Genomic DNA, 144179 nt, shown 5'->3' on the forward strand with positions numbered 1-144179 from the left:
AGGTGAACAAGAAGCGAGAGGCCGAGTTTCAGAAACTGAGACGAGACCTGGAGGAGTCAACTCTGCACCATGAGGCTACTTCTGCTGCCCTGCGTAAGAAACACGCAGACACTGTGGCAGAGCTGGGAGAGCACATTGACAATCTGCAGCGTATCAAGCAGAAGCTGGAGAAAGAAAAGAGTGAAGACAAAATGGAGATTGATGGTCTGGTCAGCAACATGGAATCAGTGTCCAAATACAAGGTTGAGAACAATCTCATTCCATTACAGAAATATGCATTCATACTTTAATTCATGAAAACAGATTACATTGCTTATTATTTTTCTAAGGCAAATTACTTGAAGATGTGTCATGCTCTGGAGGACCAACTGTGCGAATACAAGGCCAAACACGATGAGAACACTCGCCAGCTCACTGATCTCAATACTCAAAGAGCAAGACTTCAAACTGAGAATGGTAGGAAATACATCATGCTGAGTTGGCAATAATCCACCACTTGGACCACAATTAAAGAGGGCCTGTTCTAACAAATGTTCTTGTAATACTTTAATTTGAAAGGCAAGTTTTCCCGCCGGCTTGACGAGAAAGATACTTTCTCAGATGTCAAGGACCAAGTTATCATTCACTCAACAAAGTGAAGAGCTGAATAGGCAGCTTGAAGAAGAAACAAAGGTTTGTTTTAAAATTCTACTTTGAAGAATTCATTCATATCTAGACCTCTAAAGAGTAAAAAAAAAGTCAAAGAAAGTACACAGCTCTACTACACATGCTTAAAAATGATAACCAACTTCCATCTTTTGGTGTAAAGGTGTCACGGCTGTTGGAAGAACTGGACCAAGGTGCAGCGTGGTGAGTGTACATATTCCCTTTTTATTTAGGATGACGCTGACAAAAACAATAAACAATCCAAAACCAACCGTGAAGCTTAAGTCAATAGTGCCAACAAACAAAGATAACTATAACTAATATCTTTCAAACCCTCCTTAGATTGTGGCTGAATGGAAGCAGAAGTATGAGGAGAGTCAAGCTGAGCTGGAAGGTTCCCAGAAAGAGTCTTGTTCCCTCAGCACTGAACTCTTCAAAATAAAGAACTCCTATGAGGAATGTCTGGAGAACCTGGAGGCAATGAAGAGAGAGAACAAGAACCTGCAACGTATGCTAACTAGACAATAGTCTGTGTCTCTGCAGGTTTAAACTTCAGATCTGTAACTAACTATGATACTAATGTTATTCCAGAGGAAATATCTGATTTGATGGAACAAGTTGGTGAGAATAGCAATGAACTGGAGAAGAACAAGAAGCAAACAGAGAAATCTGAGATCCAATCTGCTCTGGAGGAGGCCGAGGTTTGATGCCAATGGAGAAATGTCCTAAAATATGAAAATGTCAATAATCAATGGAATAATTTCAGCATGAATAACATATATTGTTTTGTCATTGTCACAGGCCTCTTTGGAACACGAAGAATCCAAGATCCTTTGTATCCAGCCGGAGATAACCCAGGTCAAAGATGAGGTGGACAGGAGGCTGGCGAAGAAAGAGGAGGAGATGGAGCAAATCAAACTAAACAACCAGCATGTCGTTGACACCATCCAGTCGGTCCTAGACTCTGAGACCCTCGGCAGAAACGATGCCCTGAAGATCAAAAAGAAGATGGAGACCGATCTCAACGAGATGGAGGTTCAGCTGAGCCAACAGGCAGGTTGTTGAGGCCCTGAAACAGCTGAGAAACGTCCAGGCAGACCACAAGGCAATGCATTCAAAGCATTTCTACATAATATGAATCTATACTGTCTTACTAATTAACTTTATGATAAAGTTGAGTTTATTTCTCTCCTCAGGATGCCCAGCTGCACCTGGATGAGGCTCTGCGTAGCCAGGAAGAGCTGAGGGAGCAGGCAGCCATGGTGGAGCACAGGAGCTCCCTGATGCAGGTCGAAGTGGAGGAGCTAAGGGCTGCCCTGGAGCAGACGGAGAGGAGCCGCAAGATGGTTGAGCAGGAGCTGACTGATGCCTGTGAGAGAGTGTGGCTGCTGCATTCCCAGGTATACTCACAAATATGTAGCCTTGCCAAGGTTTATATAGATTTCCCATGCCACTATTGTAACATCTAATAACATTATCTACAATGCCATACTTTAACAGAACACCAGTCTTCTCAACACCAAGAAAAATCTGGATGCAGATGTCAGTCAACTTGCAAGGGGAAGTGGAGGATGCCATCCAGGAGGCCAGGAACACAGAGGAGAAAGCCAAGAAAGCCATCGCTGTGTCATATCAAGCAAAGATTCACAATATTTTACCTTCATGTCATGTAAAACCAACAACAATATGATGTGATGAAATGTTCTCCTACACAGGTGGCCATGATGGCTGAACTGAAGAAGGAGCAGGACACCAGTGGTCATGTAGAGAGGATTGACGAAGAACCTGGAGGTCACAGTCAAGGACCTGCAGCTCCGTCTGGATGAGGCTGAAAACCTGGCCATGAAGGGAGGCAAGAAGCAGCTCCAGAAACTGGAGGCTCTGGTAACCCATCCCCTTTTCACAAGATTATCATAGTATGGGACTCAAATATTCTAGATTAATCTAATGACATACCGGCAGATGGTGCTGTCTCCCAGAGCTGCTAGGCTGGAGGCATAGTGAAATCATTGTTTTTTAGCTGCTATAATGGAAGCATATCCCAGAGGAAGCCTGAAACTATTCATCAAGTGTTGACTACTTGTGATGTGATCCACTCACTGGCAGGTGCGTGAGCTGGAATTAGAACTGGAGGCTGAGCAGAAAAGAGGAGCTGATGCCATGAAAGGAGTCTGAAAATATGAGCGGGGAGTCAAGAAGCTCATCTACCAGGTAGTAGAGAAATGAGTTCAGAGGAATCTGATTCAATTAGAAGTGATCTAATTTCCTTTACCTCACTGATTGATCTGCTGATCTCTGCTTGCAGACCGAAGAGGTCAAGAAGACTGTCCAAAGGCTGCAGAACCTGGTGGACAAGCTGCAGTTGAAAGTGAAGGCCTACAAATGTCAGGCTGAGGAAGCTGTAAACTTAGATCAATGACCTATGACCTAATGAGAAAGTACCTGGTTGTTATTGTTAATCCCTGACTTCTTGTATTATGGTCTGGTGGTGTTGTTCCAGGGAGAGCAGGCCAACACCAACCTGACTAAGTGCAGAAAGATGTAGCATGACCTGGAGGAGGCAGAGGAGAGGGCTGACATCGCAGAGTCCCAGCTCAACAAGATTAGAGCCAAGAGCAGGGATGCCGGGAAGGTATGATACGATACAAAAACACAAGTATTCATATATTTCAGTACCACATTGATTGATTGATGTGTGTAGTATTTGCCAAAAAAAAGGAAAATAAAAACAACATTTGTATTACATATTTTTTATCTTATGTACCAGCCTGAATCTGAGTGAGCAGAAGACCCAAAAGTGGTTAGAAGACCCAGGATTTGTGCCTGCTTGGATGCCTGCCTGGATGTCTGGTTCTGTTTATGTATAGACTGTAGCACAACCTAGTGGAACTATAGTACAAAATAAATTAAGCAAGTGCATGTATAACTGTTTCTGGGGTTGTTTTAAAGTGTGACACAAAACATTAACATTCACTTGTATCTGTTTTGCATTAACATATCCTCCAGTGATCTAATTAGGCCTACTTTTGATAGCTTTTTTTGTTGTTGTCATTATCTTGCCAAACAAGGCAACAGTATAAACAAGTGTAAAACAATCATCCAAATCATTAGTCAGCGAAACAGTATGGATTTTGAGGCTTAATTTAGACCCGACAGGACCTCTATGTAGTTTTAATTTCATTTGAGAGTCTGCGATTTTCAGAGATTAGTAGTGATCCTCAGGAGAATGCATGGTGACATTTTGGGCTTCCCCACGACAGCCAAAATAGACCTCCTCTCCAATGTCAAAGTCCAATACAGAACACACGCACACACAAAAGGCCTACGGGCCTAAAGCTTGCATGCTATCTCAGGATTAGCCATGATTAAGGCCCCATAATCAAAAGTCAATCCAGACTGATCAGAAAGATCAGAAAGGCACAGAGACATTTCCTATCACTGGGCTAAATAATTAGCTGTGTGATGCCTTCTTTAGAACTATCTGTTTAGTGCACAGTGATTGACTATCATATTTAGGGTGGCGCTTCCCACCTGTGTTTGTCTTATTTTTGTGTTCCAGTAATAAACGCACGCATTCAGTGTCTCAAAGGTCATCATAACTTTGGAATTTCAATTGTCTGAAAACCAGATTGGAATTTACACTTGGCATGGAAGTGTAATACCCATTCTGCATGTTTTCTATACAGCAGGATTACACTAGGGCTTTAATTCGATTTCCAATAAGGTCCTGGGCTCTTTCTGCCCAAATACAAACAGATTAACAGCTGAGTATCTCCATGCTATTGATTTATGTTAGATTGATGTTTTAAACTAGGAATATAAACGATGGAACTACACATTATAGATGGAACATTATATGCCTGGCAAAATATACAAATGCTGAAATGCCATTTCCTGTCACATACATCAAGGACCAATTAAGATCATGCTTAGAATAGGATCACAAATGTATCCTTATCTTTGCTTCATCTTAAATGGATAGCTGTCCCTTCAAAAAATGTTAAGACGCAAACTATTTCAAGGTTTCACATTTCTCCAATTCCATCCATCGGTTTATGTAACGTCTGCCCTCTGCCTCTGAAAACCATTGTCTGGCCACCATGCCACTAGATCCCAGAATAAGCCCCATAATGAGAGATGACAGAGAACTAATCAGGGGGGTGGTTTACTTTTCCATGCCCAAAACAACGGGAAGGATATGAGGGGCGACCCAAATTATCTCAATAAAAGCCGCCCCCAGTGAGTCCCTTTGATTACTGAGGGATCCGCCTGAGGGAGAACTCTGGTGAGTAATATTAAAACCTCTCCTATAGAGGTTTGTGCACTACTGACTGTCTATGCTAAAGCTTTTTTATCAACAAAAGGTTCCATTATGATGTTTTCAAATGCAAAAATGAATGAAAAAATAATGGTTCCTATATCTCCTCAGGTGAGTGAAACAAAACAGCAACCTTTTCTCAGTGAGTCTGGATTTGGGTAAGGTTGAAGACACTTTATTTTACAGTCCTCTCTCAGCTGGTCCTTTTAATTGATTCCTGTCACTGGATGTCTCTCCATCAGAGAAAGGGAATTTCTTTGACTTATTTTGAAACTCTGCTTTCCCTTCACAGTAAAAGCCCAGCCATGAGTACGGACGCAGAGATGGCCATTTTCGGCGAGGCAGCCATATACCTCCGGAAACCGGAGAGAGAGAGGATTGCCGCTCAGAACATCCCATTTGATGCCAAGACAGCCTGCTATGTAACTGACAGCAAAGAGCTGTACCTCAAAGGCAACATCCAGAAGAGAGACAGTGGCAAAGTCACTGTAAAGATTACTGGTGGACAAGTGAGTGTTTGACTCCACAACTAATTAATATAGACAGTATTACTACACTGAGTATACCAAACATTAGGAACACCTTCCTAATATTGAGTTGCACCCCCCCCTTTTCCCTCAGAACAGACATAGTTCGTTGCGCATGGACTCTACAAGGTGTTTAAAGCGTTCCACAGGGATGCTGGCCCATTTTGACTCTAATGTTTCTAACAGTTGTGTCAAGTTAGCTGGATGTCCTTTGGGTGTCGGACCATGCTTTATACACACGGGAAACGGTTGAGTGTGGAAGAACCCAGCAGCGTTGCAGTTATTGGCACAAACTGGTGAGCCTGGCACCTACTAACATACCCCGATCAAAGGCACTTAAATCTTTTGTCTTTCCCATTGACCCTCTGAACGGCACACGTACACAGTCCATGTCTCAACTGTTTCAAGGCTTAAACATCTTTCTTTAATATGTCTCCTCCCCTTCATCTACACTGATTGAAGTGGATTTAAGTGTCATCAATAAGGGATCATATCTTTCATCTGGATTCACCTGGCCAGTCTTTATCACAGAAAGAGCAGGTGTTAATGTTTTGCATACTCAGTGTACATTGTAATAATAACTAATACAATATGTTAGTAATTAACAGAAGTAGTACTACATGTTAATAACTCTCGTGTCTAACTTTCCAAGGGTGTAACAGTGACGGAGGATGATGTGTATCCAATGAATCCTCCGAAATTTGATAAGATTGAGGACATGGCCATGATGACCCACCTCAACGAGGCCACTGTGCTGTATAACCTCAAAGAGCGTTACGCAGCATGGATGATCTATGTGAGTCTAGACTGCTTGACATTACGTACTGTCAGTGGTGGAAAAAGTACTCAATTGTCATACAGTACTTGAGTAAATGTAAAGATACCTTAATATAAAAATATAAAAGTGAAAGTCACCCAGTAAAATACTATTTGAGTAAAAGTCTTAAAAGTATTTGTTTTTAAATATACTTAAGTATCAAAAGTAAAAGTATAAATCCTCTCAAATTCCTTATATTAAGCAAACCAGAAAGCAGAATTATTATATATTTTTACATTTACAGATAGCCAGGGGCCCACTCGAACACTCAGACATAATTTACAAATGAAGCATTTGTGCTTAGTGAGTCCGCAAGATCAGGCAGTAGGGATGACCAGGGGTGTTCCCTTGATAAGTGCGTGAGTTGGACCATTTTCCTGTCAAAATGTAACAAGTACTTTTGGGTGTCAGGGAAAATGTATGGAGTAAAAAGTACATTATTTTCTTTAGGCACGTAGTGAAGTAAAAGTACACCAAAAAACGACTTAAGTTGTACTTTAAAGTATTTTTATTTAAGTACTTTAGACCACTGTGTAGTATATACAATTCTTTATCATTCACTCCAATACAATATCAATGAGATAAGCCAAAAGTAATGGTTACTAAACTGTGTTTCAGACCTACTCTGGGCTGTTCTGTGTTACTGTGAACCCCTATAAGTGGTTACCAGTCTACAACCAGGGGGTGGTAGTGGCCTATAGAGGGAAGAAACGCATGGAAGCCCCGCCTCATATCTTCTCTGTCTCTGACAACGCATATCAGTTCATGCTCACTGGTAAGGATGATATTTGGCTGTAATGGAAAACCTTATTTAGCAGAATTACCTGATTATGTCAATATATCCCCCTCATTAAACCCTCTCATCAAAATATTTTTATTCACAGACCGAGAGAACCAGTCTGTCCTTATCACGTAAGTTGCATTCTATATTAACAAACCGTCATATTTTTGTACCACTTATCTTACCTATCTTATTCTTTTCCCAACCTTGTTTATTTATCTGAACTCAGTGGAGAATCTGGTGCAGGGAAGACTGTGAACACTAAGCGTGTCATCCAGTACTTCGCGACAATCGCAGTGTCTGGGAAGAAAGAATCTACCAGTGGCAAAATGCAGGTGAGGCCCTGTGATACCAGACTGATGCCAGCTGACAAAAACCTAGTTCAAATGTATGTAATAGTCATTTTAACAAGTAAATAGTGGTTTGTGAAGTAAAGTGTAAGCAATTATTCTGCAGGGCTCGCTGGAGGATCAAATCATTGCAGCCAACCCCCTGCTAGAGGCCTATGGGAATGCCAAAACTGTGAGGAACGACAACTCCTCACGATTTGTAAGTTGAACCTATTACAGTTATCTTTAATATAATTCTTAAGACGTGTTACAGTTCAAACCAGGAATCCTACATTATTATTTTCCAAACAGGGTAAATTCATCAGGATTCATTTTGGAACCACTGGAAAGCTAGCATCAGCTGATATTGAGACATGTGAGTCTATGCTGTATGTTTCTGTGCATGGTCTTGACTAGAGGTTATGGAAGGCATTGACACTCTTGACTCTTTCCCCAGACTTGCTGGAAAAGTCCAGAGTGACATTCCAGCTTGCTGATGAGAGAAGTTATCACATATTCTATCAAGTAATGACCAACCACAAGCCAGAGCTGATAGGTAAGGATCACATGACTAATGGTATTGCCAATGGTCCATCCTGACATTAAAGCTGAGTATTGCATTTTAAATCACTAATGACTATATTAATCTCCACAGAGATGCTGCTCATCACAACCAACCCATATGATTTCCCCATGATCAGTCAGGGGCAGATCACTGTGACCAGCATCGTAGACAAAGATGAACTGGTCGCCACCGATGTAGGTCTTCTTGATTTGACAAATAACTTGACAAATTATGTTTGCACATTTACCACAATGCGATTAGCATAATACAACATCATGTGGAATCTACTTATAGTATATATTTTGTTTCCTACTCTTCTATTAACATTGAATCTACTTATAGTATATATTTTGTTTCCTACTCTTCTATTAACATTGAATCTACTTATAGTATATATTTTGTTTCCTACTCTTCTATTAACATTGAATCTACTTATAGTATATATTTTGTTTCCTACTCTTCTATTAACATTGAATCTACTTATAGTATATATTTTGTTTCCTACTCTTCTATTAACATTGAATCTACTTATAGTATATATTTTGTTTCCTACTCTTCTATTAACATTGAATCTACTTATATCTGATTGATTTGACTACTAGACTGCTATTGATATCTTGGGCTTCACGCTGGATGAGAAGATGGGCATCTTCAAGCTGACAGGTGCTGTGATGCATCATGGGAACATGAAGTTCAAGCAGAAGCAGAGGGAGGAGCAAGCAGAGCCAGACGGCACTGAGGGTAAACATGGGTTTTGAATATGTAGACATAATATGAACACACTGTATATATATACTGTATATATATATATACTTACTCTGAAAAGTACAACATGTGACTCATCTCAGTGATGGTCAACTTTAATTAATAGAGATGTTAACATTCTTCTACGGCTCCTGTCATTGTTTTAGTGGCTGACAAAATTGCCTACCTCCTGGGCCTGAATTCTGCAGATCTGCTAAAAGCTCTCTGCTACCCCAGAGTGAAGGTTGGAAATGAATATGTCACCAAGGGACAGACAGTCCAGCAGGTGAAAAATCACATCTATTCAATATTACCAATAAATGCACATCAATCAGTCCATTATGATTATTCCAATTCTGTTGTATTATTGTTGAACTTTTAGGTCCATAATTCAGTTATGGCCCTGGCAAAATCCATCTACGAGAAGATGTTCTTGTGGATGGTTATCCGCATTAACCAGATGTTGGACACCAAGCAGCCAAGGCAGTTCTTCATTGGTGTCCTGGACATCGCTGGGTTTGAGATCTTTGACGTAAGTATTGAATGTCCTCAGCACAGTACTTAATCTAATGATACAGTCTCTGTAACATTGAAACACAATATGCCAATCAAATACTTTCTACAGTACAACAGTCTGGAGCAGCTGTGTATCAACTTCACCAACGAAAAACTGCAACAGTTTTTCAACCACCACATGTTTGTGCTGGAACAAGAGGAGTACAAGAAAGAGGGAATTGAGTGGGAGTTCATAGACTTTGGAATGGACTTGGCCGCCTGCATTGAGCTCATTGAGAAGGTAAGTGTAATGGGAATGCTTCATGTCAGATGAGAATAATTTACACTACTGTTGTATCTCGTATCAACCTCTTTTCAACCTCATCCCACTACAGCCAATGGGCATCTTTTCCATCCTCGAAGAGGAGTGCATGTTCCCCAAGGCTTCAGACACCACCTTCAAGAGCAAGCTGTACGACCAGCATCTGGGAAAGACTGGCTGCTTTCAGAAGCCCAAGCCTGCCAAAGGCAAGGCCGAGGCCCACTTCTCCCTGATGCACTATGCCGGAACTGTTGACTACAACATCTGTGGATGGCTGGACAAGAACAAGGACCCGCTGAACGAGTCTGTGGTCCAGCTGTATCAGAAGTCTGCCGTTAAACTGCTGTCTCTCTTATATGCAAGCTTTACACAAGCCGATGGTATGGGATCTATAACTTTACCTCTAAAAACATGGTCTTGTATACACAACATGGTGTTATAGATATTCACACAACTCCTGCTTGTTTCATTGACAGATCTTAGCAAGAAAGGTGCCAAGAAGAAAGGTGGCTCCTTCCAAACAGTGTCTGCCTTGTTTAGGGTAGGCGGATGCATCAAGTAGTGAGAATAACGACTACAAATGAGGTATTGAGACTCAAACGTTCCACTCATTTACGTTACTATCATCCCACAGGAGAACTTGGGCAAGCTGATGACAAACCTCAGATGCACTCATCCTCACTTTGTGCGCTGCTTGATTCCCAACGAGTCAAAGACTCCAGGTAGCACTAAAGCATTGGTTACTGAGTGTATGTACGAGATGGAGTGAGCTCCAAAAGTAATGGGACAGCGGATTTTTGTTGTTGTTTTGTTTTATTGTAAAATGTATTGTAAAACACTTCTACATGGATGTGGATGCTACCACGACTACGGATAATCCTGAATGAATTGTGAATAATGATGAGTGAGACAGTTACCGACGCACAAATATCTTTGCATGCTGGGAATATGGGACCAAATACTAAACTTTGGACCACTTTAATCCACATAAGTGAATTTGTCCCAATGCTTTTGCTCCCCTAGAATGGGGGGACTATTTAAAACAAAAGTTATATTTTCTAAACGGTTAATCCGATATGGATGAAAATACCATTAAATTAAAGCTAACACGTTAACCTCATAGTCATTTCAAATCCAAATTGCTGGAGTACAGAGCCAAAGCAACAAAAAATGTGTAACAGTCCCAATACTTTTGGAGCTCACTATGGCAGTGGACAATCATTCTCTTCAGATAAAATGCAGCCAAAATCTTGTACATCTTAGGTCTCATGGAGAATGCCTTGGTGATCCACCAGCTGAGGTGTAATGGTGTGTTAGAAGGTATCAGAATCTGCAGAAAAGGTTTCCCAAGCAGAATCCTGTATGGTGATTTCAAGCAAAGGTATACTATCATTCCATGGTAGTTCACCAAAAATGCTATGCATTTAAATCCTGTGAAAAAAATACAACATACTTAAAATATATATCTTTCATGTTTGGAACAGGTACAAAGTATTGAATGCCAGTGTTATCCCCGATGGCCAGTTCATTGACAACAAGAAAGCTTCAGAGAGGCTCTTGGGGTCAATTGATGTGGACCACACTCAGTACAAATTTGGGCACACCAAGGTAAGAGGAGCCCAATTTTGTTCACAATCACAAGCCACAATGTTAACATTGGCAGCCGATCTAAATCCTATTCTACGGCCCAACTATCTATTTTTGTCTCTCAGGTGTTTTTTAAGGCTGGGCTGCTGGGAACTCTGGAGGAGATGAGAGATGAGAAGCTGGCAGCGTTGGTTACAATGACTCAAGCGCTCTGCAGAGGCTTCGTCATGAGGAAGGAGTTCAAAAAGATGATGGAGCAAAGGTAAGACTGTTAAATTGCCTCAGGAGGACTGATCTGCTTGACTAATTATCTGTGAAGCTATAATATTTCATTTTTCTGACCATGGAGATTGATGTAATAACCACTTATTCCTCACACAGAGAATCTATCTTCATCGTCCAGTACAACATCCGCTCCTTCATGAACGTGAAACACTGGCCATGGATGAAGCTGTACTTCAAGATCAAGCCCCTGCTGAAAAGTGCTGAGACAGAGAAGGAAATGGCCACCATGAAGGAAGAGTTTGCCAAGTGCAAGGAGAACCTGGCCAAGGCTGAAGCCAAGAAGAAGGAACTAGAGGAGAAAATGGTCTCCCTTCTGCAGGAAAATAACGATCTTCAGTTACAAGTAGCTTCGGTATGTTATTCACCAGTTAGGCCCCAAAACATTTACAACAAAGCTTTATTGACATTGTAAAATAAATAAAAGCATGTCAAAAATATAAAAGGTTAAACACCAACGGTATTCACTAAGTTGATGGGTAATATTTAGGATAATGTTTTACAGCTTTGTCATTCTATTTTTAATTTTGAAAACATCTTATTTTCTAATTGTATATATTTGACATGTTATGAAAATGAGCTATAATCCTTTAAAGTTTCCAAAATTCTGGTAGTTTACTGGTAAATTGAGAAGTTACCGGTAACTAATAAATACAATATTTGATTTAAACATGTTTTGAAAATAATTCTGTAGGAAAGTGAGAACCTTTCAGATGCGGAGGAGAGATGTGAGAGTCTCGTCAAGAACAAGATCCAGCTGGAGGTCAAAGCTAAAGAGCTGAGTGAGAGGCTGGAGGATGAGGAGGAGATCAACGCTGAGCTGACCGTCAAGAAGAGGAAGCTGGAGGACGAGTGTTCTGAGTTAAAGAAGGACATTGATGATCTGGAGCTCACCCTGGTTAAAGTGGAGAAAGAGAAACATGCCACTGAAAACAAGGTTAAAGACACTTCCCCGGCATAGAGTCTACATTGAAGCTATTTATTTGATCAGTTTGAGAACGGTTCACGTTTGTGTTTTGTATTGAACAGGTGAAAAACTTGACTGAAGAAGTGTCAACACTGGATGAAACCATTGTTAAATTATCCAAGGAGAAGAAAGCCCTCCAAGAAGCCCACCAGCAAGTCTTACATGATCTCCAGGCAGAGGAAGAGAAAGTCAACACTCTGACCAAAGCCAAGGCCAAGCTGGAACAGCAAGTGGACGACGTGAGTTTGACAGGTCCAGTACATCATAGGCCTACGGTATGTCATGACGTCCTAACCTTGGTATATTCTTACAATGATCCCATGTGATGTTACAGGTAGAGGGCTCTCTTGAACAAGAGAAGAAACATTCCATGGACCTTGAGAGATCCAGGAAGAAGATTGAGGGAGATTTAAAACATGCCCAGGAATCCATAATGGATCTGGAGAATGAAAAACAGCAAATGGATGAAAACCAGAAGAAGTACGATGAAATACTTCTTACATACTGTACACATTCTACTGGATCAGGTTATATCCACATTTTAACAACTTTCAATGAATATTTCACTTATAGGAAAGACTTTGAAATCTGTCATCTTGCTGGGAAAATGGAGGATGAGCAAGCCCTTGGTGCCCAGTTGCAGAAGAAACTAAAGGAACATCAGGTATCAAATTGCAACAAATGTTTCAAGCAATGATGTTGATATGTGGTGCAACTGCCAACAATGCATCCAATTTTTTATTTTTATCAACTGTTCTGTTTTTTCCAGGCCCGTATTGAGGAGCTGGAAGAGGAGATTGAGGCGGAACGTGCTACCAGGGCTAAGGTGGAGAAACAGAGGTCTGATCTCGCCAGGGAACTTGAGGAGATCAGCGAGAGGCTTGAAGAAGCTGGTGGAGCCACCATTGCTCAGAGTGAGGTGAACAAGAAGCGAGAGGCCGAGTTTCAGAAACTGAGACGAGACCTGGAGGAATCAACTCTGCACCATGAGGCTACTTCTGCTGCCCTGCGTAAGAAACACGCAGAAAGTATGGCCGAGATGGGAGAGCACATCGACAACCTGCAGCGAGTCAAGCAGAAGCTGGAGAAGGAGAAGGGAGAATACAAAATGGAGATCAGTGACCTGGTCAGCAACATGGAGTCGGTGTCCAAATTGAAGGTAAGTTGACAAGTTTATTGCTAATTGTTTATTGTTAATTTATTGCACATTTTCAAACCTATATTTATAAAGAATGTTTTGTTCTGCCAGAGTAACCTGGAGAAAATGTGCCGAAGTCTTGAAGATCAAATCAGCGAGCTAAAGGCCAAAAGCGACGAAAGTCAGCGAAACGTCACTGACATCACTGTTCAAAAAGCAAGATTCCAAACAGAGAATGGCGAGCTTTCTCGTCAGCTGGAGGAGAGAGAATCACTGGTATCCCAGCTGACCAGAAGCAAACAGGCTTTGACTTCGCAGGTGGATGAACTGAAGAGGCTGGCTGAAGAGGAGCTTAAGGTACAGAAACACAACTGATTCAAATGTCCGCATCACATCAAATAAACATTAAAACACATACTAAACGTTTCCCTTACTGGGTGTATTTGCAGGTCAAAAATGCCCTAGCCCATGTCCTCCAATCGTCCCGCCATGACTGTGACCTGCTGAGGGAGCAGTTCGAGGAGGAGCAGGAGGCCAAGGCAGAGTTGCAGCGCGGCATGTCCAAGGCCAATGGAGAGGTGGCTCAGTGGAGAACCAAATACGAGTCTGATGCCATCCAGAGAACAGAAGAGCTGGAGGAGGCCAAGTATGATTAGTCAGACCTGTAGATATACAGAGTTAGGGTCTCACGCTGACACCAAACATTCAATTGCAAAGATATTCTGATTTGCATACAGTGTTTTTTTTTTAAACTGTCGATGACAATTTAGAGACCATTCTATTTCTTAATACAGTGCCTTGCGAAAGTATTCGGCCCCCTTGAACTTTGCGACCTTTTGCCACATTTCAGGCTTCAAACATAAAGATATAAAACTGTATTTTTTTGTGAAGAATCAACAACAAGTGGGACACAATCATGAAGTGGAACGACATTTATTGGATATTTCAAACTTTTTTAACAAATCAAAAACTGAAAAATTGGGCGTGCAAAATTATTCAGCCCCCTTAAGTTAATAATTTGTAGCGCCACCTTTTGCTGCGATTACAGCTGTAAGTCGCTTGGGGTATGTCTCTATCAGTTTTGCACATCGAGAGACTGAATTATTTTCCCATTCCTCCTTGCAAAACAGCTCGAGCTCAGTGAGGTTGGATGGAGAGCATTTGTGAACAGCAGTTTTCAGTTCTTTCCACAGATTCTCGATTGGATTCAGGTCTGGACTTTGACTTGGCCATTCTAACACCTGGATATGTTTATTTTTGAACCATTCCATTGTAGATTTTGCTTTATGTTTTGGATCATTGTCTTGTTGGAAGACAAATCTCCGTCCCAGTCTCAGGTCTTTTGCAGACTCCATCAGGTTTTCTTCCAGAATGGTCCTGTATTTGGCTCCATCCATCTTCCCATCAATTTTAACCATCTTCCCTGTCCCTGCTGAAGAAAAGCAGGCCCAAACCATGATGCTGCCACCACCATGTTTGACAGTGGGGATGGTGTGTTCAGGGTGATGAGCTGTGTTGCTTTTACGCCAAACATAATGTTTTGCATTGTTGCCAAAAAGTTCAATTTTGGTTTCATCTGACCAGAGCACCTTCTTCCACATGTTTGGTGTGTCTCCCAGGTGGCTTGTGGCAAACTTTAAATGACACTTTTTATGGATATCTTTAAGAAATGGCTTTCTTCTTGCCACTCTTCCATAAAGGCCAGATTTGTGCAATATACGACTGATTGTTGTCCTATGGACAGAGTCTCCCACCTCAGCTGTAGATCTCTGCAGTTCATCCAGAGTGATCATGGGCCTCTTGGCTGCATCTCTGATCAGTCTTCTCCTTGTATGAGCTGAAAGTTTAGAGGGACGGCCAGGTCTTGGTAGATTTGCAGTGGTCTGATACTCCTTCCATTTCAATATTATCGCTTGCACAGTGCTCCTTGGGATGTTTAAAGCTTTGGAAATCTTTTTGTATCCAAATCCGGCTTTAAACTTCTTCACAACAGTATCTCGGACCTGCCTGGTGTGTTCCTTGTTCTTCATGATGCTCTCTGCGCTTTTAACAGACCTCTGAGACTATCACAGTGCAGGTGCATTTATACGGAGACTTGATTACACACAGGTGGATTGTATTTATCATCATTAGTCATTTAGGTCAACATTGGATCATTCAGAGATCCTCACTGAACTTCTGGAGAGAGTTTGCTGCACTGAAAGTAAAGGGGCTGAATAATTTTGCACGCCCAATTTTTCAGTTTTTGATTTGTTAAAAAAAGTTTGAAATATCCAATAAATGTTGTTCCACTTTATGATTGTGTCCCACTTGTTGTTGATTCTTCACAAAAAAATACAGTTTTATATCTTTATGATTGAAGCCTGAAATGTGGCAAAAGGTCGCAAAGTTCAAGGGGGCCGAATACTTTCGCAAGGCACTGTATATAGCAGCATTTGCTGGAATCTCTATATCTATGTCTCTCTATAACTTTTAATTTATCTATTAGGAAGAAGCTTGCCCTGCGTCTTCAGGATGCTGAAGAGACAATTGAGGCTGTGAACGCTAAGTGTTCCTCTCTGGAGAAGAGCAAGCAGAGGCTGCAGGGAGAGGTAGAGGACCTGGTGATTGATCAGGAGAAAAATAATGCCTGGGCCGCTAACCTGGACAAAAGGCAAAAGAACTTTGACAAGGTATTACATGACTTGGAGAAGACTCAAATCATTTTAAGTTGAGGTCTATTTCTTGGTAACAAATGTTTTGTCTCCTCAGGTTTTGACTGAATGGAAGCAGAAGTATGAGGAGAGTCAGGCTGAGCTGGAAGGTTCCCAGAAAGGGTCTCATGCTGTGAGCACTGAGCTCTTCAAAATGAAGAATTCTTACGAGGAATGTCTGGATCAGCTGGAGACCATGAAAAGAGAGAACAAGACGCTGCAGCGTATGGCTGAGACTGTGGTTTTGGCATTCTTAGACTTTAAAAAGTATCCTATAGGCAAAGGCAACTGATAAAATTATAGACCAAATATCTGTTTTTCTATTTGATCACCAGAGGAGGTCACAGACCTGAGTGATCAGCTTGGTGAGACTGGGAAGAGCATCCATGAAGTGGAGAAGACCAAGAAGATTATAGAGACTGAGAAAGCAGAGATCCAGACAGCTCTTGAGGAAGCAGAGGTACTGTGTTTCAACAATACTGTAGATGAGTAAAGTTGGTGTGGTTCAGTTCTGCGCATGAAACCTGGTAGGTTGTACTCTTTAAAGTTACATGTACACTTCAATGCAAGTGTTCTTCAATCACCACCTGTATCTCCCTCAGGCCTCTCTGGAGCATGAGGAGTCCAAGATCCTACGTGTGCACCTGGAGCTGGCCCAGGTCAAAGGAGAAGTGGGCAGGAAGGTAGCGGAGAAGGACGAGGAGATGGATAAGCTAAAATGCAACAGCCAGAGGTTGATCGAGTCCATGCAGAGCACTCTGGAAGCTGAGGTCAGGGGCAGGAATGATGCTCTCAGGTTCAAACGCAAAATGGAGGCTGATCTTAACGAGATGGAGGTCCAGCTGAGTCATGTCAACCGGCAGTCTGCTGAGGCCCAGAAACAGCTGAGGAATGTCCAGGGACAACTTAAGGTGAGGGTCACTTTTACTGCAAACAGCCATGTGATGAATTTTGGAGCAGGGTAATGTGTGGCATCATAACAGAGCAGGGTAGTAGCACTATCCACCAACTTCACTGAATTGGTGTTAGAAGTAGGATCCACAACTCTACTTCCTTGCTGCACTTCAGTTGCAGCTTCATAAAACTAATCAAGACATGGTTGTGACTGGTTTTCCAGGATGCCCAGCTGCACCTGGATGAGGCTCTGCGTAGCCAGGAGGACCTGAGGGACCAGGCAGCCATGGTAGAGCGCAGGAGCTCCCTGATGCAGGCCGAAGTGGAGGAGCTGAGGGCTGCCCTGGAGCAGACGGAGAGGAGCCGCAAGATGGCCGAGCAGGAACTGACTGACACCTGTGAGAGAGTGGGGCTGCTGCATTCCCAGGTTAGTTGTCAGTGGCTTACTTACATCATATTTATAAGGAAATATAATCATGTAAATTACAGTTGAGGCCTGATCTACTCTCATCGGTCAAGTCAGGAAGAACTTCTCAAGTTTAAGAACTTCTGTTTCAGAACATCAACCTGATGAGCACCAAAAAGAAGCTGGATACTGACCTCACCCAACTCCAGGCTGAGGTTGAGGATGCTGTCCAGGAGGCCAGGAATGCAGAGGAGAAAGCCAAGAAGGCAATCACGGAAGTGAGTGACAACCAGAGGTTTCACTGAGTACACTGTCATAGACATCCCTCTTTCAATCCTGTTTGTCCTTGTTCTCTGTGTGCCAATGCAGGCAGCCATGATGGCTGAGGAGCTGAAGAAGGAGCAGGACACCAGCGCTCACCTGGAGAGGATGAGGAAAAACCTGGAGGTCACAGTCAAGGACCTGCAGGTCCGTCTGGACGAGGCTGAGAACTTGGCCATGAAGGGAGGCAAGAAGCAGCTCCAGAAACTGGAGACCAGGGTGAGTCAATAACAGCTATTCTCTTTTGATATGCAAATACATAGCTCTCAAATGGATGATATCCAGAGGATTAGCCGACTGAGTACGAGCGGTAGGAAAATCTCAAGGCTATAATAACTCTGCATCTGAATTTCAAATAGATTTTTCAAAAGAAGTGCACATTAATTAAACAAATATATTTGAAAGAGTGACATTCCAACCTTTGACCCTCTGGGTTGCAGGTGCGAGAGTTGGAGGGAGAACTGGAGACTGAGCAGAGGATGGGAGTTGATGCCATCAAAGGAGTCAGGAAATATGAGAGGAGAGTCAAGGAACTCTCCTACCAGGTAGAGGATTACCATATTGCATTGATATTACGACTACTACAGTAGTTTAATGATAATGATGGTTATGATGAGGACGATGATGTAGAGTAGGTGGATGAAGACAAAATGGTAATAATAACAATATTTTCCAGGCAGAGGAGGACAAGAAGAATGTCTTCAGACTCCAGGACCTGGTGAACAAGCTGCAGTTGAAAGTAAAGGCATACAAACGCCAGGCTGAGGAAGCTGTAAGAAAAACTTCCATTTGTCATCTATACCCCAATTCAAAATGGCTGCATATTTATTTAATTATGACGTTAACCTTGATGCTGAATTTCTCCACAGGAAGAGCAGGCTAACACCCACCTGAATAAGTTCCGGAAAGTGCAACATGAACTGGAGGAGGCATCCGAGAGGGCTGATCTCGCTGACTCCCAGGTCAACAAGATGAGAGCCAAGAACAGAGACATGGGCTCAACGGTTTGTTTGAAATGATACCTTTACAGAAAATGTTGTTTAGTAATGCCACAGTATTCATAGGTAGTGAATGATATCAAACCTTTCTTTCTCCAAACAGAGCAAAGAATAGTGAAGAGAAGATATGACTCAGAAGACTCCTTAAATAGGAGTTTTGAATGACTTATGTACTACGCATGCTTGGCTCACTGTATGTGCTGTATTATTAAACTCACATAATATGGGTTTTGTGTGTAGGCCTATGATATAAGCTCCTTGGAAAGAATAATGCATTTCTACCTGAAGTATTTTGGCGCCGCCTTGTGGTTAACACCCGGTTGAATTTTTTGTATCTGCCTCCACTATTTTACTTCAAGATTGCGACACTAAGATTACTTTCAACCTAATAAATATGGCTATACTGTGTGTTACAAAGAGCATAGGCTCGCCTACCATGATTGTGAGATCTGCACTACGTTTAATTGCAAAATAAATTGTGGCACACATTTCAAAAGTATGACTACGTAGCTGCATTCATTGGACGTGCATATCATTGATCGGTGGAGCTCCGTTTCTACAGTTCACGTGATGGCAAAGTCACATTATTTTCCACGGTCGCCTTGTCAAACCTTCATAAACAATCGCGTCTTGGAGAAGTGATTCAATTGACAAAGTACATTACATTTCAATAGGCCCTGCCTTGGTGAAAGTTGCTAATTGATTACTAATCCCCACAACATAACTCATGTGCAAAAAAAAAAAACGGAAGCGAGTACCGAGTTATCTCATAGAAAGGCGCAATCGGAATTGAAGGAGCACAAACTTGACTGTGGTCTTTGCGAAAGGGAGTTCACACAAACGGAGAAGCGCCCATATACACACGCTCAGAACGCATCTGCGCTGAGCTCAGGATTTTACAGGATTCTTTTGACAAGGGATACCTTTTCATTCACTCAGCAAGTACTTTAACCAGATTCGCAACATGTTGGATTGTTGTCATTGATGCGCTAACTAATGAACATTACAAGTTTGACAAGAAAGAGCCAAGTGAATCTCGAGGAAGGGGATCAGTCTGTGTGAATCTACGCGCGGACCCGACGTTATCTTCTCCGGTATAACGATGTCTGGATATTACTGCAAAAGTTTATACTCATTCAGCGGGGATCAACATCAGCAGGGTTTGACTTTTGAAGTTGGAGAAATCATAAAGATAGTTCAGCCGTTGCCTGGCGGCTGGTGGGAAGGAGAGCTGGATGGAGTCAGGGGATGGTTCCCAGCAAGTTATGTTCAGGTCTTAGAGGTAAGTCTGAATGTCCACTCTCAGATCAATAAATGTTGCAATGCCAATGGTGAAACAAATGGCAACAAAATAAACACTTCCCCCCCCCTCTCCCTTTGAGTTTGGAGTGGCGTGTATACTCAGTAAGACCTAATGAAGTAGTAAGAGTTTCTTATGATGCTTACTATATTACCCAATGAAATAACGTCATCATAAAGAGTCAATATGTCTTCACACTTAAATAACACACTCAGATATTTTGACATTGTGGTAAATACATATGTCCACTCTCATATCCACATAACTCCACATTCACACCCCATGGCTGGTATCTAACAGATGTGGCGATTTTGTTTCAGAAGAGATTAGGGTTTTAAACAGTTTTCCCCATTGGTGTTCGATCAGCTTGAGCGCTAGCCTCCCCACAGCCTCCCCACCCCTGTCCACTCTTCTGAGGCCTCCACCACATTTCCTCATTCCTGACACATTCCATTGGAATTCTCAGGTCTCCTGCCTGTGTCTGTCTGCATGAGTGCACGGGCAGATTACTGAGGGAACACACTGCTCTGTCACAGCAAGGTCACAAGTACGCACAAACACACGCTTGTGCGGTATGCAGGTGAACACAAGGTTCACAGAAGGACAGGGAAATCTTTAGCGAAGACGGTCTTGAATTGAGGTTTTTAGCCAAGAGTGACAAGAAAACACACAGCTAATTACATGTTTTATCAACAATTGGCAAAAGGAAATGGACACCCACCCAATGTTCACACTCGCGGACACAGTGAATCACTGGATCAGAAATGAGATGGGCAGATGGGAGTAGATCTGTAGGATGTGGGCTGGTCAGGCTGGCCGAGGCAGCTGGGTCCTCAACACACCTCAATCGGTCATTCAACATACCAGCTTGATGTAGTTGTGTAGCGCTTGAAGGGGAACTGCCAAATCACCAGTGACCCTGGGGTTCCACCAGTGACCCTGGGGTTCCACCAGTGACCCTGGGGTTCCACCAGTGACCCTGGGGTTCCACCAGTGACCATGGGGTTCCAGAGCATGTGAACATCCACCTTTTATCATACCGGGTCAGATCTCTTGATAGAGGTTGTACATGTACACACAGGGAGGTTTGGAATCTGGTACTTGGTACAGTAGTGTCCATGTCTATTTTTACAGATAAGGAGAAGTGGGAAGCTGCTCTGACATGACCTGATACTGGGTGTGTAACAGGTGGAGGCTGCATTGAAGGACATGACTTGAATAGTTAGTTGCATTGGCTCAGGTTTAGGATGTGTGTTGCACCATCAACATTCCATTTGAAACACTGGCGTAGAAACAGGAAGTTCTTCCGAATGAGTTACCAAATGATTGCTACTAATGCTGACTTGGCTCTTGCATAGAGATCTGAATGGGAAAAAAAACACTATGAACTTCCTTATTCTGGTCAACCAATCAAACCAGCCAGGCATTTTCAGGAACGTCCCTTTGATCCCTTCCATTTGTTCTACACTTGAATTCAAACAAGAGGGAAACACACCTAGAAACAGCCATATATATCATCAATTCAGACCAGGGTGTTTTCAACACCGGAATCAGGGGAATGTGTGTGTTCACTGCTGGCGTAGTTTACAGTGCGGCGCTTTGATCTCTGTCTGAGACACGCTCCATTGTCATCTTCAGCAGACGAGGCTTTGTTCTCCAAACAGTCTATTCTTCTTTTTTTTTTCTTCTTCAAACTTTTGATGAATCATTCAACAGAGAACCTGTCATCAGGCCTGTGCTCGCCTTGACAGACCCTCAGATCCACACAGTCCCCAGGAACCTCCTTGCATGGATAGATGCTGCCTTCATTTGAACAAACAAATGCAACACAGAAGGCATTCAGTTCATATTTTTATGATGAGATGTTCATAACTTTATTTTTTTAATAACTTGTAGACTTTATCTTTGTGTTATTGTCATGGAATCTGGAGAATGTGTCATATAATTGGGCCCTGCCGGCTACTTTCAGATGTGAAGTAGTTTCAGGGGATGGTTATAATAAGCTATACGTTTCCTGTTACTATAGCAGTGATCCCTGGGTGAGGGATGACAGCTGCGTTTGATTTGAGGAGCTGTTTCCTGTACTTCTTTTGTGTATTTTCCAAGCTCACTGATTGACCAAGGTGATGTTATGAGATGTTTAGGACAGGGTGGTTAAAGAGAGGGTCCACTCCTAACATCAGTAAAGTGCTGAAATTTGTATTTTTCTATATCAGTATGAGTCTACCCGTTGTCTATATGGTTTTATATACAGTTAATTAGATGTTAATGATGTTAATTAGCCTATCAGAAGCTTCTAAAGCCATGACATCCTTTTCTGGAATTTTCCAAGCTGTTTAAAGGCACAGTCAACTTAGTGTATGTAAACTTCTGACCCACTGGAATTGTGATACAATGAATTATAAGTGAAATAATATGTCTGTAAACAATTGTTGGAAAAATGACTTGTGTCATGCAGAAAGTAGATGCCCTAACCGACTTGCCAAAACTATAGTTTGTTAACAAGATATTTTTGGAGTGGTTGAAAAACAAGTTTTAATGGCTCCGACCTAAGTTTATGTAAACTTCTGACTTTCAACTGTACCGGTATGACTCTGGTGGCCATGACAACCTAACTGATGAACAGAAGTGGAACAGGGCACGGTGAATCATGGATCATGCCATTGAGTCATCAAGTCAAGTGATTGCTGATTAGTGCCAAACTAATTGAGGTGGAGCTTGATGAGGAAGAGATGAGGAAAAAAGGACAAAGGAAATAAAAGCTGTAGAATTTAGATGAATGGACCAATTAGACACACCATTGATGACAGATTTCACCCAATGGAAATGGCTCTCCGAGGAACAAAGAATTTGATTGGTTCGAAGAATGAGTGAATGAAAAATTTACATTTTGGTGTATAATAGTTAGCTACATATACAGCCGTTTACCATGTTGGTGAGTTGGCAATGAACTATTACCAGAATTGTTTTTTTTTTGCTCATTTCCTATACTTATGTATTTTAGCTAGCCTCTGTTCCAATCGAAACAGATTAGACTATAGGTTATAGTGTAACTTACTGGGATTTTGTGGTGTCCATGCGATGTTATTGTTATATGATTATTCCAATAGTTGCTATGGAATGGCATCCTGCATTCATCTCTCCTTAGTGGCCCACTCTCACAAACACTCTCGCTCTAATCTCCAACCCAAAGACAGTCTAGTGTGATTATCTGCACTGGCATGACTGAGGGAGCTGGCATGGTGAGGCAATGAGGCCTGCTATATTCTGTGCTATGTGGGCATGGAGACCACAGTTCTAGTCTAGATGACAGCTGGGCAGGGTCAGCGTTACTGGGGCACCACTCCCATAAGTAATCAGGATGCCCCCGTTACTCCTGAAATATTAATGTGGGTAGAGGATGGATGTGTAACCCTAACTCTGCAGATGGGCCTAAGAGGGGAAAAAACAAAAATCTGTCGTTCTGAACAAGGCAGTTAATCCACTGTTCCTAGGCCGTCATTGTAAATAAGAATTTGTTCTTAACTGACTTGCCTAGTTAAATAAAACCCTCTCTCATTACTGCCTTTAAAGCCTTCCCTCAGTGGGTTAGTCAGCTGTGTTATGAAACTGTACCTGTGGTTGTAACTGGTCTAGTGTAGTGTTAGGACTCTGGGCTCCGCACACAGGGGGTAGGTAGATGGTCATTTAGGCTGGCATAATCCCCCTGTAGAGGAATGTGAGGGTCAGGGAGCTGCTGAGACCTACTGCCCCCATACAAACCACACTGCCAGGTGTTTCCCTGCCTGGAACATGGGAAACCTCTTCAACTCTCTAACCACCACTCCCAGTGCTGACGTCATACCTGTGGTAAACACTTTCCACTAAAGTGTATATCATCTGTATTTATCCAGTATCATACCGTAGTTACTCTGACTACTTTGAATAGCAACCAGACTGTTTGTTTAGTCCGCTGTACACGGTAGCTGCAGATGAGGGTTTTCCTTGTTTTATAAAGGAAATTACTTTCGAGGTTCTATGTTTGATATCTCTATAGGTTTGCAGTTTTCTATCTCCTACCTGGGATACTATTCAAGTAGAATGATTAAGTGTCTGTATTTCTTTGTTTGCTTTGTCAAATTAGTGAATACAAGATATGATCTTCCACTGTGCAGCATGACCTTAGCAGTCAGTAGAGACATTCCACATGCTGCGCTAACTCAATTGTCTCACGTCACTTCTACAATGTTATCAGTTAAATTTGTAAGGCTAGAGAAGGAGACCTGAGGAGGGGATAGAGAGACTTACAAGGCATGGTACAGGTCTTGTGCAATCCACATAAACTGGTATGGGCAGAGGAAGCACAAAACAGGCTTTGTTGCACGTAGGGAGCACCCTAGCACTCACCACACACTGTCTGCTATTGTCTGCTTCCTTATGTCTCAGCCTGTGTTTCTCTCTCATTGTGACTAAATGTGTGTCTAGTTTCTGTGTGTGTGTGTGTGTGCACATCTGGGAATGTGGCTTCAGGCTCTCACAATAGCCCTAAACCAAAACGACCTCTTCAAAAATAAAGACGTCTTCTACTGCCCCCATACTCTACAGCCCAAAGCAGAGCTCTCTCTCGCTCTCCATCTCCCCTCCCTCTCTCATTTCACTGTTAGTCTTTCCACTGTACACTTGCATCTGCTAGACAGAGTCTTACGGTAGTAATGACTGTGTGTGTGTGAGATGTTTCTCTCTGACTGTATTCCTCACACCCCGAGAGAGAGGCCAGGGCCCCCTAGCCGCCAGCCACTGGCTGAGTGATCTCACAGGGTTGAGAACTCTCTCCTCTTCTCCTTCGCAGCCTCAGAAGTCTTGGGCAACAGCCGTTAGCTGGCTGCTCCACTCTCCATTGGGAGCCATTGTTAAACGGATGACGATAGATTGTGAAGAGCTCATATTTGCTGAGTCATAACCATGTGTGTGTGTGTGTGTGTGTGTGTGTACCAGAGCCTTTTATCTACATTTGATGGGGAAATGTCCCCTGACAGCATCCATATTTCGTATGGGCTTTTAGTATAAGTTTTACATGGTCTGAAAGTACACATCAACATTCACCAGTCCTTCATCATTGTAATTATTGGTGGTGACCTAATGAAGGCAAGTGACTCTGGGTATATAAATATGATGGTGCTGATAAGAGTACATTAAAGGTATTTATGAGTGAATAATAGGAAACAGACACTTCCACCATCAGTCACACCTCTGTTCCTCTGACACGGCATCTGCTGACTGGACAGGATAGGGTGGGATAGAGAGATCACAGTGGGAGGGAGGGATGGAGAGGCAAAGTAAATAGAGACCGTGTGTACCTTGCTACTATTTTTGCCATCCCTCATGACTAGGAGGTACCCTGTGTGTGTGTGTGTGTGTGTGTGTGTGTGTGCCAGCCCCTGTTTGTGGCTATATGCTGGCATGTAAATATATGCACATTGTTGGGTTTGTGGCTTGTGGTCACATCATATCTCTGTACAGCCCAAGGCTACTGCAGATGCTTTGAGGATGTACAACATTTGGCAGTATTGGAAAACTCCAAACATTTCTCATTCTCAAGAATCATCACCAGCATTGTTTGCGACCTCAATGTTTCTGTATACTGAACAACATATACTTATTTAAACCACAGTTGAAAGAACTGTTACAGTTGGTTGGCCCTGGTGTACTGGGAACTTTATGTTCTCTGTAATGGCCTGTTGTCCTTGGTTCATGATACTGTTCCACCTCTGTTCTGGCATGTTGTGTTATACCTGGTCGTGTACAGGACACTGCCATCCCTGGCTCAACTAGAACCGAACCGCTGGTTTCACATACAGACCCTGACCCTCATACCCCCATCTTCCTACATCCAGATGTTTGACTAGAGGTCACTGGAGGACAGGCTGAACAACACAGACACACACACACAGTGGAGGCTGCTGAGGGGAGGACGGGCTCATGGTAATGGCTGGAACGGTCCGAATGGAATGGCATCAAACACCAGGAAACCCTGTGTTTGACATATTTGATACCATTCCGCTCCAGCCATTACCATGAGCCCGTCCTCCCCAGATAAGGTGCCACCAACCTCCTGTGGCACACACACACACACACACACACACACACACACACACACACACACACACTGACCTCACACCACCGCATGTCAGGAGTCTATGAGTAATTCAGGCATGAGTAAGGGCAGCTAAGCTTTGGACAAGGACCTGACTGGTAATCCTCTGTTGAAACTCTGGAAGGCCACTAATACAGAGGCTGCACATTTCTCCTCTCAGACCATGAGTGGGCGACCTCCATTTCACAAACCTGCTGACCGTTCAGTATCTGCTCAGTGAATCACCTACTTATGTTGTCAAACACGAATAAACTGATGTCAAAACCCAGATGAAAGTTGAAGAGAAACTCATGAATCTAATTCTAAGACAGAAGCCCACTTGTTGGTCTTGTTCTAAATGTGATTTAAATGACTTGCTGCAATTCATTTTTGAATACATTTTTTTTCTTCTTCAACTTCAATATTAGAATCTTTTCAATTGATCAAGCCAGTGGTTTTACATCTTTAAATTAGATTCATTGTGTCTTGAAGACATTGACATGATATAAAAAAGAATTGCTATTGGGTGGTCTGAAACCCAATCTAATGTTTACACTATTACTGGTGAGGCTGGGGGAATTAGCCTTAGTACTTCTGTACTTCCATAACCCAGTTTTCTCTCTTCTTGACATTACTTTAACAAAAACATGGTTAACAAATAGTGATTTATTTTACGCAGAGGTCCTGTCGAGATATTTATTTATACACAACTTTAAGAGCTTTATATCAAATGTCTCTGTGTCCATCCTAAATGTATAATTGAATTGGATGGATCCAAGAGCTCATTATTCCCTGTTGGAAGCTCATCCGCTTTCAGCAAACTAAAAACTTTGGACTGTGGAGTGAACGATCCTTTTAATGTTTGTTCTCAACATAGCACTTTCTCTCTCTTCCTGGGGTCTTAGCTAGCCTATTACAACTCAGGTGAAAGGGTAACGGCATAGTTTAATGCCCCTTCATACTCTCACTGACCTCCTCCACAGGCCCAGGGTATTTACAGCCATTTTTCCGACGGGAATTTGACAAATGATTCCTGGTTTTCCAGGCGGGGAGCCAGTGGCACTGAAATGGAAAGCTATGAGCTATTTAGTTTTTCCATAGTAAGAGATGCTGTTTGTGTTTTTGGGTGTGGGAAACGTGGCTGTAAAACCATCACAGGGATGTGTCTGTCATGCCATACATACCATGGACCACTCTGCTCTTATAATAAGCATGTTTGTTTGTACTCCTAGCCCTCCTGGGACTAGTCATCGTTAACTAAGATCGGGTGACTTGATTTGGTTATTTCAGCAAACATGAATCAATGGCATTGGCTTGGGTTGAAGTGATCCTCAGCTTGAGCTTACGGTAACTCTCTTTATGACTTGGGGACTTTACTAGGTTTATGGAATAAGCGACGTGTCAAAATGAAAAATTAGAATGGAATAGATACTGTATTCGAAACATGATGGAGGCCATGATTGTTGTGGTTCTACAGAACACCGACAGCCAGCCATTGACAGTGACGACCATGATTGTTGTGGTTCTACAGAACACCGACAGCCAGCCATTCACAGTGACGACCATGATTGTTGTGGTTCTACAGAACACCGACAGCCAGCCATTCACAGTGATGACCATGATTGTTGTGGTTCTACAGAACACCGACAGCCAGCCATTCACAGTGACGACCATGATTGTTGTGGTTCTACAGAACACCGACCGCCAGCCATTCACAGTGACGACCATGATTGTTGTGGTTCTACAGAACACCGCCAGCCAGCCATTCACAGTGACGACCATGATTGTTGTGGTTCTACAGAACACCGACAGCCAGCCATTCACAGTGACGACCATGATTGTTGTGGTTCTACAGAACACCGACAGCCAGCCATTCACAGTGACGACCATGATTGTTGTGGTTCTACAGAACACCGACAGCCAGCCATTCACAGTGACGACCATGATTGTTGTAGTTATACAGAACACCGACAGCCAGCCATTGACAGTGACGACCATGATTGTTGTGGTTCTACAGAACACCGACAGCCAGCCATTCACAGTGACGACCATGATTGTTGTTGTTGCTCTCCAGACAACCATAGCTGAAACCATATGTTCTTTGCCAGGGGCTGTTCTGGCATCCTGTGAATGCAGAGCCACAGGCAGTCTGGGGTTGTCGAGGTTAACCATCTGGCATGGTGCATTATTTAATGTTGCATATGCCGGGACAAGCTGGCCTCATGTGCTGTCAAAGTTCCTAGTTCCCAGCACACATAGGTGCTCATTCCCTCACTCACTGCATCCCCCGTGTGCCTAATTGTGGCCTAAATTCTAACTCCCCATTGATATCAATGCATGGCTCATATGAAAGTTAATTTAAGATGCGACCTCTCCCAATGTTGTGAAGCGGGGTTAGAGATTTTACATTGAGGTCCAACACATTCGTCATTATTAAAAGGTTGAGCCCAGTTCACAGAGCCCATATACTCTTTGAACGGTGATTTACTGACTGACAGTTCGAAGACAAATTCACTCAGTGACTGTGTTCAAAGACAGCCAATGAGATATTGCCGTCTAGAAAACAGACCACGTCAATGGGGTGAACCAATGATGTCCTCTTTTCTTGACATCGGTGTCCTGACTGAGTACAGCCCACTCCCATCTGTCTTCCTCAGTGTTATCTGCAGAGCAGGAGAAAAACGCTTGTGTCACCTTACTGATAAGACCAAGACGTGACCCAACATTGTGTTACTCATTCCCCAGCTAATGTGGGGTTTCACCATGTCAGTAGACTGTGTGTGTGTTTCAGACGTATGGAAGCAGACAAGAAGGCAGACTAAGAGGAAGTGAACAGACACTCAGTTGGTGTCTCGGGTTTCTACAGGAAATTAGCTTTCGGTGATGGTCACTTTCACTCACCATGATCCCTTACAGTACCTCTCTTTTATTTGTTTGTTTTCTCCTCGCATGAAATGGTGATTGGACCCTTGTTGTTTGGGTTTAGAAACACTAGACACTGAAAATTGTGCTTTTGGTTCACTCCTCCTTTTTTCATGCATCTTGGTTGCTCTTTTATGACATTCTGACCACTACCCCCATCAGGACAGCATGCTTACTTACACTCATACATCCATCTAATAGATTTTTCTTTTTCTGTTTCAAAATATTATTACGCCTCCATTTCTTAATAAATGACTATCCAAGGTTAGTTAAGTAAATACATTTCCGAAGGGCGGATGTGGACATATATAACACAGTGACCATCAAAGGAAGTGCAATACTGTCATGTTCTGTGTAATTACATGGGAGTCATAAGTCACCCAGGGTTGACGTTGCTTCATACTCTCCATCCGTGTGGGACCAGCAGCAAACCTCTTCTCTCATCTTCTTCTCTTTTCCTGGAAAGTGTTGAATGGAATGGGTTAATTCTGAGAGGGACAGAAAAGGAACAATCTGTCTCGAGGGCCAGTTTCTGCCTTGAATTATAGAAATGACTCCTGCAAGTTGGTGATGTCATCGTTGAAGACTAAGGGGGATGTGGGGGGGGGTTCTTATTCCCAGCATTAGTGAGGGAAATGTGGGGATGTGTCTGTGTTACTTGATGTTGGATTCTCAGAGACACTTTGTGTATAATATTGATGATTCATTCATGTCAGACCCTGTTCCTCCCGGATCATTTTAGCATTCTAGAATTCTGACTCATATTCTTTTCAAAGATAAAAATGACTAGTTCACTATTAAATCAGAAACAATTGTGTACAGGTTGTGTCTGATTTGTAATGATGATGCATGCATGCATGTTAGCGCTGAAAATATGTTCCATAGCACCTTTCCAGCATTCCAAGTTGGTGGAATTATGACTAGTCAAATATGTATGACTCAAGCTGCTTGCATTGCCTGTTACTAGACTCTAGTTTAGTGGTCAGGAGGGGTGTGGAGGCTTTTGCTCCAGCCCATCACCAACCAACAAACCAGACTAAGCTAAGCATGATCTTGATGATTAGCTGAAGAAAGGGATTAGATGTATTTAAAGGTCATTAAGAATAACCGTAGTGGGACGTCTGTGAATGAGCTTATATGATGTTGGAATACTTCAGGGCAAATCCACGTTGAGAGTTTCACTGAGTCTTTTTCACTTTAAAGGCACAGAACAGTCAAAAATGTGAGTTTCCTAGGTTTTTAAACAGTGCTTTTAAGAAAGTATTCATTCAAGGATTTTTCTATATTTTTACAATTTTCGACATTGTATAATAATAGTAAAGACATCAAAACTATGACATAACACATATAGAATCATGTAGTAACCAAAAAAGTGTATGTATGTGTGTATATAATATATATATATATATATTATTCAAAGTAGCCACCCTTTGCCTTGATGTCAGTTTTGCACACTCTTGGCATTCTCTCAACCAGCTTCACTTGGAATGCTTTTCCAACAGTCTTGAAAGAGTTCCCACACGCTGAGCACTTTTTGAATGCTTTTCCTTCACTCAGCGGTCCAACTCATCCCAAACCAAACCAATTGGGTTGGGGTCGGGTGATTGTGGAGGGCAGGTCATCTGATGCAGCAGGCCATCACTCTCCTTCTTGGTCAAATAGCCCTTACACAGCCTGGTGGTATGTTGGGTCAATGTCCTGTTGAAAAACAAATATGTGTCAAACTAAGCGCAAACCAGATGGAATGGCGTTTCGCTGCAGAATGCTGTGTTAGCCATGCTGGTTAAGTGTGCCTTGAATTTTTTTTTTAAATGACAGACTGTGTCAGCAGCAAAGCACCCCAACACCACCACCTCCATGCCTCATGGTGGAAAACACACATGCAGAGATCATCCATTCACCTACTCTGCATCTCACGAAGACACGGTGGTTGGAACCAAAAATCTCAAATTTGGACTCATCAGACCAAAGGTCAGATTTCCACTGGTCTAATGTCCATTGCTCGTGTTTCTTGGCCCAAGGAAGTCTCTTCTTATTGGTGTACTTTAGTAGTGGTTTCTTTGCAACAATTCGGCCATAAAGTCCTGATTCGCGCAGTCTCCTCTGAACAGTTGATGTTGAGATGTCTGTTACTTGAACTCTGAAGCATTTATTTGGACTGCAATTTCTGAGGCTGGTAACTCTAATGAACTTATCCTCTGCAGCAGAGGTAACTCTGGGTCTTACGTTCCTGTGGCGGTCCTCATGAGAACCAGTTTCTTCATAGTGCTCGGTTTTTGCGACAGCACTTCAAGAAACTTTCAAAGTTCTTGAAATGTTCGAAATTAACTAACCTACATGTCTTAAAGTAATGATGGACTGTCGTTTCTCTTTGCTTATTTGAGCTGTTCGTGCCATAATATGAACTTGGTCTTTTACCAAATAGGGCTATCTTCTATGTCTACCTTGTCACAACACAACTGATTGGCTCAAACGCATTAAGAAGGAAAGAAATTCCACAAATTAACTTTTAACAAGGCACACTTGTTAATTGAAAAGCATTCCAGGTGACCACCTCATAAAGCTGGTTGAGAGAATGCCAAGATTGTGCAAAGCTGTCATCAAGGCGAAGGGTGGCTACTTTGAAGAATCTCAAATATAAAGAAAAAAACACTTTTTTTGGTTACTACATGATTCCATATGTTATTTCATAGTTTTGATATCTTCATTATTCTTCTACAGTGTAGAAAATAGTACATTTAAAGAAACCCTGGAATGAGTAGGTGTGTCCAAACTACTGACTGGTACTGTATGTATTAGAGGTCGACTGATTAATCGGAATGGCCGATTTAATTAGGGCCGATTTCAAGTTTTCATAACAATCGGAAATCAGCGCCAAAAAATACTGATTTCCGATGCCACCCGTTAGATAAAATACCGAACGGTTCCGTATTTCACTGAAATAATAAAGGTTTTGTTTTCGAAATTATAGTTTCCGGATTCGATCATATTAATGACCAAAGGCTCGTATTTCTGTGTGTTATTTTGTTATAATTAAGTCTGATTACGGGCCTGCTGCTGCTCAGTCAGACTGCTCTATCAAATCATTCATTCAAACAGCACTTTCGGGCGTTTTGCCAGCAGCTCTTCGCAAGCACAGCGCTGTTTATGACTTCAAGCCTATCAGCCTAATGGCTGGTGTAACCAATGTGAAATGGCTAGCTAGTTAGCTGGGTGTGCGCTAATACTGTTTCAAACATCACTCGCGTTTAGATTTGGAGTAGTTATTCCCCTTGTGCTGCAAGTGCCGCGGCTTTTGTGGAGCGATGGGTAACGATGCTTAGAGTGTGGCTGTTGTCTGTGTTCCTGGTTCGAGCCCGGGTAGGGTCAAGGAGGGGGACGGAAGCTATACTGTTACACTGGCAATACTATAGTGCCTATAAGAACATCCAATAGTCAAAGGTATATGAAATACAAATGGTATAGAGAGAAATAATCCTATAAATACTATATTAACTACAACGTAAAACCTCTTACCTTGGAATATTGAAGTCTCATGTTAAAAGGAACCACCAACTTTCATATGTTCTCATGTTCTGAGCAAGGAACTTAAATGTTAGCTTTTTACATGGCATATATTACTTTCTTCTCCAACATTTTTGTTTTTGCATTGTTTTTGCATTTAAACCAAATTGAACATGTTTCATTATTTATTTGAGGCTAAATTAATTTTATTGATGTTTTATATTAAGTTAAAACAAGTGTTATTTCGGTATTGTTGTAATTGTCATTAATTAAAAAAAAAGGCCAATTAATCGGTATCGGCTTTTTTGGTCCCCCAATAATCGGTATCGGTGTTGAAAAATCATAATCTGTCGACCTCTAGTATGTATTCACACCCCTGAGTCAATACTTTGTAGAAGCACCTTTGGCAGCGATTTCAGCTGTGAGTCTTTCTGCGTGAGTCTTTAACTTTCCACACCTGGATTGAGCACCATTTGCCCATTTGTTAAAAAAAAGAAAGTTTTTATTATTTTAAAAATTCTTAAAGTTCTGTCATTGTTTTGTTGATCATTGCTAGGAAACCATTTTCAGGTCCTGTCATAGATTCTCAAGTAGATTTAAGTCAACTGTAACTCAGTGCTTGAACTGCCTGTGCTTAGCTACAATACGTTTTTTTTTTATCCTGAAAAACTCCCCAGTCCTAAACAATTACTAGCATACCCATAACATGATGCAGCCACCACTTTGCTTTAAAATATGGAGTGGTACTCAGTAATGTGTTGTATTGATTTGCCCCAAACGTAACACTTTGTATTCCGTGCAAAAAAATGTATTACTTTGCATGTTTTGTAATATTTAAAAAAAATTCTGTACAGGCTTCTTTCCTTTCACTCGGTCATTTAGGTTATTAATGTGGAGTTAACTACAATGTTGTTGATACATCCTCAGTTTTCTCCTATCACAGCTATTAAACCCTGTTACTATTTTAAAGTCAGCATTGTGACATTGCCTCATTGTGAAATCACTTAGTGGTTTCCTTCTTCTCCGGCAATAGAATTGTAGTAACTGGATGTATTGATACACCATCCGAAATGTAATTAATAACTTCATCATGCTGAAAATGATATTCAATGTCTACTTTCTTTACCCATCTACCAATAGGTGCCTTTATTTGTGAGGCACTGGAAAACCTCCCTGGTCATTGTGGTGGAATCTGTGTTTGAAATTCACTGCTCGACTGAGGGACCTTACAATTATCTGTCTGTGTAGGGTACAGAGATGAGGTAGTCATTAAAAAATCATGTTAAACACTATTATTGCACACAGAGTGAGTCCATGTGACTTGTTAAAGTACATTTTTACTCTTGAACTTATTTAGGCATGCCATAACAATAATGGGGTATGTGACCAAAAAAACCAATGGTATTTAATCAATTTTGAATTTAGGCTGTAACACAACAAAATGTGGAAACAGTCAAGGGATGTGAATACTTTCTGAAGTCACTGTATATATTTCCACACTATGAGGCTGGAATAATACTGTGAAAATTATGATCATGCCCTTTTAATGTAAAGACGTAAGCATGCCTCAGTTCAGCTGGCGGCAAGCTGAAGTCGGCTAGGCGACCCAAACGAGTGTGCTCGCATACAGTGGCGTGCGAAAGTATTCACCCCCCCTTTGCATTTTTCTTATTTTGTTACCTTGATTTTTGAGGGGGAGGGGGGGTTGTTGTATCATTTGTTTTACACAACATGCCAACCACTTTGAAGATGCAAAATATTTTTTATTGTGAAACAAACAAGAAATAAGACAAAATAGAACTATTCCCCCCTCAAAGTCAATACTTTGTAGAAACAACTTTTGCAGCAATTACAGCTGCAAATCTCTTGGGGTAAGCCTCTATAAGCTTGGCACATCTAGCCACTGGGATGTTTGCCCATTTTTCAGGGCAAAACTTCAGCTCCTTCAAGTTGGGGGATGGGGTCCACTGGTGTACTGCAATCTTTAAGTCATACCACAGATTCTCAATTGGATTGAGGTCTGGGCTTTGACTAGGCCATTTCAAGACATTTTAAATGTTTCCCCTTAAACCTCTCAAGTGTTGCTTTAGCAGTACGCTTAGGGTCATTGTCCTGCTGGAAGGTGAACCTCCGTCCCAGTCTCAAATCTCTGGAAGACTGAAACGGATTTCCCTGTATTTAGCACCATCCATCATTCCTTCAATTCTGATCAGTCTCCCAGTCCATAGCGATGGAAAAACATCCCCACAGCATGATGCTGCCACCATGCTTCACTGTGGGGATGGTGACTTGGGGTGATGAGGTGTTGGGTTTGCGCCAAACATAGCATTTTCCTTGATGGCCAAAAATCTCAATTTGTAGTCTCGTCTGACCAGAGTACCTTATTCCATATGTTTGGGGAGTCTCCCACATGCCTTTTGGCAAACACCAAACATATTTGCTTATTTTCTTCTTTAAACAATGGCTTTTTTCTGGCCATTTTATTTTATTTCACCTTTATTTAACCAGGTAAGCTAGTTGAGAACAAGTTCTCATTTGTAATTGCGACCTGGCCAAGATGAAGCGTTTCAATTCGACACATACAACAACACAGAGTTACACATGGAATAAACAAAACATACAGTCAATAACCCCAGTTCTGTGGAGTTTATGGCTTAAAGTGGTCCTATGGACAGATACTCCAATCACCTCTGTGGAGCTTTGCAGCTCCTTAAGGGTTATCTTTGGTCTCTTTGTTGCTTCTCTGATTAATGCCCCCCTTGCCTGGTCCATGAGTTTTGATGGGCGGCCCTCTCTTGGCAGGTTTGTTGTGGTGCCATATTCTTGTCATATTTTAATAATAGATTTAATGGTGCGCCGTGGGATATTCAAAGTTTCTGATATTTTTATATAACCCAACCCTGATCTGTACTTCTCCACAACTTTGTCCCTGACCTGTTTGGAGAGCTCCTTGGTCTTCATTTTGCCGCTTGCTTGGTGGTGCCCCTTGCTTAGTGGTGTTGCAGACTCTGGGGCCTTTCAGAACAGGTGTGTGTGTGTATATATACTGAGAACATGTGACACTTAGATTGCACACAGGTGGACTTCATTTAACTAATAATGTGACTTCTGAAGGTAATTGGTTGCACCAGATCTTATTTAGGGGCTTCATAATAAATGGGGTGAATACATATGTATTCACCACTTTTCCAAGTTATTTTTTTCACTTCACCAATTTAGAATATTTTGAGAATGTCCATTACATGAAATGTACATTTTTATTTATTTCATCTTTATTTAACCAGGTAAGCCAGTTGAGAACAAGTTCTCATTTACAACTGTGACCTGGCCAAGATAAAGCAAAGCAGTGTGACACAGTTACACATGGAATAAACAAACAGTCAATAACCCAATAGAAAAGTCTATATACAGTGTGTGCAAATCAAGTAAGATTAGGGAGGTAAGGCAATAAATAGGCCATAGTGGCGAAATAATTACAATTTTGCAAATAAACACTGGAGTGATAGATGTGCAAGTAGAGACACTGGGGTGCAAAGGAGCTAAAAAATATAAATAACAATATGGGGATGGGGTAGTTGGATGGGCTATTTACAGATGGGCTATGTACATGTGCAATGATCTGTGAGCTGCTCTGATAGTTGATGCTTAAAGGTAGTGAGGGAGACATGAGTCTGATTCTAGCTGATTCTAGATTTAATTTTGGATTGGAGATGCTTAATATGAGTCTGAAAGGAGAGTTTACAGTCTAACCAGACACCTAGGTGTTTGTAGTTGTGCACATATTCTAAGTCCGAACCGTCCAGAGTAGTGATGCTAGCAGGTGCGGGCAGTGATCTGTTGAAGAGCATGCATTTGGTTTTACTTGCATTTAAGAGTAGTTGGAGTCAATAGAAAGAGTTGTATGTCATTGAAGCTTGTCTGGAGGTTAGTTAAACACAGTGTCCAAAGAAGGGCCAGAAGCATAGATAATTTTGTCGTCTGAGTAGAGGTGGATCAGAGAATCACCATCCGCAAGAGCGACATCACTGATGTATACAGAGAAAAGAGTCAGCCCGAGAATTGAACCCTGTGGCACGCCCATAGAGACTGCCAGAGGTCCGGACAACAGGCTGTCCGATTTGACACACTGAACTCTGTCTGAGAGGGAGTTGGTGAACCAGGCGAGGCAGTCATTTGAGAAACCAAGGCTGTTGAGTCTGCCAATAAGAATGCGGTGATTGACCGAGTCGAAAGCCTTGGCCAGGTCGACGAATTCGGCTGCACAGTATTGTCTTTTGTCGATGGCGATTTTGATATAATTTGGGACCTTGAGTGTGCTGAGGTGCACCCATGACCAGCTCAGAAACCAGATTGCATAGCGGAGAAGGTACGGTGGGTTTCAAAATGGTTGGTGATCTGTTTGTTAACTTGGCTTTCGAAGACCTTGGAAAGGCAGGGTAGGATAGATATAGGTCTCTAACAGTTTGGGTCTAGAGTGTCTTCCCCTTTGAAGAGGGGAATGACCGTGGCAGCTTTCCAATCTTTGGGGATCTCAGACGATACGAAAGAGGTTGAACAGGCTAGTAATAGGGGTTGCAACAATTGCGGCGGATCATTTTAGAAAGAGAGGGTCCAGATTGTCTAGCCCAGCTGATTTGTAGGGGGTCCAGATTTTGCTACTTTTTCAGAACATCCGCTATCTGGATTTGGGTGAAGTAGAAATTGGAGAGGCTTGGGCAAGTTGCTGTTGGGGGTGCAAAGCTTTTGACAGGGGTAGAGGCAGCCAGGTGGAAAACAAGGCCAGCCGTAGAGAAATGCTTCTTGAAATTTTCGATAATCGTGGATTTATCGGTGGTGACAGTTTCCTAGCCTCAGTTCAGTGGGCAGCTGGGAGGAGGTGCTCCTATTTTCATTTTTTGGAGTTTGTGCTACAGGATGCAAATTTCTGTTTGAAAAAGTTAGCCTTTGCTTTCCTAACTGCATTTGTACATTGGTTCCTAACTTCCCTGAAAAGTTGCATATCGCGGGGGCTATTCGATGCTAATGCAGTACGCAACAGGATGTTTTTGTGCTGGTCAAGGGCAGTCAGGTCTGGAGTGAACCAAGGGCTACAGTTGAAGTTGGAGTCATTGAAACTTGTTTTTTCCACACCTCCACAAATTTCTTGTTAACAAACTATAGTTTTGGCAAGTTGGTTAGGACATCTACTTTGTGCATGACACATAATTTTTCCAACAATTGTTTACAGACAGATTATTTCACTTATAATTTGCTGTATCACAATTCCAGTGGGTCAGAAGTTTACATACACTAAGTTGACTGTGCCTTTAAACAGCTTGGAAAATGACCTACCTTCAAACTCAGTGCCTCTTTGCTTGACATCATGGGAAAATCAAAAGAAATCAGCCAAGTCCTCAGAAAAAAAATTGTAGACCTCCACAAGTCTGGTTCATCCTTGGGAGCAATTTCCAAACGCCTGAAGGTACCACGTTCATCTGTACAAACAATAGTACGCAAGTATAAACACCATGGAACCACGCAGCTGTCATACAGCTCAGGAAGGAGATGCGTTCTGTCTCCTAGAGATGAACATACTTTGGTGCGAAAAGTGCAAATCAATCCCAGAACAACAGCAAAGGACCTTATGTAGATGCTAGAGGAAAAAGGTACAAAAGTATCTTTATCCACAGTAAAATGAGTCCAATATCGACATAACCTGAAAGGCCGCTCAGCAAGGAAGAAGCCACTGACCCAAAACCGCCATAAAACCAGACTACGGTTTGCAACTGCACATGGGGACAAAGATCGTACTTTTTGGAGACATGTCCTCTCGTCTGATGAAACAAAAATATAACTGTTTGGCCATAATGACCATCATTATGTTTGGAGGAAAAAGGGGGAGTCTTGCAAACCGAAGAACAACATCCCAATAGTGAAGCACGGAGGTGGCAGCATTATGTTGTGGGGTGCTTTCCTGTAGGAGGGCCTGGTGCACTTGACAAAATAGATGGCATCATGAGGAAAGAAAATTCTGTGGATATATTGAAGCAACATCTCAAGACCTCAGTCAGGAGGTTAAAGCTTGGTTACACGAGTCTTCCAAATGGACAATGACCCCAAGCATACTTCCAAAGTTGTGTCAAAATGGCTTAAGGACAACAAAGTCAAGGTATTGGAGTGGCCATCACAAAGCCCTGACCTCAATCTTATAGAACATTTGTGGCAGAACTGAAAAAGTGTGTGTGAGCAAGGAGGCCTCCAGGAGGAATGGGCCAAAATTCACCCAACTTATTGTGGAAGCTTGTGGAAGGCTACACAAAATGTTTGACCCAAGTTAAACAATTGAAAGGCAATGCTACCAAATACTAATTGAGTGTATGTAAACTTCTGACCCACTGGGAATGTGATGAAAGAAATAAAAGCTGAAATAAATAATTATCTCTACTATTATTCTGACATTTCACATTCTTAAAATTAAGTGGTGATCCTAACTGACCTAAGACGGGAGATTTTTACTAGGATTAAATGTCAAGAATTGTGAAACTAAGTTTAAATGTATTTGGCTAAGGTGTATGTAAACTTTCGACTTCAACTGTATATCTGTTCTTGGTTCTAAATATTTTGAATGTGGCATGCTTATTTAAGATGGTGAGGAAAGCACTTTTAAAGAATAACCAGGCATCCTCTACTGACGGAATGAGGTCAATATCTTTCCAGGATACCCGGGCCAGGTTGATTAGAAAGGCTTAGGGAGTGTTTTAGGGAGCGTTTGACTGTGATGAGGGGTGGTCGTTTGACCGCGGACCCATTACAGATGCAGGCAATGAGGCAGTGATTGCTGAAATCCTGGTTGAAGACAGCAGAGGTGTATTTAGAGGGAAGGTTGGTCAGGACAATATCTATGAGGGTACCCTAGTTTACAGATATGGGGTTGTACCTGGTAGGTTCCATAATAATTTGGGTGAGATTGAGGGCATCTCGCTTAGAATCTAGGACGGCCGGGGTGTTAAGCATATCCCAGTTTAGGTCACCTAACAGTACAAACTCTGAAGATAAATGGGGGGCAATTTATTCACATATGGTGTCCAAGGCGCAGTTAGCGGCTGAGGGGGTCTGTAACAAGCGGCAACAATGAGAGACTTTTAGGTGGATTTTTAAAAGTAAAAGCTCGAACTCTTTGGGCACAAGAACTGAACTCTGCAGGCTGTCTCTGCAGTAGATTGCCACTCCACCCCCTTTGGCAGTTCTATCTTGGCAGAAAATGTTATATTTGAGGATAGAAATTTCAGAATTTTTGGTGGCCTTCCTAAGCCAGGATTCAGACACGGCTAGGACCTCAGGGTTAGTGGAGTGTGCAAAAGCAGTGAATTAAACTAACTTAGGGAGGAGGCTTCTGATGCTAACATTCATGAAACCAATGCTTTTACAGTTACAGGAGTCAACAAATGATAGCGCCTGGGGAATAGGAGTGGAGCTGGGGGCTACAGGGCCTGGGTTCACCTCGACATCACCAGAGGAGGAGTAGGATAAGGGTACGGCTAAAGGCTATAAGAACTGGCTGTCTAGTGCATTGGGGACAGAGAATAAAAGGAGCAAATTTCTGGGTGTGGTAGAATAGATTCAAGGCATAATGTACAGACAAGGGTATGATAGGATGTGAGTACAGTGGTGGTAAACCTATACGTTGCGTGATGAGAGAGGTTCCGTCTCTGGAGTTATCAATTAACATAGGTGAGGTCTCTGTATGTGTGTGGGGTGTAACGAAAGAGCTATCTAAGGCAATTTGTGCAGGACTGAGGGCTCTACAGTGATATAAAGCAATAAAAACTAGCCAAGACAGCAGTAGACAAGACCTATTGACATTCGAGAGAGGCATAAATCAATCACAGGTGTTGATCAGGAGAGCTAAGACAAGTGGGTAAATGGTGAAGAAAGGACAGAGCGGGTCAGTTAGATACATACAGGACCTGAGTTAGAGGCTGGGGCTGACATGTTAACAAAATGAGGTACCGTGTTATTGAAACAGCATCAGCTGTGTAGCCGAGTGATCATAGGGTCAAAAGAGTAGCAATAGGTTAGACAGGGTGCTGTACGGTATTCACTACTATACTGGGCGAGCAGGGGACACAGCATTCAGAAAAAGCTAATGGGCCGGGGCTAGTAGATGGTTCTGCGGCGATATCGTAACATAATAGCCTGTTGAGACCACATCGGCAGTCCAGTTGTGATGGATCGGCAGAGCTCCGTGTTGACAATAAAGGGTCCAGGCCAATTGGCAAAGGAGGTCATTGTAGCCCTAGAATTAGTTGGTATATGGCCCTCGCTCGAGGCTAGCTGGTGCTTGCTTCGGGACAGAGGCGTTAGCTAACAGTAGCCACTCATTTGCAGCTAGTTAGCTAGCAGCTAGCTAGGAGTAATGATCCAGTGTAATGATCCAGAGCGGCCCGTGAGAGTAAATGTCATTCCAGTTATTCTGTTCTGTTATCACATGTTATGGTGCAACACTGACATGTTTGTGTCTGGATAGTTACCACTTTGTTACAATATGTAAATATTAATGTTTTTTCTTTTGGAAAAGTTTTATTGTTGCATTTCCTTTAAAACAGCTCATGTATTTTTGCACATCATTTTGTACACATAAAAAAAACACAACAGTGTTATTACATTTAAATTAGTTAAAAAGTACATGTTAAAAACAATAAACAACCATAAATAAAAGTACTTTTTCCTTGTAAAAAAAACATAATTCTGTAAAAGCCATTTAAAATGTGTACAAATGATTTAACATGGTAAAATGTTAAGTCACTTTGCTAAAAGGCTGTCTTTGGTCCTTTGTACTAGAGGTTGACCGATTATGATTTTTCAACACCGATACCGATTATTGGAGGACCAAAAAAGCCGATAACATTAATCGGCCGATCTTTCAATTAAAAAAATAAATACATGTATGTATAAATGTATGTAATAATGACAATTACAACAATACTGAATTAACACTTATTTTAACTGAATACATCAATAAAATCAATTTAGCCTCAAGTAGATAATGAAACATGTTCAATTTGGTTTAAATCATGCAAAAACAAAGTGTTGGAGAACGTATAAGTGCAATATGTGCTATGTAAGAAAGCTAACGTTTCAGTTCCTTGCTCAGAACATGAGAACATATGAAAGCTGGTGGTTCCTTTTAACATGAGTCTTCAATATTCCCAGGTAAGAAGTTTTAGTTATTATAGGACTATTTCCCTGTATACCATTTGTATTTCATTAACCTTTGACTATGGGATGTTCTTATAGGCACTTTAGTATTGCCAGTGTAACAGTATAGCTTCCGTCCCTCTCCTCGCTCCTCCCTGGGCTCGAACCAGCAACACAACGACAACAGCCACCACATCGAAGCAGCGTTACCCATGCAGAGCAAGGGAAACAACCACCCCAAGGCTCAGAGCGAGTGAAGTTTAAAACGTTATTAGCGCGCGCTAACTAGCCAGCCATTTCACTTCGGTTACTCTCGGGAGTTGATAGGTTTGAAGTCATAAACAGCGCAATGCTTGATGCACAACGAAGAGCTGCTGGCAAAACTCACGAAAGTGCTGTTTGAATGAATGTTTACGCGCCTGCTTCTGCCTACCACTGCTCAGTCAGAAACTTAGATACTTGCATATAATCTTACTGAGCATACAACACAGGACACGCTAGATAATATCTAGTAATATCATCAACCACGTTAACTAGTGATTATGATTGATTGTTTTTTATAAGATACGTTTAATGCTAGCTAGCATTTGCGTAACAGGCAGTCTCCTTGTGGAGTGCAACGAGAGAGAGGCACGTCGTTATTGCGTTGGACTAGTTAACTGTAAGGTTGCAAGATTGGATCCCCCAAGCTGACAAGGTGAAAATCTGTCTTTCTGCCCCTGAACGAGGCAGTTAACCCACTGTTCCTAGGCCGTCATTTGAAAATAAGAATGTGTTCTTAACTGACTTTTGACTAGTTAAAAGATTAAATAAAGGTGTAAAAAAATCGGCAAATCGGGCGCCTAAAAATACAGATTTCCGATTGCCCTAATTAATCGGCCATTCCGATTAATCGGTTGACCTCTACTTTGTACAGGAACGGGGTCCTTATCAAACTCGACTGCTCCTCCGAATCAAATACCGTAAATATTAATGTTATACTAAAATATGTGATATGCAAAAATATTCAAGATTTGAAATGTGTAGTGTACAACTTAACATAATGAACAGGAATGACATTTTACTCTCACGGGTGGCCTAATATATAACTATGAAAGCCACGCCCCAAATAGACCACGCCTCCTGAAAATAACCTGTGGATTACATTAAAGGAGACCCAGCTGCTGGGTCCACCCAGCATGAAAGTGAATTAAAAACCCAACTGATGGTTAAATTAACCCATGTTTGGGTAATCATTATTCACACAACCCAACTGGCTGAGTCAAAATAACCCATCGTGTGTTCTTTCAAATATTTACCCAGCGCTGGGTTACCAAATTTTTATCCCAGCATCTTTTTGAGTGTACTGTGAAATTTCCCCTCACCTAAAAGTAATCCAAGGTTCTCATGAACTAATAAGATGTCTTAAGCCTAGCTCTCCCTTTGACCCGCTGTAGACATGCAGTCATGTAATAGTTCTAAGATCTTAACCTGCACTTAGAACTGTCCCGAATCACTCCAGTCTATGGATTACTATTACTTACACCCACTAAAACAAATCTCTTATAGACGCTTGACGAGTTGGCACCCGCTCCAGTAACAGAGAGTAATTGTTATGGAATTCCATCCGGGTTTTCCCAACCACCCCCAATAATGTGTTACAATGGCCTTGGCCTTGTACTTAACGATGTTGTTTTCATGTTGTTAATCAATAGCAGCTGGCCAGAGTTGGCTACACACTCACCTGTGTTTGTCAGCATAGTGTGTTTGTGTGTGTGCAGGTACGTTCAATCAGTTCTATCATGCCTGGCCAATAGAAGACTGGCTCTAGTTGTTTTGTTGTTTTTTTTGTATTGCAATATACCGCAGTCTATCAACTAACGGTTGCTAATTGTGAAATGAGCTAGAAACAAAAGACACAAGGTAAGCACTCTCATGTGAATGCTCAAAGCCCTTATGTTCAATTTATTCATCTTATATGTCTTTAATTTATCTGTTTTGACAGAAAACGGCGTCTATGACCTCACTGCCTGTTGAGGACCTCGGAGAGCCTCTCCCTCAACACTGGAAGTGCTACATGTCACCACAAGGGCGGCACTACTATGTCAACACAGCCAGCAACGGTAAGGACACACATGGAGACTGATATACATGTATTTCCTAAGATAAATTGATTCATATGAATCTAGAGCTGTTGAAGGTCACTGCTACTTAACAATGTCCTCCGAGCACTAGTTGACTGCTGAGGTGTCTGACTGGTACTGCTGGGTGTCGAGGCACATTAAAGACTTGGGGAAGATCTCTCCTCTTCACACCATTGTTTCTGTCCACACAATTAGCTGTCTGTCTCTATCCCCAGCGCCACCACTCAAACACACAGACAGGGACAGAGACACACAGAGACTGAGAAAGCAACACTGTGAGCTTTCCTCTGTTTCGAATAGGACAGGCACTGGCACCGTATTGATTTACTGACCTTAAATGAACTCGGGAGGAAACGTGAAGTGTTGACATGATGGTGTGAAATGGAATGGAAGACCTGCTGGGGGATGTTATTATGCCTGCTGTGGGTGTCATGGCAACTACAGAGAGGAGGGGGGGGTGGATGAATGAAGTTCAGGTTCTGAGTTTATTTTTGAGGAGAAGTAAGATTGGCAACGCAGCACTGGGAGGTTGTAGACTGTAGATCTACTGTATTTTTTTCATGAAACCACTCACTTAGGAGTAAAGCGATTCAGTGCCTTAACAAGTTGTGTTGTGAATGACAGTAGCTGTAATTAAGACCAAAGGCATTCCCAGTGTGCATGTCTGGGATCATGGTTTTACTGTGTGGAGCGTGAAGATTGTGTGTGGAGTTGGGCACATGGTCCACACTTGACCATGAGAAAACATCTACAATTTGGCAAACCAAAACTCCACCCAGAAACACGACCAGAATAACAAGTTGCTCCTGCCTCTCTCTCTCCTTTTTTAGATGCAGGTCTCTTTTGGTGAATGTGTTAATGGGAAAGAGGAAAGGACAAACCAAACTAGAGGGCAGTCATGTTTGGCTACACCCTCTTTTGAAGGATTGTCTACCACACAGCCAAAAGCATGGCAAAACCCCTTCACAATTGTGGTTATTTCACCTTACAGACTCATTTCATATCGGAGTTGATTCCACTGATATGTTGTGTGCTTCTCTGTCTGCAGAATAACCATGTCGTCAGTAGATAACCATCTCTCTGACTCCAGGGTTGCGGAGAGCTGAGGGGGGGATATGGTCCCATGACACTCTTTTGTTCTTGACGTTGGACTCGTTTTATTTGCTGTCAGATTTCCTTGGAGGGAAATGCTTCATCTTTCATAACTTTGCACAAAAATACACACAGCTGTAACGGTCATCCCAGCTGAAAAATTAAAAATGATTATTGTACTTGTGGTATTGCAAAATCGGCCTCTTGAGGGGCATAGACGATCACCAGTCCTTATTTGATTGTGCTTTCCTCAAGTAATTGGAAATGTAAGCACAATAAATGCACAGTACACACACACACACACACACACACACACACAGTCAACCAGCAGAGCCACTGTAACTAGGAGGACTTTCTCCAACTATCTAATAATGTTTAACTGAAGCAATCTGCTATTTATATGATATCCGCAATTTCAAACGGGCCTCCCTCCCTCTTATGTTAAAGTTCAGATAGATTAGATCATGTTGTGCGTGCGTGCACATATGTACATGCATGTGCGTCCGTGTGTATTATGTTTCTGCGTTGCTATAGTAACCAGAGGACGATCATGCGTGGGTGAGCTAGTGCTGTAAAGGTTCCTGAGTTACAGCTTGTTTCTTGGAGGTTTCCTTCCTGTATTTCTGTGCATTACAGTTTGGCAACTATGTTGTGTTTCAGTGTGATTCTGAACTGTGGTTTCCTCACATTCTCCCTGGGCATCCTCCTCTCTGTCCAGAGCGTAGCTTTGTAAAAAAAAATCCTCCATAGACCCACAGCCTGCCGTCTCCCAACATACACTATTAGACATTTTATAGATGCCTAGACTGTTTATTGTTGTCTATAAAGTTGTCAGTAGACTCTGTAAAGGCTACAGTGACACAATGTGTTATGCTTAGTTCTCTCAATATGACTTTTTGACATACCATCATTTGTCCTTTTTTCAATTCATCATTTGTTGTGAGCTGTATTGGGCATTTGTGAGTTACCCTCCATGCTATAACCAGATAAATGTAGTCAGTGTGAATGGGCCATAGTGTGTGCATGCGAGGAGAGTGTCAGCTGGTTATGAATTAAAGATGGGGATTGCTAGACCTAACTAGGCCATATTACTACTAATTCTGTTCACTCACATTGATATCCCACACAACCAGCGCCGGTTCCAGGCATAAGTAACATAAGGGGTTGCTTAGGGCCCTTGGCTGCTAGGAGCCCCCAACACAATTTTTTTTATCAGATATCAAAGTAAGACCCAGATGCAGGCTGTCGAAGTAACAATATTTAATGTTCCAACAGGGACAAGCAGAAGACGGGTCAAGTCGGGCAGAGGTTCAGGTCGGGGTCAAGGCGGGCAGAGGTCAAGGCGGGCAGAGGTTCAGGTCAAGGCGGGCAGGGTCTGTGGCGGGCAGAGATTCAGGTCAAGGCGGGCAGGGACGGGGGGCGGGCAGAGGTTCAGGTCGGCGGGCAGGGTTGGGGGCGGGCAGGGGTTCAGGTCGGCGGGCAGGGTTGGGGGCGGGCAGGGGTTCAGGTCGGCGGGCAGGCTAAGGGTCGGGCAGGGGTTCAGGTCGGCAGGCAGGCTCAGGGTCGGGGCGGGCAGGGGTACAGGTCGGCGGGCAGGGGCGGGCAGGGGTACAGGTCGGCGGGCAGGCTCAGGGGCGGGCAGGGGTACAGGTCGGCGGGCAGGCTCAGGGGCGGGGGCGGGCAGGGGTACAGGTCGGCGGGCAGGCTCAGGGGCGGGGGCGGGCAGGGGTACAGGTCGGCGGGCAGGCTCAGGGTTGGGGGCGGGCAGGGGTACAGGTCGGCGGGCAGGGGCGGACAGGGGTACAGGTCCGTGGTCGGGGACGGGCAGGCTCAGGGTCGGGGGCGGCCAGAGGTTCAGGTCGGCGGGCAGGGGTACAAGTCGGCGGGCAGGGTCGGGGCGGGCAGAGGTTCAGGTCGGCGGGCAGGGTCGGGGGCGGGCAGAGGTTCAGGTCGGGGCGGGCAGAGGTTCAGGTCGGCGGGCAGGCTCAGGGTCGGGGGCGGGCAGGGGTTCGGGTCGGCGGGCAGGCTCAGGGTCGGGGGCGGGCAGGGGTTCGGGTCGGCGGGCAGGGTCGGGGGCGGGCAGAGGTTCAGGTCGGCGGTCATGGCCGGGCAGTGGTACAGGTCGGCGGGCAGGGTCGGGGGCGGGCAGAGGTACAGGTCGACGGGCAGGCTCAGGGTCGGGGCCAGGCAGATTGGTCAGGCAGGTGGGCACAGAGTCCAGAAAACAGGCAAGGGTCAAAACCGGGAGGACTAGGAAAGAGATAGAAAGCAGGAGCAAGGGAAAACGAACTGGCCCAGAAAGACAGGAAACACAGGGATCAATACACTGGGCAAAACAAATGACACCTGGAGGGGGTGGAGTCAATAACGAGACAGGTGAAACAGATCAGGGCGTGACGATTCTAATTATTTTTTTTAGGAACTCAGTCGGGGTCTCAACTTACTATTGAGAATAAGAATAGTAGAATACACCAGGTGAATCAGCAGTTTTTCTGTTATGTCAGTCAGACAGTCAGTCAATTTAGCCATGTAAACTAGCAATTTTTAGATTGGTAGTTAGCTGGCTAGACTATCTAAACTTGTAGTAATTCATGACCGAATACCAACCGGCATGCAGGGCACGTGCCTAGGTGCCCTGACCTCTAGGGGGCCCCCAATTGATTTTGTTAGTCATTCTCACTCTGTTATCATATTAACATGTTTAAGTCATTACAAAATGTGCAGAATTGCAGGAAATTACCTGTAAAACTGCAAAACATTTTTTATCTCTGCCGCATGTCAAAATGTGTAGAATTGCATGAAATGTATCAAATTTGCAGATGTTATCACAGGTGCAGCGAAATGCTTGTGTTTCTAGCTGTAATGGTGTTGTTATACCTAGGAATGACCCCATGGCAAAATGTGTGTGGCGGGGGGAGGAGCTTTAATATACTTTTAAAATGACTCAAATCAAAACTGTGTGGAGAAATTATAATGGACCTACATTCATACAGTTTTAAAAAAAATTTTTTTTTACTGTATCCAGCTCGCTAGTAATCACCGAAATGAATGCTAGACAGTCTGTGATCATCGAACATTCCAAAAATGATGGATAGAGGACTTTTTTTTTTTTTGATGGCGAGGAAATATAACCAATTTTCTGTGCGGTCCTCCGGGATCAAAATGAGTTTGACACACCTGTGTAAGTGTATTGAAATCTTGTCTCAGCTATCCTGGAATTACAGCTTTGTAATGAGCTTGTTACAGAGTAAATATGTTGGAGGATGTGTGTAGAGCTGCAGCCTACCTCTCATCTGAGCACACTGATGTGAAGTAGATAATCACTCCAATCTGCATTTCCAGGTGCCAGTTGCTAAGTAACAGACCCTTTTGATGTCAACAGTGTTACAGTTCTGTTGTAATCCTGATAGTAAATAGAGATGTTTCTTTCACCTTTCAGTCCATTATCCACTGATATTACATTAATTTCCTGTTCATTTTCTGATTAAACATGTCATGCATCTCGGCCTACACGTAAAATTAAGATTTTTTTTCCAATGTAATTTAAACATAGAAACATTCATTTCCTGTTCATTTTCTTAGTAAAGTTGTCATGTAACTAGGCCGGCACATGAAATTAACACATTGTCAATGTAATTGAAACTATAAGGTCACTTGTCACAGAGACTTGCTATCTACAGTATCAGTCCAAAGTTTGGAAACACCTACTTATACAAGGGTTTTTCATTATTTTTATATTTTCTACATGGTAGAATGATGTGAAGACATGAAAATTATGGAATCATATAGTAACCAAAAAAGTGTTAAAATAGATTGATTAGTTTATGTTTGAGATACTTCAAAGTAGTCACCCTTTGCCTTGATGACAGCTTTGCACACTCTTGGCATTCTCTCAACCAGCTTAATGAGGTAATCACCTGGAATGCATTTCAATTAACAGGTGTGCAGACACTGGCCATGTTCAACGGGTGTACACACGTCAAGTAATGTTAGTAAACGAGCCAGCCAGCTAACATTAGTTAGTTAAACAACAATGAACAGTGCCAACAATGCCACAGTGCTGGGAGCTAACCAAGCAGGGTCAACGTTAGCTAGCTAACATTAGGCTTTAACTAGAAAAGCAAACGGTTCTGGGAAACAAATAATGTCAGCTAGGGAGCCAGCCAGGTAACGTTAGCTAGCTAGCTAACAGTTCACTTTAGCTTGAAATTAAACCACTCTCTGTCAAAATTAGAAATGTGTAATATCTGAAAATGTAGCTAGCTATCTTACCTGTATGCATCCATCATGCATGATGATGATTCTCCCTGTCAGGAATGACATACCACATTTTCCCTTAGTTTGAAGATGTAATCCGGAGGTGTTTTCTCCATCTCTTTAGCAATCATACTCTAATTCCACTGATTTCAAAACGGTATCCTCCAGAAAATGGAGAGCAACGCTTATGCAGCTCCACTACAGAATACATTTTAAAAAAGCTGCGTTCAACAGGATTACCAACACAGACTGACGAGCTCAAATAGACAGAAGCCTTCTATGTGGCAGACCAATCCTCTCTCGGCATGGCCAGCCCACTCATTATCTCAGCCAATCATGGCTAGTGGGAAGGTTGCTAGCTTTTTCTGTGGCTTAACAAACAAGGCTCTGAATTTAACAATTTTATTCGTATTTACAGATGGCATACAAGTTTGTTATTAAGGCACATGAAAGTTCACATGTTTGAGAAGGCATTTCTGACAAACAGCTCTCTTGTGAAGTTGTGACTTGCGACATACGCCCAGTTTCCTGAATCGGGTCACATGTTATGGCAAGAACAGCTCAAATAAGCAAAGAGAAAAGACAGTCCGTCATTACTTTAAGACCGGAAGGTCAGTAAATGTGGAACATTTCAAGAACTTTGAAAATGTCTTCATGTGCAGTCACAAAAAACATCAACTATAATAAAACTGACTCTCACGAGGACCGCCACAGGAAAGGAAGACCCAGAGTTACCTCTGCTGCAGAGGATAAGTTAGAGTTAACTGCACCTCAGATTGCAGCCCAAATAAATGCTTCACATATTTCAAGTAACCGACACATCTCAACATCAACTGTTCAGAGGACACTGCGTGAATCAGGCCTTCATGGTCAAATTGCTGCAAAGAAACCACTACTAAAGGACACCAATATGAAGAGATTGCTTGGGCCAAGAAACACGAGCAATGAACATTAGACCGGTGGAAATCTGACCTTTTGGTCTGATGATTTCAAATGAAAGATTTTTGGTTCCAACCGGCGTGTCTTTGTGAGATGCAGAGTAGGTGAACGGATGATCTCCGCATTTGTGGTTTCCACCGTGAAGCATGGAGGAGTGATAGTGTGGGGGTGCTTTTCTGGTGACGCTGTCAGTGATTTATTTAGAATTCTATGCACATTTAACCAGCATGGCTACCACAGCATTCTGCAGCGACACACCATCCCATCTGGGTCTGCGCTTAGTGGGACTATCATTTGTTTTTCAACAGGACAATGACCCAAAACACACACCCAGTTGTAAGGGCTATTTGACCAAGGAGAGTGATGGAGTGCTGTGTCAGATGACCTGTCGTCCACATTCACCCAACCGCAAACCAATTGAAATGGTTTGGGATGAGTTGGACCACAGAAGAATGTTGGAAAAGCATTCCACATTAAGCTGGTTGAGAGAATGCAAAGAGTGTGCAAAGCTGTCATCAAGGCAAAGGGTGGCAACTTTGAAGAATATAAAATAGCACTTTTTTTGGTTACTACATGATTCCATGTGTTATTTCATAGTTTTGATGTCTTCACTATTATTCTACAATGTAGAAAATCGTAAAAATAAAGAAGAACCCATGAATGAGTAGGTGTACTAAAACTTGTGACTGGTACTGTGAATATAACGTAAACCCGTATTTAACTCCGCTCATTGACACACTATACTCATGCTAATTTGACATGTCAATGTCTCTTGAAGTAGCTGCGTCGGTTTGTGATGTTACAACAACAAAGAAGTTACTGAAAACAACAAACACTTTTTTTTTCTCCCTCTGACATCATTGCACGTGCTATAGAGCAGCAGAATATATACAGCAAATGTGTTTTATCACGTTGCGTGATGCTCCTCAACTCCGTTTCATCAACAAAACACAAACAATAATCTCAGCAGTGGGGCTTACAGTGGCGCTGTTTCCCCTACTGCGGATTCCATCTTTAATGATGATACTAGAATACCTGTTCCCAGATTGCAGTAGAGATTTGATTGTGCTATAAAATACATCAAAAGAATAACACAATGACAATTATAGAGTGTAGTCGAGATTTGATTGAATCCTATCTTGATGTATCATTAGTATAGCGTAATGACACTTAGAGAGACTTGTCCCGTCTCAGGATTTTATTGCTACTGCTGTAGCTCCTGAGAGAAGGATACAGTGACATACAATTCCCCAGAGCTAACCTAATTATACTGTATGTCTCCATTAATATCTGATTCCTCCCATCAGATCCATTTCCTTTGTCAAGCTAACAGAGAGAAATGGAGGCAGAAGGCACCTTTTTAATGAACCGTTGTGACTGTGTTATACATCGTATCGGAAGGGAAAGACTCTCTCCTCCTAGGAGTCTGTCTGCCAAATCTCTCTCACCTTTCTCTGTTTCCATCTCCATCTCGCGCTCCCTCTCTCGCGCTCCCTCTCCCTCTCTCTCTCTCCCTCTCTCTCTCTCCCTCTCTCCCTCTCTATCCATCTGTGTCATCGGAACTGATGGTTTTGGCTCAGTCTCTGCTTAGTACAGGCAGACAGCGGAGTGCTAGCCAAAGACACAAATGAAATAAAAGCTTGTTAGTCTCAACGACTATTCTCTCCCTGGTGACACTAAGGGGTAATTGAGATCAAATTTGTATTGTGAATTTGGATATTGGAGTTAAGTGAATCACAGATTTTTCTCTCTGTCTCAGGTTCTGTGTCAGTCATGCTTCTTATCCTCTTTTCTTTCTTTCGCTCTCCTTCTCTTGTTCTTGTTTCCTCCGGCGAGAGTAAAATGGGGACGCATGAGTTGAATGAGTGAGGCAGAGAGTCTTGGTGAAGTTAAACAGCCATATTGGATTCACTGAAAGGTTGCACCTGTTATTTTTAACACAGGGAGTTGAAGATGAAGCGGTGTCTTTTATTATCCGTATGGAAATAGCAGGTGCGGTGCTCTGCTCACAGGTGCGGTGCTCTGCTCACAGGTGCAAACACTTAGTGAATCTGGCTCATATTCTTATATTGCTTTGGGAAGTTGTCAGTCAGTCTGACAACTGTTTAGTTGAATTGGACAGAAACTGTGCTTTCCTCACCTTCGCAACCATGAAAAACACTTTCAAATGACAGCGAGCTACATCACGTACATGTTTCTCTTTATATTGAATTGTTTCTCAATGATAAAAAAGGAATGCAAGTGATTTATACTGCACAACTTTGTTTTATGCGTTGTTTAACTTACTTAGGGTAAGCAAATTGTCTTGTCCCAGCAGTGACCCAGTAGAGTTGTAGTGACATGTTTTGGGGATTTTAGAGAACTACAGTTGAAGTCGGACGTTTACATACACCTTAGCCAAATACATTTAAACTCAGTTTTTCACAATTCCTGACATTGGGTTGGATCTTTAGATGTTCCAATGATGTCAAGGAAAGAGGCACTAAGTTTGAAGGTAGGCCTTGAAATACATCCACAGGTACAGCTCCAATTGAGTCAAATGATGTCAATTAGCCTATCAGAAGCTTCTAAAGCCATGACATAATTGTCTGGATTTCTCCGAACTGTTTAAAGGCACAGTCAACTTAGTGCATGTAAACCTCTGACCCACTGGAATTGTGATACAGTGAAATAATCTGTCTGTAAACAATTGTTGGAAAAATGACTTGTCATGCAGAAAGTAGATGTCCTAACCGACCTGCCAAAACTATAGTTTGTTAACAAGACATTTGTGGAGCGGATGAAAAACGAGTTTAACGAGTTTAATGACTTCAACCTAAGTGTCTGTAAACTTCCGACTTCAACTGTATCTATTATAATGAATGCTAGAAAGTAAACAAAAGTTTTTGATATATTCTATAAATCAATAAAACCAAAGAAGGCTGTTAAAATATCATACCCCCAAAAAAAAATGTGTCCTTAAGTTTTGTCCTCGGTGTTACTGCCTGAAAATCACTTATTGCAAAGACCTTGAACATTCCCTCCAGTGGCAAACTGTTATTGGGGGAGGCTTCTATATGAAATACAGATATTAGGTAATCACACCCATTTATTATGTACAAAAATTGAGGATTCTTTTTGATAATTTGGTATCCAAATCCAAAGTGTCACTTGATGTTACTCAATTTACATTAAGGGGAATTACATAGTGAGCAAAATGATTAATCATTTGACTTTTTGGTAAATCATTTTTCAAGGATTAATGACGTTAGATTTGAGCATCTGTGGCCTACTTTTCAGAAAATCCTAATGGGCCGAAAATGTGTCATTTGTGTTAGTACTCCTATTGGTGACACAATGTTATGATAATGGTAAACATGATTTAAAGTCGTTAAGCTGCCATATTCATTGATTTAGAATGGGAAGATGTACCCAATACATTTACATAAAAACACACCTAGAAAAATGAAGTTGCCACTGCAATTCAAGAACGACCCATAATCATCCAGAACAAATTTTTCTTTCATCTTAGACCTGAGATGAAATCCAGGGTAGAGATATTCTAGTATGTCTCTCAATTTCCATGTATTTCTGACCACATAAAGTTAAATAGTCTTTCATGTTCCTGTCTGGTCCCAGAGACGACGTGGGAGAGACCTTCCAGTGTACCTGGGACCCCCAACACCCCTCTGAAACACAAGAACTCACTACCTACAGGTACTGACGCCATCTCTCTCATTCTCTCGCTCACTCTGTCCTTGACTCCCTCTCACTCTCTTTCTCTCACTTTTCCTCCTTTTGCCAGTGTCGTGAGGGCTGAACATAGGCCTACCGCTGTGTGGCAGCGCACAGAAAATACCAGAGGCCTCTGACCATACACACACACACACTTCCTGTGGCTAATTTGATCTGCGATCTGGAGTCGTCTCAACTCACGTTTGTTTGCTCCGGCTGATCACTAGACACAGTGGGGTATCTCATCTAGACTACATAATAATTCTCTCCAACACACACACTGACATGTAGTCTCGCATGCCGCCTGATCACTAAAACACACCTTCAAATGAACATGTGCAAACAATGCACACATGCAGAGCAACTCTCCCAAATAATAGCTAATTTTCCTTGCCTGTGTACCAGAGGACAACCCAGGCGGTCTGGACTCCGAGCTGGGTTTGGTGAAGTGCTCGGTCTCTGGTTTCCAGTAACCGCCCTGATAAAGACATTTTAACAAAGAAGAAACGATTCTCTGATCGCTTTGTTTGAGTCACAAAGATAAGTTAATTTACCCCCGGCTCAGATATACAGACAACTCATAGGAGGCAAACGCCCATTATTCCTCCTCCGCAGGCTGTGTTACAAATTAAATTCTCTTTCTTGCTACCCCGCCCCTCTCTCTCCATCTCTCTCTCTCTCTCTCTCTTCAGTGAACGGGTTTCACTCCAGTGGCGGTACGTTGCATCAGAATGAACACTCCCACATCAGTCTGGTCAAAAAGCCCAGTTCCGAACCACAGGTAAAACTGGTGTCCTCCTCTTCCTCCTCCTCTCTTTCTCTGGTTACTCCATTTAAGGGCTTCCCCATGAACCCCATTAACTATGCTTATGTTTACACAGAAGATAGCCCATTTCTGTTTCTTCATATTAGACCACCAACAGCCACCACCACGCCACAGTGGTAGCCAGTCAACGAAAGCATTTAGCAGCGTTTAGTAGAAGCTATGCCAATGCATCCCCGTTGATAGAGGTACTGTACAGTCATAGATTCAAACAGCAGATTTCTCCTATGTACAGTAATGCCATGGTTACTGGGGACATGGTTACCCAACCTCCTTACGCACACGCAAAGACAGAGGCAAAGATGTGCACGCACGCACGCACACACACACACACACACACACACACACAACCCCGTCATCATGAAATGAGATAATGATACTCATTACCCCTGGAAAGGAGAGCAGTTTCTCCATCCTGATTCCTTTCATTATCTTATCCTCAGATCATAATTAGGAGAGCACTCATCGTTGTTCAGACACACACACACACACACACACACTCACAGTCACACACCATCCAGATACACCCCACCACTACCCAGCTTCTCATCCGCCTCCTTTAACTTCTCCTTTAACTTCCCCTTTAGCTCCACCTTTAGCTCCTCCTTTAACTTCTCATTTAGCTCTTCCTTTAACTCCTCCTTTCTATTTTTCTCGTTGGGAGAGGAGGTGTGGAGCATTCTGTACTTTGTCAATAAACCCCCTCCCCTCCCTTCCTCCTCCTCTCCTTCCCTTCTTCTCGCCAGCCCTGTGTCTTGCTTCAGTGGGCATGGTATGGACAGTGGGGGATGTGCACTCTCTCTTTCATTCTTTCTCTCCCTCTCATTTTCTGTCTCTACCTTTTTTTAAATCTACCCCTCCATCTCATTACGCCCACTCTTTCTCTCTGTTTCGCTCCGCGCACACACACACGCACGCACGCATACACACTCATATTGCTCATGTGATGACACAGCCTGAGCCGAAGTGCGTTCACACACACACACACACACACACATATCCAAGCGCGATTTGCTCTGCGCTGCAGACATGCCCCCCTACTCAGCACTGCAACACACACACTCACACACACAGTAGCCAGAGCGGAGGCAGCACACAGACAGTCAGTCCCAGAGAGCTTCAGCAGCTCCGGTGTGTGTGAGTGTGTGTGTGTGTTAGCCAGAGACCATGTCGGACACAGAGGAAGGTTTTGACGGAGCATCCTGTCTCCCTCAACAGAATCCAGGTCCTACATCACCCACCAGGAGACAGAGCAAAGAGACTACCATCACAGTGAGTACCACTACTAAAACAATCCCAGACCCAACCCTAGCACAAACCTTAACACTGACCCGAACCCCAACACGCATGGGCAATACAAAGTTGCAAAATCCAACTGATGATGTTAGGGACTATTGAGACCGAGGACGTGATTTAGATGCCAGCGTCAAACAGAATTGAATATTGACATTTTGAATTTGTAAAACAGTTGTAGAAATTCTGGAAACACTGAGACCTGAGCAGAGGTGAAGGAGTGCACAGGGGTTGCAGTGGAGGGAACTCACCCTGTTCCCATAGCAACCAGGACAATGCTATTGATTGGCGGATGTCTGAGGGGGAGAATTGGCAGACAGTGCTGATTTAGTCTTCAGCTAATAAGTCAGGGGTTAAGGGAGTGGTTGATAGAGGTCAACTAAGGTCACTTAAAGGCTCATTAGAAAGTGACGGAAGCCAGATGTTTTAGCTGCTTTGTGTGAACTTTTCATCAAGACGGGAATAGTGGAAAGAGGACCGTCTTCATTGTCATACCATTTCCACTTGCAGTTTCACAGCAGTAAACTGCTGGACATGCTCAGCAGTGGATCCACACAAGCATGCGCACACACCTCCAGCACCCCGAGGCGGAGTTGTTTTGCTGCTGGAGGTAATGAAAGGAAATGTGAGGGGAGACAACAGTCCCGCTCTGTGTGCTAACAGTTGGAACTGATGACCACACAGGAGACCTGCTGTGTGTGTGTGTGTGTGTTATAGTCGCTCTCCACACACACACACACACACACACAACGCTCAACGCTCAGGCCCTGTGCAGCAGCAAGAGAACAGATAGAGGAGCCGAGCAGGGAGATAGTCGCTCAACCAACAGATTTAACATCTAGAGGAGAAAGAATTCTAACACACTGTCAGGACTGTTCAATGATAAATGCTGGTGACACGACAAGGTTGACAGTTTCTGTGTTTTCATGGAGCATTATTCATGAAGTCTAGAAATAAAAAAGAGTTGACAAATTCAAGGAGCGATATGAAGTCAAGATGAACTGAGGAGGTGAAGTGTTGCCAGAGCAACAGTGGCAGAGCACCTTGAATAGTAGCATCAGCAGAGTTGGACAGTTACTGTCTGTGCAGTGTGGATGTGTGTGCAGCATTATTGCTAATCTCAATGTAGACCTTCATGGCTTAGACTCCTCAGACCCGTGCATACCAAGTCTAATTTATTAAAATAAAATACGATGCACAATGGAAAAATGTATCTCCTCCTCTCTCTCACCCTTTCTCTCTTTCTCCCTCGCTCCTTCTATCTCTTTTTCTCCATACCCCCCCCCCTCTCTTCCTGTCTCTCTCTCGCTCTCTCGCTCTTTCGCTCTCTCTTACAGATTAACTGTGTAACGTTCCCCCTCCCCATGAGTATGCCTGAGCAGCAGCTGCTGAAGCCAGATGAGTGGAGCTACTGTGACTACTTCTGGGTAAGAGACAGACTGGCCACACCACAGAGTCATATTAAACTACTCTACACTACTTTACGCTACTGTACACTACTTTACGCTACACTACTCTACTCTACTTTACACTACTCTACACTACTTTACGCTACTGTACTCTACTTTACACTACTCTACTCTACTTTACACTACTCTACTTTACACTACTCTACACTACTTTACAATACACAACTCTACTCTACTACTTTACACTACACTACACTCCACTACACTACTCTACTTTACACACAGCAATACACAACACTACACTCTTAGCAACTTTTTTTCTATCTAGAAGCTTAAACGGTTCTTCAGCTGTCCCCATAGGAGAACCCTTTGAAGAAAATGTTTTGGTTCCAGGTAGTACCCTTAGGTTCCATGTAAAACCCTTTCAACAGAGAGTTTACATGAAAGCAAAAAGTGGACAGCTGAAGAACCCTTTTGGAACCCTTTTTTCTAAGTGTACAATACTCTACACTACTCTACACAGCACTACTCTACACTCTACTCTACGATGCACTACACTACTACACAACTCTACACAACACTAGTTTACACTGCACTACACTGCGGTACACAACACTACATTACACACCACTGCGATACATTACACAACTCTACAATACACTGCGATACACTACACTGCGGTACACACTACATTACACTACGATACACTACACTGCGGTACAACATTACACAACACTGCGATACACAACACTGCGATACACAGCTCTACATTACACAACTCTACAATACACTGCGATACACAACACTACATTACACAACTCTACAATACACTGCGATACACAACACTGCGATACACAGCGCTACACTGCGATACACAACACTACGATACACTACATTACACAACTCTACAATACACTGCGATACACGACATAGTCCTTGAGGACCACAGTTCTGCTGGTTTTCATGTCCCCTTGGTATGAATAATCACAACATTACTGCCCTAATTGTCCGGGCAAGAATAAAAAATCGAACAGAAACATTCAGACACTGCAGCCTTCAAGGACGGGTGTTGTGCTGCCGTGCCTTAGACTGCAGTCCACAGCTCTTCCACATAAACAGCCGTGCGATAAACACTTAGACACAGGGCACTTTACAGATTCGTCAGAGTAAGCCTGCAGAGCTGTAGTAGAATGACACAAGACATAGTGAGAGCGACTCCATGCATCTGATTGGCCCTGCTTTCCTTTCTCCCACGGCTGAAACGTAATCACCACCAAGGTGTGTTCTCAGGTTTCGACACTCCGCTAATGTTACAGTCAGACTGGGCTAACGTTACTCTTTGAGGTGACAACAGCAGAAGACGCTCGTAAAGAAAGAGTGGATACCGTACACTGAGAGTGACGGATTTTACTGAGACACAGAGGATCAGATTAAAACAGGTTGCCAAGTATTTAGTACTCCCCTGCTGTGTGTGAATTGTAGACTTTCTAGAACACTGGCTGTGGTGCTGTAGAATGGATTATAGTGCTGCAGTAAATATTGTCTGGTATTTTCCCAGCAATAAAATACAACGAATAACTGTATGAATGTATACCATGCAATAAAGTACAATACAATATCACTATACTATACAACCCAGCAGTGAAGTAATTTACAATAATGGTGCTATTATTTGTGAATTGTTTGTTGATTTACAGTATGTTACACTAGATGTTGTTATACAGTAGTGTGTATTTATGTTGTGTTGTTGTTGTTGTTGTGTAGGAGGATAAGAAGGACCCTCAGGGGACAAGCTCTATCTCAGGGTTTGAGGTCTTGCTGCAGAAACAGCTGAAGGGGAAACAGATGCAGAAAGAGATGGCCGAGTTTATACGAGAAAGGTAACAACAAAATCGAATATCATTATCTCAGCTGATTTGTCAACGATCCTGGTCAGACCAATGTTTCACGGCTCCTTCCTCATTTTCATGTTTGACACACGTTGCCATGAAAACCATGCAATGGAAAATATAATTTCTTGAAAAACATTTTTTTTGTGTTTTTTTTTTCTTCACAGATGCGTACTTTTCCACTTTGTGCAAAAGAGGAAAAATTACTTGCTATATGTTGCAATTCTGTGGTACTGTAACAAAAATGTTTTCTCCTTCCCTCTTTCAGAATAAAGATAGAAGAAGAATATGCCAAGAACCTCTCCAAGCTGTCACAGATTCCCCTTGCAGGACAGGAGGAAGGGTGAGTGAGCAGTGGCATCACTTCCTGTGGTGGTTCCTTAATAAAGAGGAACCTACATGTACACTGAGTATACAAAACAATAAGAACACCTGTTTTTTTCCATGATATAAACTCACCAGGTGAATGTTATGATCCCTTATTGATGTCACTTGTTAAAACCACTTCAATCAGTGTAGGTTACGGGGAGGAGACAGGTTAAAGAAGGATTTTTAAGCCTTGGGACAATTGAGACATGGATTGTGTATGTGCTCCATTCAGAGGGTGAATGGGAAAGACAAAAGATTTAAGTGCCTTTGAACGGGGTATGTTAGTAGGTGCGAGGCTCACTGGTTTGGTTCAAGAACTGCAACGCTGCTGGGTTTTTCCAAGTTTCCCATGTGTATCAAAAATGGTCCACCACCCAAAGGACATCTAGCCAACTTGACACAACTGTGGGAAGCATTGGAGCCAAAATGACACAGCATCCATGTGGAACGCTTTTGTCATTTTGTAGAGTCCTTGCCCCGATGAATTGAGGCTGTTCTGAGTGCAAAAGGGGGGTGCAACTCAATGTTAGGAAGGTGTTCTTAATGTTTGGTATACTCAGTGTATGAGTCACAGCTGGAATGGCTGTCGCCTCACTCACACACTGTGCTCGTGCTCACTGACGCTTAGGAAGATATGGCACAATATCGCTCCACGTCAACATTTTGAACGATTCCATGTCAAAGGTTATTTCACAGATTATGCACATTCTTTTCCAACTCCTAGCCAACTCATGTAGCTCTGAAAGGATTTGATGATTGTACATTTTAGTCAAAGATGGAGACTTTCTGATGATAAAACAATCATATAGCAAAGAGCAGGACCACTGTGTTTGTTGGACTGGACAGCAGGGTACTGTGGTTCCTCTCCCATTAGGGTGGTATTGAACCATATCAGGCCAGACTCATTGGTGAGACTGCATGGAGGCCCAGCCAGTCAGTAGAATCAGTGAAAACGGAAGTATGGTCGTCCTGTAAATCGCTACAACTTCCTTTGATCCAGACCCCATCAGACTGAGCCTTTAAACCATTACATACAGTGCCTTCGGAAAGTATTCAGACCCCTTGACTCCACATTTTGTTACGTTACAGCCTTATTCTAGTATTGATTACATTTTTTTTTAAGTCCTCAGCAATTTACACAAAATGCCCCATAATGACAAAGTGAAAACAGGTTTTTAGACATTTTTGCTAATTTCTATAAAAAAAAAAATGTAAGTACGGTTATTATAAGTATTCAGACCCTTTGCTATGAGACTCAAAATTGAGCTCAGGTGCATCCTGTTTTCATTGAACATCCTTGGACATCCCTGATTGGAGTCCACCTGTGGTAAATTCAATTGATTGGACATGATTTTGGAAAGGCACACACCCGTCTTTATAAGGTCCCACAGTTGACAGTGCATGTCAGAGCAAAAACCAAGCCACGAAGTCAACGGAATTGTCCGTAGAGCTCCGAGACAGGATTGTGTCGAGGCACAGATCTAGGAAAGGGTACCAAAACATTTCTGCAGCATTGAAGGTCCCCAAGAACACAATGGCCTCCATCATTCTTAAATGGAACAAGTTTGGAACCACCAAGACTCTTTCTAGAGCTGTCCGCCCAGCCACCTGAGCAATCGGGGGAGAAGGGCCTTGGTCAGGGAGGTGACCAAGAACCTGATGGTCACTCTGACACAGCTCTAGAGTTCCTCTGCGAAGATGGGAGAACCTTCCAGAAGGACAACCATCACTGCAGCACTCCACCAATCAGGCCTTATGGTAGAGTGGCCACTCTTCAGAAAAAGGCACATAACAGCCTGTAGTTTGGCAAAACACACCTAAAAACTCTCAGACCATGAGAAACAAGATTCTCTGGTCTGATGAAACCAAGATTGAATTCTTGGGCCTGAATGTCAAGCATCACGTCTGGAGGACACCTGGCACCATCCCTACAGTGAAGCATGGTAGTGGCAGCATCATGCTGTGGGGATGTTTTTCAGCAGCAGGGACCAGGAGACTAGTAAGGATTGAGGGAAAGATGAACAGAGCAAAGTACAGCGAGATCCTTGATGAAAACCTGCTCCAGAGTGCTTAGGACTTCAGACTGGGGTGAAGGCTCACCTTCCATCAAGACAATGACCCTAAGCACACAGCCAAGACAACGCAGGAGTGGCTTTGGGACAAGTCTCTGAATGTCCTTGAGTGGCCCAGCCAGAGCCCAGACTTGAACTGATCGAACATCTCAGGAGAGACCTGAAATTAACTGTGCAGCGACGTTCCCCATCCAGCCTGACACAGCTTGAGAGGATCTACAGAGAAGAATGGGAGAAACTTCCCAAGTACAGGTGTGCCAAGCTTGTAGCTTCATTCCCAAGAAAACTGTAAACTGAAAAGGCTGTAATCGCCTCTAAAGGTGCTTCAAGAAAGTACTGAGCAAATGGTCTGAATACTTATGTAAATGTGATATTTCAGTTTATTTGTAATAAATTCGCAACATTTCTAAAAACATGTTTTTGGTTTGTCATTATGGGGTGTTGTGTGTAGGTTGAGATTGCCTTTTTTATCTAACAAAATGTGGAAAAAGTTTAAGAGGTCTGAATACTTTCTGAAGGCACTGTATGAGAGGAGGGAGGTATAGATAGATGGGGGGGGGATGATTAAGAGACAGGTGGCGGGGTCACACACATAGAGAGAAGGGGGACCCCTCTTCAGTCTGGCACAATAGGGTAACCTCTCACTGTGAGCACCTCTTTGTCTGGTACTCCCCTGGTAAATGGTTTCCTGAGGGGAAATGGCAGGCTGTATGGGGAGGGTCCTGGGCTAGGCTGAGGGGAATGGCCGGCTGTATGGTGAGGGTCCTGGGCTAGGCTGAGGGGGAATGGCCGGCTGTATGGTGAGGGTCCTGGGCTAGGCTGAGGGGGAATGGCCGGCTGTATGGTGAGGGTCCTGGGCTAGGCTGAGGGGGAATGGCCGGCTGTATGGCGAGGGTCCTGGGCTAGGCTGGGGGGAATGGCCGGCTGTATGGCGAGGGTCCTGGGCTAGGCTGAGGGGAATGGCCGGCTGTATGGCGAGGGTCCTGGGCTAGGCTGGGGGAATGGCCGGCTGTATGGCGATGGTCCTGGGCTAGGCTGGGGGAATGGCCGGCTGTATGGCGAGGGTCCTGGGATAGGCTGGGGGAATGGCCGGCTGTATGGCGAGGGTCCTGGGCTAGGCTGAGGGGGAATGGCCGGCTGTATGGCGAGGGTCCTGGGCTAGGCTGGGGGGGAGGGAAGGCTGTAAAAGAACATCTGCATACCACATTTACGACACAGACATAATGAGTCTGGCCACTGCCAGACTGAACTACAGTACATGTGCTCTAAACACACACTGTGTTATGAGACTGCCCTGTGCCAGATACTTGTACCAGATATGGCTCTAAGAGGGGGTGAGAATGGAGGCAGAGGAGAGAGATGCTGCACCAGTTTGAGGGGCTTGATGTTTATGATACTGCCCTACGGTCAACACTGAAACAAAGATGGTACGGCACTCTCCTGCATTAGACATATGATGCTGGACGACTAAAACCCCTTCTCTGCGTTTTATACAACTCTGTACGAGTTGGCCTCTCTCCACTACTGTACTGCACCAGTGTTATTGTGATAGAATGGCAGGGTGGGGTGGAATTGTTTCATATAGATTCTAGAATCTAGACGATGCCAGTGAGTTCCGTCCGCTCACGCCCACCACATCCAGAGAGAGCAACACAATACTGTTATTATCTCCTCTCCCTCTACCCTGCTCTGTTGTCAGCCTGGCTTCCTGGACAATCACTGTTTTGTTGCTATGCTCCTGCCCTGCCTGCGTCCGAGCCCAGAAATACTGCCTGTTTATTCCTGAATTTACCATTTGTCTGGCCGTAACACAGCCCCGAGAGCATGTGACTAGCTTGTATCACTAGATTCGCTACCAATCATGTGCTGTATTTGCAGTGGGCTAGAAAGGAGTGGACACTGGTCCATTTGTTTGACTCAACTGTTGTTGGCCAATGCTCCCTGGGGTATGAACACTTTTTAAGCAGCTGTCTTAAGGATATGAGTATGAGGAACCAACTGTGAATGCGTTGTGGATCGGTGCCATTGTGTACTTTTTAGTAGCCTATAAGACTTTATATCCTACCAGTATAGAAACCTTCTTGGCCAGGCCTCCCTTGCAAAACACAGTATTAATCTCAGTGGAACTTCTTGATCAGATAAAAGTAAAAATACTTTTTTTAGCAATTTGTTTGTGTATCTGTTCTTATCCATCTTATATCTTCTATTTCTTCTCCGATGGCTCTGAAAGTAGCTGAATATAGTGTATTAAAGTGCAGTTGGCAGAGCAGAGAGCAGCACCCCGATGCTGTAGGAATGTAGCCTGCCTTCCATTCTGTCTTCCATTCAGAGCGGTGCTTTGATGTGACCTGGTGAAGAGGCTAAAGACCCTCAGCCCCTCTCCTCTCCTGCTCCAGACCCAGAAGTGCCTCATGGCTGTATGGGCCTGCTGCTGGCTCACTGTATGGCAACTTGGATAAATATTCTGCTAATATTTGGAATGGAGGACTCAAGATTTATGTTCAGAGGACAAGAGGTTCTAGCCTGGTGTCTCGCTCACTGATGTACCATGGCTTTGAATTTTCCGTTAAGGATATATATATATTTTTAACAACGTCTAGTACCCTCTGCTATGATCAGTGTTAATTTTATTTAAATTAACTAGGCAAGTCAGTTAAGAACACATTTTTATTTACAATGACAGCCTACCGGGAAACAGTGGGTTAACTGCCTTGTTCAGGGGTAGAAAGACAGATTTTTACCTTGTCAGCTCCGGGATTCGATCTCGGAACCTTTCGGTTACTGGCCCCAAGACTTATTATACATTTTCCCACACTGCATTATGTTACAGAGATTAAAGTGTTGCAGAATGTTGCAGAATGAAGAAGCTGTGAAAGGGTTTAGCTGTGTCTCATATCCTCAGTCTATACATCCTAACCAGCCAGTTAACTTGCAGAGGACCAAACACGACTGTGAGATGGGCTGCCTGCTGGGTTATATGCAGCCTATGAACTTTTAAACTGAACCTTCAGTTGAACCTCATCACTCTCTCTGTTTGGCGGGATCCACCCTGACACTTCTCATCTTTTCATTCCCTCGCCCTCTTTCATGATCTCTCTTCCTCCTCCCTTTCTGCTCTCTCTCTCGCTCTCTCTCTTTCTCTCTCTCGCTCTCTTTCTCTCTCGCTCTCTCTCTTTCTCTCTCGCTCTCTTTCTCTCTCGCTCTCTCTCTTTCTCTCTTGCTCTCTTTCTCTCTCGCTCTCTCTCTTTCTCTCTCGCTCTCTTTCTCTCTCGCTCTCTCTTTCTCTCTCTCTCTCTCTCTTTCTCTCTCTTTCTCTCTCTTTCTCTTTCTCTCTCTCTTTTCTCTTTCTCTCTCGCTCTCTTTCTCTCTCGCTCTCTCTCTTTCTCTCTCTCTTTCTCTCTCGCTCTCTTTCTCTCTCGCTCTCTCTCTTTCTCTCTTGCTCTCTTTCTCTCTCTTTCTCTCTCGCTCTCTTTCTCTCTCTCTCTCTTTCTCTCTCTTTCTCTCTCTTTCTCTCTCTCTTTCTCTCTCTTTCTCTCTCTCTTTCTCTCTCTCGCTCTCACTCTGTAAAGCCTGTGTGGTCTTAACTCTTGATGTGAGTGGTACTTACCTCCTACAGGATGTGGTCCTCTCACCCCTACCCTTCTTTGTACTATTACACCCCCCCCAAACTCTGTCTCCTAGTACTACGTAGTGTCATACGGTGATAGTGTGGTTTCTCTGTGGTCTGACTGGTGTGTTATCTCTCTCCTCAGTACTCTAGGGGAAGCCTGGGCGCAGCTGAAGAAGAGTTTGGCTGAAGAGGCTGAGGTTCACCTCAAGTTCTCCTCTAAGGTACTGTATTACAGTGGACCGCATTCTTAACACAAAGAAACCACTTCACATTTTGGGAATTATTTTCCACGTGACTTCAATTCACAGTACAGTCTATTTAACATTGTGTCCCATGGTTTTGTAACACTTAATTGAGGCCTATTTACTCTCTGGCCCCTTGCTGCGAAATACACATGTATGATTGGTTTGTCTTGGGAGCGAGAGCGCGGGGGTGGGGTGGGGGGGGGTGGTATTGTGTGTGTGTGTGAGAGAGAGAGGTTCCAGCCAGGAGCCCAGCTGGACTGAGTGGAGGAAACAACGTCAGTGTTTCAATTCTCTGGAGACAGACAGGCACACACAGATGTGCTGTATTTAGTACAGCTTGAGGTTTAGGGGGGAGTATGAGAGATTGAAGCAAAGAGTGAGAGAATGAGCAGAGAGTATTATCTAGGAAAGGTGGGGGAGAGAGAATGAGCAGATTTGAATACATTCTTCATGCACCTCTATCTCTTCAATAGCTATTTATTATCCTTAAATCTGTGTCCTATTCAATCAGGTTTCTGCAGTAATTTAATAATGTTTCCTCTTGCATTGTGCTTTTTGTAATTTACTGATTTGCCCATATAATTTCTATAAACTGTTTATGGGTAGGAAGGAGTCTGTCTCCCAACCGTAAATAATCTCCTGGTCCTAAGCAGACACTCTTCAGGAGAATCAAAGCAGCTCACAAATCAAACTCTACATTGACCTACTTTTATATTTTAGAGACACATTTGTGACTGTAAATCATTGACAGCTCTGTCAGATAAGCAGGTTTTATGGGTAAAAGGGGCTTTTGTAAATAGCTGTCCCTTAGCCACTAAGGATATGAGATACAGGCGTAGACAAAAACAACACAACTGTCAACACAATATATCATTATTATAGGAGAGGCCATGGGCCAGCTGTTTTTACTAACCACATGACTTAAACAGGAAAAAAAAACAGGTAATATTATAGGCCTTCCTAACAGTTGTCTCCAATGAGGTCTGCATTTCTTGTTTTTGAACTCGTTCAGCTCCAGAGCGAGGTGGAGAAGCCTCTGTTGACTTTCAGAGATAACTTTAAGAAGGACATGAAGCGGTTCGACCATCACGTGGCAGAACTACGGAAACATCTGGTCGGACGGCACACAGCCGTGGAGAAGGTACGCATCCTGACGTAACAAGACGCAACAAATGCATACACATGCAGGCACACACACACACACACAAAAATCTATGTTTACATTTTTGTTATTTAGCAGACGGTCTTATGCAGAGCTACTTACATTAGTTATACAAAAGTTGACGCAATAATAACCGTCCTTACACTTTGCAGCTGTAGAATTTCAGGAATCTTCTCACATGAGATTAAAATTCCACAACTTGTCCCTAAGTAGAGGACCGTTTCCTGTCAACACACACACACAACCTCTTTGTGCTTCTATAAATAATGATTGGACCGATCCCTTCACCTACCATAGACTTGTCAACTCCTCGCCATCAGCCATTTAGACATTCATAATGCATGGCTAATAGCAAGTAGTAGTAGGCAACCCTGTCCCTGGAGTGCTGCAGGTACTGCAAGATTTTGTTCCAAGAAGGCAATGAGGTCCAACTGAGCTAAATTCAACACACCTGGTCTTCCAGGTTGGTTAAATCAAAAACATGAAGTGCCTGCAGCCCTCCAGAACCAGGGTTCCCTACACCTGGCCTACTGAAATACCCTCCGGTATGTCCCCTTTGGCTTTCTTAACATCTTATAACAAAGTTATGACAACCTTTTATAACATCTGAATGCATCTCTAGGCTTGTAAGGCTCTAGCGGACAGACAGAAGGACCTGGAGGTGAAGAGTCAGCAGCTATAAGCGTTCATAACAGCTTTTATAACATCTTAATATATCTCTCTAGGCCCGTAAGGCTCTAGCGGACAGACAGAAGGACCTGGAGGTGAAAACTCAGCAGATGGAGATCAAACTAAGCAACAAGATCGAGGAGGACATCAAGAAGGCCCGGCGGAAGTCCACACAAGCAGGTCAGAGTCCAGGTCAAAGGTCAAACCAGAGGTCATGAGTCACTGTGGGGTTAGCCAGTGGGGTCAAAGACTCGCATGTTTGTTATAACTGATAGGGGTGTCATTAATTACGTCCCCATCTGAGTGTGAGTATTTTATCTGCACAGATTACAGGTTCTTATAGTACAAATCTGACCAAGTGAGACTAAGATGTAGCTAGCTAACACCTAACTTTAAACAAGAAAGTTGTTTACGACTTGCTAAACAGACACTCTAAACCTTATACAAACAGTCGTCATGACTGTGCTGTCAGTGTTCTGTCCAATGGCATGTTGCCGTGGAGACCGAGTACACATGCAGACTAGCATATATAGCAATAAACCAGAAGAAAAGGAAAGTTCCTGTAAGAAAGCTCTTGAAGCTGGCAATGAAACAGAAAGGTGTCTTGAGGCTTAATCTCATCCTTCTCAAGTGCCTCCTTTTTGACGATCAGATGGAGATGGCACTGCAAACCATGTGGTTTAATCTATCTGTACAGTAGACATTTAACTGTGTATGAGTCACCGGTTTATCAGCAGTTTCACTGAGACTGGGGGGGTCTGTGGAATGACATGGAGAACAGCAACAGTGTAGTGCATATCTAGGCCTGTAGACAGGCGTGGGTGTGGTGGGTTATCTCTCTCCATGCTTCCCTCTGGAGGCTAACCTACTGGCAGTGAGTGAGGGGGGAGAATGCTGTAGACAAAATGTAGTTTTAAGGTTAGAGATTTGGAAAAGTAACTGTTGAGAATAAACAGATGACCTCATCCGGAGAGTGACATCATGGCTGGACCATACACTCACATCATGGCTCGCCAGATACTCACAGTGAGAGGTGGATGAACACACACACACTCGCACAAACTTGCTAACACATGCACACACACACGCACTCACACACCACACACACTCACACCTCCTCTTTGCTTGCGTAGTCTGTGTGAAAAGCAGCAGCAGTTGTTTGTGACGATGGTGATGGTGGTGTGTGTGCCAGCTATGACAGTCGTGTGAAGGAGAGAGAGAGAGAGAGAGAGAGCGCGCCAACACACACCACAGCGCATCTGCTTAGCCTTTAGCAAGGCTACATTCTCAGTCCCAGTCCTAATAAAATACGAAACAAAACACTATATAAGACTCAAATCACATACAGATCCATTTATAGCAGGTTGTTCTGCAACGTGAGCCTTGGTTATCGTTTTTTTTTTTTGTCGGCGCTAAGTTTGAAGAAGAAGACTTTCTCCTGTAAGTTAATATTTAGACTGGGGCTCTCCTGGCTGGAGAAGTTATTGAACATGCATCATAAACCCAGACGAGAGAAAGGTGCCAGCCAGTGTCCAAAGTATAGATGGGTTTGTCTTAACATCCTTTGTGTCTCTACCAGGAGATGACCTGATGCGCTGTGTCGACCTTTACAACCAGTCCCAGTCCAAATGGTTTGAGGAGATGGTGACCACAAGCTTGGTAAGACTCATCTGTCGTTCATATTGTCCTTTGTATTTCCTCCTTTTATTAAAAGTGACTCGGGGTGTAAACTCATTGCTTTGGTAGCCTGGGTGCTAGTCTGTTTCTACTCCAGCCATCTTCAAAAACGGTGAGGCGTTGGTTTTAACGACATAAAGGAGGAATCATGTCGTCTTAAACCCTGTTCCCTTCAATCCATTCTGTCCATCAGGAGTTGGAGAGGCTGGAGGTAGAGAGGGTAGAGATGATACGACAGCATCTGTGTCAGTACACCACCTTGCGGCATGAGACGGACATGTTTAACCAGAGTGTAAGTCAAGCGCCACCTCGTAGTACCTCTAGAGGGCACTAAATGCCTTGTTTCCCCCACACACACACACACACACACACACACACAAACACATACAAACGTACAGGGTATTGATTGTTTTTCCACCTGTCCCTGCAGACGATGGAGCCAGTGGATCAGCTGTTACAGAGTGTGGACCCAGCTAAAGACCGAGAGCTCTGGGTCCAGGAGCACAAGACAGGAGACATCAGGCCTGTGGACATTGAGATATAACACACACACACATGTGGATCCACAAGCCTAAATCTTTACTAGGGCTTCAAGACCTTAGCCCCCTTACTAAAGTCAACATTATTGACATCCTGAGAAATGAGAATAAGTCATTAGAGAGAGGTTTAATGGCTGATTCACACTGTCAACTCATTCTACTAAAGAGAAGTGATTCTGAAAGTGAATGACAGCAGTGTACCACCAGACAGTATTCTTGATGCCCTTGAGTATTCTATATGTATGGTAGACAGACAGTGTTCATTATGCCCTAGACCTTGAGGACTACTATAGGGAAGACAGGTGTGTGTGTATATGGGCCAAACTCAAGTGGGGGGAAATGTATTACCAACATAAACAAATGGAATGGCTATTTTGACCTGTACATAATCTATGGTCTACAGTACAAGCCTGTGGGACTGAGGCTGTGTGAACTTTATCCCCTTCCTTAAAATAACCCCAAACAAATTCTGTAAATTGTTGGCCAACTGAAATACTGACGCAAAGGTTAATTATGAAATTTAACAGCTACTGCTGCTTTTGTGTAATAACCGTCCATCAAATGCATTCCAATTTATAGATTATATTTTATCTGCGCCACTACATTGAAACTATAAAGTGAGGTGAACAAAAGTTTTTTAAGGTGAATATTGATTCTGCAAACCTATATCAAATGGGTCGTTTGGAAGAGGGATTGACACACATGTAACAATCTACAGCGTTTTGTGATGTTTTCCTTACTGTTGAATTGATCAACATTTTAATTATAGTCTATAAGGGGGCAGTACAACTGGGATGCTGTTACAAGGGAATGTGCTTTAGCTTTTTGTAAATACAAGATGAATATAATGGGGTGTCGAAGTAAACCATCTAAAGAATGAAGGATGTAAAATAGTGTGAAATAGTGGAATCGGCAGCAAAACAGATGAGAGATATATATATATATATATATATATATACACACATTACACAGGAGTGATGGTACAAATAATATATTAAACTGATATTACACAACGATTATTTTTCTACTAAAGGAAATGACGACAACGTTGTTTCCGAGACAAGCTAACTGGATATAGATCCTCAACTGAAGATGAAATGGTTACAGTATATCACGATCCCGTTTCTCTCCCGTAAGTATTACGTACACGTTACTACTGTTCCACGCAGACGCAGACATGTTGTACAGACTTTTCCATTATTGTTTGTTTGGTGCAACAACAACCGTGAACATTCCAAGGATTCTGAATATGGACATAACTGCTGAATGTTTGGCATTTTACTGTTTCTGCATTGATATGATAAATATATAGATATACATCTTATGTTACATCTATCTCTGGTTGTTCCTTTCTGCTGTTTTTTTATTTTACAATATAACCAGGTGATTTTTGTAGGTGTTTTGTGTTTCTGGCAAATTATTTTGAGGGTAGAAGAAGACATTTCAGGGATGAATAAAAAGGGTTTATTTCTTAACACATTTTCACATTCAACAATAAAATGCTTTGGACAAGTAATGTAAAAATGCTTTGGCAGCGATGTATATGTCTGCACATTATAATAATGGTCAACTTTGATATTCCATCTTCGTCAAATCTTACGTCCGAAATTCTGGGAACAGTTTATTTGGATAGTCCGTCTGTAGATGCTCTACAGACGGTCGTACTATCAACAAACGATCTGTTGATAAGCAATTGCTTGCTAAGGTTACGGTTAGGTTTAGAATAAGGGATAAGGTTAGTTAGTAGATGGTTTGTTGAAATGTTACTGATTTAGTCTGGGGCATCTACAGATGGACTATCCAAATAAAGTGTTACTGAAATTCTTACTCGACATGCAAGCGTGTATAACCTCAGATGCCAGTGGAAGACATGCGATACAAATGCAGATTTCAGGTAAGGATATTGCCCCCTAGTTGCAAAAGGTCATGCACATCACTGCTATATAACTTTACTTGATCAAACTCTTTGGATGAGCAAGTAGAATGAGAGTCAAGTGAACACAAACTTTCTTGTGACCTCTCTATGTAGGTCTTTAAACTATCTATCGATGTCTTTATAACCAAGCATCAAATTATTATTATTATTTATTTTTTACAGAACATTTGATCTGGAGAATATAAACGTGATGAAGTTTTTAAGAAGTGGTTTTCGTTATCAGTATTATGAACTGAATCACAAATACCTAGGATGGATTAAATCATACAAAGGAAATCGACTGGACAACAATCTCATTAACATTAGCATTGTTGATATACAGTTGAAGTCGGAAGTTTACATACACTTAGGTTGGAATCATTAAAACTCGTTTTTCAACAACTCCACAAATTACTTGTTACAAACTATAGTTTTGGCAAGTCAGTTAGGACATCTACATTGAGCATGACACAAGTCATTTTTCCAACAATTGTTTACAGGCAGATTATTTCACTTATAATTCACTGTATCACAATTCCAGTGGGTCAGAGGTTTACATACACTAAGTTGACTGTGCTTTTAAACAGCTTGGAAAATTCCAGAAAATGATGTCATGGCTTTAGAAGTTTCTGAAAGGCCAATTGACATAATTTGCGTTAATTGGAGGTGTACCTGTGGATGTATTTCAAGGCCTACCTTCAAACTCAGTGCCTCTTTGCTTGACATCGTGGGAAAATCTAAAGAAGTCAGTCAAGACCTCAGGAAAAAAATTGTAGACCTCCACAAGACTGGTTCATCCTTGGGAGCAATTTCAAAACCTGAAGGTACCACGTTCATCTGTACAAACAATAGTATGCAAGTATAAACACCATGGGACCACGCAGCCATCATACCGCTTAGGAAGGAGATGCATTCTGTCTCCTAGAGATGAACGTACTTTGGTGCGAAAAGAGCAAATTAATCCCAGAACAACAGCGAAGGACCTTGTGAAGATGCTGGAGGAAACCGGTACAAAAGTATCTATATCCACAGTAAAACGAGTCCTATATCGACATGGCCTGAAAGGCCATTCAGCAAGGAAGAAGCCACTGCTCCAAAACTGCCATTAAAAAAAGCCAGGCTATGGTTTGCAACTGCACATGGAGACAAAGATCGTACTTTTTGGAGAAATGTCCTCTGGTCTGATGAAACAAAAATAGAACTGTTTGGCCATAATGACCATCGTTATGTTTTGAGGAAAAAGGGGAACGCTTGCAAGCCGAAGAACACCATCCAAACCGTGACGCACGGTTTGCTCCAGGAGGGACTGGGGCACTTCACAAAATAGATGGCATCATGAGGTAGGAAAATTATGTGGATATATTGAAGCAACATCTCAAGACATCAGTCAGGAAGTTAAAACTTGGTTGAAAATTGGTCTTCCAATTGGACAATGACCCCAAGCATACTTCCAAAGTTGTGGCAAAATGGCTTTAGGACAACAAAGTCAAGGTATTGGAGTGGCCATCACAAAGCTCTGACCTCAATCCTATAGAAAATTTGTGGGCAGAACTGAAAAAGCGTGTGTGAGCAAGGAGGCCTACAAACCTGACTCTGTTACTCCAGCTCTGTCAGGAGAAATGGGACAAATTTCACCCAACTTATTGTGGAAGCTTGTGGAAGGCTACCCAAAACATTTGACCCAAGTTAAACAATTGAAAGGCAATGCTACCAAATACTAATTGAGTGTATGTAAACTTCTGACCCACTGGGAATGTGATGAAAGAAATAAAAGCTGAAATAAATATTTCTCTCTGCTATTATTCTGACATTTCACATTCTTAAAATAAAGGGGTGATCCTAACTAACCTAAAACAGATTATTTTTACTAGGATTAAATGTTAGGAATTGTGAAAGTTTTTAAATGTATTTGGCTAAGGTGTATGTAAACTTCCGACATCAACTGTATGTAATTGTATACCACAAAATCCAGAAACAAATATTGCTTTGAAATGTCTGACACTGCATGTATGCAGGGAAATTGGTTTGGATTTAAAAGTAAAAACATACAAACGTAGGATCTTAATTTGAGAATTGTCCTGCACAGCAGGAAACACAAACTTGTAGTTCTTGAATTTTAAAAAGTCTTCTAAAGTTTAGTTTCCACTTTCAAATGTCAGACTTAATTTGCCCAAATGAAAAATGTATCAACCCCTTCAAAAATGTCCATGAATTATAATGCACGTTTCCTGCTACAGCAAACTGTCTCAAATTAAGATCCTACATATGTAAGACAGTACATGTTTCTTTGCTCTGGAATGTTTGGTACATCCAACTGACTCCCTCCCTAGGTGCTAGTCTATCATGAGTTTCTTCAGGGAGTTGAGATAAGCTGGGATGAGGGAGCTGACTGAGTCATTGTCATCGTTGATGATCTTCTCACTTCTACCCTCTGACCCCACGGAACTGGGTGACCTCACGATCCCCCCGGGGTACGGAGTGCTGTAACCCTGGAAACATGCAAGAGGACGAAACATCAGATCAGCGTTAAGATGACTTACTTGACTAACAACAACTCAACACAATACATAGAATTTCTTTAAATTTAAAGCACAGATGTGACCCACAGTTGCAGTAAAGACCACATTAATGATGATTTGACTATCTTCAATTAAAGTTAATGTGGTAAGGTTGTAGGACTTACAGACGAGTATCCCTTGCTGAAGCTACCACGGTTCTTGGTCCTGATCTTGGTGAGGGCTGACTCAGCGATGTCTGCCCTTTCTTCAGCATCATCCAACTCATGTACAGTCTTCCTGTACTTAGCGAGGTTCATGTTGGCCTGCTCCTCCTGTAGGAAAGGTGCAAGTCATGTTGTAAAGACAACATATGGAGTCTAGAGAACGGAATGAGAGAGACTGAGAGAAAACGAGAGGATGGGAAAAGGGAGAAGGAACAAGAGAAACGGATGGACAGACAGGCAAACAGACAGACGAGCCTTACCGTCTCCTCTACTTGTCTCTTGTAGGCCTTCATCTTGTTCTGGAGTCTCTCCACAAGTTCCTGCATGCGGTGTTGGTTCTTCTGGTCCTCCTCGGACTGGAACAGCAGCTCCTTCAGACGACGCTCGTTCTTACGCAGCGTCTTCACCGTCTCAGCGTGGCGCTTCTGCTCCGAGTCCAGCTCCAACTCCAGCTCCTTTACCTAGAGCCAGACACATAGTCAGTCTAGGAAAATATAAATGTTGCTGCCCATCTTTCCCTGTAAACCTGAAACACTGGGCAATGCGACAGAAACAACCATTTCAAAGTTTAGGACCAGTGTTTGAGCATATGTGAGTGTGTGTGCGTTTACCTTGCCCTCCAGTTTCTGGATGATCTTCTTGCCTCCTTTGAGGGCCATCTGCTCAGCCTCGTCCAGCCTGGTGCCCATGTCCTTTAACTGGGCCTCCAGACCCTTCTTCACCCGCTCCATGTGCAGGGTGTGGTCCTGCTCTAACCTCAGTTCCTCTGACACACGTGCTCCCTGGAGAGAAGGGACATCAATTTCTATTCCACTGGTTCTCAAAGACAGGCATACATACAGTACATTTGTATTGTATTGATACTTTGAGAAATACATTTTTATTTAAAAAAATATATTTATAAATAATGTTCTATTGACAAGTCAATTAAAATCAATGATCCTAATGATCAAAAATCCGGTATTGTCCTACCTCACAGTTGGCCTTCTTGATCTTGTCATTGGCTCCTCTCAGTTCGTTCTGCAGCTCCTCATGCTCCTGCTGCAGTGCCTGTAAATCCACATCCAGTTTCCTCCTACCACTCAGCGCTGACTGGAACTACAGCAGGAAATAAAACCACCATGAACTTGACAACATGAGGTTAGCATGGGAGAGGATTGATTCTTGTACCGGCTGAAGTTCTGTTGTTCATTGTTTATTCAGTGAGAAACTGAGCACTTTTAACCTAATGTCCATAATGTAACTAAGCCAGTTTAATTTGATTTATTATTGATAAAACACTGAACAGAAGGTGTTGCAATCTGTACTCTACCTGGTTGTTGAGGTCGTTGTACTTCTCGTTGGTCTCTGTAAGCTCAATCTCTAAGGTTTTGCGTTGTCTGTCAGCATTCTCCAGAGCACCACGTGTCTCCTCTCCCTCGCTCACCAGCAGGAGGCAGTGTCGCTCCAACACGGTCTGCTCCTCCCTCCGCTCCTCCTGCCCACGCACCTCCTCCTCCAATTGGCCCTGCAGTTCCTAAGAAAGAAAAGGAGAGAAGACGTCAATCCACTAATAAATCAATCACATTCTGTATGCAGCTCCTTTCAGAGGGTGGGAAAGAGGAGAGAAAAGGAGGTAGAGAGAGGGAAACGCTGAAGAAAGAGTCGGGCAAGCAGAGGAGACTGGGTAAAGGAAGGAGCAAGGGAAGAAAGGGGATGAGGAGGACGAGAGAGCAAAAGAGAGAGGGAGAGAAGCGATGGAGGTGTAGAATCTCACCTTGATCTGCTGCTGCATCTTCTTTGTGTTCTTGGTGAGCTCTATGTTGTTCTTGGTGAACAGGTCCACCTGTAGTTCCAGCTCATTTAGGTCAGACTCCAGCTTCTTCTTCACCCTCAACCCCTCACCACGACCTTTGACCTCCACATCCAGACTGGCCTGAAGAGACTCCAACGCCCTCTGGTGGCTCTTCCTGGAAGGGGAGGAGAGAGGAGGGGGTTATCAATAGAGCAATCAACTGAAGAAGCAGGGCCGGATTACGGAATGGGTAGGGGGGATTGCCCCCTGGAGGTTGGGGCCTCGCTAGATAGCATATGAACATGCTATATGCAATGGCAAAATGTGTAGAATAGCATTATAAAACTTCACATTTTTCTCTCTTCCCAATGGAAAAATATGTTGCAATGCAGGAAGTTAGCCATTTTCCCCAAAAGCTAAAACAATTCCTTAAAATAAATCCCTTTCAGTTGAAAAGAAAGACAAAGGGCAGAGGGGAAAAACACATTTTTCTTAAATGAAAATGCAGCTCTATGGACAGTGGGTACCTTACCTTGCTGCCTCAAACTCCTCCTCTTTCTCCTGGAGTCTCCTCTCCATGTCTCCTTTAGCCTGGGACAGTTCCAGATGCAGACGCAGCACCTTGGTCTCCTCAGCCTGGAGAGGGGGAGGGGGGTGCAAGCGGGCGGGTGGGTGAGCGAGGGAAAGAAAAGTAGAGAGAGGTGGGTGAATCAACCATCTATGCCGAGTAGCCAGGGGGCTCCTGTCTAGTAAGATTCCAGTCCCCGGAGGGCCAGGCTGATTATAGGAGCAGATAGCTGATGGTGTAGTGTTATCAGTGGCTGGGATCTGTCTGCTCTCGGCCTGCATGAATGGCCAATACTAATTGAAACATGTTGTCTGGGGGCCTTTTCTCCCCTCTCAATGTCAGATCTGCCACATCGCTGCCACACTGTTTCACCTCCACACCTCAGTCTTATATTGTGTATGGCGTACGCTGAGGAGAATTTAACTCTTATGTAAACAGAGATCAAATAATATTGAATGTGACAATGATCTAAGATAACACATTTAAATGCATATTACGTGATAGTTGTGGAATGATTGGTGTAGACTTATTTTATTCCACCCAATATGGCCACCTCCTACTGTAACCTCCATACCTCTAAGGCAGCTTCAGACTCTTCCAATGAGGCCTGCAGCTCCTCCTTCTCCATCTCTATCTTCTTCTTTGTCTTCTGCAGCTCGTGTACGCTCTTGCCTCCATCCGAGAGCTGGTCAGTCAGGTCAACTATCTCCTCTGAGTTAACGACAGAAGAGTTGCACTCAGTCACGCAGAAAACACCTCGAGAGATCATGAGAATGTTTTTCCCAACAGTTTTCATGTAAATAAAGAGTGTCTAAAACAGAGCCCTGTAGAACACCTAATGGCCTCCATTATTTCAGTAACTGGAAGTTTTCCTTTATACCCTGGGCTTTAAACATGTATCATCTCTCACCCTAAGCTACAAGACTGTTTCGCAAGCACAGATTGGAATATGTTCCCGGGATTCATCCAATACATTGGGATCCCATGCTCTTTCAATGGAAAGCTATGGTTTCTATGCAATTCCAGATTGCAATTCCTATGGCTTCCACTACATGTCAACAGTCTTTGTTCAAGTTTCAGGCTTGATTCTTCCAAAACGAGGAATAATTTTGAGTTTTGGTACCAGGAGTCACAGTTGGAAATCAATCTGTGGACGCGTGACGAAGAAGACTCGAACTTGCTAATTTAATTTTTCCATTGAACATACTTCTTTCTGTATGAAATATTATAGTTTATTTACATTTTAGGGTACCTGAGGATTAAATGGAAACGTAGTTTGGCTTGTTTTAACAAAGTTTAGTGGTATCTTTTTAGATTCCTTTTGTCTGCATGTTGAACGAGTGGATGACTGAAATCAATGGCTCCAACTAAACTGACTTTTTGGGATATAAAGAAGGATTTTATCTAAAAAAAAACGATCATGCATGTTGTAGCTGGGACCCTTGGGATTGCAAACAGAGGAAGATTTTCAAAAAGTGATGTATTTAACCTTTTGGGATAGGGGGCAGCATTTTCACTTTTGGATGAATAGTGTTCCCAGAGTGAACTGCCTCCTACTCAGTCCCAGATGCTAATATATGCATATTATTATTAGTATTGGATAGACAGTTTCTAAAACCATTTGAATGATGTCTGTGAGTATAACAGAACTCATTATGACAGGTGAAAACCTGAGAAAAATCCAACCAGGAAGTGGGACATCTGAGGTTTGTAGTTTTCAAAGCTGGGCCTACCGAATACACATTGAGATATGGATAAAGTTGCACTTCCTACGACTTCCACTAGATGTCAATCATCTTTAGAAACTTGAATGAGGATTCTACCATAATGGAGGGGCTCATGAGACCTCTTTGAGTCAGTGGTCTGGCAGAGTGCCTTGGTCTCATGACACGCGCTCCCGACAGAGTTAACATTCATTCCAGTGCTTTTCTGAAGACAAAGGAATTCTCCGGTTGGAACATTTATTGATGTTTTATGATAAACACACCCTAAAGATTGATTCCATACATCGTTTGACATGTTTCTAAAGGACTGTAACAGAAATGTTCGAGTTTTTGTCTGGACGAAGTGCCTGCCCCTCATGAAGATGGATTACTGGGCTGAAAAGGCTAACAACAAGTGGCTATTTGGACATAGATGATGGAACTTTATGGAACAAATCAGTAATTTATTGTCGAACTGTGATTCCTGGGAGTGCCTTCTGATGAAGATCATCAAAGGTAAGTGAATATTTATGGTGTAATTTCTAATTTATGTTGACTCCAAAATGGTGGATATTCCTCTGGCTGTTTTGGGTTCTGAGCGCCGTTCTCAGATTATGCTTTTTCCATAAAGTTTTTTGAAATCTGACACAGCGGTGGCATTAAGGAGAAGTCTATCTTTAATTCTGTGAATAACACTAGTATCTTTTATCAATGTTTATTATTAGTATTTCTGCAAAATCACTGGATGTTTTGGAATCAAAACATTCCTGCAATTAAGGTGCCACTGTAAACTGAGATTTTTAGATATAAATATGCACATTATCGAACAAAACATACTTGTATTGTGTAACATGATGTCCTATGAGTGTCATCTGATGGAGATCATCAAAGGTTAGTGATTAATTTTATCTATATTTCTGCTTTTTGTGACTCCTATCTTTGGCTGGAATAATGGCTATTTTTTTCGACTTGGCGGTGATCTAACATAATCATATGTTGTGCTTTCGCTGTAAAGCATTTTTGAAATCGGACATGGTGGGTAGATTAACAAGATGTTTATCTTTCATTTGCTGTATTGGACTTGTTAATGTGTGAAAGTTACATATTTCAAAAAAATATTTTTGAATTTCACATGCTGCCTTTTCAGTGGAATGTTGTCGAGAAAGGTTCATCGCTATTTGTGATTTTATGAAGCCTGTGTTGGTTGAAAAATATGTTGATGTGGGGTGCCGTCCTCAAACAATCGCATGGTATGCTTTCGCTGTAAAGCCTATTGTAAATAGGACAATGCAGTTCCATTAAACATAATTTAAGCTTTTAACCGATATAAGATAATTGTATGTTCATAAATGTTTAATATTACGATTATTTATTTTAATTGAGCGCCCTCCAATTTCACCGGATGTTGTCGACGGATGGCACGCTGACGGGACGCCTAGCCCTAAGTTCATTTATAAAGTTTGGTCGCAAATGGGTCTTCCAAATATACTTCCAAAGTTGTGGCAAAATGGCTTAAGGACATCAAAGTCAAGGTATTGGAGTGGCCATCACAAAGCCCAGACCTTAATCCTATAGAAAATTTGTGGGCAGAACTGAAAAAGCGTGTGTGAGCAAGGAGGCCTAGAAACCTGACTCAGTTACACCAGCTCTGCCAAGAGGAATGGGCCACAATTCACCCAACTTATTGTGGGAAGCTTGTGGAAGGCTTCCCAAAACGTTTGCCCCAAGTTAAACAATTCAAAGGCAATGCTACCAAATACTATTAATACTACTATTTTCATTTGATCTATTTATTCATTTTCTTACTTTTTAACAGCATTGTTAGGAAAGGGCTCGTAACTAAGCATTTCACGATAAAGTCTACACTTGTTGTATTCGGTGTATGTGACATAACATTTGATTTGATCCTGGTAGGCCTTGTTCCAGGGCTTTGTACTCCGGTATTTAACCCTCACCCTGGTAGGCCTTGTTCTCTCTGCGAAGGGCATCTCCCTGTTCCAGAGCCTCTTCATGGGCCGTCTTCAGTTTGAAGAGCTCCGTGGCGTGCTGTCTGCTCTCCTTCTGACAACCCTCCACCTCCAGCATCAGCTCCTCACACTTCTGCCTCCAGTCGCCCAGCTGCTTTTCCAAGATGCGCTGTTTCTTATCCAGCGCCTGGCCACAATTACTAGCCTGGAAGGAAGAACAATGAAGGCAGAAGGATTGGTCATTATCACCCGGCAGCTACCATTTCTCAGTTATGACCAGTTAATAATTGATTACATTGATAAAGTAGGTTATTCAGCTCCTCTGCCATGTTTTAATGTGTCCTCTTACCTTCTCCAGGTCTATACAGAGGTCCTCCACCTCTCCCTGTAGTCTCTGCTTGGTCTTCTCCAGAGAGGAGCACTTAGCCTGGGTGGCTTCCACCGCCTCCTCAGCCTCCTGGAGCCGAGACGCCAGCTTCTTCCTAGAACACACAAATGTCTGGATATGAAGGTGTGTGAGAGTGTGTCTCAATACCTGTACATACTTGTAGTATGTGACATTTTGAAAGTATGCTTTAGATGCCAGGATGTCATACTAATTTTGGCACACAGTATGTTGTTGTAGTAAGAAGAAGGCAAGATTTTAGGTGTAACTCTCCCTTCTTGTCTTCTAGCTCAGTTGCGTTTGTGTGTGTGTTCTGTATACTAGTATGTGTCTTACTTGGTCTCCTCCAGTTCGTCCAAGTGCTGTATGGTGTCCGCCTCATGTCTGGTCCTCCAATGAGTGACCTCGGTGTTGAGTTTGGAGATGAAACGCTGCAGCTCCAGCTTGCTCTCCTGCTCCTCCTCCAGCTGTTCCTTCAACACCTCACACTCCTGACGCAGCCCTGCCAGACTGCTGGCCAGGGCCAGCTTAGACTGGGGACAGTGAAAAAGACACACACTGTCACATACACTGTAACACACTCCTGAAGCAGCACTGCCAGACTGCTGGCCAGGGCCAGCTTAGACTGGGGACAGTGAAAAAGACACACACTGTCACATACACTGTAACACACTCCTGAAGCAGCACTGCCAGACTGCTGGCCAGGGCCAGCTTAGACTGGGGACAGTGAAAAAGACACACACTGTCACATACACTGTAACACACTCCTGAAGCAGCACTGCCAGACTGCTGGCCAGGGCCAGCTTAGACTGGACTGGGGACCGTGAAAAAGACACACACTGTCACATACACTGTAACACACTCCAGACGCAGCCCTGCCAGACTGCTGCCCAGGGCCAGCTTAGAATGGGGGAGAGATGCACAGAAACTGTCGAAGACATCTGAAAGCTATAAGAATCCATAATGAAACATTGTACATAGGGAGGACACATATTTGGGATATGAGGTCATTCCGATGCTTAGATTCCTCAATTCTTATCAGTTATTGACCCCCCACACACACACACACCACTGCCTGGTCCTACCTTGAGCTCCTCGTCCATCTGTTTCTTGATGTCTTCATGTTGGGTCACAATCAGGGTCTTGGAGCGACAGACCTGGCTGGCTCTGCTCTCTGCCTCCTCCAGCTGTCTGGCCAGGTCTGTGTTGTCGGCTAACAGCACACAGAGAGAAGACAAGTTAGAGACACAACCAGGGGCTAGATTCTATCAGATCCGTGCCAGCCGACACCCGCATAGCGTTTTTTTCCCCCCGGCAGTGTCGGAGGTCGAACTGCGCTAGAGCATTCAAATCCACAAGCGGCTTGCAGCATTATACCTAAAGGGGACATTGCCATTGGTTGCATGGAGTCACATTAAAGGAAATCCCATGCAGCCTTCTTTAGTTCAAACACTGGAATGCGTAATCTACACCTCGATTACGCTGATAGAAATCCTCAATATTTGGTTTCATGATTTTCAATTTGAGTGTGATTATTTTTTATAGACCCTACACTTTCCTGTTCTAAACATCTAACGCAAGTGGGATGGGTGTGGCTTCGTGACTGACCACACAAGCAGCCTCTCACCGATTTGATATCTCTAACGTTACACCTTCGACACCACCAAAATACCCTCTTTGAGGGTGTCTGCTATCGCGGGTGAATGCTTGATCTGATTGAATCTAGGCCCAGGTGTGTTATCAACTACCAGAACATACAGGGGACAGAGACCGACTTGGTCAAAACTGATGTGGCCGACTGGGTTTGTACCCGATTCAGCACTTTTACCATACAGCTAACTGATATAAACACACAAACACACACATATGATAGCTATGCTCACAGTGTTTTTTAATACACAGAGCAAAGACAAAGAGAGGACTCTTCACGGAATTCGCAGAGGGTTCATGACGGCACTTTATATGATACTTAATGACATTTTCCCTGCCGCATTCAAGGCCATCTGAGGCCAATAGGGGAGAAGCTGTAAATGATGTAGTTTCTTCTAGTGTGTCTGTTTCCCATTGCTCAGTACTGGACTGGGCTGAACTGAGTTTGGCTGGCGGTAGGCCAGTTGGTCTAAACTCAAGACTGTGTCATAAGGTCTTTGTTGCACCACAGCCCTGTTCGATCTGTGTCTACAGTCCTAGTGCTGACTAACTCTGTTCAATCTGTTTGTGTGAGTATTTGTACTCTGCACTCTAAGCCAAGTAGAGGGTTAAACCCGATTGAACTGAACATTGGAGACACGCCAAAGGCTTTGAGCTTTCACTTGGTTGTGTGTGCGAGGTTGTGTGTTTCCACTTGTACGTGCACCTGTGAGTCTGTTCCTGGCTACGTTGACCTCAGTCAGGGCTTTCTGCAGATCGTCTCCTCTGGTGTTGGCCTCAGAGAGCTGCTCCTCCAGCTTCCTCAGCTGGCTGTCTGTCGACACCTGGTGATAAGATGAAAACATGGCATTTCTAGGTGCTTTGGCCATATTACATAGGCACTCACATGGCTGATTCTTTTTAGAGTGTGAAAGGTTTTACAAGACACCTCCAAGAGCTTGATGTGGGTCACTGTGATAGAACGAATCGCTAACTCTCAGGGACAGCCTTCCCATCCGAGGTGTGACTAACCCTGACTTTCTGCAGGGTGTCCAGTGAGGCAGCAAGGTCCTCCAGCTCCATGCGTAGACTCTGTTTCTCCTTGTCCAGCTTGGCCCTGGTCCTCTGGAGACTCTCACACTGCTCTCCCAGCTCTGCCATCGCATCACCATGACGCTTCCTTAGAGACGCAGCCAAGGCCTCTGATTGGATAGAAGACTCCTCCAAGTCCCTTCTCAGACGCTGGAGCTCCGCCTCCCGCTTTTTATTTACTTCAATCTGAGGGGAGTGATGGAGGGAGTGAGAGGGGAAGGTCGAAGCTAGTCATCCCATTTACAATGGCTATGATTACTGTTACATTCCTCCCATTACTGGTCAAATGGAGTGACATGTGAAGTGCCAATACATCTCAGGGTTACATGCTAGAGTGTGTTTGTCTGCATGTGTACCTGTGAAGCTGTGGCCCCCCCTGCCTCCTCCAGTCGGTCAGTAAGGTCATCCAGTTCTCTGGTCAGATCAGCTCTCTGCTTCTCCACCTACAAAACAAAGTCATTTGTAGTGTCTCATAATAGACTTAACAATTACAAATTAGTTGGCTAGAGGCCAGTGCTCATGCAAGATTTGTTTCTGGGTGCAATTGCATCAGAAAAAGATCCGGCTCAGTTTATCACATACAGTTTCCTCTCCACACACAGTGACATCATCAAAGTGAGACTCTTGTCGGTGGGTTATATCTTCCTTGTGTGAACCAGCTGTGGTCATCTATGTAACAGCCTGAGAGCATCTAAAGTGACAAAACATTGATAGCTGCAGTTTTATTAATTAAATATGCTGGAAACACTGCAAAGATGTTGGTAAGTAAACATCCCTGCAGATTCGATCTGGACCCACCAAAATTATCCCACATCCTGGGGATTTCTGTGATTGAAAGACACCAACAGGAAGTGGCCTCCACAGGGTTCAGAGGTCAGGATCAGCGAACAGCAGGGAGGAGCATCCATTGCAAAGTCCAAATATTGAGCGACTCCTATTTCTTGGTCATCTACAGTAGCTACTACCAGCTCTGTGTTTCCAGGTAGAGAAGTGTAAATGATTTAAATGTCTATATAAAAATCTATGTTGTGCTAGACCAGACTAAGCATCATCTCCATAAATGTAATCTTCAAAGGACAATCACAATCAGAGTGGTAATGACAGGCTTGGGTGATGTTTATCTAAAACTTGAGGCATTTCCATTATAAAACAAGGCAACACATGTAACGGTTATAGTACTCTGAAACATATGGTCGTGAAATGCACAAACGATCAAAGCTTTAGATGTTCCAGTTGAACGCTGTTGTTGGTTTTATGTTGATATTTTACTGCTGTTTTAAAGCTGTTGTGAATGTTGAGAGGGTCTGTAGCCCTTTCCTCCAATCAAATGACCCAGTGGCCTCGTGGATGGAATGTTCTAAATGTTTTTCAAAGTGAAATGTTTTTCATACAAAAAAAGTTTTTTTTTTTAAACGACAAATATCTGGTGTTTCTATGTCAAACTGTTTTTTGTTATATTTCAGTCTTCTGTGATGTACAGTTGAAGTCGGAAGTTAACATACACTTAGGTTGGAGTCATAAACTCGTTTTTCAACCACTCCACAAATGTCTTGTCAATATCAAACTGTAGTTTTGTCAAGTCAGTTAGGACATCTACTTTTTACTACTAGTAATTTTTCCAACAATTGTTTACAGACAGATTATTTCACTTTTATAATTCACTGTGTCATAATTCCAGTGGTTCAGAAGTTTACATACACTAAGTTGACTGTGCCTTTAAACAGGTTGGAAAATTCCAGAAAATGATGTCATAGCTTTAGAAGCTTCTGATAGGCTAATTGACATCATTTGAGTCAATTGGCGGTGTACCTGTGGATGTATTTCAAGGGCTACCTTCGAACTTAGTGCCTCTTTGCTTGACATCATGGGAAAATCAAAAGAAATCAGCCAAGACCTCAGAAAACATTTTTAGACCTCCACTAGTCTGCTTCATCCTTGGGAGCAATTTCCAAACGTCTGAAGGTACCACGTTCATCTGTACAAACAATAGTATGCAAGTATAAACACCATGGGACCCCGCAGCCGTCATACCGCTCAGGAAGGAGATGCGTTCTGTCTCCTAGAGATGAACATACTTTGGTGCGAAAAGTGCAAATCAATCCCAGAACAACCGCAAAGGACCTTGTGAAGATGCTGGAGGAAACGGGTACAAAAGTATCTATATCCACAGTAAAACGAGTCTTATATTGACATAACCAGAAAGGCTACACAGCAAGGAAGAAGCCACTGCTCCAAAACCACCATAAAAAAGCCAGACTACGGTTTGCAACTGCACATGGGGACAAAGATTGTACTTTTTGGAGAAATATCATCTGGTCTGATGAAACAAAAATAGAACTGTTTGGCCATAATGACCATCGTTATGTTTGGAAGAAAAATGGGGAGGCTTGCAAGCTGAAGAACACCATCCCAACGTGAAGCAATGTCACACCCTGACCATAGTTTGCTTTGTATTTTTCTATGTTTTGTTTGGTCAGGGTGTGATCTGAGTGGACATTCTATGTTGGATGTCTAGTTTGTCTGTTTCTGTGTTTGGCCTGATATGGTTCTCAATCAGAGGCAGGTGTTAGTCGTTGTCTCTGATTGGGAGCCATATTTAGGTAGCCTGTTTTGTCATTTTGGGTTGTGGGTGATTGTTTATGTTAGTTGCTTGTGTCAGCACAGTTCTCATTATAGCTTCACGGTCGTTATTCATTTATTGTTTTGTATAGTTTGTATTCAGTGTTCAGTGCTTTCTTTAATTAAAAAATCATGAACACATACCCCGCTGCATTTTGGTCTGCTCCTTATGACGATCGTGACAAGCAAGGGGGTGGCAGCATCACGTTGTGGGGTGCTTTGCTGCAGGAGGGGCTGGTGCACTTCACAAAATAGATGGCAGGGAAAATGAGGTGGATATATTGAAGCAACATCTCAAGACATCAGTCAGGAGGTTAAAGCTTGGTTGCAAATGGGTCTTCCAAATGGACAATGACCCCAAGAATACTTCCAAAGTTGTGGCAAAAAGGCTTAAGGACAACAAAGTCAAGGTATTGGAGTGGCTGTCACAAAGCCCTGACCTCAATCCTATAGAACATTTGTGGGCAGAACTGAAAACGTATGTGCGAGCAATGAGGCTTACAAACCTGACTCGGTTACATCAGCTCTGTCAGGAGGAATGGGTCACAATTCACCCAACTTATTGTGGGAAATTTGTGGAACTCGTCCCGAAACGTTTGACACAAGTTAAAGAATTTAAAGGCAAAGCTACCAAATACTAATTGAGTGTATGTAAACTTCTGACCCACTGGGAATGTGATGAAAGAAATAAAAGCTGAAATAATTTTCTCTATTGTTCTCGCATTTCACATTCTTAAAATAAAGTGGTGACTGACCTTAGACAGGGAATTTACTAGGATTAAATGTCAGGAATTGTGAAAAACTGAGTTTAAATGTATTTGGCTAAGGTGTATGTAAACTTCCAGCTTCAACTGTGTATAAAGTGTCATAATGGGATGCAAACTCTAAATGGAATATTTCAACTCTATCTGACATAAAACAGTTATCTTCTTTTCTTAAGACCATAACCATGTGTGTGAGGTGTACACTTTTGTTTCAAAGTAGATTTGTTAAAGACTACTAAGAAACACTCTGATGTAGCCCACTGCAGTAGAAGGTTAAAGCTTCAGTCCACTGGTAGTGTTTGGTAGGCCACACTACCTCAAAGCCAAGTGTGTTTGTCCATGTACAGTATTTGTGCCTGCTTCCTGATATTCTACATTACGTATTTTCTGTATAGTCTTCCTCTTGACATGGTTAATCAGCACTCAAAGTGAAAACAGACTAATCTCATTTCAGCGCCAACCAAGCAGAGGGATCTCATCTTTCAGTTTCCTGTGCACTCACCCCTCCCCACTCTACCACTATAGCTCCCTATCTCTGTCTCGCCCATGCACTCTGACCTCTGACCTGTTTCTGTCATCACTCTCGTCCAGTCCATGGACAGTGTCAACAGCTACTTCAGCTCAATACACTTCACAACTGTTCCCTTTCTGTTGTAAACGAAAGAGGTTAAAGGAAGGTGAGCTTTGTCTTAGTCCATGTGGAATAGCAGACAACTCTTGTTTGCATGAGAGTGTCAGGGAGTTTGGGTGAGCGTGTGTGTGTGTCCGACATTCCACTGGGGAGAAGATCCCATGGAAAACGGTGCCGGCACTATCTCCTCATCTCTCCCTACCTGAGCTGAGCCAGACAATGGACAGCCTGTCTGCAGCACTGGTATGTGTGTTAGAGACACTGAGATAAAGCTTTACAAGTCTCTGCCTGTCTCTCACACTCTGCTGGCTTTAATAGGAGGCAGGGGGAGCACAGGGCTATTAGTTAAGTATACCACCCAGTGTGTGTGTGTGTGTGTGCCACCCAGAGCTGGGGAAGAAGTGTGCAAACAGCCTAAAGGGACTGGATGTCACTTCATTCACCACCAGTGAGGATGAAAAATGTATGTTTCTATCTCTGGCCTGCTTATTGCCACAGTGGAATCGCAGCAGGGTCGGTCTCTCTAAACTACACACAAAACTCAAGTCTCGTTTCACATAAGAAGGGGTTAACAATCTCCTCCTACTGTTAAGTGAACAATCTTCTCTTCTACTAGGGATTGGTTTGACATGGACTAAGCTCAGAGTTTTAAACCCCGTTTGTAGCCTTAACATACAAATATACCAGATGCCTTTTGGCCACCTTGGCACACTGAAGAAGGAGTGTGCCAAAAAATGATCCTTGTCCATTACTTCTGTCACGCTCGTGCGGAGCAAGGTGGAGGAGAGAGTGTGTGTGTGTGTGTCCATTTGTGTTTTCATGCGTGTTTGGAATGGTCGGATGTAGGGGCTCTGTTTGCCTCCGGGGCTGCTCTGTGAGTTAACCAGAAACACCAGGGCTTTCCTCTCATTTATTATCACAGGTGCAGCTGATTTGGGGTAACCACCAGAGGCACGGGACAGACCTATTTACCCCACCAGTATGCCAAACACCAGGTCCCCCAAACCCCGTCACTCCCATTTGCCTCAATCCCACTTCCCTACTCCAACTGAACCCTCCACTACCCTTCCTGTCTGAAATCAACCTCTCACCTTACCGATTCTTCTCTATTTCATTCTCCAAACCTAACTCCCTTCCCCAGTATTCCTCCTTCTCTCTCCTTGACTTCCCTTCCAAGGTTTCAATCCTATGACAACTCCTAGCTGCACCACATCTCAGAGTATTACAGCCGGGCAAAGCTCATCTCATCCCACAGCACCTTGGACTGCTCTAGTCTCTGACTGATATGTGATACAGGACTCTCCCTCAGGAAGCTCCGCCATCCAACACCACAAACATTCACTCGGACAGTTCAGGACATGCCTTGCATTGACCACAGTAGACAGCAGGACATGCCTTGCACTGACCACAGTAGACCGCAGTACTGGCAACAGCACCTCAAAACATAACGCTAACTCTAGCACACACCCCTATAACACTAATGACAGCCCAACTCCAGTGAGTTATGGATGCAATAGGTTTGATAGAGTTAGGTGATAATGTAGGGGTTACAGTACTGGACCAGTGACAGATGTACTGTACCTTAGCTCTCATGGTTCTTTCTGTCTCCAGTTCCTCCTCCAGCTCCTCGATACGGACCTAAGGAGAGCCGAGAGAGCATTGTCCTCATTACATGCATGTGCTAGCATTTCATAGAATCACTGCAACTTTCTGACAGATTTGAATAATTCCCATTGTCCCAGTAAACCTACATAGTCTGCAGAAATACAATGTTTTGTCTGGGCAAATAAGAGGCACTACCCCGTTGTTGGTTTGCTATTTCAGGGCAGTAGGTTTGTGGTGTGAGATATTCTCATTCTCTGTATTTCTCCCTGGGTTGGTTTAGCATGCCAGTGGTTTTTTTTCTTCACAGCAGGAATGTCAGCAGCAGCAGTAGCCTCCATCATTATTTCTACTCTGACCCTCAGACTGAGTCTGCATGGGACTGGGCTTTCATATCAGGTCAGTCAGCTCAACAGAGAATATCAACTGTCATTTCACATTATCTTTAATTCATACATGGCGGCCCAACGGGTGGGACGACAGTAATGAAGGATTTCACTTCATGGAATTATCGGGTTCATGTTGCAATATTTGATTATATTATAATTGTTACTATAGCTGAATGATTTATTGCACTTTCATCATTAATATATGACATCTATGACATACAATTGTAGGCTATTATTGCTTCAGTATAGATGCAATGTCATGCAGCTTCTCATCACAATAATGGATCTCTAAGTACATTTCAGTTTTCCCAATATCATAACTCAATTCACTGACACACAGGTTGTTTATGCCCTTTTGACACAAACGTATTGCTAGAGTTTCTAAACATTGCAGTCTTCAGGCTCCAAGTCATGTCATGTTCTGTGGTATCTACAGCTCCATCTTGTCTCAGTGTCAGGAAGTGTGTCTAACATGTACCGTATAGCCCCAGGACATCACACACACACACACACACACATAGCCAACTCTCTCACTACTAACCACAAAACGCAGAGACTTGGGGAAACACCAAACAAAGTTCCACACTCTACACACACAGGCAGGGTCATAACTTTTAATATCTCAATCACACTCCTTTTTTTTAAACCTTATTTTACTAGGTAAATTAACTGAGAACATATTTTCATGTACAGCAATGACCTGGGGAATAGCTACAGGAGAGAGGAAGAATGAGCCAATTGGAAGCTGGGGATTATTAGGTGACCATGAGGGCCAAATTGGAAATTTAGCCAAGACACCGGGTTTAACACCATACTCTCACAATAAGTGCCATGGGATCTTTAGTGACCACAGCGAGACAGGACACCCGTTTAACATTCCATCTGAAAGATGGCGTCCTACACAGGGCAATGTCCCCAACCACTGCCCAGGGGCATTGAGATATTTTTTTTAGACCAGAGGAAAGAGTGCCTCCTACTGGCACTCGAACACCACTTCCAGCAGCATCTGGTCTCCCATCAAGGACCAACCTTACATAGCTTCAGAGGAAAGCTAGGAGTCTGGTGCAGGGTGCTAACCTTCCCCAAACAGAAACTGTGGATTGATGGCAGCATTCGCGCAAAACTGAAAGCACGAACCATTGCTTTTAATCAGGGCAAGGCGACCAAAATCATGACCGAATACAAACAGTTTAGCTATTCCCTCCGCAAGGCAATCAAACAAGCTAAGCGTCAGTATAGAGACAAAGTAGAGTTGCAATTCAACAGCTCAGACATGAGGTATGTGGCTGGGTCTACAGTCAATCACGGACTACAAAAAGAAAACCAGCCTCGTCGTGGGCCATGATGTCTTGCTCCCAGACAAACTAAATAACTTCTTTGCTCGCTTTGAGGACAATACAGTGCCACCGACATGGCCCGCTACCAAAACCTGCTGGCTCTCCTCTGTGGCCAATGTGAGTAAAACATTTTAACGTGTTAACCCTTGCAAGGATGCCGACCCAGACGGCATCCCTAGCTGCGCCCTCAGAGCATGCGCAGACCAGCTGGCTGGTGTGTTTACAGACATTCAATCAATCTTCATCCCAGTCTGCTGTTCCCACATGCTTCAAGAGGGCCACCATTGTTCCTGATCCCAAGAAAGCTAAGGTAACTGAGCTAAATGACTATCGCCCAGTAGCACTCACTTCCGTCATCATGAAGTGCTTTGAGAGACTAGTAAAGGACCATATCACCTCCACCCTACCTTACACCCTAGACCCACTCCAATTTGCTTACCGCCCCAGTAGGTCCACAGACGACACAATCACACTGCACACTGCCCTAACCCATCTGGACAAGAGGAATACCTATGTAAGAATGCTGTTCATCGACTACAGCTCAGCATTTAACACCATAGTACCCTCCAAACTTGTCATTAAGCTCGTGACCCTGGGTCTCGACGCTGCCGTGTGCAACTGGGTCCTGGACTTCCTGACGGGCCGCCCCCAGGTGGTGAGGGTAGGAAATAACGTCTCCACCCCGCTGATCCTCAACACTGGGACCCCACAGGGTGCGTTCTCAGCCCTCTCCTGTTTTCCCTGTTCACCCATGACTGCGTGGCCATGCACGCCTCCAACTCAATCATCAAGTTTGCAGACGACACTACAGTGGTAGGCTTGTTTACCAACAACGACGAGACGGCCTACAGGAAGGAGGTGAGGGCCATCGGAGTGTGGTGTCTGGAAAATAACCTCACACTCAATGTCAACAAAACAGAGGAGATGATCGTGGACTTCAGGAAACAGCAGAGGGCGCATCCCCTATCCACATCGACGGGACAGTAGTGGAGAAGGTGGAAAGTTTTAAGTTCCTCGGTGTACACATCCCGGACAAACTGAAATGGTTCACCCACACAGACAGCGTAGTGAAGAAGGCGCAGCCACCAAAAACACTCACAAACTTTTACAGATGCACAATCGAGAGCATCCTGTCGGGCTGTATCACCGCCTGGTATGGCAACTGCTCCGCCCCCAACCGTAAGGCTCTCCAGAGGGTAGTGAGGTCTGCACAACGCATGACCGCGGGCAAACTACCTGCCCTCCAGGACACCTACACCATCCGATGTCACAGGAAGGCCAAAAAGATCATCAAGGACAATAACCACTCCAGCCACTGCCTGTTCACCTCACTATCATCCAGAAGGCGAGGTCAGTACAGGTGCATCAAAGCTGGGACAGAGAGACTGAAACACAGCTTCTATCTCAAGGCCATCAGACTGTTAAACAGCAATCACTAACATTGAGTGGCTGCTGCCAACATACTGACTCCTCTCTAGCCACTTTAATAATAAAACATTGAATGTAATAAATGTATCACTAGCCACTTTAAACAATGCCACTTTATATAATGTTTACATACCCTACATTACTCATCTCATATGTATACACTGTACTCTATACCATCTACTGCTTCTAGCCTATGGCGTTCTGTACCATCACTCATCCATATATTTTTATGTACATATTCTTATTCATTCCTTTACACTTGTGTGTGTAAGAAAGTTGTTGTTAAATTGTTAGATTACTTGTTAGATATTACTGCATGGTCAGAACTAGAAGCACAAGCATTTTGCCTCATTTTGCTAACCATGTGTATGTGACAAGTACAATTTGATTTGGTATGCTGCTGGCCCTAATCATCTCTAAGTCAAATGAGTTTTAGTGATGACAGTAAACCGGTATAATATATGCAAATATTTCAACAATACTCTACAGGTAGCAAAACAACCAGGAGGCTAGTCATTCAGATAACATCGGTATAACTTTAGCTAATAACATTCAAGCTTCCTATGAATGGCACAAGCCCACACAAACGTTCCAGAGCATGCAAAAAGAAAGAGGAGAGGAGGATAAAAGAGAGCGAGCGAGCGAGAGAAAAGTGGTGTAGAAACTCACGTGCCAGCGCAGGACCTCAGCAGAGAGCACAGCCATGGTGAGGCAGCAGCAGCCCAACTGACTGACTGACTCTCCCCAACACTCTCTCTCTCTCACACACATACCGACACACACACACACATGCTGCTGTGCTCCACTCAGCGGAGCCGCTTCTCCTCGGGCATTCTACACTCCACACTTCCTGACACACACACAGAGAGAGAGTAGCAGAGCTCCCCGACTGCTCTATTTAATACATTGTGTCTGTTACTTCTCCCCCGGTCAACTTTGCCTGAAACTGTTATCGCTAATATTTTGATACAATAATACTGCCCTGTAGAATAACAGTTTGTTGGACCACCTGTTTTTTTTCCTTCTGAACATGCCTGGGAACTGCTGTACTGGCACACTATTGTGTTTTACCACAGTAAGTCCATTTCAGCATCATCGTATAAGCATAAGACACCGCAAAAGGAAACAAAACCGTTAGCCCATTATTACAGTGGACTTTTGGACGGTCTGATATCTGAAATTGCACTTACTTAAACTTTCCACATTAGGGGCTCTTTTTCCCCAGTGCAACTCTCCACCATTTTAAATTGAGCATAAATTGCAATCACATGTGAGTTGAGCCTGATGGCTCGGTGATTGTATCTGAGGGGTATTCTATAGCGTGGGCAGCTATATCCTGTCAACCCCCCTCAGAGAGCCCTCCGAGAGGGGAACCAGACCAGAGGCTGAACGATTAGTCTCTCCTGGCACACGCCTACCACAGACCTGCTCCTGCATCAAACTAACCTCATTACAGACTCTACTCCTATCAATAGAACTCTCTATACTGTCCACATACGTATGCTCTGATAATTTCAGACTTTAAGCTCGAAAAGTTCTGGAATAAGAACACTTTGTTTTGTTTTTTTAAAACGCCTTCAGATGGAGCTGTAGCTACCATGGCAATGCCCTGGTGATTTCATTGACTGGAGCGATGGCCAGGTAATTCAAGGCTGTTACCTCATCAGTCTCTATCTGGAACCTAACAGGGTTCTTCAGCTGTCCCCATAGTAGAACCCTTTGAATAACCCTTTTTGGTTGCAGGCAGAACCCTTTTGGTTCCATGTACAACCCTTTCCACCGAGAGTTCTATATGGAACCCAAAAGGGTTCTACCTGGAACCAAAAACGCTTACCCTATGGGGGATAGCCGAAGAACCATTTTGGAATCTTTTTTTCTAAGAGTGTAGCTGAGGACAGGAAGGTCAAAATCATATTATTAAAAACGATGTGCTCTGTGTACAGTACCCAGGTGGCTGAGGGCCTGGCTCCTGTCCTGTGTTACTTTTTCACACGTACTGGACATGCAAACCCACATCTGCTTTAAAGCAAAACTTTAAAAATACTGGTCACAAACTAGTTCATGATGATTGACTTGACCTCTGACCTCACACAATGATCCCTTTTCAGTCCACTAGAATTGCTTTATTATAAACACCATAAAACCAGCCATTAAACATCTCCCACCTCCGAGATGGAAGTGAATAGCATGCATCTGCTCCCCCCATTCTACAACTGCATTCATATTGTGTCTGCCAAAGCTGCTTTGAACTGTAGAGGAGTAGTGGGAGCTCCATCATCATAGGTCTTCACTAGCCAACTCTCCCCCACGTACACAATATAAATACAGAACATTGCACTGTAAAGAACGCAAGCTGTTCAGAGCTATTTCAAAGCTATTCAGAGCTATCTCTTTGAGCTACAACTCTCCTAAGAAGCAGCTGAAATGCATAACTGCTACCCCCAGCAGTACATTGTGCTTTAACTGTACTGTAGGGGGGGAAGATAGCTACATCATAAATGAGATATCTCTTTGATTTCCTGTGAGCTACAATGCTGTCTTGGGAATCTTGATATATTCATGTGACCTTTATATTTAAACCACACGCGAGTGGGCGAGCAATAATCTGGTCTTTTGTTCAGCGCTGGCCTGGCCTGGACACCTGCATCTTTATCTGTGGGAGGAGATGCTGATCATGATCCAAACACACACAGACACACACACACACACACACAGGCTTCATTGATGGGATAATGCCAGGGCTACAGTAAATGTGAAAACATGACCACTCTCACCGACACACCGATCGTCTTTCAGTCCCTCGTTCACCCAGCAGACAGACAAAGACAGTCTTTATTCCTCTGTTCTTTCCCAACCTCTGGATAGAGGATCAAGGAACTGGAGTTATCCATGGATCTCAGGAGGAGTTTACCTGATCTGCCCCTTTTTGCTTTTACCACTCTCTCTTTTTCCTCAATCTGTCGCTCTGTTTCTCTCTTGGTTTCTCTTTCCACCTCTGTCTTTCTTTCTCTCTGCATCTCTGTGTGTCTCTCTCTGTTTCTCTTCTTGGCTCTCTTTCCGTCCCTCTGTTTATCTGCAACTCCTTCAGTGTCTCTCTCAATCTCATTATTTTGCATGAAGGAACAGAGCCAGACAAAACACATGTTCATCTGCAAGTTCCAGTGGCGGAGAGAGATAATCGTGTTGGAGCGACAGTATGCCACTGCTTGTCAACGTTGTTCCCGTAACCTTGTCTTCCGTGGGCCTTTTCATCATTTTGGGGTCGACAGGTAGTCTAGCGGTTAAGAGTGTTGTTATTTTGCGGGTTAAAAGGTTGTTGGTTTGAATCCCTGAGCTGACAACATGAACAAAATCTGCCGATGTGCATTTAACCCTAATTGACCCTGTAAGTCACTCTGGAGAAGAGTGTCTGCAAAAATGTAATGCAATGACAACTGCAAATAGTACAATAAAACCAAACGTCCTGTTAAAGTAATCATTTCAGCGTTATTACGTGCTCATTCAGGCATTTATGCCAGATATAAGAACTGAATGACCTGAATGTTATTTTAGTTGCGTAGGCACTGTTGAATCAAAAAGAAAATGCAACCTCTTTCCCAATCATTGACATACTTTTGGACTGAATGTGGAAACACAACAAGCTGCAGGGCGCATAGTTTTTTTTTTTAATCTTCTGAGGACATGAAGCCCATTTACATAGTGTCTGATTTGCAGATACTTTGCACTATAATGACTTATTTATAAAACATTATTTCACTAGGAAGGCTCTTGTGATTTTGAAGTGCATCTTTGCAAACCGTAACCTGAACGGAGAAGTCAAAGGGCAATGTCTACACAGCATATATCCACAGAGAGTGAAGGAGTTAACTCTCTAAGAGATGCCAGGCTATTGATGTTTATCAGTTCAGATGGAGGTTAACTCTCTATAAGAGAGGCCAGGCTATAGATGTTTATCAGTTCAGATGAAGGATGTGTGTTTTTACCAGCTCCTCATTCTCCTGACAGGCAGGGGGCTGTGAAACCAGCCCACCAATCAGAGGACAGAACACAGCCGTGGTGCTGAAAAGTAGGAATGCAGATCTCTCCTTGACATCCCGACCAGGAGCAACCCCCTTCAATCTTACCCCTCAAATCCACCTCACCCCCCCCCCCCTTAATCCCCCAATCCTCCCACTCTCTCCGACACGTCTTAATGCCTTCCGACCCCTGACCCTACACCCCCTCTTCCAACTCAACCCATCACCCTCCCCCTTGCCACCTCACAATATGTCTCAATGCCTCCTACCCCTGACCCCAACTCCCTTTAAAGTCCTTCAAACCCACAACATTACCCCTCTCCCCTCCCACCCCTCAATATCTCCACTCAAACACCCCTTCAACTCCAGTCTGGGTCCAACCTGCAGCTCCTTGTTCCTCCTATGCAGGCTGATGTTTAGGGCCTCTTCTGCCTCCAGCTTGGTACTGGTGCTGGTTATCTCCACATCTCTCCTTGAGAAAGAGAGAGAGAATATATCAATATCATCATACCTTTTCCACAGTAAACTGCCCTGTGAGGGGACATGCTCAGCAGAGAGAATGAGTGGCAGACCTCGTTTGATCCTGGTGGTGCAACAAGGTGACTCACTCATTTGATTGGCATTCACAAGTGAGAATAATATTGTGCAACGAGGATGAATGACTTCAAGGACCCCTCTTCCTTTGAAAATGAATTTTTTTTTTGTTGTTGTGAGAAACAGAGGTGTGTGAGTGAAAGAGAACGAGGGAAGGAAAGGGGGGAAATTAATGAATGACATCTGACGTCAAGGCCCAGTTCTGTTTTGGTAATGAAAATGTTATTGCGTTTGTGTCCTGTATGTCACAGCTGGTTCTACTCTCCAGGTAAAGGTCAGAGAACACCTTCCTCCATTCAGCCTCATATTACTGAGAGGCACATACCAACAAGTTAGGACATTACTGAAACCCTGGCCTGAGGCCCTGAGCCCTTAAAATCTAGATAACAGTCCTCTGCACTACTGATATCATGTTATAACCTCCACCAGGCATCTGTTTTGCTGCAAGCCAGGGACATGCAATCCAAATGTCTGCAAGCAGCAAACCAAATACTGTTTCTGGACTGTTTTTTTTTTCATTTCTTGGATGTTGAACAGATATCATATGGCTGATATAGTATGCAGATGCAATTCCTTAGCAAAGACGTCAGTTGACAACACCTGGACTGTCGGTCTGCCAATTTCCCTTGTTTTGGTTGAGGATAAGATGGGTATTTCAACAGACTATAAAAGACTTTTCAACAGACCAGTCCCAACTCTATTGGGCCTATGAAAAAACTAGGCCTTTGCATTATATTTCTCTCTATAAATATCTCATATCTCTGTAACTCATTGTCTATAAGTTGTAATTGAACTCGTCAACTGTTATTTTTTCTATGATTTGCCATTGTCTATAACAGGGACGTCTTGCCCCACTAAAATATTAATTAGCCCCCCCCCCTAAATAAATCAATATATCAGTCAATATATTTTCTTTGTAAATCCTTTTTTTCGGCTGTTGATGCAGAGAATGCTGCACACGCTAGTGACCGTTAGGCCTACTCGTAGCTAACATTTTGGTTAACGTTACCTACTTCTGTGGCTTGAGACTGCTTGCTAACAGTAAACGGACAGGAAAAGGCTCTGACAGGACGGATTCATGTAGAGTTGGTAAGTGGAACAGAGGGCGAGAGAGTTCATTACTATAAACTTTGGTCATAATCAAAGCTTTGTTAACCAACACGTTTTTACATTGTAGGCAGCCTCACGTAAGACGTTGCGAGCTATCTAACGGTAACGTTAACGTATGTTGAATTTAAAAGACACCGTTATGTGACGATGATATCTAATTAACGTTGTATTTAATGTAGTTTTGCTATCTGTGCCAGGCTATAAATGAGACCGAGGACGTAACATCATGAACATATCTTTTCATACTCAATTTCTTTCATTCAGTACGCCATTGCAAAACAATTATCAGTAGGTCATGTGTAGAAAAGGCGACATAGTATTGATCGCAATGTCATTGTATTATCCTCAATTTCTCAACTGTCGGCTAAGCTAACGACTAATGTCAGCTGGATATATGGACATTTTTCAAGAGAGGCAATGCCAGCAGCTCTGCCGAAGGCCAATCCGGTGAGAAATGAAGATTTTACCAGTTCAAACAAATGAAACTTAAACTGATGAATCACCTATTAAGCCTTGAGTTATTGTAAATATGAGTTGAATAACAATACACGTCAAACACAGCAGACAAGAATGAGGGAAAGAAGCTGGAGGCTGAGGGAGCATGTCGAAGGTTAGTGACTCAAGAAAGACAGTAGATGTTTAAGCTTTCAGTTAAATTTATACAGCATTTGACATCATATGCCTTACTTTTGTTAGGCATAAATAAATGATTTTCATGACATCTTAAAATGTTCATGCAGAAAGAGAGGCTTCTGTGCAAGGCAGAGATCAACATGCGAGCTGTATAAGTGAGAGCGAGAGCAAGCATGCCCAGAGAGAGGGGGACAAGAAACAGATCCAGAGAGAGAGGACAAGCATGCCCAGAGAGAGAGGGACAAGAAACAGATCCAGAGAGAGAGGACAAGCATGCCCAGAGAGAGAGGGACAAGAAACAAATCCAGAGAGAGAGGACAAGCATGCCCAGAGAGAGAGGGACAAGAAACAGATCCAGAGCGAGAGGACAAGCATGCCCAGAGAGAGAGGGACAAGAAACAGATCAAGAGAGAGAGGACAAGCATGCCCAGAGAGAGAGGGACAAGAAACAGATCAAGAGAGAGAGGACAAGCATGCCCAGAGAGAGAGGGATAAGAAACAGATCCAGAGAGAGAGGACAAGCATGCCCAGATCAAGAAACAGATCAGAGAGAGAGGACAAGCATGCCCAGAGAGAGAGGGACAAGAAACAGATCCAGAGAGAGAGGACAAGCATGCCCAGAGAGAGAGGGACAAGAAACAGATCCAGAGAGAGAGGACAAGCATGCCCAGAGAGAGAGGGACAAGAAACAGATCCAGAGAGAGAGGACAAGCATGCCCAGAGAGAGAGGACAAGCATGCCCAGAGAGAGAGGACAAGCATGCCCAGAGAGAGAGGGACAAGAAACAGATCCAGAGAGAGAGGACAAGCATGCCCAGAGAGAGACAAGGCCCAGACAAGCATGCCCAGAGAGAGAGGGACAAGCATGCCCAGAGAGAGAGGGACAAGCATGCCCAGAGAGAGAGGGACAAGCATGCCCAGAGAGAGAGGGACAAGCATGCCCAGAGAGAGAGGGACAAGCATGCCCAGAGAGAGAGGGACAAGCATGCAAGCAAGCATGCCCAGAGAGAGAGGGACAAGAAACAGATCCAGAGAGAGAGGACAAGCATGCCCCGAGACAAGCATGCCCAGAGAGAGAGGACAAGCATGCCCAGAGAGAGAGGACAAGAAACAGATCCAGAGAGAGAGGACAAGCATGCCCAGAGAGAGAGGGACAAGAAACAGATCCAGAGAGAGAGGACAAGCATGCCCCGAGAGAGAAGACAAGCATGCCCAGAGAGAGAGGACAAGCATGCCCAGAGAGAGAGGGACAAGAAACAGATCCAGAGAAATGAAGTAGTCAAGCTGCTGCAGCAACTCCTTCCAGAAATTAGAGCAATTTTGGTGACAAAGACACTGGGCCCAGACAAGTGAAGCTGAATAACTGCCCACACAAAAGTTTTGGTACACAGAAAAGGGCATTTCAGCACTGCTGGTTTGAGAAATACAATTGTGTAGAGTAAAGCTTTCTGCTTTCCATGTAGAGTTTTTGGCAAAACCATTTACATTTGATCATTTTGTCAGTAATAGCTGCAAAAATTGGAAAAAAATCTTTGTCCATCTTCGGTAAACATGAGCTGGCACAAACACACAGAGACAGTGTTGTGGCAGAGCAAAGCTACCAGGCAACTAGCAATCATGGGAACATTGCTCAGATTTGAACATCTGCCCATGTTAGTGATATTGCAGAGAGAAGGGAGTATCTGTTGCAGTCACCTCAATGTTAGGAAGACAGGGACTCTCTTTCCGTGCCAATGATGAATCTAGTGAAAGAACAAATAGAGGGAACTTTCTTGAATGTATGGAGCTTTTGAAGGAGTTTGACCCTTTCCTGCAAAGGTACAATACTCCATCACATGTGACGTCATTCTGAGATTCTGAAGAGAGATACATGATCGAATGCTGTGTTCAGGGATGGGCAGTCTGAACAGTTGGCTCTGTGTGTTAGGTATGTGACAGAGGGGACAGTTAAGGAGCCTTTACTAGCACTAGCAGAAATCAAGTCATTTGATGCCCAATCAAAAGCAAATGAGTTGCAACAGCAGCTCCAAATGAGAGGCGTAGCAGGCCTAAAGTGTGTTGACCTATGATGGGGGTAGCAGGCCTAAAGTGTGTTGACCTATGATGGGGGTAGCAGGCCTAAAGTGTGTTGACCTATGATGGGGGTAGCAGGCCTGAAGTGTGTTGACCTATGATGGGGGTAGCAGGCCTAAAGTGTGTTGACCTATGATGGGGGTAGCAGGCCTAAAGTGTGTTGACCTATGATGGGGGTAGCAGGCCTAAAGTGCGTTGACCTATGATGGGGGTAGCAGGCCTAAAGTGCGTTGACCAATGATGGGTTAGCAGGCCTAAAGTGCACAGACCTATGATGGGGATAGCAGGCCTAAAGTGCGTTGACCTATGATGGAGGTAGCAGGCCTAAAGTGTGTTGACCTATGATGGGGGTAGCAGGCCTAAAGTGCACAGACCTATGATGGTGCAGCTGTCATGAGTGGGTCCAAAGGAGGTGTGCAAGCACATTTCAGAGTGCTGCATCTGGAGGCAGTATATGTACATTGCTATGCTCATGAGCATAATTTGGTGGTGTGTCATACTTGCAGGGCGATTCCGGAGGCTGCTGAGTTTTTCAGTTTCTTGGAGAATGTGTATTCGTTTTTCAATACATCCCTAGTTAACCACCACGAGTTCAAAGAAGCTCAGTCCAAACTTGGAATAGCATCAGCTGAACTTGAACAGCTCTCAAACACTCGCTGGGCATGCCAGCTGCGGTCCATTAATGCAGTCTTGGACACTAACTGCTATTTGTGATTGTCTATCTGCCATTGGATCCCCCATGGCTGTTGGTCTGAGAGCAAAGCTTCATAAGTTCTCCACCGTGCGTTTGCTACTGATGTTTCAGTCCCTTCTTTCTGTAACTGAGGGACGACAAGTTCCTCCAGAAAGAGACTGTAGACCTGGCAGAAGCTCGTTTCGGCAAACAAGCTGTATGTGACACACTGAAAGTCAAACGCACAGATGCATTTGCCACAGAACTTTATGACAGACCCAAAGCACTCAGTGAAATTCACAACATTCCAGAGGCAGATGCATCAAGAGAGCACAAACAAAGGAAAATGGGAGATTGTGGTGGAGAACCTCCTTGGGTTTAGGCACAGAATTGTCATGTTCCCAAACAATGAAAACAGAGTTGTTGCTCCCCTGCTTGGACAGGATGGTTTGTGAGCTTGACCAGCGATTCTCGACTGTAGATGCAGGTCTGCTCAAAGACATACAGGCATGCAGCCCCAACTCAAAAAGCTTCCTAGATACATCATGCTGAACTGAGTTTGCCGAGCACTACGGTAATGATGTTAAAACACAAGAGATGTTGGTAGCCAGAAAGTTTCTTGCCTGGAAAAGAAAGGCTGGACGTCCTCCCAAAGATGTACTTGCTGTGCATAACCTCCTGGATGATGATGTGTTTCCTTCTCTGAAGGAAATCATTCAGGTTTCCCTCACAGTTCCTGTGAGCAGCTGCTCCTGTGAAAGGTCATGTGCCGGCTGTACTCCTGGTTGCGTAAGACAATGGGTCAGAAAAGGCTTGCAAGTCTTGCAGTCATGTCCATTGCGGGTGAAGTGCTTGGGTCACTAAAGCCACAATAGTGTCATTGACCAATTTGCAACCTTTAAAAATAGGAGGTACACTTTGATGCATCCAACCACAAAATAAGCATCAAAAGAGAGAAGCTGGAGGAGCATTTCTGTAACAAAGGTTGTAATATTTGTTTGGGATCTTCCATGTGTCTGAATTATTGGGTTAATTTTGAGCAACAATTAACAAAAGGGTGAAACTTAAATTTAAAAAAAAAATCTAATGGTATAATATGACCTGCATGTCTACTCACTCACTCACTCACTCACTCACTCACTCACTCACTCACTCACTCACTCACTCACTCACTCACTCACTCACTCACTCACTCACTCACTCTCACACAAAATAAAATCCCAAAAGTATTTTGGCTACATAGTACAGCCATTTTGGTGCCTTTTGTTGGTGTTGGATGGATAGGGACAGAGTGGACTTTAATTTCTTAATTTGGATAGAATTTAAGTAAGTCATATTAATCAGTGTCGAACACAAACTATCAGACAGGTATACTTTTAGCCAACCTTGACCAAAAATAACCTTATTTTAATAGATTTCACACCCGTTGTTACTCTAAATACACATTGAGAAAAGACGTTTTGGGGGCTAAAACTCCTGGGGGAGTATGCCCAGACCCCCCTAAAATGGGCTTAGCCCCCCTATCTATGAATCTCTGGTGATGTCCCTGGTCTATAACCCACTTCTTGACTTAAACCGTTATTAAACTGTTATTAAGCATCTATAACCGATTTAACTGAGTGCCTATAACTGGCTTATTGAGCTTATAACTGGTGTATGAAGAGTGTATATAATCTACTTCTTCATGAGTTCCTCCAGGCTGCTCCTCATCCTCTCCATCTCAGTGAGGCTCTCCAGAGTGGACTTGCTGTCTCCCTCCAGCTTCCTCCTGCCTTTCTCCAGCTCCCCACGCTGATGCCGCTCCTGCTCTAACAGGTACTCCAACTGAGTGAGAGTGAGAGCGAGAGAATAACAATATGAGTTTTAAAGGTTCTGGGCTTCAATGGAGGGGACAGCATAACCGTTCATCAGCATCCGGTAAACATCACAGAGGCGTAACGTTCTTTGATCATATGTTACAATGATACTGTACCAATACCATAAAGCTAGACACTACTGAAGTCAAATTTGGCGCATCTCCCCCAAATACACTTACATCTTCCGCCTGCACCTGTAACTTTGCCCTCTCTTTGGTCAGGAGGTTCACCTTCTCCTCCTCGCTCTGCAGATCCTCAATGGCTTGCTGCATACAGGGATGAAACAAAATGGCTGAGTCTGGCCCACAGATGTATCTTAAATCTTTAATCCCCTATTGGGATTGCGTGCATCTGTCAGCCATACTGGATCTGAGGAGCCATGATGAGTTCATTTGGGTTGTTCAAGGGAATGCCAAGAGTGAGTCCTCTCTCTCTCCAACATCGATAACAGAAGACGGACACAAACTCATTGGGGTGACATGATGTATGTAACCCCACCATAACATCTGACCCTGTGACTGTATCCCTCATAACATTTTAGGAGCTTTGAGCCATTACCATTCCCACTTCTCACACTACTTGAATTGCTAAACTGTAACTTCCAGACATCGTCCACCACGCTGGACATGTATAATAAGCAGTCCGCGTACTGTAGGATAATGGCTCAGATTCTAAATGACTTTAACAGATTATATAGGATATCAAGCTGCTACTGTTGGTTACAGCATCTGGTATGCATTGCTGTACTGGGGTTCCTATAGCTGCAAGTATAGGGCATGATGGATGGAAGGAGAGAGGGCGAAAGAGAGGGCAAGAGAGAGAAAATCCACACACGACACACACGCGCACACATGCACATGCATACATGCTCTTTATAGTGAGAGTGATATGCATTTCTGCAAACCCTTTCATAATCTCCCTTCCTGTTAGACCCAGGGTCGACCTTTCACATTTCACCCTGACCTCACTTTATGACCCCTGGGGACAGTGTGTTCTCACCATTGGCTGAGCTCCACCAGGTGTTAGTACTGGGTGAGGAGAGGTCAGGAAGTTCTCACCTGGCTGAGCTCCACCAGGTGTTCTTTCTCCTTCTGAAGCTTTTGGACAGCTTCCTCTCTCTGGGAAAGCTCCTCTGAAAGCTTCCTGACTGAGCCTTCTGAAAACTGGAGGATGAGGGGGAGAGAAAGAGGAAATTAAAATCATCTGATATCATAAAACAAATCCCATTGTATTTGTTACTTATCTTCCCCAGACATGTTGCTAAATAGAGAAAAATAATAAACCTTCGAAAATATCAAACGAGTATAAATCTGTCTATACAAAGAACACCACAGTGCATGTTTTAATCTGGAAGTAATTTGACCCTTAGACAATGTGTTTTCTACTGATACAATAACCGTGATGAGGGGTTGGGAAAACAGTTGCATTAGTCAATGACTTTGCAGCCAAACCATAAAACAATTATCCCTTCGATGACCAAACAGATTCCATTACTCTCAATCTGTTCTTCATGAACATCAAAGTGGAACATGCATGTAGAATTGTGGTCCCACTTTGGCCATCAGGTTCTAATGAACCAGGGGAACAGTTTGGGACTGTCAGGACTTTGAAATACAGATCAATAAATCAGAAGGAATGGAGGAGAGGGAAGTGATTTAGTTTAGAGGAAAGTGTTTATACCTCATTATAAACAGGGTAGTTTGGATGCTGATTGGCTAAAAGCTGTGGTATATCAGATAATATAGCACCCCCCCTCGGCACTTATTGCTTAATTATGTATACGTTTTATATGAAGTTGCAAGTGTTGCACATATTTTATGACAAATACCATAGAAATGATAAGAGTGTACAATAAAAATGTTGTGCAACTCAATCCCAATAGCCTGCATTCCTTGTAGCTTATTTCATTTTACTTTGATAAAAAAAAAGTATAGTCCTACAACTGTTATGACATCAAGACCGACCACTTACTAGTTGTGAAAGCACAGTGCCAATAGCTCCACCATGCAGGTCTAGTCTTGTAGATCCCAGTGTACTGCATCCATATTGAAACAACATGGTTTTCTACTGTACATGTCAGGAAACCCACATGAGCCAACAGAAGATTCACATAGTTCAAGGATTTGACACCATTATTCTTTGTTTCTCAAAAACCCCTCTTATGCCAAATACACCCGGAGTACCATATTCATTGCCTAGGTAAAACGGACTAATTTGACAAAGTCCAAGTCAAAGGAATTCAACTCTCTCCCATCATAGACAACCGATGCTGTGAGTACAGTGCATTCTATGAAGCATTCCTGAGTAAAGATACCATCTAAATCTTTCCATAAACCTCAATGAAATAGCTAAAGCTCTGAGGGGGTTGTAAAAGTATATGTTAACACCCCCTCTATTTACCTCTGTCTGTACATGTAGTAGTCACACTAGTTTAACATTTAGATATTTACAATATAGTCACTCTCCAGGGACTATTCAAGTGATAAAAAAGGAGGACAGAAAAAGCATAAAATTCAATACTGAAAGCCAGACGAAAACCGATGAAGCAGAGAGGTAAAATAAAACTAGAAGCGTGTCAGTATAGTGCAGACCTGTTCAGGAGTCCCAAATCAAGGACGTTCTCTTGTTTAAATAATATCTCTCTCTGCTCCGGTTTAGTGTATTCGGTGCCAAGCCATAGAGAATGCATAAGGAGTCGGTTGTAGCCTACCTGTTTGTCTCTCTCGGTGGCAGTCAGAGCACTCTCCAGTTCCTCCAGGTCTCGTCTGAGGCTGCTGTTCTCTGCCTCCAGCCTCTCTCTGTGGTGGGCCAGCTGGGTCGAGCACGCCTCCTCCTCCTCCAGGCGCTCAGATAGGCCAGACAGCTGCAGCTCCAGCCCACGCTGGGCCTTCTCCAGCTGGGCACAACGGTGATCTGACGCCTGGGCACACTCCTGCTCCTGAAGAGGTGGAGAAGAAGACAGGGATGAAGCACAGAGGGTCAGGAGGTGAGTATGGGAGGAGGAGATTGAGCATGAACAGGAGGAGAGAGGCCTCAGGGTTGAGGGGTGAAACGGTGAGACAACGTAAAAGTGGTGGAATGTGAAGGCAAAGAATAGAGAGGACAGTAGGGTAAATTATTTAGCTTACATAGAGAGAAGATCATATCCCAGACACACTGATGTAAAACCAGCAGAATGCCTTGCATCAAGAGTACTCCCAAGTAGCGAGACATTTATCCTCCCTTTCCCAACCCTCTCTCCAATATATAGTGGGAAACGATCCTCTCAGTGATGCGTCGAGAGAAAGAAAAACACTGACTTGATAAGCCAGTTTTACAATAACACAAATCATTTATCAACAGCTGTCCCGAACAGGACAGATTTAAAAGTCTGTCTTATTTGGCGCCTGGTTGAGTGTGTCAGCTATTTTCTAATGTACCAGTCATCATGGTCAAGGCATTTGGAATGAGGCTGAACTGCATACCCAAATATGTGTCCATTTGCAAATGTATCATTGACCACATGTTCCATCTGAATATGTTTATATAAATGTGTTTGTGCTGTGCTCTTTCTTCATAATCTCTACTTTATTTACCCAGCTAGTGAGTTACGTCAAAAAAATGTATTTTCCAAAACATAATTGGCACTCTCTTTTCCCAACCCTCAATACAGATTATCCAAAAGGTTAGCGGGTGTGTTAAGATAAATCACTGTCTCAAAATTACCAGATAATGTGAAGATACTGTATAAAAAGTTAACAGTACAGACACACATGTAAACACATGAATTCACTCACTCACACACACACACACACACACACCCTCCAACCCAACACACCAGTATACCCACAATAGTCAGTCTCTGTTCCAATGCAGTACTAAAACTATCCCAGTCCAGTTCCTCTGGTTCAGGATCCACCTGCAGCCCGTTGGTTTCTTCCGAGTCAGAGAGGGAGTGGCCACGTCCCTGGCCCCGCTCCACAGACATCACCTTAACCAAACGCCTGTCAATCAACCTGTCAATTGACCTGTCTAACACTCTCTACCTACCGCAACTCAACAGTAACCTAACACCCTTACACAGTCCCTGTACTGCACCTGTATCAACTGCACCTCCTTAATAGGCCAGGTAGACTTATAGGTTGTAAATAAAGTTCCATGTAACACCTCTACCCTCTGCTTTTCTCTCCCTGTGATTGGTTAGCAGAGGTTCAGGAGGGTTCACTGTAGAAGAGAAGGTACTAATTCACGGTTTGGTCACCACGGTAACTCCACTCAGCACGCTGCGAACAGTCAGTCTCCTTTCTCTCTCCCTATAGCCCACTGTTTAGCGCCGCACACCTGCAGCGGTATGCCCTTAATCTCTTTCTTTCTCTGTCTCTCTCTATCAATCTCTCTTTCTTTCTCTCTCGCTTTCTCTCTCTCTACTATTTGTTTGGTTGCTTTCTCTTTTTGTCCTGCTCAATCAAATACTTTTCTCCTCTTTAATTTCAGTCTGTTGGTACTTGCTACTGTAATCCACACATTCCTCCTCTGCTCTCCTCAATTCTTTCTTCGCTTACAGTCCCCCAGAGTAGAAAACAGAAGCCCACTTCTGTGTCCAGTCCTCCACTACTGTACTGCTCTCACACCGCAACAACAGCCTCTCCTCCTTTCCTCCCCCTCTTCTCCTTCGCTCCCTTCACCTCACCCCTCCTGAAACAGGTGTCTCTCTCTCCCTAGTGGCAGAGGATCCAAAGGATTCCTGGAGGGACTGTAGGAAGGTGTAGGATGGCAAGTCATGTGAATGGCTCTAAGTTATCCTCTTCAGTCTGTTGGTAACACAACCCTTACACTATCAAAGCAGTCAACTAAACAAAACAAAGAGACGAAAACAAGGGCAGTGTCGCAAGTACGACTTTTTTTCTCTCTCTTCTCTCTCTCTGTTAAAATTAACAGCATAAAGACCTTATGTGCCCACCACGCCCACATAGTTTCAACAATACCAGGGCATTCATCTAGACAGGGACACAAAGGACATATTGTGCCTTAGGTTCAAGTGCAGCGGATTTTCTTGAATGAACCAGCAGACGAAGCGTAGAGACTAGGCTAGACTAAGCATACCCACTGGGCACAGACGTCAATTCAACGTCTATTCCACGCTGGTTCAACGTAATTTCATTGAAATTACATGAAAACAACGTTTATTCAACCGGTGTGTCCCCAGTGGGTACTCTCTATCTGTAATGCTGTACCGAAGATAACATAAGTGATTTTACATCAGTGTTTCATTCAAAACCTCTCTAGGGTATGTGGGACGCTAGCGTCCCACCTGGCCAACATCCAGTGAGATTGCAGAGCACCAAATTCAAATACAGTTATACTTATTATAAAAATTCAGAAAAGATACAACTATTTTACACAGGTTTAAAGATGAACTTCTTGCGAATCCAACCACGGTGTCAGATTTCAAAAAAGCTTTACGGCGGAAGCATACCGTACGATTATTTGAGAACATCGCCCATTAGACAAATCATTACAAACAGTAATCAGCCAAGTAGAAGAGTTACACAAGTCAGAAATAGAGAGAGAATTAATCACTTACCTTTGATGATCCTCATATGTTTGCCATTCATTTATTCAATAAATTTTCCTTTTGTTCGATAAAGTCTCTCTTTATATCCAGAAACCTCCGTTTTGTTCGCGGTTTTCTTCAGTAATCCACAGGCTCAAACGCAGTCACAACAGGCAGACCAAAAAAATCCAAATTGTATCCGTAAAGTTCATAGAAACATGTCAAACGATGCTTATATTCAATCCTCAGGCTGTTTTTAGCCTAAATAATAGATAATATTTGAACCGGACAATAACGTTGCCAATATAAAAGGTAAACAAGAAAGGCACTCTCGGTCACGTGCATGAAAAAGCTCGACACGGCAGAGTCCACTCATTCAGACTGCTCTTACTCCCTCATTTTTCAGAATACAAGCCTGAAACAATTTCTAAAGACTGTTGACATCTAGTGGAAGGCATAGGAACTGCAATTTGAGTCCCAAGTCAATGGATACTGTAATGGCACTGAATAGAAAACTACAAAAAGAAAAAGGCCTACTTCCTGAATGGATTTTTTTCCGGTTTTCACCTGCCAAATCAGTTCTGTTATACTCACAGACACTATTTTAACAGTTTTGGAAACTTTTGTGTTTTCTATCCAAATCTACCAATTATATGCATATCCTATCTTCTGGGCCTGAGTAGAAGGCAGTTTAATTTGGGCACGCTTTTCATCCAAAATTCCAAATGCTGCCCCCTACCCCAGAGAAGTTAAGTAGTTAGTATTGAGGGTTATCGTAAAACAAACTAACCAGGTGAAACTGAAAGCATTCTTGTTATGGTTTTGAATTAACATCCCTTCTTAACAGGACAGAAGCTTTTAAAGTAGAAGCTGATACTTGACCACCACATGAGCATGAGTTATGTAGACTGTGACAGACCAAGACAAACCGTTTACTGCATTGATCATTTTTGAACAGAGGGTTTGAAGGTTACTATGAAAGAATCGTTTGGCACCAAAAACCAAACCTCATAAATAACCCTTCTGAATTTCTCAAAAACTAAAGCCTGCAGTGAATCTTAAAAACCTGACCACTGACTGAGCGTAAACAATGTGAGGGAGGGCAAGTATGCTACAAATGCCTCATCCAACCATGGCAAGCTTCCATCCATCTGCAGAAAAAAACACTGAAACAAAACATCTTCTCAAAGATTGCTGAATTTTCAACATTATGTTGAGAGTTCTGCTGTGGACAGAACAGAGGAACCCATTCATGTCTGCATAAAAGCCTGCAGTAACACCCATATGAACTACACAGACCAGAGACACTCAGCATGCCCAGACAGTGTTCAAGCACCACTCACATCCAACACTAACACTGATCTTTTGTAGCAGATAACATGGGTGCCAAGTATGGATATGCATTCAGATGGATTTAGGTTGAAGGAATCTGAGGGATTCTCTTCTGTCAGAGGAAGACACGTGTGTGTCATCAATGACTGTCATTTGATTGTTCTGACCAAGCAACTGCTATTCCATTTCACATCATGGTTCCGTAGTTAGTTGTTTAAAAGTTGTAGTGCAGCTTCTATGAACTGACGCTAATGTAATATTATGTTGCATTCTGCATTTCATTCAACTTTTGGTTGGAGTGATAGTATTATCTTCCATATAGGCAAGGCTATAAGACTAAGCTACAGTAAGGAACTCACAGGTGCAGAAGTATACTAAGGACACAGAAGCCATTATGAAAGCTTTCTGGAAAGCCCCTACGGACGTGGAAGATTATGAAGGTAAAGTTTATGTCCCTAGACAGGATAATATCCAGCTATTTCAAACAGCTTCCTTGCCAAACTGCATCATTCTTCCCCCTCCAGAGAGAGAGAGAGAAGACTAGAGAGATCTATGTCTATTAGATTACAGGAAAATCGGAATCTAACCACATTAGATAGTGAGTGGCTGCTGCCTTCCAGGGTTTCTATGGCAGAATAGAGAGTTGAAATTGAAGAGGTGGAAAGTTCAACCAACAGCCTCTGGTTGTTTTCACAATCAAACACTGCTGACATGAAATTGGATTATTAAAAAATATATAAAAAAGCATATCCAAACACTCATATATCTGATCCCTTGGGCACCACCTTGGCTGGATACCTCTAAGAAAACCCTGTCTTACTCGCTCATCTTTCTCTCTTTTTCAACCTTTCTTCTGCCTGTCTCTCTCCCTCCCTCACTGTCATTCTCCACACAGTTGAAAACAGTCCAGACCCTCTTTACCCTCTTCATCACTCTCCTTCTCTTTCTCTACCCACTCCAACACACATTTGCAGTCCTTTCCTTGGGCCCCAGTACCTCTAAAACCATCCCAGACCCTCTGTACCCTCTCCTTCACTCACACACACACACACACACACACACACACACACACACACACACACACACACACACACACACACACACACACACACACACACACACACACACAGTACCTCTAAACCATCCCAGACCCTCTGTACCCTCTCCTTCACACACACACACACACACACACACACACACACACACACACACACACACACACACACACACACACACACACACACACACACAGTACATCTAAACCAGTCCAGACAGTGCGGAGACTACTGTTACTAGGGCATCTGGATAGCTCTGGAAAACTACTCCACATTTATTTACCATTAGCCGTAATTGAAGGGTAAACCGAGCACTTTTCTCTGTTTATGTATCATTGTCCTGACAAAGCTTGAAGCACTACCATTTCATTTGGCTAACTTTTACTGGGGGAGCTAAATGAGATTTTTTTGTTGTCTAATGTTCCCATACATTGTTGCCTATAGAGTTGAAACAGAGACACTATGTTAACTAATGAGAAAGATAATGCATGATGTAAAAAATAACACACACACACAAACACACTTGCACGCACGCACACACACTAAGAAGAAGGAGGGCCACCATTGTTCCTGTTCCCAAGAAAGCTAAGGTAACTGAGCTAAACGACTACCGCCCCGTAGCACTCACTTCCGTCATCATGAAGTGCTTTGAGAGACTAGTCAAGGACCATATCACCTCAACCCTACCTGACACCCTAGACCCACTCCAATTTGCTTACCGCCCAAATAGGTCCACAGACGATGCAATCTCAACCACACTGCACACTGCCCTAACCCATCTGGACAAGAGGAATACCTATGTGAGAATGCTGTTCATTGACTACAGCTCGGCATTCAACACCATAGTACCTTCCAAGCTCGTCATCAAGCTCGAGACCTGGGTCTCGACCCCGCCCTGTGCAACTGGGTACTGGACTTCCTGACGGGCCGCCCCCAGGTGGTGAGGGTAGGCAACAACATCTCCTCCCCGCTGATCCTCAACACTGGGGCCCCACAAGGGTGCGTTCTGAGCCCTCTCCTGTACTCCCTGTTCACCTACGACTGCGTGGCCACGCACGCCTCCAACTCAATCATCAAGTTTGCGGACGACACAACAGTGGTAGGCTTGATTACCAACAACGACGAGACGGCCTACAGGGAGGAGGTGAGGGCCCTCGGAGTGTGGTGTCAGGAAAATAACCTCACACTCAACGTCAACAAAACTAAGGAGATGATTGTGGACTTCAGGAAACAGCAGAGGGAACACCCCCTATCCACATCGATGGAAAAGTAGTGGAGAGGGTAGCAAGTTTTAAGTTCCTTGGCATACACATCACAGACAAACTGAATTGGTCCACTCACACAGACAGCATCGTGAAGAAGGCGCAGCAGCGCCTCTTCAACCTCAGGAGGCTGAAGAAATTCGGCTTGTCACCAAAAGCACTCACAAACTTCTACAGATGCACAATCGAGAGCATCCTGGCGGGCTGTATCACCGCCTGGTACGGCAACTGCTCCACCCTCAACCGTAAGGCTCTCCAGAGGGTAGTGAGGTCTGCACAACGCATCACCGGGGGCAAACTACCTGCCCTCCAGGACACCTACACCACCCGATGTTACAGGAAGGCCATAAAGATCATCAAGGACATCAACCACCCGAGCCACTGCCTGTTCACCCCGCTATCATCCAGAAGGCGAGGTCAGTACAGGTGCATCAAAGCTGGGACCGAGAGACTGAAAAACAGCTTCTATCTCAAGGCCATCAGACTGTTAAACAGCCACCACTAACATTGAGTGGCTGCTGCCAACACACTGACACTGACTCAACTCCAGCCACTTTAATAATGGGAATTGATGGGAAATGATGTAAATATATCACTAGCCACTTTAAACAATGCTACCTTATATAATTACTAGTTACTAATTACTAGTTATATAGTTACTTACCCTACATTATTCATCTCATATGCATACGTATATACTGTACTCTATATCATCGACTGTATCCTTATGTAATACATGTATCACTAGCCACTTTAACTATGCCACTTTGTTTACATACTCATCTCATATGTATATACTGTACTCGATACCATCTACTGTATCTTGCCTATGCTGCTCTGTACCATCACTCATTCATATATCCTTATGTACATATTCTTTATCCCCTTACACTGTGTATAAGACAGTAGTTTTGGAATTGTTAGTTAGATTACTTGTTGGTTATTACTGCATTGTCGGAACTAGAAGCACAAGCATTTCGCTACACTCGCATTAACATCTGCTAACCATGTGTATGTGACAAATACAATTTGATTTGATTTGATTTGAATACATCATTTCCTGATGACAGAGAAAGCTGGGAGGTGGTGTCCCTCTGAGCCCTCCCAGAACTCCGACCAGCTCCGACATCAGAAAACTACGGGACAATGAAGAAAGGGACAAACTTCCCTCGAAAACTGGGAAGTGCTCCTTAAGCAGGAGAAGTCGATGCTTTTAAAAGGAAATCCAAAATAACCTGCGTGTGAACGGTCAGCCATGAGGCAAAAGTTACGACTTCAAGATTCCAAATTACACTTCAATATGTCAAATTCAGACGGTGATAAAATGTGTGTGAAGAGAGCTGCAGTGGTACTTTTTAACTCCACAAAGTGTTCCGTTGGAGCAGGCTGAAGGGCAGCCTGACGGGTCTGCTAAGGAAATCAGCACCAGTAATGGCCAGATCCCCTGGGCTGGATTGGAGCTTTCTTTGAAACCACTGGCAATACCACCAAATACACTCTCTCTCCCTCTCTCTCCTTTCCACTCACACTAAATAATTTGCCCTGGTGGGTCTTGTCTTTTCTACAACTTCTCCAGCCTGGTCCCAGATCAGTATGTGCTTTAGCCAACATATCTAACTGTTGTTATAATGACAGATCTGTACTTATCTGGGACGAGGCTACAACTTCTCCTCTGCAAGTCAGAACCAGAACAGCCGCAGTAGCCTAATACGTGTAAGGCTAAGTAAGTGCCAACCTGTCTGTATGCTGCCTTCTTGACACAGATCTCTCTTGATGAACAGTTTTTTAATCTCATCTGGATCACCTGGATGAATAACTCAAAAAGTGATAGGATAAGCTATCATTCTGCCATCCTTCTTTTCAATGGAAGGGAGCATGTCTATCAGAGAGTTCTCCGAGCAGTTAACCACTCAATCACTGTACTGCCTGAGGCCACAGAGCTGTACAACGCCTGTTATTGGCTCTGAGAGAATCACAATAAAAACGCACAACATCTCTATCTTCTCTCTACAGTAAAACAATGTGCTGGAATAAAAACTGACACAGAGAGAAAGTATCATTACAACAAGCTGGTACTGTCTGGCTCTTTCTTTCTCCCCCCCCTCTCCCTTTCTCCAGAGACGTATCATTATATAGTGAGTACTATTCGCTGGCGGTTGAAGTAATAACTACATTCAGAATCCCTTATCATGCACAAATTTGCCCTTGCAGACACATCCCATCCATGCCATTTGTCACGTGACGAAGCTCAATGGAAACCAGATCGACTAACAACACAATGAACGACTGTCAACGTCAGAAAAAGTTGTGTACACAACACATGGCAAAGAGAGAGAAACAGAGGGAAGGAGAGAGAGAAACAGATGGACAGAGATGCAGACAGAGAGGGAGAAAGGACAACAGATAGAGAATTGGGTGAAGGTAAGGGGGACTTAGAGAAAACAGACGTTTAGTAAATGGAGACTTACAGCTCTGTATTTAGTGGCCACCTCATTCTTGTCCTTCCCGAGTTGTGTGTTCTGTTCCTCCAGCTCTTGGACCCTGGCTAGCAGACGGTCGCTCTGCTCTATAGCCCTCCTCAGCTCCTCTCTCTCCCTCATCCCTGCCTCCTGGGTCTGAGTCTGAGCTTGAGTACACTGCTGCAGCGACAGAGACCCAACCTGCAGCAATACACACACACACACACACAGACAACGCTCCTTTAGCTGGCTGGCTGGCTCTCGCTGCTGTCTGGAGTCTGGACTGCTCCCCCATCCTACACACACACACACACACACACCTCTCTCTCTCTCCAGATGGGGCCTTCTCCTGGCCCACTCTCTTTAAAACAATATAAAATGTCCTCCTGTGGGCTGCGGCTGCCGCTCCCCTGCTGAACCAAAGACCTCTGGACTCAGAAAGGAAAGCAAATACCTCAATACTGCTGCTGCTGCTGTCGTCGCAGTGTCATCTAACAGCTCTGATATTGACAGGTGAGAAAGAGGAGAGAGCTGGGCTTATGGAAACGTACACAGAGCTATAGTGTGCGGAGAGAGATAACATCTGTTCATGTTATCATACTTTAACATGTACGTGGAGGAGAATCCATCAGGATAGAGCACAGTGATTCTTAAATCGTAGCTAGATCCGTCAGACATTTACACGAACACCTGATTCTGTTGTCTGTCAATGAATCAATTGATATCGTCCCAGAGGGAATTTTACTGTAATTCTCTGGAAACCCTTCCAGACCATTCCATATATTGTCCTATACAATATCTCCCGCTGTTCCTGTCACTGTAGGAGTTTCATCCTCACGTGCAGTACAGTGCATTCCAGGAAGTGAGCTGTACCTGGCACGCAAGTGTCAGAGGTTAGAGGTCAGACAGCTGGTGAGCTGCTTAGTGGAGACAGATGGAGATGACAGAATGGTAATAATATCTTTACATGTTTACCAAGTACCAGCCCTTTCTTTGTCCATGCGTCTCTCTCATCAGCACCATACAGCCTCTGACCGTAACACATCCCCTACACCAGTCCATGGGTTTTCTTTAGCTAAACAGTCCTCTATCAAAGGTTGAGCCCCCTGACAAGTTACCACAAACAGACAATAACACTCTCAGTGGAATGCAGCCTGCCATGAGAAAATTGGGCCTGCTTCTCTAAATCAAATGTGTTTTCTTTCAAATACTTTAGGTGCACTTGATTGAGCTTGGCAACTTGCCCAGAACAACAGAGCCAATGGAATTGTCCCAAAAGTGCACATCAGGCCACCTGGCACACCAGACAATTAAGCTAAATCAAGTTATTGAAAGAAAACAAATAGTATTTTGACCTGCAGGTCTGAGTCCCTGGAACGCTCCAAAGGGAATCGAGGTGAATCGGAGGGAACAACCAGAGGTTTAGGGAACTAGCTCTCTCAGTCCAGTGTATAGTCAGCTCAAGTGCCCTCTCTGCTAGAGAGTCTTACAGCCAACCGAAGTACAGTGGCAGAGAAGGCGTAGTGCGGTCACCAGGTTCGCCGTCTCATTCATCTGCACTGCTCAGGGAAGGGAAAATGCCACTCTTGGAGGACGGTAAATGCATGCAGGCTTTGTTCAAGTACAACGCTAATCCATGTGATTTAAAGTCATCTGATAACCTATCTAGCCTTTAGTTTGACAGTATATTTGAATCGGATGTGCTGGGTGCACACACTGCAGCCCACTGTTTAAAGTGCATATTGGCGCAGTGGTCTAAGGCACTGCATCTCAGTGCAAGAGGCGTCACTACAGCCCCTGGTTTGAATCACATCCGGTTGTGATTGGGGGTCCCATAGGGCGGTGCACAACTGGCCCACCATTGTCCGGGTTTGTCCGGTGTAGGCCTTCATTGTCAATAAGAATTTGTTCTTAACTGACTTGCCTAGTTAAATAAAAAATGTATTGTGCTGGTGACTGAACCAGCCTAAAACTGTGTCTCAAATGCCACCCCAAAAGTAGTGCACTAGGGAATAGGGTGCCACTTGGGATGTACATCATGCCTGATATTGTATTGGTGTGATAAACTAAGCCAGACGATCAATGCGTTCTCGTGCATACTTGATCTCTGGAACAGCAATTCATATGAAGGTACAGAAACGTCCATATTTGAAGTATTCTACGTGGCACTGAAGTGCACTTGGCATGTAACCTTGGCCTACATGCTGTCCAGAACAATGAGAAGTCTCGCAGCAATCATTTAGACTTTTACTGTGCACCAGGGCAAATCAATCTTCTCTTATTTTCTCTCTTTAGCTAACAAGAATCTACAAGCAATTCTGGCTCGAGTACAAAAGCATAAATTTGTAGTTTCCTTGTGTGGAAAAACAGATGTGAACAAATTTTCCACAGCTCGATCTAAAGAAGTTTGAAAAGGAAAGCTGTGTAAAATACACACACACACACACACACACACACACACACACACACACACACACACACACACACACACACACACACACACACACACACACACACACAGCAATAGAAAACCTGTCGCAGCTTGAGCCAAGGTATCTGTGTCACTGGAAAAGAGCTGTCATTAGCCCAACTCTAACCCTAACCTCAACAAAGGGTTTACCTCTTCAAACTCATGTACAGTTTGTCAACTAACAATGACAGGGAAACATTAAGTGTCTGTGGGCATTCGCCTTGTTGTCCAAATATGATTTAAGATGTGTGTTTTTAACCAACATTGAGGATATACACACTGAGACACACCTGAACTTCCCTCGGCTACAGTCAGGTGAATAGATCGTATTTTACTTGTCAGGGCTGGATTTATCGTGGCACTTAACATCATTCTGCACATTAGCTCCATAGCCCTCAGTAGTGCTAAGCACGGGGAAGATATTTAAAGTGACACATCAATGGTTCACCTTTCACATAATCACAGTGCTAAGCTATATAAGCATTGGGTATTGTCTGTGTGAATAAGGCAGCTAACCCTGATGAACCTCTGTCTTTGTTAATATACATCCCCTCCTGCTTGATGAATGGGACTTATTGTGGAGCAGAGCGTTTGTGTTTTGACTTGAGGAGGGAGGATGTTTGTCCAATCAGAAAATGTCGAAACACACATACAGGAGCATGCATGCACACACATATGTACACATAGGCACGCAGGCACACACACCTACATTTATGCGATTCGTGCACATTGTTACTTTTCAGTGAACTGATCTTTCCATTTGATCTAGGTCTGTAAATAGGCCTAACAAAGAAAGAGAAAGGGAGAATTTTTCTCTCCCTCTCTGAACTTCACACTCACTTTTTTTCAAGGACAGAGTGGCAGATCCCCAAGTAAAGTCCCTCTTATTAACACCGTTTCTGCACTGTTAGTCATTTTATCAGTAACTTATTGTATAAATCAACAGTATGATAAAAGTGTTTGGCCAGTAACCGAAAGGTTGCTGGTTCAAATCCCAGAGCTGGCAAGGTGGGAAAATCTGCTGTTCTGCTCTTGAGCAAGGCAGTTGACTGCTCCCCGGACGTGGATTAAGGCAGCCCCCTGCACCTCTCTGATTCAGGGAGGTTGGGTTAAATGCGGAAGACACATTTCGGTTGAATGCATTGTTGTCCAACTGTAGGAACAATTCTAGTACTGGGAAACCAATGATATCTCAACTCCAAGATACTGCAAAGCCCTTAAATGCCTGGAATGTACAGTACTTTCACTGCATTGACCTGAGGGTATCTGTACTGTACCACCCACTGGTTTCTCATCAGTCTGTGTAAAATAATACTAAGCCCTACAATCTTAATCTACACGGTTTCACTTCATAATAAGAAGGTGGTGATGATTTTAAGCAAGAACTATTAACATAACTCTGACCCACTACAACACATATAAAGCTAGGCTATTTCCTTAAACACACACAGTACTACTCTAAACAATGCCAGGTGGTTGAACTGCAGCCCAGCCCAATCTGAAGCAGATTGGTCTGGCCTCTACCTGAACTCCAGTAGGTCCAGGTCATGGAGGTAAGCACACAGACTCTTTGATCGCCCGACCACTACACATGCAGGCCTACATCTACAGGTGCTGCGTTTGATCTCTGGGTGCATGTACTGCTATTGGATTGCAATTAGATCAATGCCATGATTGTTTTCATATGATTTGATTTCATAAGCCAAGACCCGAGAGAGAATATCTTCAGTACAGCTGTTTTGGGATGCTGAGGAATTCCAACACAGAAACATCGAGCGACAGCAGTCAAACTAGAGCTCCTGGTGATTTAATAATATGCCGCGTTCATGAAACACACCCATTATCATCTGGAAAATCAAAACACTGTAAAAGAACTCTACCTTTCAATTAGTTTATTTCATTACAAGGTGTCTGGTATGTGTACACTATACCATACCTGACCCATACACACTGTGCTGTAATGTCTTGACCCATAATAAACAGTATTATCAAGGTGTGAAAATCACACTGCTTTTGATGACTTCAAAAGCTGTGTGTGTGTGTGTGTGTGTGTGTGTGTGTGTGTGTGTGTGTGTGTGTGTGTGTGTGTGTGTGTGTGTGTGTGTGTGTGTGTGTGTGTGTGTGTGAGAGAGAGAGATCCCACATGGTCTGCAATGGAGAGAGACAGGCTGATGTCACAGGCTCGTTGATCATACAGAGATATCATCCATCTCAGATCTGACTCACACACTGCTGTACCATCCAATCTGAAGTACCACTCACTCTCAGTATAACTAAACACACAAGCCTGACGGAAATCTCTAATATATTACATACTTTCAGAGAACTTTTAGACCAATATTGATTTTCAACAATTCAACCAAACTATCCCCTGAAAATGCTTCCTGTTTCCTCAACACAAGACCCCATGTCTTCTGCCTGGCTGATTGACAGTCTGTTTGCATTCCTTTGCTGCATCGGTGTGAGTCTCTCCAGACAGACAACATTATCACTGTCTGTTAAAGCCATAAACACTCTCAAGGTTAACCAACCACTAGGGAAGACTGTTACTCTTCCCTGCTGAAGAGGCAGCAAGTAAAACAACAAATTCCTCCTCTCATTCAGTCACTGATGTATAAGTTCACTCACTTTCTCCCCCTGCAGGAAGAGTAGAGACCAACACTAGACCCCCTAACTCAGGGGGTAGGCCTCCTGCAGAACAGAGGAGGGGCTGTAACCAATTTAACAAGCATGGAGAGAGAGAGAGAGAGAGAGAGAAACAGAACCAGACACAGAGAAGTGGATCCAAAGAGAAGGAGGAGAGGTGGTTCTTACGTGTGCCAGTGGCTTGCTGTGGATGGCGATGATGGGTTTGTACTGACGGAAGTCTGTCTGGATGACACACACTCTCTTCTCCATCCTCACATCTCTGTCTGGGAGCTACACCCCATCCTGTCTTCACCCACCGGCCTCTGGGGAGCAAGTGTGTGTGCTCGCCGGTGCTCTGGGGAGTGTGTGTGTGTGTGTGTGTGTATGTGTGCTCACTGCAGCCCTGCTACCTGACCCTGAGAAGAACAGATCTGTCTGGAGAAAGGGAGGAAGGGGGAGGGAGAGAGAGAGGAGGGATCTGACGTGCAAAAAGCAAACAGAAACGAGCTTCAACATTCCCCCCAAACACCTCCCTCCCTCTCCTCCCCTTCTCCTCCCTCCACACCCTCTTTAAAGCTCCACCACCCACTGACAGGGGCACAACACACAGAGACCGTCTGCCCCCACCTCCCCTCCCCGGAGGAAAGCTCTATGTTAACCCCCGATACACTGCACCACTAAGGTGAAAATTCACAGAAAGGGGATTCAGTGAGCCTGAACCTGCTAAAAAGATAAAACATTCTTTATTTGTTTGCTTCTATTCAGTGTACCGTGTCAGTGTAATTAGTCAAACGGTAATGACAGCAATGTTTTCTGTAACAGAGCTCACTACTTTGAGTACTCTGTAATTCTGAGCAAAGTACTCAGTGCAGCCAAACTGAAAATGCTGAGGCAGAATTCCCTTAATCCTCCGTGAAATCGAAATACCTGTGGATTTTCATTATAATCAAACCAAACACTGACAGAAAAACATGTTTTATTATAGCTTTACTGATCAAACACACAGGAAATATTGTAGATGTATTAGAAAAGTAAAAGAATTGAGTAGCTACACTACTTATAAATAGTTGATTAACCCTTTAACTGTCACAGCAAGAAATAATTATCAGAACAATTCTTGTTCTGCAAAATATGTGTATTTAGCCTCAGTATAAGATATAAATTAATAATGTTTGCTTTCAGCCGGTTGAGTTGCCCAATTAGAGTAAACCAATTTTGTATTGGAATTTGCAGACCTTTTTAACTCATCTAAAAAATGATACATTAATTTACATTATGTCTGCTTCATTTACTTATAATGGAAGATAGGCCTAGTTAAATGAGGACAGATATCAAATATTAATAAAATATGAACATTTGCATCAAAATATGAATACCAGTAAAATTACATCTACAGAATATTGTGAAACAAATTGAAGATAACAGGCAGACAGTAGATAATGATATGAATTTAAAGGATTTTTGTATTTGGACAGACAAAAAATTCCCATAACAATACTGTTCTATTGTCCATTATCACTAACAATGACTTAATAGCATTCCTTTAATGGGTAACTCAACTTCTTGGTAAAAGCATATTTTTCAAGAGTTCTTAAATGTCTAAAACAACAACATAGTAGTAATTTAATCATTCTTAAATTATGTTTTTAGGGGTCAACAACATTTCACAACCTTGTCATTTCCCATTTTATACACAATTGGTAAAACAATGTGTGGTAAATTAGGTTTGGGTTTTGCTCACATTCACTTCCTGGTTTTCAACCATCATTGAATGGGTGTTAAAGAATATATAGGAGTCTGATAGTGAAAGCCACATGATCATTTTACTAAATGGCATTGGTTGAGATGGTAAAATATGCCAAACAAAATGTATGTTTTATTTCATTTAAAATTGGTTGTCAAAATTAGTTGAGCTGCCTGTTGAAGGGTTAACGTTTATTACTTGAAAGCTATTCTAAAGAGTTACCAACATCCATCGGTATTTCCCCACATTCATCCGATCTGTCTGTAGTCATTAAATTCTCTCTATACAAACACTTCCTACAGTACCTGACATAACCTGTCCTTTCCAGGTTAAGCTCTTTAGAACTCACATCTGACAGGACTTTTCTCCTGCAGACAACATCTCAACATCTCTACAGGCAGGGAAAGAGGTAGGGACGCCGTGCGTGACATTACATGGTTACTTCGTAGGTGGAAGAAATGACAGGGAGGATGATTGGTTTGTTTCATCTTGGGGCATGCAGAGGACAGGTCATTTCACTTTTTAATCACCATGACAGTCAAAGATATTAATTTCCCCAGCATTATCTGACAAAGAAGATCGCATGACAGTACATTTCAGAGTTTTCCACAGGCAGATGGAGTTGAAGAATTTGACCTCGGTGGGGAGTACCACTCTGGACGTCAAGTTCAGTTTACTGTACCATTTTACCTGGATGACTTTGTTAAAAAATCAAGGCTTTTTCTGCACAAGGTCAAACTGTACCAACATTCCTGTTATGAAAACCTCTGAGACGTCATTCAATCAAGCCCACAGTTTGGTATTTACTGTAAGCTGTAGCTGTTTTCCTATAAAGGTGAAAAAAAAGGAGTAACACCAGTTTGTTTTTGTTTTTTACCTTTATTTAACTAGGCAAGTCAGTTAAGAAAAGGTTCTTATTTACAATGACGGCCTACACCGGCCAAACCCTGACGACGCTGGGACAATTTTGAGCCGCCCTATGGGACTCGCAATCACGGCCGGGTGTGATACAGCCCGGATTTGAACCAGGGTGTCTGTAGGGACAACTCTAGTGCTGAGATGCAGTGCCTTAGGTAGACTGCTTCCACTCAGGTAGACTACTTCCAGTTGTCAGAATAAGAGTTGTGTATCCTGGCAGCCAACAGATGATAGTTTGATTGAATTCTAACGCATTGGCTTCCCAGCCTTTATACCAACCCTTTCTTTAATAAATGTACTAAATCCATCTCCCAGTCTCCTAAGTCTCTTCACCTCAGGCCTCTCAACCCTAGCCTCTGTGATAGAGCCAGTGAGATGCCAGTGGAATAATTGTTCCTCCTCCTCCTCCACGGCTCTTGTACGGCTTATCATCAAGGTTGTGTTCTGGCTCGGGGCCACATCTCAGTGAATGGGGTTTTTGTTTGGCGTGAAACACATTAAATGATAACAGCATGGGCTGTGTGTGTGTATTATAGTCTCTTTTGGGACACTGTCATAGTGGGGGGGTTGGGGGTCAGGAGGAGGAATGATAAAAGACATTTCACAGCTTTGGTAAAACTTGGGCAGCAGGTAGCCTAGTGGTTAGGGCATTGGGCCAGTAACCGAAAGGTTGCTGGATCGAATCCTCAAGCTTGACGAGGTAAAAATCTGTCGTTCAGCCCCTGAACAAGGCAATTTAACCCACTGTTCCCTGGTAGGCTGTCATTGTAAAACAAAAAGTTATTTACTGACTTGTCTAGTTAAATGAAGGTAAAATAAAAAACACAAACGTGTAAAAACAATTATTTGTCTGCAAAAGAGGGGGGTGGATGTTTCACTCTGCATACATGTTCATGAGACAATTACAACTGATATGTGATATGTTTGTCAATACAGTTTGAGTAATCAAATCGGCCTGCTTCGAGTCCCAAAAACTGTTGAGGAATCACCTGCAGGTCTTCAGGAGAGACACAGCTAATAAAGAAAGTCTTGGATGGTTTGATCCATGGTCATAATGCACCACATTGATTATCCTCATAGGAAGATGCTATCAAACCACCTTATATGAAGCAGAGCCCTAATGACAGGCTTTTACCTGGTAATTGCTATAATCTTACTGCCTAGTATGTGGGTGTAATGATAGGCCCCAAAGCACTGTGCACTGTGTGATGCCATCTCTACTGTCCCAGTTAAAAGTTGCTCGTAGGCACAGATCTAGGATCAGTCTGAAAAACAGCTTCTATAAAACAGCTTCTATCTCAAGGCCATCAGACTGTTAAACAGCCACCACTAACATTGAGTGGCTGCTGCCAACACACTGACACTGACACTGACTCAACTCCAGCCACTTTAATAATGGGAATTGATGGGAAATGATGTAAATATATCACTAGCCACTTTAAACAATGCTACCTTATATAATGTTACTTACCCTACATTATTCATCTCATATGCATACGTATATACTGTACTCTATATCATCGACTGCATCCTTATGTAATACATGTATCACTAGCCACTTTAACTATGCCACTTTGTTTACATACTCATCTCATATGTATATACTGTACTCGATACCATCTACTGTATCTTGCCTATGCTGCTCTGTACCATCACTCATTCATATATCCTTATGTACATATTCTTTATCCCCTTACACTATATATAAGACAGTATTTTTGGAATTGTTAGTTAGATGACTTGTTGGTTATTACTGCACTGTCGGAACTAGAAGCACAAGCATTTCGCTACACTCGCATTAACATCTGCTAACCATGTGTATGTGACAAATAAAATTTGATTTGATTTGAGTTGAGCCTACCTTCCTTAGATCCAAACCTTTTTGGGAGTGAAAATCTAAAACTGACCTAGGATCAATTTCTAAGGGGAAACTTGGACCTGCTCTATCGTGCTCTAGCATGATCATAGCATCAGGTCTGCGGGTGCATGACGCACATTTTTGGAATCTGATTAATTGTGGGTTGGTGCCGTGGTAACATCTTGCCTCATACTACAGTCACCCAGTACATCCTTCAAATAAATCATAACTCTGGCAGAGAAGGGCCCCCTCATTTCAGTGTCATCATCCCATCTACGTATACCTTATGACATTTCACATATGTTGTGGTCTGAATCACAAGAGTATTCAGGGGATCCGCATTGCAGTTTATTAGACAAAGTGGATGTGGTTAAGGTGACAGATTTTAAGCCATGAACGAATAAAAAGCGAGGAGAAAAAAAAAACACACCAAGATGCACTGAGAGGATTTGAAAGCAGGCTTACTAAAATACATGGTCATCACATGAGTACCAATCTGTAAGCACACATACTGCCCCAAAGCCTCACCACTGAACTGTATGATGAGTTATAGTATGTTGACATTGTGTCAGCTATGATTTGTGACTGACATTTCTTTCAGGATTCTACAGTACCAGTGTAAAAACTGTTTCTAATTTACAGTATGTGCTAGCTGTGGTTAACCCGGAGGTCTGAAAGAGAATCATGCATCACGAAACATTTGTTATTTCATGTCTAGAAGATTAAACACCTTACTACTGGCTTCTCGTTAACGTCATAGTGCAAGCGGGAACTATCTCCATAAATCACGTAAGGGCGGTCTGGTGTTAAGGTGCCGGGATATACTACAGTATATACATGCTTTATTAATCTGTGGAGGAGCTCATAACAAGAGAAGACCGAGATGGTGGGGACTGTCGTTCATGTTCCAGGGCTGTGCATGTATAAGATCATACTGTAGGATCTTATACATGTCACGAGATCTAATCCTTTTTAAAAGGAAAGTAAAGAGAGCCACTCCAGGTCCATGTGAGACACTCCAGAATATTGTGCCCCAACAATTAACTAAATATGGTAGCCTACTGTTCAATATTGCAAGTCTTTGCTAGGTAAAGCCCCGCCTTATCTCAGTTCACTGGTCACCATAGCAGCACCCACCCGTAGCACACGTTCCAGCAGGTATAGTGTACTGGTCATCTCCAAAGCCAACACTTACTTTGGCCACCTTTCCTTCCAGTTTTCTACTGCCAATGACTCAAACAAATTGCAAAAAAAAATCTTATCTCCCTCTCTAACTTTAAGCATCTGCTGTCTGAGCAGCTAACCGATCACTTTACCTGTACACAGCCAATCTGTAAATAGCACACCCAACTACCTCATCCCCATATTATTACTTACCCTCTTGCACCCCAGTATCTCTACTTGCACATCCATCACTCCAGTATTAATGCTAAATTGTAACTATTTTCACCTCTATGGCCTATTTATTGCCTACCTCCCTATATTTGCACACACTGTACATAGATTTTTATATTTTCTTTTGTGTTATTGACTGTGTTTGTTTATGTGTAACTCTGTGTTGTCTTTGTCTCACTGCTTTGCTTTATCTTGGCCAGGTCGCAGTTGTAAATGAGAACTTGTTCAACTTGCCTACCCGGTTAAATAAAAGGTGAAATATTTTTTATTTTAAAAGATGGTAATTTATCAATATCAGTTGATGAGAATTTAGAATGAAACAATAAGCATTTATGGCTTTTCTAAGCCCATTTTAGCTTGTTCCCACAAACAGTGTGACAGTCTCTGAACCTTTTTGTTGTTGTTGATGATTTGACATACTATACCATGTCTCAAACTCATTCCACACAAGGCTTAGTCTCTGCAGGAGGTTGCTCCTCCCTGTTTGTTTGTATTAACCTTCATTTAACTAGGCAAGTCAGTTAAGAACAAATTCTTATTTTTCAATGACAGCCTACCCTGGTCAAACACACACGCTGGGCCAATTGTGCGCCGCCCGGGATCGAACCAAGGTCTGTTGTGATGCCTTAGACCGCTGTGCCACTTGGGAGCCCTGTACTTGATTGATGAATTAAGGTCACTGATTAGCAAGTAACTCTCCTCACCTGGTTGTCTAAGTCTTAATTAAAAGAAAAAACTAAAAACCAGCAGACACTAGGCCCTCCAAGGAATGAGTTTGACACCCCTAAACTAGACATTTCAGTCAAGTCAAGCTGCTTGCTGGGCTATGAGGCATTCAGATCCTGCACTCTAGTGGTCAATCTGTAGTCAGGTACATTCTAGATGTTCTCTATTGTAGATGCACTGTAGAGGCACAAACAACTTGTTTAAATTTGAGCTTATTCCATTTATTATGGTAACAAAGTTGTAGAGTGGATTGCACCAGCAAATGATGCAAAATACTATTCAATAGTATAACCTCAACTCTGCACTTTAATACTATCATAACACATCGCATAAGTCCATCTATGAACTCAAACGTGAGATGTGCATACTACATAATATATATTAGTAAAGATCGTACTAATTACAAGGTACTGAAGGTGGCTGGCTATTCTCCTCGATATACAACAATGTTCTTGTCAGTCTCGTGAATCTTGACCTCGTAGAGAAGATTGGCTGGTAGCTGCTTGACCATGTTGTCCCAGATATATACAGCCACGTTTTCTGTTGTGCTGTACAGCAGACAAAAAAATAAAAACTTTAAACCATGGAAACTCTGAATCACGTGCTCCGAACTGAAAATCCACCCGTTACTCATAAACATAAGGCTACGGTCCAGTAGAGGAGCACACACCTGACAACGTTAGCAAAGTAGGGGACGTCCTTATCCAGGTTTTTATGGTCCAACGGAATCATGATGACTTCCTGTATCAGAATTATACATGAGTTTGTAAATAACACAGTAATCAATTAATGCACATTCTCCTTATCCTCTATAATGTGCTACAAATGTGAAATTAATGAAGAAATTAATAGTCTAGCAGCCTACGCTATCAAAGCAAAGCCTTCGCAACAAATCAAAAAAGTCAAGTCCAGGATTGGATTGGAAGAAAGGGAGGGTCTCACCTCGATGTGTTGCTTCAGATCTGTAATGTTCATCACCATGCCTGTGTGACGATCGATCTGGAGATGGACAAAGAGAAGCTCTGTGACGGTCTGTGTGTCTCCAACATCCATTACCAAGGAGGCAGACTGCTTTCATATCATGAGAGTGTCTCGTGATTTACTGGTGTGTTTCTACCACTAGCAACCATGAGAATGTTTTGTAAGTCGTGTTTTTATGAATATGGTACGACGCAAAGTTTCAGGTGGGACTTACCTTTCCCCGTACCGTCACCTCTACTACAAAAATAAAATAAAAACACAACAGAGCCTTAGATAAACATTGGGTTAGACCCAGTTTGAAGTTATGGAACAGGACAGCTATGTAACCTATAGGCCAACTGTGAATCAGACAATAACTGACAACAGAATTGGTCCTATTGGTCCTACGTGCATGGTTTGGATGAGACCTTGACCAATGACTGACCTTTATAGTTGTGTCCATGGCCATTGGGATTGTTGCACTTCCCAAATATCCTCTTGTTTACCTCATCACTCAACGTTGGGCTGGAGAGACAACACAATACACGAGGTTTCAATTCAACAAATAGATAATACAAACCTTTAACAATTTTAAGAAGTTGATGGCTTCGCTGTCTCTACAATAGAACTACAGATCCCATGATCTTCCGGGATTGACGCAACAGGTTATGCTTGATTCCAGTTTCGTTTCGTGGCGTTAAAACTCTCCCTTCTATCAAATAAAACGTCTCATTGGAAACACAATCATACCACAATGCTTTCCATCTTGCACTCGTCTCGCAGCCTCTGCAACAGTTTCTAGATGGCAACCCTGCATTAAGCTGCCTATTGCGTCGTCGTTTACAACAACAAAAAATATAAAGGATTGCACTGGTACCTGTGCAATCGATGGCACGCGCTGAAACTCTGGACTCGTGTGATATATCCAATGCGCTCTGCTACTTCGTTTCTTGAATCGGCTTGTGCCATTGTAATGACAGATGAACAGAAGTAAACAATGTAATTAATAGTCGTCGCAGATGCCGTTAAATAGGTTATGCTGGGCGTGTGGAGAATCGAGTCCACGCCCCCTAATCTTTTCAGGTCATTCAACGCTCAGCGACAATAGAGTACCACGGTATGTTATACTACCCATAAAACCTATCAGTCAAACAGGGAAATGCTTCCAATAGGTTTTCCTTCATACATTCTTCCCATAGGCATTTTTTTAAAACAAACTAAGAGCTGTGTTTCGTGTAGGCTTACCCTGGCGTGACATTTTGATAACCGTGTAAATCTCTAGGCCAAGGAGATTATCAATATATTCGCCTGTATTTACCCGCAAAAAAATTCCAGCCATTACCACGAGGCCATCTTCCCCAATTATGCGGCCACCAACCTCCTGTGCACAATACCTGTTAGCAAAGGTGTCAGCTAGAGATGACGTGCAGGAGCTTGCAGGGATTTGTAGTCTTGCATGATGCCAATTAGCGTTTTCGAATCCGAGTGTAAATACAGCCGACTACATTGATCAAAGTCACCATATCCGAAAGAGATTTACATGGTTATCAAAACGTCAAGTCAGGGTAAGTCTACCCGAAACACAGCCCTTATTAAGTGTTTCTAAAAAATTCCCTATGGGAACAATTAATGGTGGAAAACCCATTGGAACTACTCTGTTTGACGCTAGGTTTTGTGAGTATTATGACACCTCCACTGTGGGGCTCTAAACCAACTAATATTTTGCATGCAGCACAAACCATGACCACTTTGTATGGTAATGAGAGAACCTTCAAAATAAAAGCCCACCTTTCAAAACATTGAAGTGTGGATAACGCATAACACCCGAAGTCCCTCCCACTCAGACGGAGGAAGACATTGTAATGAACTTGTCAAACACATGCTCATCTGCCTTAGGTAAGGGACTGTCATTTGTCCCAACGGCACAGGCCAATGACTGTAATACCGTTATAGACTTCCAAAGTTTTTCCGCAGCTTGAGATTGACTGAATTCTTTGGTAATGGGGTTTGCTCCCCATGCACCTGCCAATGTAAATACATTGAATGAGACAAGTAACAGGACAGAGTGTTAATGCTCTTCCCATTGATAACCAGAATGACAATGAACTTGACTCGCTCTGAGGACATGATACGGGGGAAATACATATTTTAAGAGAAAAAGCACACGGATACCTCCCAAAAGAAATACCTCTCTTGAAAAATACTGTCACCTAGTTGAGAAAGATGCACATAATCTCCTGGCTAAGAAACAAGAACACAAGGTATTCAGCAATATGTCGAAAGCAGAGAAAGTATCCCTTAAGGAACTCAAGAATGACTCCACTATCATTATAAAACATGCCAACAAAGGAAGTGCAATAGTGATGTAAAATGCTGCAGACTATGGAAAGAACATTTTGCAAAGACTCCCTGGGGATCCTACTAATCAATTCAAGTCTCTGATCCATGATGAACTGTTTTAAGTTTTTGAATGAAGAGGAAATTACAAAGACAGAATATGCATATATGAAAGTTGACTGCCCAACCACACCTGTCATTTACACTCTCCCCGAAATTAAAACGACGCCAGCTATACCAGGCTGGCCTATTGTGAGTAGCAACTGATCTCTGACAGAGAACATTTCAACCTTTGTAGACCATTTTGTGAAGCCCTGGGTGAGCTCTCTCCCCACGTACACCAGAGACCCTTGATTTTATCTCCTTAAATCTGTGGACTCTATACCAGATTTTTTATTTTTTTTGTACTTTTGATGTTACCATCCTATATTCTACCTCAATGAACATCCCCTAATGCTCTATCCAGTACCAATTGTGTTGTGGACTTGGCTGAACTGGTACTAACCTCCAAGAATGTTCTCTTCAGAGGAGCCTTTTCCTCCAGACCAAAGGGTCAGTGATGGGAAGCACTATGGCTCCTAATTATACTAACATGTATCTAGGAATGTTTGCAAAACAGGTGGTGCTAAATCCAGAACTTAACCCTTTTCTCCCCAATATTTTCCTCATTCTGAGATATTTGGATGATATTTTCCTGATCTATAGTGTATACAGGGACACAGGAAGAACTATTGGAATTCCATGCCTATCCAAACTCTATGAATGAGCACCTTCATTTCACCATTAACTATGACCTATCACAATGTGATGGTTATTATGGGCAAAACCTCCCTCTCTACAGATCTCTACAGGAAACCTACGGATAGTAACGCCCTCCTTAGAGGGGACCACTTCCATCCATGTCCACTCATTAAAAGTCTCCCTTTAAGTCAATTCAGCTTCATTAAAAGGATATGTAGCTCTGATGCTTCGTACCAGAAACAGGCCACGTATCTCAAACAAAGGTTTAAGGATAGGACGTATTAAAGAAAATTGGGTAAAACATGACAATGATTGTTTTGAAGGGCTAACAGTTGGGAAAACCTTCAACCAAAATTGAAAGAAAAAGCAGAACGTATGCTTATGCTTCACCCGATACTCACCCTTGGGGAAGGCATTTAACAGGGAGCACTGGTACATTGTTGACAATGACCCACAACTGAAACCCATCTTTAACATTCCCCACGTAATTGTCTTTAAAAGACCCCCAAACGTGAGAGACATTGTGGCCAGATCTGATTACCCTCCTGAAAAAAGGGAAACCTTGAACGGGGTTTCACGAGTGAAACCTCAATCGCACTCCACACTGCCCTTTCCCACCTGGACAAAAGGAACACCTATGTGAGAATGCTGTTCATTGACTACAGCTCAGCATTCAACACCATAGTGCCCACACAGCTCATCACTAAGCTAAGGACCCTGGGACTAAACACCTCCCTCTGCAACTGTATCCTGGACTTCCTGACGGGCCGCCCCCAGGTGGTAAGCGTAGGTAATAACACATCTGCCACGCTGATCCTCAACACCGGGGCCCCTCAGGGATGCGTGCTTAGCCCCCTCCTGTAGTCCCGGTTCACCCACAACTGCGTGGCCAGCCACAACTCCAACACCATCATTATGTTTTCTGACGACACAACAGTAGTAGGCCTGATCACCGACAACGATGAGACAGTAGTCTATGGTTTGGGTGGTTGGAGTCTAACAATATTCCGGGCTTTCTTTTCACACCGCCTGATATAGAGGCCCTGGATGGCAGGGAACTCGGCCACATTGATGTACTGGACTGTCCTCGCAACCCTCTGTAGCGCCATGCAATCGAGGGCGTGGCTATTGCCATACCAAGCAGTGATGCGGCCAGGCAATATGATCTCAATTGTACAGCTGTAAAAACTTTTCAGGATTTGAGGGCCCATGCCAAACTTTTTCGACCTCCTGAGAGGGATGAGGCACTGTCACGCTTTCTTCACAACTGTGTGTTAGGACCATTTTAAGTCTTTAGTGATTTGTACACCAAGGAACTTGAAGCTGTCTACCTGCTCCACTGCCGCCCTGTCAATGTGGATGGGGGCGTGCTTGCCCCCCCTTTTCCTGTAGTGCACAATCAGCTCCTTGGTCTTGCTGACGTTGAGGGAGAGGTTGTAGCTCCGGCACCACACTGCCAGGTGACTGACTTCCTCCCTGTAGGCTGACTCATCGTTGCAGGTGATCAGGCCTACCATCATCGTGTCGTCAGCGAACTTGATAATGGTGTTGGAGTTATGCCTGGCCACACAGTTGTGGGTGAATAGGGAGTACAGGAGGGGACTAAGAACACACCCCTGTGTTAAGGGTCAGCATGGCGGAGGTGATCTTGCCTCCTGTGATCTTGAGTCAGGAAGTCCAGGATCCAGTGGCAGAGGGAGGTGTTCAGACCCAGATTCCTAAACTTGGTGAACAGCTTGGATGGGACAATGATGTTGAACCCTGAGCTGTAGCCAATGAACAGCATTCTCATATAGGCATTCTTCTGGAGAGCAATTGAGATTGCGTCGTCTATGGCTCTGTGTTGGCGGTATGCAAATTGGAGTGGGTCTAAGGTGGCTGGGATGGTGGAGTTAATGTCATAATTTAGTGCCATAACTAGCCTCTCAAAGCATGTAGCCTTAGAGTTCTTAGGAACAGGAATGATTGTGGTCATCTTAAAACATGAGGGGATTACACACTGGGACAAGGATAGGTTAAAAATTCTGTGCATGCTCTGAGAACGCTCTCTGGAATACCATTGGGACCCTCGGCCTTGCAGGTTGTTGACCTGATTAAAATCCCTTCTCACGTCGGCCTCGGAAAGCGAGACCACCCAATCTTCTGGGTCGGTGACGGAGTGTGTGTGTGTGTGTGTGATGCTGTCATCCACCTGGTCACTGTCAGCTGGTACATCGGGTCTCTGGCACATCGGGTCTCTGGCACATCTGTTCTCTAGGATCTCTTTCAAAGTTATGGTGTGAAAACAAAGAATCTCATGAGGTTATTGAAATAAGTCCTTTAATATCAGACATCATTTACATAATGTAAACAATATGTTACTTACCACGCAAACTATGAAGTTTCACCTCTCTCCATTGCTCAACATATTCTCACAGACTTCTGTTCAATGTACTCACTGGGAATGAAGAACATGGTAGGGAGGTAATGGGTACTGTATCTGGAGATGCTTCCGTTGTCAGATTGTCTCTGCTGTAGTTGTAGAGCTCCTTCACGTTTCTCATCAGGACTTGGCCAAACTTCACTGATGGGGTGGCATGGCTCTTGATTACTGCATTTTTCCCACCACTGGCACCTTTACCATGCCTGGAGCCAGAATAGCTGTGTTGATAGGGGAAATCAAAATCAGACACAGCAAAGCTAACATCAGATATACAGTACCAGTCAAAAGTTTGGACACACCTACTCATTCAAGGGTTTTTCTTTATTTGTACTATTTTCTACATTGTAACACATACAGAATCATGGCTAGGCTACCCTGGGGCGGCAGGGTAGACTAGTGGTTAGAGCATGGGCTAGTAACCGAAAGGTTGCAAGTTTGAATCCCAGAGCTGACAAGGTACAAATCTGTCGTTCTGCCCCTGAACAAGGCAGTTAACCCACTGTTCCTAGGCCGTCATTGAAAATAAGAAATTGTTCTTAACTGACTTGCCTAGTTAAATAAATGTACTAACCAAAAATGTGTTTGAGATTCTTCAAAGTAGCCGCCCTTTGCCTTGATGACAGCTTTGCACACTCTTGGCATTCTCTCAACCAGCTTCATGAGGTAATCACCTGGAATGTATTTCAATTAACAGGTGTGCCTTGTTCAAAGTTAATTTGTGGAATCTCTTTCCTTCTTGATGCGTTTGAGCCAATCAGTTCTGTTGTGACAAGGTAGGTGGGGTGTACAGAAGATAGCCCTATTTGGTACAAGACCAAGTCCATATTATGGAAAGAACAGCTCAAATAAGCAAAGAGAAACAGCAGTCCATCATTACTTTAAGACATGAAGGTCAGTCAATCCAGAACATTTAGAGATATTTGAAAGTTTTCTTCAAGTGCAGTCGCAAAAACCACCAAGTGCAATAATGAAACTGGCTCTCAAGAGGACCGCCACATGAAAGGAAGATTTTTAAAGATTTTTGGTTCCAACCGACGTGTCTTTGTGAAATGCAGAGTAGGTGAATGGATGATCTCTGCATGCGTGATTATCTCTGTGAAGAATGGAGGAGGAGGTGTGATAGTGTTGGGGTGTTTTGCTGGTGACACTGTCAGTGGGTTATTTAGAATTCAAGGCACACTTAACCAGCATGGCTACCACAGCATTCTGCAGCAGTATACCATCCAATCTGGTTTGCGCTTAGTAGGACTATCATTTGTTTTTCAACAGGTAAATGACCCAACACACCTCCAGGCTGTGTAAGGGCTATTTTATCAAGATGTAGAGTGATGGAGTGCTGCAGAATATTACCTGGCCCCCACAATCACCTGACCTCAACCTCATTGAGATGGTTTAGGAAGATTTGGACTGCAGAGGGAAGGAAAATCAGCCAACAAGTGCCCAGCATATGTGGGATCTCCTTCAAGACTGTTGGAAAAGCATTGCAGGTGAAGCTGGTTGAGAGAATACCAAGAGTGTGCATAGCTGTCATCAAGGCAAAGGGTGGCAACTTCAAAGAAACTAAAATCTAAAATATATTTAGATTTGATAAAACACTTTTTTGGTTACTACAGTCGTGGCCAAAAGTTTTGAGAATGACACAACTATTTAATTTCCATAAAGTTTGCTGCTTCAGTGGCTTTACATATTTTTGTCAGATGTTACTATGGAATACTGAAGTACAATTACAAGAATTTCATAAGTGTCAAAGGCTTTTATTGACAATTACACGAAGTTGATGCAAAGAGTCAATATTTGCAGTGTTGACCCTTCTTTTTCAAGACCTCTGCAATCTGCCCTGGCATGCTGTCAATTAACTTCTGGGCCACATCCTGATTGATGGCAGCCCATTCTTGCATAATCAATGCTTGGAGTTTGTCAGAATTTGTGGGGTTTTGTTTGTCCACCTGCCTCTTGAGGATTGACCACAGGTTCTCAATGGGATTAAGGTCTGGGGAGTTTCCTGGCCATGGACCCAAAATATCGATGTTTTGTTCCCTGAGCCACTTAGTTTTGCCTTATGGCAAGGTGCTCCATCATGCTGGAAAAGGCATTGTTCATCACCAAACTCTTCCTGGATGGTTGGGAGAAGTTGCTCTCGGAGGATGTGTTGGTACCATTCTTTATTCATGGCTGTGTTCTTAGGCAAAATTGTGAGTGAGCCCACTCCCTTGGCTGAGAAGCAACCCCACACATGAATGGTCTCAGGATGCTTTACTATTGGCATGACTCAGGACTGATGGTAGCGCTCACCTTGTCTTCTCCGGACAAGCTTTTTTCCGGATGCACCAAACAATCGTAAAGGGGATTCATCAGAGAAAATTACTTTACCCCAGTCCTCAGCAGTCCAATCCCTGTGCAGAATATCAGTCTGTCCCTGATGTTTTTCCTGGAGAGAAGTGTCTTCTTTGCTGCCCCTTTGACACCAGGCCATCCTCCAAAAGTCTTCGCCTCACTGTGCGTGCAGATGCACTCACACCTGCCTGCTGCCATTCCTGAGCAAGCTCTGTACTGGTGGTGCCCTAATCCCGCAGCTGAATCAACTTTAGGAGTCTGTCCTGGCGCTTGCTGGACTTTCTTGGGTGCCCTGAAGCCTTCTCCACAACAATTGAACAGCTCTCCTTGAAGTTCTTGATGATTCGATAAATGGTTGATTTAGGTGCAATCTTACTGGCAGCAATATCCTTGCCTATGAAGGAAGCAATTTTTGTGTAAAGCAATGACGACGGCACATGTTTCCTTGCAGGTAACCATGGCTGACAGAGGAAGAACAATGATTCCAAGCACCACCCTCCTTTTGAAGCATCCAGTCTGTTATTCAAACTCAATCAGCATGAGTGATTTCCAGCCTTGTCCTCGTCAACACTCACACCTGTGTTAACGAAAGAATCACTGACATGATGTCAGTTGGTCCTTTTGTGGCAGGGCTGAAATACAGTGGAAATGTTTTGGGGGGATTCAGTTCATTTGCATGACAAAGAAGGACTTTGCAATTAATTGCAATTCATCTGATCACTCTTCATCTTCTGCATTCTTTGGGAAGCACTTGCATTATAGAGTATACGTTTTCCACTGCTGCAGCTTTTCTGCCTTCTCCCTCTCTTTGCTTGAAATGTCCCTCTTTTTTAGGATACTACCAGCAAGGGACATCTCGTGTGTTTTGTTGTAGTTTCGTCCTTTGTTTAATATTTCCTAATATTTTGTAGGGTCTTTTATTCTTCATGCTGGTTCTCCAACATTGTCGTTTCACTTTTTCTTTTCAGAGAGGATGGGACTCGTTCATCTACTTATTGCATCTTATGCATGTATGACACTCTTTTGGGTGGACATTATCCAACTTTGAACCTGTAAAATTCCAAATAGAATTTGATTGTAAATACAACACACAAAATCCTATCAAATGCATTAAAAATTTAATTTTTAAACTGTCTAACAATGTATTCAGGAAGGCTATATAAAATAATAATAATAATAATATAGATTCATAAATAAATGACGACAAGTAGGCCTATGGAAAATAAAAAAATGTTTTTCCCTACAGAAATCACACTTTTATAGAAAAACTACAAAATTGGATGTTCTAAATCCACAGTAATGCTTAAACTACACCAGTAGACCACTTTTGAGTAAAAACGTTGTGTTTTTGTTGTTGCTGTAATTCCTCTTTAATTCCACTTTACGTCTCTCAATGGACCGTTGTGTTTGGCTAAAATGTTTCTTTATGCTACTAGACATGTGATGAGAGTGTTTGCAAAACAAACAAACACCCAAACGATTGATACAAACCAACATGATATCATTCTCCCAGGCATAGGCTTTCTTTGCATTCAACATTTAATTCGGAAAGTATTTTGGGAAAGACGTTAGAAATGCATGTTTTGTATACACATTGCAATCATGTTGCGCATGATGATGGCTCTACATAGCACACTCACTCACTGTCCCATCACTCATAAACTTTCACTCATAAACTAGACACGATCTCTGCTCAATGTAACACATCAGCCGTAAGTCAAACAGAAAACTAGGCTACAGCTGTCATTGTAATCTTACCTCAGGAATAAATTTAGGCTATTTATCTTGACCCCCCTTACAACATAGACATACAAAAAAATCTTCCAATCCTCTAGATCAACGTTAACTCATGAATTATATTCAATATATCTATGTTCCCCGTTTATATTGTAATGTATTCACGTGAAAACAAATGGCACATTATTATTAATGACTCTGTAACAGCTCCAAACAGTTGCCCACTACAATAAATAATTACTGGTACCCTAATTTATAGAAAGACCCATGTCCACCTATGGTGTTTACATGTTGACATGTCCCTGTGGTCTGTCCAGGGAAACCCCACAGAAGCCTTAAGACCTGTATCAGTGAGCACTGCAACAATATACAGGCCATTGAGACAAAAAAAATCATGTTGCTGTTCATTTTGCACAAGCTGGACATTCTATTAGCTCGATGAGATACATTGGAATAGAAATGGTCCAGATGTCATGCAGGGGAGGGGACATTGAGAGGAAACATCTTCAAAGGGAGTCTTTATCCATAGGCTCAACACACTGTCTCCTCTTGGTCTTAATGGGGAGTTTGACTTGAAACCGTTTCTATAGTTCTAAAATACTGTTTTTACCATAATTGAATATTGTGTGTATTTATATATATATTACTGTAAATATCTATCACATTCCTCATGTTTGGTTATATACGGTATTTTGACATATTAAATATTGATATTGTGTACCGATATTATATATTTTTACTTCCTGTATCAGGTGATGTCACTAAGGACTGCCCCTACATATATAGTACCTTGCACCACCACCACCTGGGATATGGATGCCTAATGAAGACCTAAGGGTTAAAAAGTTGTAACAATAAACTACGCATATTTGGTTAGTATAGACCCTACTGAGTATTTTCCTCCCCACTTTAGCTGAGAGAGGCAGAAAGGTTTTCTCTCTACAAGCCAATATAACGTATATCCCATGTACAGTATTTTACAGTGTATTGCATTGGGGGCTATATGGGCGACAGCAGGCCGTGCGACACGGCCCCCCTAAAAAAAAAATACAATATTTGGTTAGTAGAAACCCCCCTGAGTATTTTCCACCCCACTTTAGCTGAGACGGGAATATATATATTTTTCTTCTCTACAACCTAATATGTATCCCATATACAGTGTATTGCATTACAGTGAAGTGAGAAGGTGGAGTAAGGAGTCACCACCACTCTGTATTAAACCAGGTGCTCAGCACAAGAGACCAATCTATGTTTTGCAGACTCTATTGAGTAATTCCAAAAACACATATTTGTATTTTATTAAAAGTATTTTTTCTTTAAAGCTGCAATATATAACTTTTTGGGTGACCCTGCCAAATTCACATATAACATGTGAGTTATAGAGCGGTCATTCTATTTGAAAGCATTTCTAATAAGCAGTGGATCTGTTCTATGTGTATTATCTCTTATCTTTCCGTTCTTAAATTTAGTTTTTGCGTCTTTTACTTTCGTTTTTGTACACCCGCTTCAAACAGCTGAAAATACAATAGTTTTGCTTATGGAAAATATATTTCACAACGGTTTAGGTGGTACAATGATGGGACTTGTATTTTTTTACCAAAAGAATCTGTGATTACCTGCCAACATAATATCCTCATGCTCGGAGAAAGGTAATACAATAACATTGGTTCACATCTGGGCGGTAACAGCGCACATACCCCCAGAAAAAAAGTATTAATTCCGAGTCTTTTTGGTGAGCCGGATCATTTGGCTCTGTTCAGATAAAAAAAAGCCAGCTCATTTGGCTCCCAAACGGCTCTTCGTTCAAAATGCTTAAAAATCGAACTAGAACCATAAAAAAATTAAGATTTCCAATGTAATGCCCAGAAGGTAGGCTATCATTATGTAAGATCGGTGGTCATGCGTGGTCAAATACATTTTTACCTGGTCCAAAAAAATATTTTATGCACTGAAAAAAATCAGCGTTGACCCGATTGACACACTATCCCCACTATCTCTTGTTTCTGCAGTTCGAATTCACCCTCTTTAGATAATTATTTTGTTACTTATCTGCAGAAAAACGTTTTGAGCTCAAAAAGCATTGGTAGCAGTATGCAAATCAGGGAGCCAAAACGTCGCAAACGACCCATCACCACCACCACAATCATCAATTTGCCATTATAAAGTGCAATCAATGAATAGGCAATGGCTGCATTTTTAACGGTAAAGTCAAATATTCTATAATGTACAACAACAATGAATGCACGGTGCGCAAAAGCTTTTAATCGTATGGGTATCATCATTAGAGATGCTCTTGTTTTCACCATCTACTCTCAATCTCAATGTTTTTACTGAGTTCCATTCCTTGAGATAAACTATAGATGGTTCCAGCTATAGTGGATTTTGAAGTGGATTTAACAAGTGACATCAATAAGGGATTATTATAGCTTTCACCTGGATTCACCTGGTCAGTCTGTCATGGAAAGAGCAGGTGTTCTTAATGTTTTGTGCACTGTGTATATTTGACATATTATGACCTTGAAAGTTATTCATATTCTTGAATGTTAAAAAAAATGCTGGTTGTAAACTTGTACATTTTTTTTATGTCACCGGTCACATTCCATCTCTTTGCAACCCTTTTAGCTATAAATATGTTTCTCTTGTTGTGTTTTCATGTAGGCTTATTGTCACATTTAATCAATCATTTGTCAAATATATTGTATTGGATACTGAGTACATCTGCGATTTTTCTAGATGATGACAACATTGCAGCTCCCCCGAGCACCAGACACCTTGGTGTAACTTTTGACTCTAACCTCTCATTTGAAGCACACATCCGCAACATCAGATTAAATCAAATCGAAATGTATTTGTCACATGCTTTGTAAAGAACAGGTTAGACTAACAGTCAAATGCTTCATTACGGGCCCTTCCCAACATTGCAGAGAGAAAGAAAATAAAGCAATAATATAAAAGTAATAACACGTAACTTAGCAATATACACGGGGTACCAGTCGATGTGAAGGGTTACAAGGCAATTGAGGTAGATATGCACATACTGTATAACTAGGCTTAAGGTGACTAGGCAACAGGATAGATAATAAACAGTAGCAGCGACTGTTTTTTTGCACAAACTTTAATTTTATTTTACTCATCACGTAAGCATGTGAGCATGTGATGAGTAAAATAAAAGTTAGTGCAAAAAGGGTCAATGCAGATAGTTTGGGTAGTTAAATATTTAACTAACTATTTAGCAGTCTTATGGCTTGGGGGTAGAAGCTGTTTAGGATCCTGTTGGTTCCAGACTTGGTGCATTGGTGCTGCTTGCTGTGCGGTACCGGAGATAACAATCTGTGACTTCTATAAAGTGTCCTTTTTCCAACTGTGTAACATCGCTCAGGTCAGTTCGTTCTTGTCCACTGTGGAGTCAGAAGCTTATGCATGCCCTGGTAACATCTTGGCCTGTTCAATATAGGATCCAATTGAATGCGCCTACATACAGTGCCTTCAGAAAGTATTCACACCCCTAAAATTTGTCCACATTTTGTTGTGTTACAGCCTGAATTTAAAATGGATTACATTAACATTTTACCCTGACCTACACACAATACCCCATAATGACAAAGTGGAATCATGTTTTTCGAAATGCTTACAAATTAATTAAAAGCTGAAATGTCTTGACTCAATAAGTATTCAACCCCTTTGTTATGGCAAGCCTAAATAAGTTCAGGAGTAAACATTTGCTTAACGAGTCACTTGCATGGACTCTGTGTGCAATAATAGTGTTTAACATGATTTTTGAATGACTACCTCATTAAAAACAAAACAAAAAAGTAGACATTGAATATCCCTTTGAGCATGGTTGCCAGAGAGGAAGGAAACTGCTCAGGGATTTCACCATGAGGGTGACTTTAAAACAGTTACAGAGTTGAATGACTGTGATAGGAGAAGACTGAGAATGGATCAACAACATGGTAGTTACTTCATAATACTGACCTAATTGACAGAGTGAAAAGAAAGCCTGTACAGAATAAAACTGTAAAAAATGTGGCAAAGCAATTCACTTTTTGTCCTGAATACAAAATGTTATGTTTGAGGAAAATCCAATATAACACATTACCGAGTAGCACTGTCCATATTTTCAAGCATAGTGGTGGCTGCATCATGTTATGGGAATGCTTGTAATTGTTAAGGACTAGGGAGTTTTTCAGAATAAAAAATAAACGGAATGGAGCTAAGCACTGGACAAATCCTAGAGGAAAACCTGGTGGCAGGTAGCCTAGCAGTTAAAAGCATCGGGCCAGTATCTGAAAGGTCGCTGGTTTGAAATCCCCGAGTTGACAAGCTGAAAAAAATCTTTGACATGCCCTTGAGCAAGGTACTTAAACCTAATTGCTCCTGTCAGTCAATCTGGATAAGAGTGTCTGCTAAATGACTGCTAAATGATTAAAATGTAAATATATATGTTCAGTCTGCTTTCCACCAGACATGAATTAAACTTTCAGAGGAACAATTACCTAAGGCCAAATCTACACTGGTTGCTTACCATGAAGACAGTGAATGTTCCTGAGTGTGCTAGTTACAGTTCTTAAATCTACTTGAAAATCAATGGCAAGACCTGAAAATGGTTACTACCAATGATCAACCAACTTGAAGAATTTAGAAAAATAATAATCAGCAAATGTTGCACAATCCAGGTGTGGAAAGCTCTTAGAGTCCAAAAAAGACTCACAGCTGTTATCACTGCCAAATGTGCTTCTACAAAGTATTGACTCAGGGGTGTGAATACTTATGTAAATGACAACAAAATGTGGAATGAGTCAATGGGCATGAATTCTTTCCGAAGGCACTGTACATATGCCAACCTCTAGAGAACTATTCCCCAGCACGCACCCTTCAATTATCAGACTAAATATCCTGGTCACACCTACCACAACCCTGCGCAGCATTGGTGACAGGGCCTTCTTACATGTGGCCCTTCAGCTCTGGAACACTCTACATGTCACAGAGGCTGCTTCAATTTCATTATTTAAAACACAACTAAAGACCTACCTATTTAAGCTAGACAGGTTCAAATGTAATGTTTGATTGCGTAATTTGCTTAAAATATACAGTACCAGTCAAATGTTGTAGAACACCTACTCATTCAAGGGTTTTTCTTTGCTTTACTTAAAGCCAGTGTCATATCGTTAGTAAAGATTGAAAAAAGTAGGGGGCCAAAACAGCTGCCCTGGGGAATTCCTGGTTCTACCTGGATTATGTTGGAGAGGCTTCCATTAAAGAACACCCTCTTTGTTATGTCACATATGTAACTATTTATCCACAATATAGCAGGGAGTGTAAAGCCATAACAAATATGTTTTTCCAGCAGCAGACTAAGATCTATAATGTCAAAAGCCGCACTGAAGTCTAACAAAACAACATTTACAATCTTTTTATCATCAATTTCTCTCAGCCAATCATCAGTTATTTGTGTAAGTACTGTGCTTGTTGAATGTCCTTAAATATAAGTGTACTGAAAGACTGTTGCCAATTTGTTTACAGAAAATTAGCATTTTATCTGGTCAAACACCATTTTTTTCCAATAGTTTACTCAGGGTTGGTTGACTTTTCCAGCCAGTAAAGGGGGCTTTACTATTCTTGGGTAGCGGAATTACTTTTGCTTCCCTCAAGGCCTGAGGGAACACACTTTCTAGTAGGCTTAGATTGAAGATATGCAAATAGCAGGGGCAATATTGTCCTCTATTATCCTTAGTAATTTTCCATCAAAGTTGTCAGACCCCAGTGGTTTGTCAGTGTAGATAGACAACAATAATTGATTCACTTCTTCCACACTCACTTTACGCAATTCAAAGTTACAGTGCTTGTCTTTCATAATTTGATCAGTTATACTTGGATGTGTAGTGTCAGCGTTTGTTGCTGGCATGTCATGCTTAAGTTTGCTAATTTTGCCAATGAAAAATCATTAAAGTAGTTGGCAATATTAGTGGGTTTTGTGATGAATGAGTCATCTGATTCAATGGATGGAGCTGAGTTTGCCTTTATCATGACTGTCCTGATCAGGTCAGGTTACAGGAGACCACAACCCTACAGATTTTCTCTCAACCCCAACAGAGGAGGAGAGATCTAGGGGTCTGAAGATGTGTTTTTTTTTATGACCCCTCACGCCCCTGGTAAATCTTAGGCCACAGACAAATTCCTTTTGTCCTGTTACTATGGAGGACCAGCCTCAGAACATTAAACATGAAATAAAGGGACTTTGGAACAATGGTTTCCGTCAACCGCAATGGTGGTTATGATGATAGATGGAATATGAAAATGTATGTCAGTTTTGTTTTGTTATTAAAGGTTAATAGATGACGTTATTACGAAAACATTGTAACGTCAACAGTTTACCTAGTATATGTTTGATGTTTATACATTGTACGTTGTATGGAAAATGTCCAAATCAAAGAGAAAGTTTTGGTAAAGATGAAATGTGAAGTTAGTTGTCTAAAATTGGATTTGAATCAAATCTAGACCTTGCCCATAACTTGGTACGCCCAGAGAAGGGCCCTAAAGGCGGTTACGCCCACTTCTGACACGAGGGTATAAAACCTGTGAGTAAAGAATTTCCAGATTAGACTACGTGACCCAAGCTGCAGCCGAGGTCTAAAAAGTCAACAAACCCAAAATGCAACGCAAGTTTGAAGACAAAGAAATCTTTTTCTACCCATGAGTAGCTGTGAGTAGCTGTGTCTAAGCCGGTGAATTCAAGTCGAACCACCTAGCCTCCATCTCCCATTGAATCGTGGTATCTACACTGTTTAATTCCTGTGAGCTCTGAACTACAGAGCTGTCTGTCCTCAGAAGAGCCCTTCCAGAACAAGGGCAAGGGAACAGACTCCTAAGCCAAAAGGACACTGATATCGTGAGGATGACCAGAGAGGTGCGCCGGAGAAGTGCGTCATTGAGCAGCCTGGACGGTCCACGCAGAGACCTTCCCCACGTAATTACATCATTATATTCTGACCCATAAGAGCGGCAGTTTGGGGCAAGGCTAGGGTTAGAATATGTTTTTGTGTATGAATGTTGGTTAGAATGT

The 144179-nt window shown here is 42.9% G+C and overlaps 4 protein-coding genes and 1 pseudogene across 10 annotated transcripts; 3 read left to right on the forward strand and 2 right to left on the reverse strand.

Annotated features, from left to right (window-relative positions):
* Positions 1–3568, forward strand: part of LOC112233647 — a 6908-nt pseudogene extending 3340 nt beyond the window's left edge.
* Positions 3569–4881: 1313 nt separating this feature from the next.
* LOC112224365 (myosin heavy chain, fast skeletal muscle-like) lies at positions 4882–19056 on the forward strand. Its single transcript, XM_024387876.1, has 40 exons — positions 4882–4930; positions 5075–5121; positions 5256–5472; positions 6143–6286; positions 6926–7082; positions 7192–7219; positions 7318–7423; positions 7545–7637; positions 7730–7793; positions 7875–7973; positions 8073–8176; positions 8585–8723; positions 8894–9012; positions 9109–9258; positions 9352–9522; positions 9617–9923; positions 10020–10084; positions 10178–10265; positions 10807–10924; positions 11028–11151; positions 11256–11392; positions 11512–11767; positions 12107–12349; positions 12442–12618; positions 12714–12859; positions 12953–13043; positions 13149–13538; positions 13629–13874; positions 13967–14163; positions 16006–16189; positions 16269–16434; positions 16546–16670; positions 16813–17121; positions 17328–17531; positions 17663–17788; positions 17880–18050; positions 18272–18376; positions 18508–18603; positions 18701–18835; positions 18933–19056. The coding sequence occupies exons 3-40, from the start codon at positions 5269–5271 to the stop codon at positions 18942–18944; spliced, it is 5796 nt and encodes a 1931-aa protein (XP_024243644.1). The 5' UTR covers positions 4882–4930; positions 5075–5121; positions 5256–5268; the 3' UTR covers positions 18945–19056.
* Positions 19057–19395: 339 nt separating this feature from the next.
* Positions 19396–71820, forward strand: gas7b (growth arrest-specific 7b). Its single transcript, XM_024387878.2, has 14 exons — positions 19396–20111; positions 43829–43946; positions 53874–53951; positions 54662–54750; positions 56011–56064; positions 57423–57512; positions 59259–59374; positions 59652–59726; positions 65577–65655; positions 66692–66820; positions 67567–67690; positions 69090–69169; positions 69381–69479; positions 69618–71820. Exons 1-14 carry the CDS (start codon positions 19932–19934, stop codon positions 69729–69731), a joined length of 1425 nt encoding a protein of 474 aa, XP_024243646.1. The 5' UTR covers positions 19396–19931; the 3' UTR covers positions 69732–71820.
* Positions 71821–73464: 1644 nt separating this feature from the next.
* On the reverse strand, positions 73465–120342 carry LOC112224368 (myosin-16-like). 5 transcript variants are annotated; one of them, XM_024387879.2, is made up of 24 exons: positions 120131–120342; positions 114856–115047; positions 105916–106143; positions 104264–104368; positions 103385–103471; positions 103028–103173; positions 96649–96739; positions 89077–89133; positions 83838–83924; positions 83422–83667; positions 83117–83234; positions 81846–81973; positions 81097–81293; positions 80725–80857; positions 80364–80580; positions 77280–77416; positions 76670–76773; positions 76120–76312; positions 75676–75879; positions 75336–75461; positions 74975–75145; positions 74624–74824; positions 74325–74471; positions 73465–74130 (listed from the first exon to the last, which is right to left on the reverse strand). In XM_024387879.2, exons 1-24 carry the CDS (start codon positions 120212–120214, stop codon positions 73975–73977), a joined length of 3555 nt encoding a protein of 1184 aa, XP_024243647.1. In that variant the 5' UTR covers positions 120215–120342; the 3' UTR covers positions 73465–73974. The 5 variants fall into 5 exon arrangements, with proteins under 5 accessions (XP_024243647.1, XP_042162013.1, XP_024243649.1 ...); XM_042306079.1 differs by lacking the exon at positions 120131–120342 and adding an exon at positions 115167–115264; XM_024387881.2 differs by lacking the exon at positions 114856–115047 and having other exon boundaries at positions 120131–120340.
* A 6442-nt stretch (positions 120343–126784) lies between these two features.
* On the reverse strand, positions 126785–129234 carry pts (6-pyruvoyltetrahydropterin synthase). Of its 3 annotated transcripts, none has more exons than XM_024387883.2 (7): positions 128791–129234; positions 128423–128504; positions 127991–128070; positions 127781–127800; positions 127528–127584; positions 127256–127326; positions 126785–127133 (listed from the first exon to the last, which is right to left on the reverse strand). In XM_024387883.2, the coding sequence occupies exons 1-7, from the start codon at positions 128882–128884 to the stop codon at positions 127010–127012; spliced, it is 528 nt and encodes a 175-aa protein (XP_024243651.2). In that variant the 5' UTR covers positions 128885–129234; the 3' UTR covers positions 126785–127009. The 3 variants fall into 3 exon arrangements, with proteins under 3 accessions (XP_024243651.2, XP_024243650.2, XP_042162016.1); XM_024387882.2 differs by having other exon boundaries at positions 127781–127803; positions 128791–129229; XM_042306082.1 differs by lacking the exon at positions 128791–129234 and having other exon boundaries at positions 127781–127803; positions 128423–128781.
* Between the last annotated feature and the right edge of the window lie 14945 nt (positions 129235–144179).

The sequence above is a fragment of the Oncorhynchus tshawytscha genome, linkage group LG25 (assembly GCF_018296145.1).
Source record: "Oncorhynchus tshawytscha isolate Ot180627B linkage group LG25, Otsh_v2.0, whole genome shotgun sequence".
Taxonomy (NCBI): Eukaryota; Metazoa; Chordata; class Actinopteri; order Salmoniformes; family Salmonidae; genus Oncorhynchus; species Oncorhynchus tshawytscha.

What these genes read in the sequence shown, in the direction of transcription:
- LOC112224365 (XM_024387876.1), top strand. Translation starts at nt 5,269, where the DNA reads ATGAGTACGGACGCAGAGATGGCCATTTTCGGCGAGGCAGCCATATAC. An exon ending in ACGCAGCATGGATGATCTAT is followed by an intron (nt 6,287 to 6,925) that starts GTGAGTCTAGAC and finishes ACTGTGTTTCAG; the next exon opens with ACCTACTCTGGGCTGTTCTG. An exon ending in CTGGGTTTGAGATCTTTGAC is followed by an intron (nt 9,259 to 9,351) that starts GTAAGTATTGAA and finishes TACTTTCTACAG; the next exon opens with TACAACAGTCTGGAGCAGCT.
- gas7b (XM_024387878.2), top strand. Translation starts at nt 19,932, where the DNA reads ATGTCTGGATATTACTGCAAAAGTTTATACTCATTCAGCGGGGATCAA. An exon ending in GTTATGTTCAGGTCTTAGAG is followed by an intron (nt 20,112 to 43,828) that starts GTAAGTCTGAAT and finishes CTGTTTTGACAG; the next exon opens with AAAACGGCGTCTATGACCTC. An exon ending in AGATGGTGACCACAAGCTTG is followed by an intron (nt 69,170 to 69,380) that starts GTAAGACTCATC and finishes TCTGTCCATCAG; the next exon opens with GAGTTGGAGAGGCTGGAGGT.
- LOC112224368 (XM_024387879.2), bottom strand. Translation starts at nt 120,214, where the DNA reads ATGGAGAAGAGAGTGTGTGTCATCCAGACAGACTTCCGTCAGTACAAA. An exon ending in ACCTGGTGGAGCTCAGCCAG is followed by an intron (nt 103,472 to 104,263) that starts GTGAGAACTTCC and finishes CCCTGTATGCAG; the next exon opens with CAAGCCATTGAGGATCTGCA. An exon ending in GGAGGAACAAGGAGCTGCAG is followed by an intron (nt 89,134 to 96,648) that starts GTTGGACCCAGA and finishes GGCTCTCCTTAG; the next exon opens with GTCCGTATCGAGGAGCTGGA.
- pts (XM_024387882.2), bottom strand. Translation starts at nt 128,884, where the DNA reads ATGGCTGGAATTTTTTTGCGGGTAAATACAGGCGAATATATTGATAAT. An exon ending in AGGTGACGGTACGGGGAAAG is followed by an intron (nt 127,585 to 127,780) that starts GTAAGTCCCACC and finishes GTCCATCTCCAG; the next exon opens with ATCGATCGTCACACAGGCAT. An exon ending in TACTTTGCTAACGTTGTCAG is followed by an intron (nt 127,134 to 127,255) that starts GTGTGTGCTCCT and finishes TCTGCTGTACAG; the next exon opens with CACAACAGAAAACGTGGCTG.